At 42.0% G+C, this 144,179-nt stretch overlaps 6 protein-coding genes across 10 annotated transcripts; 2 read left to right on the top strand and 4 right to left on the bottom strand.

Moving 5' to 3' along the window:
• Nucleotides 1–45,468: 45,468 nt before the first annotated feature.
• LOC118215491 (cholesterol side-chain cleavage enzyme, mitochondrial-like) lies at nt 45,469–51,757 on the top strand. The gene is made up of 9 exons (XM_035396355.1): nt 45,469–45,798; nt 46,390–46,545; nt 46,893–47,092; nt 47,208–47,411; nt 47,630–47,790; nt 48,525–48,691; nt 49,520–49,598; nt 49,691–49,882; nt 50,818–51,757. The coding sequence occupies exons 1-9, from the start codon at nt 45,503–45,505 to the stop codon at nt 50,926–50,928; spliced, it is 1,566 nt and encodes a 521-aa protein (XP_035252246.1). The 5' UTR covers nt 45,469–45,502; the 3' UTR covers nt 50,929–51,757.
• A 767-nt stretch (nt 51,758–52,524) lies between these two features.
• On the bottom strand, nt 52,525–57,121 carry stoml1 (stomatin (EPB72)-like 1). Its single transcript, XM_035396356.1, has 7 exons — nt 56,578–57,121; nt 56,212–56,318; nt 55,975–56,124; nt 55,228–55,431; nt 54,828–55,038; nt 54,533–54,736; nt 52,525–53,735 (listed from the first exon to the last, which is right to left on the bottom strand). The coding sequence occupies exons 1-7, from the start codon at nt 56,744–56,746 to the stop codon at nt 53,542–53,544; spliced, it is 1,239 nt and encodes a 412-aa protein (XP_035252247.1). The 5' UTR covers nt 56,747–57,121; the 3' UTR covers nt 52,525–53,541.
• Nucleotides 57,122–58,318: 1,197 nt separating this feature from the next.
• On the bottom strand, nt 58,319–62,684 carry LOC118215658 (photoreceptor-specific nuclear receptor-like). The gene is made up of 8 exons (XM_035396581.1): nt 62,594–62,684; nt 61,511–61,661; nt 61,137–61,240; nt 60,682–60,954; nt 60,080–60,261; nt 59,467–59,707; nt 59,233–59,338; nt 58,319–58,451 (listed from the first exon to the last, which is right to left on the bottom strand). The coding sequence occupies exons 1-8, from the start codon at nt 62,682–62,684 to the stop codon at nt 58,319–58,321; spliced, it is 1,281 nt and encodes a 426-aa protein (XP_035252472.1).
• Nucleotides 62,685–77,032: 14,348 nt separating this feature from the next.
• LOC118215567 (beta-hexosaminidase subunit alpha-like) lies at nt 77,033–86,480 on the bottom strand. The gene is made up of 14 exons (XM_035396457.1): nt 86,043–86,480; nt 85,579–85,662; nt 85,233–85,298; nt 84,698–84,744; nt 84,213–84,323; nt 83,821–83,922; nt 83,504–83,636; nt 83,007–83,187; nt 82,209–82,295; nt 81,612–81,684; nt 80,873–81,053; nt 79,939–80,029; nt 79,601–79,708; nt 77,033–78,918 (listed from the first exon to the last, which is right to left on the bottom strand). Exons 1-14 carry the CDS (start codon nt 86,326–86,328, stop codon nt 78,855–78,857), a joined length of 1,614 nt encoding a protein of 537 aa, XP_035252348.1. The 5' UTR covers nt 86,329–86,480; the 3' UTR covers nt 77,033–78,854.
• Nucleotides 86,481–88,167: 1,687 nt separating this feature from the next.
• arih1 (ariadne ubiquitin-conjugating enzyme E2 binding protein homolog 1 (Drosophila)) lies at nt 88,168–113,158 on the top strand. The gene is made up of 14 exons (XM_035395423.1): nt 88,168–88,647; nt 95,457–95,524; nt 97,742–97,886; nt 100,903–100,995; nt 101,530–101,585; nt 103,234–103,300; nt 103,601–103,707; nt 104,175–104,217; nt 106,398–106,469; nt 106,558–106,688; nt 108,137–108,194; nt 108,933–109,193; nt 109,694–109,806; nt 110,184–113,158. The coding sequence occupies exons 1-14, from the start codon at nt 88,363–88,365 to the stop codon at nt 110,266–110,268; spliced, it is 1,584 nt and encodes a 527-aa protein (XP_035251314.1). The 5' UTR covers nt 88,168–88,362; the 3' UTR covers nt 110,269–113,158.
• A 6,304-nt stretch (nt 113,159–119,462) lies between these two features.
• On the bottom strand, nt 119,463–140,023 carry c16h15orf39 (chromosome 16 C15orf39 homolog). Of its 5 annotated transcripts, none has more exons than XM_035395727.1 (3): nt 139,821–140,023; nt 126,399–129,538; nt 119,463–122,256 (listed from the first exon to the last, which is right to left on the bottom strand). In XM_035395727.1, exons 2-3 carry the CDS (start codon nt 129,496–129,498, stop codon nt 121,121–121,123), a joined length of 4,236 nt encoding a protein of 1,411 aa, XP_035251618.1. In that variant the 5' UTR covers nt 129,499–129,538; nt 139,821–140,023; the 3' UTR covers nt 119,463–121,120. The 5 variants fall into 5 exon arrangements, with proteins under 5 accessions (XP_035251618.1, XP_035251623.1, XP_035251620.1 ...); XM_035395732.1 differs by lacking the exon at nt 139,821–140,023 and adding an exon at nt 131,475–131,713; XM_035395729.1 differs by lacking the exon at nt 139,821–140,023 and adding an exon at nt 131,212–131,465.
• Between the last annotated feature and the right edge of the window lie 4,156 nt (nt 140,024–144,179).

Raw genomic sequence — 144,179 nt, 5'->3', positions numbered from 1 at the left:
GCCAGTCTGATTTCTGTGATGATGTGTCAGGAACCCAAACATGTCACTTATTGCTATATGATGTAGTTAAATGCTGCTGCAGTGCTATTCATTCTTTGCAGTTATGCCTTATCGAGAACAGAATTCATACATTATATATTATATGGGAGTTCAAACTAAAGGTGTTAATCTAGAGGTGTTTTTTTTTACTTCAATCTCTAATAATATAATTAAAAAACTGGCTGACACAAGAACTTCTTTGATATTACATTTCCTGAAACTACAGGCAGAAATTTCATAAGTCAGTTTCCATCATAGTTTGATCCTTTTGCTGTTACTCTTCTCACCCGCTCGCTTCACTTGTGGCTGTGGTTTTTATGTACCATCCACAATGGTGGTGAAGACTATAAGGCATGCCACATCATGTGATTAGTCTATTACAAGTTTGAGCCAAAATGAAAACATTTATCTTATCATAGTATCTGTTTACCTCTGCTTCTTTTCAGAAGGCTGAGTGCTTGACAAAAATAAAACTGTTGGGTTACTATGCAGATAATTTCTCTTCCAACCTGCTGAAATGGTCAGCCTTAAATTGACCCAAGATGGGCTCAAACACAGTCTGCCCAAGATAACGTTTCAGTGAACATTCAGCTGTGAATCTGCATGTTGTCTGTGAGAGATCGAGTTCCCTCAGCTAAAGTGTTTTGGTGCACAGAATGTAGGTTCGATAGATTTTTTTCCAGCCAAAGAAAGGATGCCCAGCCAGCAGGACTAAGGATGGAAAAAAGCTCTTGGCAAAGAAGTTGAATAGAGCTCTTTGTATGATTGGGCAATGTGTGAGGATTGCATCTTGCAGCCTGCGTGCGCTATAGCACGGTACTACCCTGTTTGCTTTACACTGCCTGTTTCCAAGAGGCTTATCTCCTAATAAGATGAAAAATGAAACCTAGGCCAGAAAAATCCCTCACAGCAATAGACCCCAGCCTTGTGCCGAGGGACCGTCTTCCATGCTGGAGAATGTTAATAGCTACGCACTGGAGGGGACCTTGAGTGTAAGACGATGCTGTCTTTTCTGGCCAGAAATGAGTATTATTCTTCCTTTATTTGTGTAGATAATGTAGCCGCCTCCACCCACATGTGTGGGACAGTGCTGAGTGTTTCAAGGTTGTGCTTTGACACACAGCTGAATCGGCTTTCAGAAAAAATGCATTCTGACTGCTGTGAAAAGCCATTTCTGGGACAAAGGCATGCATCCTGTGATCACCTGTTGCCTAGGAACCAATGTGACTTGATGCATGTGATTCCGGTGCCAAGGTCTCCAGATCATGTGTCAGGCTGACGGTGTACTTTCACATAAAGTGGAATGTGTGCACTTTTATATAAATCAAACTAGTCAGCACTGATGTAGTGATCAAATTTATTTCACAAACAGAATATTTAAAGCTCTTAAAGCAACAAGAGATGAAGGTACTGTTTGCCATGATAAGGGAAGACACTCGCTTGTTCTTTTAATTATCAAGCCCAGACTTCAGACCTAATCTAATCTAGTTCTGTGATTTTGCAAACCACCTATTTTCTTTTTCTTTCCAAAGGAGAAAATAGGTGGCAATGAACATCTGCTGAAATCTACTGTCTGCAGAGTACAGGACTGTGTTCAGAAAATGTGTTCACATTGTCTCTTTCAATTAACTAGTATAATAATATAGTCTAATTAATAATTCCACTATAAAAATAAATCCCTTTTATTTGAAGCCGGTTTGTCGCAGTGGTAGTCTGTAGATATTCCCCACTTTACCTTTTATTGCCATTATGTTTGTAGTAGTCCTTTTGTACAGCATATTTGCCACTAGGGTAAATAAGGGTATTTAAGAAGATGATTAATACATATTCTGGAATGTCATATGCATTTAGGCAAAATTGCCAAAAAAAAATTCTCACATATATAAGAAATAAATACATCTGTTTTCAGGTAGTGTCTGTGATAGAGATTCATAAACCCAGGAGTAGATTCGAGTACTAACTATGCTATACTGTTAATTGCCCACAAGTAATTCATACAGGGGGCTATTAAGGGTAATCTCAGTCATGCAGCTTTTTTAGTTTCCATTTAAATGAGCTGAACCCTTCCAAGTGGACATGTGGGACCTCTTCCGGGATACTGCTTGCTTTTGGCAATAGAGGTGGAAGGATGTTGCGCTGATGTTTCCTATGAGCATCTCTGCCTTTTGATCTGTTGCCCAAATAATGAGGTCCCAATGAATAATAAATACTGTCTTTCATTTTGACCTTGGGGGGTGGGGGGTGGTGGTGGAAGAGGACCACTATAAGCAGGAGATTCTTACGTCTGTCACATTCAGCCATAGGGGAGAACCCCCCCCCCCTCCCCCCTCCTCCCGATGCAAATGGGAGCTTCTTCTTTGGACTAATTATCACCCTGAGCGCTGGTGCCTATGAGTTCATCAACCTCAATCAATGCCTGATTAGTGCACACGCAGGCAGGAGGGAGTGCCGCAGCCATTGAGAGGAAGGGACTGAGACCGGGAGAGGGGAACCGCCCACTTCAGAAGAGAGGCTCTACTTCAAATGGAATGTAGGCTTTATTTATTTATTTATTTTGTTATTTTGAAGGCGAGATCTTCATAAATTTTTCATCTGCAGCCAGCTTTGAGGCTGGAGAGTGGGGGCAGTCTTCTGACGATCTGGGCCGAAATGGCAAAGAGGAAAAGTGGGGGGGGGGGGGGGGGGGGCGTTTGAGAACGGGAAAAAAAGTGTGAAATGTGTGCTGTACTTACAGGCAGATGGTACAGCTGCCTGTTTCAGGCACAAAGATGGCCATTGTCTGTCTGCCCTAGCCACCCCCCCCAACCCCCCTGCAGCTGCTCAGGTAGAGCTGTGAGTTGGAAATGTGTTAAATTCACTGAGAAAAATATATAGGAACCTCCGCCTCCCAGAATAGCATCAGTTCAACCCTCAGAAGAAGCTTCTACTGATTAAAATGGTTCTACTGATTAAATGCAGTGGTCTGCCTTGTGGTCAGCATTATGAAGCTGAACTATTGATTTGAAAATGCTGCTTCCCTGCCTATCACTATTTGTTATTAGTTTTATCGGCAGACATTTACTGAGGCAATTCTGGGGTTAATATCTGGTGTAAGAGTGCAATCACCGTGCCCAATTCGGCTTTCAAGCGTGATTCAAAACCATTTCCATAATTAACCACAACTACACCGTACTACCAAGAGGAAACTTTATGTACTTATAAATTATGTACCTCCAGGAGCAAACTAGCAACCAAACAGTTATTACATATTTAGGAAGCCTTCCTTGCTAGCACCTTGATTTTTCCAGTTCAAACTGAATTTATTTGCTCCAAGGCTTTAACAGTGTAAGTCAATGCCGAGAAAAAAGTCTTGAGTCTGTAATGCTATAAAATAAATGAGTACTTACAGTAATTCTGCTACAGCGTGTCAGCTGGCTTTGGCATTGATCATATGATGCGTAATGTATCCAGAATTTGTGTTTACTGTGCTCAGAGTACAGAGTTAGCCCAGGGAGGACGTCTGTAGGTAATCTGATGTACAAGTCAGGCATAAACGCAGCATGGAGCAAGCAGCAGGAGGCAGAGCTGTGATAATGAAAGGCAGAGGGAAATCATCCTGGGCCCTAAAGCATGAAAGCAAGCTGTGTTATTATGAAGGGTACTGTCTGGTCGTAGTAGGCGAAATGTCTGTGTGTTGGCAACTTCCAGACCTGAGCCTTTCACTTGGGTTCACTCAAGCCGGTGACTGGCAGCCCAGTTGCTCCACCCATTGCGGTATTCTTGAAGCCTCATTTGTCCATTACTGCTTCAGTACTTGAGTTTGGGCAGTACTATATCAGTGCTACAGGGTCTGCTCAATTAATGGTGGAACATGAGCCATGGTCCCTATAATGCCAGTATTGTGTGGTTCCAGTCTCTGTATACAGTATAACCCAGAGAGAACCCTGCAGGATGCTGTACTCAATAAATATACAACTGAGAACAGAAAATATCACAAATGAAAAATCTAAAAATCTTCCAGACTTGTTCTGAATAAGGTCATGTTGTTCTCATTTTAAAGAATCATGACTGTTCTTATGTAGGTATTATTCTAATAGCCTATGTATTGAAACATTTGAATATATACTGCACATAGGCCTATATGTTAACTGGTAAGGAATGCCTTAATGGTAGACAGCACACATTGATGCATGCTGGGCCTTCACTGAAAGAGTAAGTCAGCCGAAGCCAGTCCAGGATACCTCATTGATTTGACATTTCCAACCAGTAAAATGGGTGACTTTTGCAATCATTTGAATTGAATAATGAATAATGTATTTACACCAGTACATACATGTGCGCACACACACTCACTCATACACTCACTCATACACAGACACGCACACACACAGACATTTCCTTCTCTCCGGCTTGAATATGTTAGCCAGTGTGTGGGCCAATAATTCAATCAATAACAGTGATTTATTCATGAACCATTTTGCCTTTTATTTCACACCAATCCTCTGAAGCACTTTGTGTACTAGTAAGTGAGTAGTTCATTTATATATTAATTCCGCCATGATTTCTTACATTTTTTCTGTAATTTTTGCATTTACTTTTATATTTGTAATTTTAGCAGAAGTCAAGAGACAAAAAGGATTTAAATTCATGTCATATTTGCACTCGCTGCTCCAGAACACAAGCTGGTGCTGGAGCTAAAGGGCTCAGATGTTTTCATTGCTAAGAGAACAATCAGTGGTTTTGAGTCCTTTGATACGTGAGGCTGATTATTACTGGTGCATGTAAATTACTACCCACAAGCAAATGTTTATTAGCGGGCTGGGGTTTATATATTTAAATACAGTGTATAGATATCATGGGTATTTTATAAAATGGAATATTATTTTAGTGAACAAGCATAGCTAAACCCCTAGTCCTTCTGTTATGCTATTGACTGTAATGCACTCATAAAGCAAACCCATATGAACCCTTGGGGTTTTAGAGGTGCAACTTCCTTTTAAGATGGGTCTGAAATATTTTGATCTTGCCTGTGCATTTCAGTTATATGAACAGATGATTGCATGCCTGTAATGTTTAAACATTAAAATTAAAAAAGGAATCATTTCCAAAGGCTCTCATAAAACATTTTTATTTTTAAAAGTCATTCAAGAATATTAATAAATATTTGAGACTTTACCCTACTCTAGAGCATAGTACTGTTATTCCGCTGTATTTTTTCCAGCCAGCTTGGCAGAGGTTATTTATAATAGATTCTCATATAGAATATATTATACATGTTGTATCCCTAACATTTCTTTGTCCAATGGTAACATAACATGCTGTATGAGAACAGATTCTAATGGTAATAATATCAGTACAGATGTTGCTTTTGGCACATTTTTTCAGTGATCATGATATTTGAGGAAAAGGGTCATTTTCAGAGGGAATTGAAAAACCACAAAACCCAAAGTCAATGGAGAAACAACTGCAAAATGATTCCCTAACCAGAGGAAAAGGTGTTGATTGTGCAAACTGGAAGGAACCTCCCTTAGGAGAAACTTATTTTATCAGTTTTTTATTCCCTCTTTGTTTTCCTCCCTAGTTTCGGCCTCTCACTGCAGGCCGACCCGCCATTTCTCTAGCCACTGTTCATTTATCTGTTGATTTGAACGGTGACCTAATTTGATCTCATTTAGGCTATTGCAGTGCTGTTTATAACTTTGAAAAAAACTGTGCATTTTAATCAGGAAAAGTGCAATTTAAATGAATAAACTCAACATTTTGAATACAACTCACAAGACATACAGTACACGTAGAAAACTGAAGCATGTTTTTCTGCAGCAGAAGAAGGTAGAGATGTTTTATGACCGAGTGGGTGGCCACGTGGGATACTGTGGCTGCCGAAGCCTCTCTTCAGTGCTAATGCTGCCTGACATCTCCATCCCTGTTAAAACAGCTGATATCATCCTGGATGGAGAACAGTGCAGAGGAATTAAAGAAGAGCAGAGAGGTTCTATTAGTCTGGCCTGCTTCACTGCCTCCAGTACCCTGCTGGTTAACCCTTACACTGCTCCTTTCCCTGGCCTTGCTTTCTTATGATTGGTCCAGGATGCTGTAAAAGGGTTTCCGATGGCCAAATATATAAATGTATAGCTGTACCAAGACTGACAGTCTGTAGTTATTCTTGTTTCATACTTTGTATGTTTGTCTCCTGAAGTCATTTTTTTTTGCTTCTGCTTACAGTTTAACTTATTGTTTTGACAAATCTGTGCTATGGCACGGTAATGAGTAGGTTCTGCGGGATATTCGATTCTAGTTCTCCCTGCTAAATTGATGCTAAACTCTCTTTGAACTCTTTTTATTCATGGCCTTTTGTTGTTGTATGGTAAACGCACAAAGGAAATGTATCCATGCATGTCAGGTTTAATGAATGGTTTTCAATTTTTTTTCAAAAATAAATCTTGCAAATTTAAATTTTACTTTACTTCAGGGACAAAGAGCAATGGAGTGTACAGAGTACAGCTGTCAAAAGTAATTTGTGTTTATCATTTTTAAATGGCTTGTTTTCACATGTCGGCTTTGGTATTGCTAGACAAATCTTGATTCAGTAAAGCTACAATAATACAACTGTTTCTGATTAAGGGGATTATTTTCTGATGTGAAATGTTGCTGCCCTCAAAACTACGAACTACAATCTTGGGATATTTGTGGAGCAGGAGGGATTTTGTCCAAATTTTCCTCCTCTATCACTTTAAAGCACATCTTCCCCTGGGGTGGTGTTCTGGAGGAGTCACACTACATTGGAGATCAAATACTGTGCTTAGTTCAAGAGTTCTTAAGAACAGAACAATATTGTACCTCTATTTTCGAGTTCCATTTCAAAATATTTTTTAAATTATCAAAAGTATTGAACAACAGAAAAATTTTGCACTGTAAATTCCTTCTGAAGTTTCAAAGTGTGTGTTGAACCAACCAGTTTTTATGCATTTCTGATACTAAAATTGTGTCCAGAACAGGCTTCAGAGTACAATGCAAAGTACAAAATTGTTTTCGAAGTTACTGGTGCTATTGCAGCTCAGTACAAGAGGTCAGGGTGAAGAGGATATTCAGCTGAGGAGTTGAGAAGATTTAGGGGAGAGCTGGGAAACATAATAAACTGGAATAGTTTGACGTACAGGATGCATGCATGGAGATTGTCAATTGCCAATTTATTATTTTTTTTTTTTTCATTTGACTAAAAATGACAAAAACGGAGACAGGAAGAGGACGCCAGATCTGCCCAGTTTACATGAATGCTTACATGTCAGAGATCACCAGCAGAAATACATGAACTGCACAGTAATTAGCGTGATCATCACATATTGGCTTCACTTCTTCAGGTCACTCCTCAAAACTATGGACATGCATTTTGAACCGCACCGTGATGAATCTAGTTCCATCAGGGCCACCTATTGTTCCTGACCGGCCCCCAGTGACGAGGCACCTTACTCACAGGGGTCAGCCCACGTAATCACAAACTCTGCAAACAAACCACAGCCGTGCCTCCCTGGAAATCCAGTGGCAGAAAAGGGCCTTACTCTTTAGATGCGCATTCACACGTCTCCTATCGCTGCAGCTAATTTGGCGAGACGCGATGCTCATTAAGTTACCCAGGTTGCCTTTGGGCGAAAGTGCCCTAATCCCATCTAGCGAGCTGATGCATGTGACGATGAAGATGGTGGGGGTGGGCTGATCCCTCTGTGGTATCTGCATTTGCTGGGGAGATTAGGAGTACCCCCCCCCCCCCCCCACCCCTTCACAAGACCCAGTGGGCAAGGGTCAGAGGAGGGGGGTGGGTGGCAACACACATTTTTGCCTCCACCCCCCACAATAAGAAGGCTCAGCCTTCTAAAAGAAGCAAGTGTTTTCTTAAACTGTTAAAATGTTTGTGGGTGGTATTCATGTGCTTAGGAACTAGGAAAGGTAATTCTTGAATGGTGAATGGTTAAGATTTATTCTGGATCAAACAGAATAATAATAATAATAATAATAATAATAATAACATTTTAGATTTTTTTATTTCTGCCATTCGAGTGGTGATTTTTCATAACAAATTGCTTCACAACAGCACAGCAGAGCATATTGTCTCCAGTAAAATGTTTTGAAGAGTGAGTTTCCTGTGTGCAGTACAGGAAGGGGAAGTGCTGGAGAAAGGGGATGAGTGGGTCACAGCTTCCCGCTGGGGGGTGGGGGGGTGGGGGGGGGCCTGAGAGGGCAGCACAAAGAAAGAGGACTTAACTGCATCTCCTGTATCTCTGAATCTTGGGGAGCAACAGGACATGCCATCCCCTCATTGTGCTGGAATAGCTTGGCCCTAATGATGGTAAGAATCTTTCAAAGAAGGAACAAATTACAAATTATTTACATTCAAATAGCATCAAATAAAAGACCCAGAATAATGTGATGATTGAAAATTCCTCCCTCATGCTGAATGGTAAGGCTAACAATTGGATTCAAACTCACTCATAAAGTATCCCAGCCAGAAAATAGAGATTAAATAAAAAAATAAAAATCTTGAAAATCCAATTGGCCTTTTTTGTGTTTGTGGCTCGAGGGCAATGATTTTAATTTAAAAACAAACGGTAAGAACACGGGCACGGTGTGACGGCTCAGAGGTTTTACTGAAGGAAAATGTCAGGCCACCCCTGAAAAGCAATTATCCGACACGCAAAGTGAAATGACCAGCGTCTGCTTTTGTCTGGGACAGGTGGCGGGTTTGCCGGGAGCTGGTTTGTGCTGTGAAGCACGTCTCCACACCCGTGTTGATTGTGCGCTCACTTGTGCGGTCACGTGTTGATTGTGTAGATCTTTCCCGGGAAGGCCAGATGAGGAAAGGCGGTGCGGGGGCGGAGGGGGGAGGAGGATGTTCAGAGCTGTGGACAATTTGTACCTTTTGTCTACCTGCATTGTTTCTATTACTATCAGGACACTTCTCATTTAATATTTTTGCATTTCCCGCTCAACCCTTAAACTCTGCTGCTTTTTCTTTTTTTTGGGGGGGGGGGAGGGTGATGGGTTTTACATTAATAGATGTGATAGCAAGTCACATGGGTAAAGGTAACCACAGCCGTGAAAGGACCTGTTTGTATGTGCAAAGTGTAACATTTAGGTGAGTGTTTCAGCAGTACACAGCAGTACATGGCTACCAGCCAAAAAAGGGAATGGTGTATGATCTTAAACCAAGGAGTAAAACTGAATGCATTTGCAAATTTTACCTTTGTGTGATTTAATTTCTAATCAGAATATAAATTCCAGTCAGTTGACGGGACTGCTTTTGAGCTATAGCTGCACTTGACTGCCCTGTTCTGAATACTAATGGTATGTGTATTTATTCTGTACTTTGGAGAAAAGGAAAGTGATGGGGAAATCTATCCTTGTGAAATTGCTTTTCCTTGATCTGCGAGTCAGCCTTCAAAAAAGCATTTCTGTTGATGATAATTGCAGAGTGTGGGCCTCATTATTTTAGCAGTGTGATTTCAGCCTGTTAAGTGACAGAATAATTACACATGGGGCTTGATGGCACTCCCAGAGAGCAGTGGGAATGATTGCCTGGATGTGGGCCGCATGCTGATGGAGCCCTTCTTCCTTTGTTTGGGCTGCTGCTCTATTAGTCTCCCAGTGGCTCCGCCCACCAGTGGTGGAATTATCTGATTGGAGCACAATGGTGCTGGATGTGGACACGTGAGGCAGAGGTGGGCAGTCTTACAGAAAGCGTCAAACTTGGGCGGGGCATGAGCAACAGATAAAAAAGGACATTACCGAACCCCAGCAGAATTGTTCTTCTCTGTCCTTGACTGAGTCGAAGGACAGTCAGAAATTATGAACAGTCTAAAGCCCAGACATAGGTCTGGCTTTCACTGCTCTGTCAACCAGCTAAATCCCCATCACCCTGCAAAGGCTGACAAATCTCATGTTATCTAGATGTTTACATGAATCAGAAATGCTGCATATTCGCTGGCCTTATTCCTCTTTTGGCAACACTTGGTGATGTGTGGTTTAAATGGGGTGAGTTGGCTCAGTGTTGTAGTTTGGGCATATTTTTGCTGTGGGGCTATATTGTATGTATTTGCCATTTAAATGTAAAATAATATACTGGCAATTGCATATTTTTACAGTTCCATTTGTGTTCTTTGCACTAAATGCTCTGTAAATTAATGAAGTAAATTACTTTTTAATGTGGGAGTGTATTATGTGCGTGTATTAAGACGGTAACATATACCCACTCCCATTGTACAGCTTTGTGCATTGTGCACTTATTGTGTACATATGTCCTTAATTAGCCACTGCGCTCATCTTTGTCTTGATGTCCCCATAAGTTTTTTGTACATAAATAACAATAACACTAAAAACAACAAGTTTATAAAATAAACAAAATATTTGTAAAAAAAATAAAATAAAATGAAACGATAATTATGAAATCCTTAACAAAGAGTTCTGTATTGTACCTCAGTTGAACAGGTCCCTCAGGTTCTCTCTCTGTGGTGCAGAGGGTAGTGCCGGAACGCTCATGATGACTGTTTACAGAGCTGTGGATGAAGCTGGGGTTCAGTTCAGAGCTCATGAGGAAGTAGAACTCCACTGACATCATGAGGACAGCTCATTCATCCATTTTCACTCCCTCTGAAATTCCTTCATGCAGTTACATTTATATGCAGGCATATACTATCTGACTCAACACATTTTCTGTTGCCTTTTTTGCAAGATTGTACTATAAGTCACATATTGTAAATGGCAAGGTCTAAATTTGAATTAGAGCTGTATTAAAACACATTGACATTCATTTATGCAAAAATTCCCTGTATTTACTTGCACTAATGTACAATCCATATTAGGGTTACCAGGCTGAATTATTCACTAGTTGGTAATTGATGAAGGGAAAGAATATGTGCATTAATTAAATGGGTGATTATCTGAAATGATTAGATTTGTTCTGCTGAATCTGAATTTGATACATCAGATCTGTACCTTAATTGTAATCAGCAGTTTCTTCTGTGATGTGCATATAATTATGCAATTATTTTAATCTTTACAACGTTTGAAGATTTAAATCGGCAGATTTTATCAGGAGCGAAGATTTAATATTTGGTAAATATGATTGGTATTTTCTTTTCTTCTTTGTGAATGAACTTATGTATGTTTGATTCATTCTTTTTCTGCGTAGCATCCTCCTGGTCAATAGTGAAGGTGACATTTAATAGCTTATACCTTCTGCTTTACTTGCCCTCAAAGTTACAGCTGGTATAGGAGAGTCATAATTCTGTGCAGAATCAAGAGTGGCTAGGGCCATCTGTCACTCATACAACAACTCAACAGCCATGCTTGATTGGTTGCGTGGAATCTGGACAATCAGTCTGTGTATTTAACCTCTGGCGATGGAAACCATGTTCAGTGGTGTGTGCAGGCAGTCAGCTATGCCCTCTGGGACAGCCCTGTCTAGCAGAGGGTCCAAGCTCTTCTCAGCCTGGACCTTAACCTTCCTGCGTGTGGGGTGTGCTGCCCTCCTGATCAGGAGTATGTGTGGTACACCTTTACCATCGCCTTGTTCTCAATTTAAGATTTGATTTAGGAACCCCTTCCTGCAGACCACCCACCAGCAGTGTTCAAACCCCTCTTTTAACAAAGAGCAGTGGTCTCCGAACCCCCGTCTGTGATTTCCTGAAATCTCCTTCTTCTAGAGTGGTGGAATTGGAGGGGGGGGGGGGGGGCTGCAGTAGCAGCAGCATTGGGGGCTTGATCAGGGCCTCACGAAGCCCGGGCTTCGTGGTATTGAGCTGCTGGGAGCTAAGGGCCTGCCTCAGGCAGAATCCATCAAAGGGAGATGTTTGCACTGAAGGATCAAGCCATGAATAAGCAATGCCGTCCATTTCCCAGTCAGTCGGAATGCAGCAGTCAGACTGCACTGCAAGTTCCTGGGGCAGAAATGGCAGGCAGCACAATACAGAACTGTTGCCTGGAAAAGGAGGGTAAAACGACTGCGTAATAAGGGAATGCATGCCTGCCATGTTCCTTCACAGTGGTTTGTGTCTTTATGATGGCTCTGAGCTGAGGTTTGCCTTATTTCATTGCCTCATTTTTTGTTTACCATGTTACACACGGTATCACAGCCTTGCAGGTGCAGATGTAGGCCTGAAGTCCCATTCAGTTTTAACACCAGCATTGAAAGTTGAAATGTGATGTGCCTTATGAGAGTCTTTCTTCGAAGGTTTTTGCTGTAGATTGGATGCGGACAAAGACACACAAGTGCTCATTTGCTGATTATGCTCTATTGCCAAAAGGGTAGAATATGATCAAATTCACCTGAGGTACAGTATGATGCATCTGTCCAAATATAGATTTAAATATAGATTTTTTAAAATCGATTCAGAGAAAACAGGCCAAACTGAAATGGCTCATTGCCCAGCCTCAACATTCAGTGAAATTGGTTTCCTTAATAATAACAGCGTACATTTGTGTTGTGTTTGTGAAAGGGGATGTTTCTTCTGCGGAATTGCCATTGTGACCCTCACAATCCGTGCAGCATTTCAAGAGAAATGGCATGCTCTGCCTGCTGAGGAACTGACCTCTACTGAGGGAATGCATTCTCTGCATTGGAATGAGTAGATGACTTGACTTACAAAATGATAGCCGACATTCACGCACCTACTCTTGCAACGGAATGGAAATGACTTTTTTCCTGTTTTCCGAAAACAGTTTTTTTTTTTTTACTGTTTGACAGGCTTTTTTTTAATATCCATTTGGATCCATTCTTGTATATATTTATTTTTTCAGGTGCTTATTTTCTTGACATCTGGTTTTGTGAGGGCTGAAATCTTCGGATTGTGTTTCGGTCTCCTTCAGAGCTGGCAAATCCCTGTTATTTGGTGTTTGTTGCGGATTCTCTGCTTTAGTCTTAAGTGGACGGGTGGTGGTATGCAGGGGATCCCTTTCCCAGCTGTCAATCACCTTAATGAGATCAATGGTATATTTTTATGTCATTATTTTACCCAAGGGTTGGAGCCACATCACCTCCTCCTATAGAAGCCCTGAAATGAAAAACCAGGCATGTCTCTTTTCAGGAGGACCTTGTGGTAAAATGGCAGCAAATATAAAAAAAGAGTGAAGTCACAGTGAAGACGACTGGTGAAGTCACAGTGTCGGATTTCGTTTGACTTCATGGTGCTGGGGGTTTTGCTGGGTGGACAGGGAAGAGAGATGGGAAGTCTGTTCACACATGGCTAGCTGCTCTGTGCTCTCCACTTCAAACTGAGCTGGCAAGCTGCCTCTGACATAAATTTTTGATCTACTGCTCAAGGCCAGTAATACCGCAGACAAGACCACGTTTTTCCAAACCTTCAGTTATTTACTTTTTGTCTGCATGCATTTTTCCAGCCACTCATTCAAAAAAATAAAAAATGAAGGATAAAAAAATAAATCAAATGTCATAAGAAATCTATCTCCTGGATGAGAGGACATGATACATTTGCTCAGCCCAAAAACTGCAGAGTCAAGGCTGTGACTTCCTGACAGGGCAGGAGAGAGATCTGAACCAGCGAACTGCGGACACATAATGAGTGGCAGTCTGATATGTGATAAGGCTCAGTGCCAAGAGGGCTCACGTTTCTGTGCCCTAGTGGAACGTGGCATACCATGCACCCAGTCATAGAAAGAGTATAATGGATGGGCCATGCCAGAGATCCTGTTCCAGGCGGGTATTTCCCAAGGGAGCGTTTCCTAGCCTCACGGTTGTTTATGCCCTTTATAAATATCGATCCGCCCCGCGTTAATGGGGGATGCTCACTGAGCGGTAACCGCAGGTTCTGCGACAACCCTGGTCCCGATCCAAGACTCCTGGCAGGCTGACGGGGCCTGTTGCAAACTCAATATCTCTTAAACTCCGCTTGAGAAATGTTTAGAGCAAGCATGATAGCAAAATAGTTCTGTGACATTGCTGTTGCTCTCAATTCATTTAATGTGCCAGCCAATAGGATCTCATTGTTTTACATCAAGTAAGCTTATAATAAGGATACTGAATCTGATATATACAGTCAGCTCCATAATGCTTGGGACAAAGACATATTTTTTTTCTTGATTTGGCTCTGCACTCCACAATTAGAAAATTTGTTATCAAGCTATTTAAAATGGTTAAAGTTCATATTCTCAGCTTTTATTTAAATGTATATTTATGCATGTTGGTCTCACCATGTAGAAATTACAATATGTTCAATTGTCAAGAATGCTCAATTGCTTCTTTAGTGCAGGTATAAGCTTTCAGTATCTAGTCTTGATTTTAGGCTTTTGATCTCCTTTGGAGTCTGTTACTGGTGTTTGTCAAGATAAGGACCTGAGTTGTGCTGGTGAAAGTCAAGGACAATAACAGACTCCAAAGGCAATCCAAAGGGTTGAATCAAGATTAGATACTGACAGCTCTCTTATACCTGCACTAATTAAGCAATTGAACTCACCTGAGTAATCAGAAACACTTGTGAAGCCATTTGTCCCAAACATTATTATTCCCTGAAATGGAGAGGGGGGTGGGGGCACGGGCGGGGGCGGGGTGTTATTTAAAAAAAATAAATGGCTGTAATTTCTATATCGTAAATACCCTTAAGTAAAAACTGAGAATGTGCAAATGTGCATTTACCCACGTGTGAATCATTTAATTACAAATCTAAAATTGTGGATTACAGAGCCAAATCAAGAAAAAATGACTTTGTCCCAAACATTATGGAGCTCATTGCATGTTACTTTAAGCACACCTTAATAGATTGATCTGGGAAATAGGTCATTTACAAACATAACAGAAATAATTTTTTTTGGAAAAAAACCCCATTTTTTTTCATTCAATCTGCTATGCCAGTGAGATGTGGTGAAGCTAACTAAATTATGACTCCTCACAATTTCCTATTAGCTGTGAATTATTTCATTGATCGCCCCCATGCCCAGAGGCACAGAATAGCAACCAATTTTAAATGCCTGTGTATGGTCCAGCATTGCTTTTATAACCAGGGTGTGGACGTTACAGAATAGTTTCAGGCAGGGATGGAGCCTGATGCTTCATGGACTCAAATAGGTGGCTTTGTCATGTGTTTATCCCCTATTCTTGCGTCAATGGAATTTTGAATGTTGAATGGTCAAACTGAAAGCATTAATGCCATTTTTAATGTAATTACTGCCATTAGCTATTCAGGAGAACATGCTGTACATTTGCATGCACATCACCTTCTTTTCACTCTGCAGTCCACTTGGTGAGCTGTGCAGTCATTACCCTACAGAACTGGACCACTGCTGGAAGATCACCATGCACGTAGTTGACCGAAGGGGTCACTGGCATGGAGAGATGGGGAGTACCCTGGCAACACAACCCACTTCCCCCTCTGTCAACAGAGCTATGGCCAATTATGTTTGCCCCATGACTCCCAGTCATAGCTGATGCTGGCAGGTCAGGATGCTAGAGAACTTATGGGCAGACTATTGCAGTAAGAACGTGTCATTGGATATGCCACCCTTGAGCTCCAAGAGGAGGATATTTTTTAGTTCAATGGAGTTAGCAGTTGGTAGGACTTTGCAGCCACTTCCAGTATGGGGTTTTCTGCAACAGTTACTGAGCCATGTGTGCTCAGAGGGCTCACCAGCAGCAGTCTCTCACATGCACTTGGCCTACTGTGCACAACTAATAAGTCAGCCCCTGGAGGGCAATGTTGGAAATGCAGGATGGCACTCTAGCATGCTAATGTAATGCATGCTAGGTCTACAATACCAATCAGGTGAAATAATGTCAAGCTTCTACAGGCCAACAGAAAAAGAATCTGGAGGCTAAAAATACAGGCATAAAGGGTTGAATCTCAAAGTGAAGGGAGGTGGGGGTGCTATGTGTCCGTAAAACCTATTGCCCATGTAATGGGCTCTGACAGGAGGAGAAAGTGGCTTCCAATGAATGCTTAATTGTGTCGCTAATTGTTTTCATATTGAATCATCCTTAGTGCAGTGTGGGTGTACCATGCCTTGTACTAAATGACATTTATATTATAATGATGGTGTACTGGTAGGTAAAGCTCTCTAGTCAGTTCAGCTAATAGCCTTTTATCACACAACATACTGTACAGTCTGACCATAATGGAAAAAAGGAAATTATTTCAGCATGTGCTGATGTTTTTGCATTTTGCAGTGTTCAGTGACCCTTGTCATATTGTCATCATGCATCTCGGGGTTTTATGATTTATGTTTCCTTCGATTTGGATTTAATGTGCCAGTGTTATTTTTGTATAGGATGTGATTCAGATGATGCTTGTATGTGGTCCAGTAGCTTGTCCCCTGAGAGCGTCTGTGCCTGTGTGTGTGTGTGTGTGTGTGTGTGTGTGTGTGTGTGTGTGTGTGCGCGCGCATGCGTGTATGTTTATGCGTGCATGTGTGTTTGCATGCAGACATATATGACAGTTTGTGTATTGTATTTTTTCACTATTTACATTAGTGTGAAGGAAGGCCTACTCCCACCTTGCTCTTTGAGATATACGGTAGTTCCTGTTTCTTATATTTTCTAATGCACTTGGCCCCTGTTACAAGAGTAGTGAGGAGCAGCACTGCTCAGTGTTTTATTTATTCTCCACATTAATACATTTCCATCGTGTGGAATCATGACTGTAATCTACAGGACTTGCGGTGTGCTGACACCTCCATGTTTTCAATAATGCCCTACGTTGCTGGGAATTGCATTAACACCCTCTCAGCATTTCTGGCAATCTGGAAAACAAGCCCGTTTTTGGCTGTTGATTATGTGTTTGGGAAATAGGGTGAGAACAGATAAGATTCGTGTCTTTACATGCTGCAGTCTGAGCAGCAACTCAGTTCAGGTTTTCAGGTCCAATGAATTACATGGGAGGGAAAATAAGAAAAACAGTGAAATAAATTGTACCGATTATCTCCTGCTGTAGCCATTATAAATATTCTGCAGGTTAACTGAAGGACAGCGAGGACCATTGCGGAGCTTAGGGTGGGTGTGCTCTTAGGATGACACGTTTGTGCTTGTGATTGATGATCTGTGGGATGTGTCTTGGTTCTGTGTGTGTGTGTGTGTGTGTGTGTAGGTGCGTGCGTGTGTGCTTGTGTGTGCGAGTGTATGCATGTGTGTGCCTGTGTGTGTATGTGTATGTGCATGCATGCGTGTGTGTGTGTGTGTAGGTGCGCGCGTGCGTGCCTGTGTGCGTGTGTGCTTGTGTGTGCGAGTGTATGCATGTGTGTGCATGTGTGTGTATGTGCATGCGTGCGTGCGTGTGTGTGTGTGTAGGTGCGCGCGTGTGTGCGAGTGTATGCATGTGTGTGCATGTGTGTGTATGTGCATGCGTGTGTGTGTGTGTGTATGTGTATGTATGTGCATGCGTGCGTGTGTGTGTGTGTGTGTGTGTGTAGGTGCGCGCGCGTGTGCTTGTGTGTGCGAGTGTATGCATGTGTGTGTATGTGTATGTGCATGCGTGTGTGTGTGTGTGTGTGTGTGTAGGTGCACGCGTGTGTGCTTGTATGTGCGAGTGTATGCATTTGTGTGTATGTGCCACAACAGATCTTTCAAATAATGAGCACATGCCCCTGCCCTTGCACTTTGAGCCTAGTTTGCCATCCTGCCGCTTGTCTCCTGTCTAAACTGTGTGTGAGCGGAGGCTGGGGAACGGTTACGTTCGGCCCCTGAGCTCACACCCCATAAAGTACATCATCTTCAGCCTGGGCTTCTGTCATACCGCAGGAAGGATGCCGCTCCAGTCTAAACGCTGCATACGTTTATCTCTCTGGTGAATAATACAATCGTGCTGTGGTTTAATGCAATGTAAAATAAAGGGCTTTTAAAAGACAAAAAATCTCTATCTGCCTATCTCTGTCTCCTGCTCTCTCTTTCTCTTTCAGCCTCTCTGTTTTTCTCTCTCCCTCTCTCTCCCCCCCTCGCTCCGCTGCCTCTCTGCGGCACCGTCTGCCGCATCCCGGTCGCCCGCTCACCTCGCGCGTCTTTCACAGAGCGCTCGGCAGCACGCAGCGCCTTCCCCGACCGTGCTGCCTTCACAGGGAACGTGTCACTGCTCTCCGCTCTCAGCGCTAACGCCTCGCCTCGCGGGACCTGCGCTGCCCCCGCTCGCATCGATCCATCGGCCTCCCTGCTCGCCTCCGTTTACCTATCCATCCATCCTTCTCCTGTCTCGCCTGCCATCTATCCTTCTTCCTCATCTCCCCTGATCATCCATCCCTCCTCCCTCCTCCCTTTCTCTCTGTTCATCCATCCCTCCTCCCTGTCTCTCTGGTCATTCAGTCCCCACAAGGCTTTGCATGCATCTTTGTATGTGCACTACAAAACAAAAAAGGTTCTGTTTCCTTAAATGGCTTTATGATAATGATAAATTTGAACCATTTGAATAGGGAAAGTCAGTCTGTTCATCAAGTATTCACTGGTCTTCACTTAGGCACTCTTTTTAACAGAGCTGTGTTTTTAAAGTTGATACTACTCCGTTAATTTACTAAAATAGCTTTTACATTTTACAGTTGGTCTATCTGCTGAATTGTGGTGGTGTCTGTGGAACTGGTTGCTCAAGATTGCCTACAAATGCACCTAAACCGTAAAATCTCTACATTACTGTATTTGAACCTCGATGCTGATAATCACACACTGAAATAGCCATCAGTAAACATATGTGTCTGTTACTTTTAAAATATTTTTTTTATTTTTATGCCAGCCTGCTTGATTGCTCTGTTCATTCCCAACTGAGTTTTTTCACCGCCTTCCCCTACAAAATAGGACATACAGTACTGATTGTGAAAAATGGCTGCAGTGGCATTCATTCTCTTGTGAACACACTTTCCGAGCCGTGATCATGTGGATTTGGACGAGGCAGGGTTTCTGACGCTGTGGCAGGAAGAAGTGGGCGTGGACACGGAGGTGTATCTGTGGAGAGTTCCCACCTCCTGCTTTCCCACACCCTTCCTCTTCCCTCCTCTGCCCTCCCCCTCTATGGTCTGTGGCCTGGCATGGGCACAAGGCTGTCCTGCCAGCCTGTGTGTGCCAGTTACTGTTAGAGAACCAGGTCTGAACACCCTGCTCCGCCTCCATCTGTGCCCGGGCCTGTGCATGTGGGCCAGCTTGCCTTCCCATAGATCCTGCATCCTTTCCCATGGTGCACATGAGCTCCACCTCTCTGCATCTCTGCATGCAATGTACATATGTATACACACACATACACAGCACATACACAACGCATGCATTGTGTTATAGTGCCTAGCATTGTGGGGATGTATTTTCAGTGTGGGGAAAAAGAGAATGCTGCAGAATTTTATATATCCACTGGATGTGTTCATTATAGAAATAATTGGGTAAAATGTGATTTTATACTATTAATGAATGTGGAGATATAATTAAGCACTCAGGAGTGTTCATGCTGATGATAAACCCTATTGATCAAAAAAAGTAATAACATTGACAGAAAAAAGATGACATTAATTGGAGCAGAATAAACAGTCGGGGGAAATCCTTTAAAATCTGCATTCATTTTCATGTTTAGAATGTCAGTAGGCTGTGTAATTTCCCTGTGTAATGGCAGAGGATTGGGAATCAATGAGTAGCCAAGGAGCCGGTGGCACGGCTGACCTTTGTGTGTGCAGAGACGTCCGTGCCGGGGACATCTCTGCAGCCCCAGGGGACAGGTGCTCATCTGCACAGCCTAAATTACACCCCTTCTATTTGCCAGGTAATCTGAGCCGCTTGAAGGACCAATGTCTGGGCGTGACCGCATTCTGGCATGAGAGATTTTGTGTTATATTCTTCTACACTTTGTGTTCATGAAGAAATCATGTGATCTATCGGCCGTATAGAAGGAAGGTTGCCAGAAAGAATTGCCAAGGCAAATACAAAATGCAGTGACATTTCTTTTTCTTGCATTAATTTTGTACTTTATTTCAGAAACCAGTAGTTTACAATATCCTCTTGCCAACAATTCAGAGCAGAGTGTACCCTGGGTTTCTTTGCAAAATGCTATTTTTTGTAGGAAGTAGCGGGGGAATGAGGAAAATGGGGTTTCCTGAAGGAAACGATTATTTTTTTTCCCTGCATAACTGCAGCATTAATCATTTTCAGTTCTGGTGTGATAACCACAGAGAAATTAATATCTTGGGACATTTGCATTTAATGTCCCTCAGTTGCTTTAAATCTGTCTAGTCCAGGTGACTAACATGGAAATATTGCCAATATCACAATTACATTTTTTTTAAATCATCAATTTCTACAATAAAACCTCCAGTGATCTCAACTGTATCAAAGAGATTATTTTTTTTATTATTATTATTATTTTTTTCTCAAATGAAACTGATAGCCATAGCCAAGGTGTCACCAGGTGGCACATGCAGGTAAAAATAATGATCTTCAGCAGCAAGCGCATGTGAAACTGAACATCTGCTTTCCACAGGATTATCCCCCCTGGTGCCGACCCTCAAAATCCTATTCATCCTTATTACCAACCTAACACCCGCCCCCCCTCCCAAAGCCATATCTGCCTTCTGAGAAGTCCTGTGCTCTCCTCGCCCATCAGCCCCCTCCACCACCCCGCTCATCTCCCCCCCACAGGAGCCTTCCCCCCCCCTCACCTGCTGGCGCTGAAATACTCGGCTCCTGGCTCCATAACCATCTGCCCTGCTGTGCCCCTCCACACCCCCTGCTGCCAGGCTCCAGACACAAGTACTGAGCATGCTCACACCCCAGCCTGCGGGAGGCAGTACTGAGCATGCTCACACCCCAGCCTGCAGGAGGCAGTACTGAGCATGCTCACACCCCAGCCTGCAGGAGGCAGTACTGAGCATGCTCACACCCCAGCCTGCAGGAGGCAGTACTGAGCATGCTCACACCCCAGCCTGCAGGAGGCAGTACTGAGCATGCTCACACCCCAGCCTACAGGAGGCAGTACTGAGCATGCTCACACCCCAGCCTGCAGGAGGCAGTACTGAGCATGCTCACACCCCAGCCTGCAGGAGGCAGTACTGAGCATGCTCACACCCCAGCCTGCAGGAGGCAGTACTGAGCATGCTCACACCCCAGCCTGCAGGAGGCAGTACTGAGCATGCTCACACCCCAGCCTGCAGGAGGCAGTACTGAGCATGCTCACACCCCAGCCTGCAGGAGGCAGTACTGAGCATGCTCACACCCCAGCCTGCAGGAGGCAGTACTGAGCATGCTCACACCCCAGCCTGCAGGAGGCAGTACTGAGCATGCTCACACCCCAGCCTGCAGGAGGCAGTACTGAGCATGCTCACACCCCAGCCTGCAGGAGGCAGTACTGAGCATGCGTGGTTCTGTGTTTAAGCGCTCCATGGCTATGATGATCTCAGATTACATCTGACTGATGGATCCCTTTAAAGCTTCGAACAGACCTATTAATTCCTATAATGCTGTGGTGTTGTTCTCATCAGATGACTGCACAACAATGATATCAGATCAATTTATTTGGGGGTGGGGGGGGAGGAGACAGCCTTTTGAAGAGCGCGTGGGCTGAGATTGATGACAGAAATTGTTAAGCTCTGCTGTCACTGCACATCCCGCTTCGTTCACCCATCCCTTTACCTCAGACCCTTCTTCAGGCACACGGGTCCATTCACACAGAGCAGTCGGCCGCACTGAAGATGCTGAAATATGTTGAATCCCTAAGCCAATAGCCTGGAGAGGGCACTAAACCTACTTTATTGCTCTTTAATAATTACTGTACAACATTATTATCTTAATGCAGCTTCCTTTATGGGCACCTCGGGGCAGTAAGTAGTTTACGATCCTAGGAGTGTAGCGGGCAAAGCATCCATCTCTATCTGTCACTCTGCTCTCCTTCGCCACCCACTCACAGATTCTCTCTGTGCTTCTATGAGGGTTGTGAGCAGAGTCATGTCCAGCTGTACGCAGATTAATGGAGACTGTAAAACCGGCATCACAGGAATACATTTCAGGAAAAATGAGTTTGACTTGGAGAGAACTGTGCACTAGAGACCTATCAGTTTGCAATACACAGATATACAGTACAGGCACATGTATACTTTAAATTCATGTAAATCCATTGGCTTTATGTTCCATTCAAGCGCAACGTATTTTTATTTGCGTGTGTGTGTTTGTGTGCATAATCACAGATACTGGATGCTATTTTGGCAAATTTACCATTGTCTGTACATAAACACATTCAAAGCATGAACCCTTGTTCCGTACAAGGTCTCTTCAAGAATGAGATACTCTTACTGTTATCGATGACTGCTCATAAAAAACACACAAATATAGCTTTGGCATGATTTTGTAAATGTATTATCCTGATTCCAAGGCTGATTATTTTGTTTAGAAAGCACCAAGATACGTCAGTATAACATCCATGGAATCATAAGCTGAATTATCTTTAACTGCAACAGAATAAAGTGGTCCCCCCTTTTTGTAGATTTTGTAATTCTTGAGTTATTTTGTCATTCCATATTTTTTATGTTTTATTTAATTTAAACACACTTTCCATTAAAATTCTTGACAAAATAATGCAAATTTTGCGGGTGTAGCAACACGCCTATACTCCAGCAGTACCCGTTATTTTTACTCTTGTGGCAAGCATAACAGCAAAGTGGACTGTCCTCTAAGCTTATGCTTTGTTCAGCACTTTGTGACAGTTTCATTATGAAACTGCAAATACATATACATTCTATAGTAATACATACAAATAGCAAATATGTTCTGATTGGTTGAATAATCGATTATCTACTTCAAATAAATGCCTTGCTTTGTGATTTCTGACCCGCTCTCTCGCTCTCTCTTTCTCTCTCTCTCTTTCTCCCTCTCCTCTTTTTTTCTGTCTTCTTGAGGAAGTATTTACTATTTTTCCCTAATTACCACCATCGTGTAAGTGGGTTCCTTCAAAAACTAAATAGGATCTCATTATCCCACCAACCCCATATCTTTTAGTGATCTGCATAAAAAATAATGGGGAGGAGTGAGAATGACATGCAAATCCACCCTGCTGCCCCACCCAAGGAGAGTAAGGTCTGCCTGGTGGCCAGGGGAGCCTGTGTTAATTGCCTGTGAGCCCTGGGGGGATTTGGATGGGTGGGGGTACCAACTGTTTTGATGAAGGGAGGGAGATGGTGTCAGGAGACAAACAGGCAGTCTGGCGTGGTGGTTTAGGTGGGTGCTCCAGCAGGTGATGTGGGGAGTCTGTGGTGCGAGTACTGAATGAGTGAAATGGTACGAGCCGATGGGATACGGGTTAATGGACAATGCTGTCTAATCCACCTGAGGAAAGGGCCCTTAGCACAGGCAGCCTTCAGTTTGATAACTTCACTACAGCCCTTCATGGGGTACAGGGGATGCACAGATCTAAGACACAGAGAGTGTTAGAAATGTCAGTAGCAGCACAGGGCAGAGAAAAATGTCCACTAAATGTTATTCCAAAAGCATTTCGTTATGGTTCTCCTGTTAGACACAAGTTGCTAATGAACTTTTTTTGGAGTCTGTTACATAGTGATTATGTGGAATGGTAGAATACTTATGGTGGAATCAAATCATTTATAAAGTAGAGATTAAGGATTTTCAATGACACTTTCTAAACATATGATCACATGGTACTAATAATACTGCTATTGTACAAAAAAAGGCTCCATCATGGTTTATGTGAGTTCAAGATTTTGGGAGATGACTTTACAAATATGCAGTCAAATAAGAACAGAGAGGGACAGCTTTTAATCCTGCCACCACAGTGGGTGTAGAAGGGTTATATTGGGGGGGTGGGGGGTGGAATGCATTATTCAAAAGATGAGGGAATATAAGTGGCACATTAATGTTTTTTTTTTTTTTTTTTTCTTTCCAGCTGGTCGCCAAAATAAATTAGCACTTCCAGCCATGCAGGAAAGTGCTGGGGAATTCATTTGGATGAGTGTTATTGTCGCAGCTGAGCAATAACGTTTTCCTGGAAAGCTTGGCGGGTGGGGCCAGCCGAGGCTGCTGTTTGAAATGGAGGTGGTGTAATTATTTCTCTGGCTCTTATGATGGTCATGATTGTCCCCCGAGGCTTTTTGGGGGGAGGGTGGTAGGGTGTCGGGGTGTGCGTGCGTGCGGGTGGGCAGGCGTGCGTGCTGGACTGACTGCCATATGTGAAGCGGCCCTACCAAACACAGGCACACACACATCTCTGTGCAGAGAGAGACATTGGATTGATTATTGGTCAAATTCTGCTTATTTTCACACATTTCTTTTGTACGATTGAAAAATGCTGTTCTGGCTATTATGAATTTGTCACATGAAGGGAAATCAGTGTAAAATAACTTTCCGATTTTATGCTCATAAAATAATTTATATTAAATGGATCTATAGTAGACCTAGACACAATATTGGAATTATTTTATTAATACAAAAAAGGGGACGTTTAAAAGATATATTTATAGATATGTATTTATATAGATACTGCAAATCACTGTTTAGGTAAGTAATAGATTTATAGATATCCATACAGGAGGCATGTATCTTTATAGATCTGCTATACTTAATTTTGATAAGACAATATTTTTCTGTAGGGAATAAAAAAATCTATTGCTGCCACTGTTGGTGACATACGCCTGTGTTTAAAGACGAAGCGTTTGTATTTAGTTGGATGTCAGATTTCAGTGCTGGGCGTAAGCGGTGAAAGAGTGGCTATGCGCGGGTCTCACGATTTGTCAGAATGCTTTTAATTAAAGCAAAACGGGCATGACTGATCTATCACACCATGCCTGATTTAGTCAGGGCACCCATGCAATTTCCCAGGGGGCCAGACGCCATACATCACGATGCAATCACGTACAGCTGTCTTCAGATGCACATCTGCTGTCGATCAAACGCCCCGTCGCCCACAATTACGGCCATTAAGAGCGGCTGTAGGAGGCCGACACTGCCATGGTGACAAGGATCTAAGTGTGCTTTCACATCAGATTCCAGTAATATTTCATTAGTGATTACAAATACTATGCAGTGATATAAGATAATTAAAATATGTTCTTAAAGAAACATATTCTTTTGTATACAGGTGCATTTTTTTCTTTTCATTTGTCAATCTAATGTACTTTATTAGTACTTTAATATACTAGTATTTTTTAAATAAAATATTTGTTCATTTTTTAATACAAGCAATCCCAGCATGGTGGGTAACCCCCCCACCCCCCCACCCCACCCCACACACACATACACACACACACACACACACACACTCAGCTAACAGGTGTTCCCTCTCACTTGTTCAGTAATCTGGTTTCATTACAGATTTCAGCAGAATTCAGATAGTGCACAAAGGCAGAAGCACAGACATCTGTTGGATTTCACAGGCTGAGCGGTGCAGCACAGGCGTGGTGGTTCAGAGCGGTCTTATTTATCCTGCTGACGTGTCTGCTCTGCCCGTCCTCTGGAGCCCTGCTCCTGATCGCTCCGAAAATGAAGCAGTCCGCGCACTGTCTGTGAAATGAAATAAATAGGGAGGAAAATCCTCTGCAGTTTGTCTTATCGCCATATGAAGGCGAAAGCTTGCCAGAGAGATAGCGAGGAGCATTTCAAAGTGCTGGGTGAGGAGGAAATACAGATGTTAGCTCGGAGATATTTTCCTCTGGCACTGATGCTGTCAGGCAGAGCCTGTTCTTCACTGTAGCCAGCCAAGGTCAAGGCCACCCTCAACTTTTTTCGTTATAATTTATTCTTTTTTTCTATTTTGGCTGTGAGACTAAGTTTGGATCCAGGCCTTGAAATAAAGTTTATTGAACTTTGGCAGTAAAATATGAATGTGAGCAGCTGAAACTGCCACTCCAGGAGAAACAAAATAGCTTTGGGTTTTTCTTTTTACTATAAATCAATAAAACATACAGTCTGTAAATCCCTGCAAGGCAACTCGTTTAAAAACCCTCAAACGTAATTAAAGTCTTTTGAAAACAGACAAATGCAATTAAAACTAGAATGACATTTTGATGTACAGAATGACAGAAAAACAGCTCACATGTACATGCATAAGACATGTACAAACACAACACATACAATGCACAAGAATTGCAACATAAAAGCAGGAAATGGATCAGATCGCAGTCATCAGTGGAATACCTTCAACTGTGAAACTAGCCTTAGCAGTTGCACCATACAGCCTAAACATGATTGTTTACATTCTCAAGAGGACATGGTCATAACTTCAACATCATAATCATGAAATGTGAAAATAACTGGAAATAAAAGTGCATTTATATTTGACTCCGTATGAAAATCACAGTAATGTATCCCCCCGGCAAAAATAAATAAAAATTGTCATTTGGTATTAGTAAAAATTTTAAAATATATTGTGTGTGAATTACCAAAACAAAATAAAGAAATTGCTTCAATATCTATGTTGACACTGGTTGAAATGCATACCATGTCAGAGGTATTATAGATTATTATGATATTATCAGTGCCATGAGTACTGTAATATATGCCTTTCAAAATGTCTTATTTTTGATGATCTTCAACTACATCTTTCTGTATGGACATGAAGACGACTAAGTGGCAAAAATGTGCTTTTGGAAATACCTTTGTATTTCTGCCTCAAAAAAATAATAAATTACTTTTTCTAATTTGATATATTACACGTACATATCACCATGGCTCATATGCACTAAATGATTCTTCGGCATTGGCTTGGTATCTCCTTTTTTAACTGGATAAAACAGGTGCACATACACTTTTGTGTTTTTGTTTATCTGAAAACTATACTAAACTACAGTAGTGTACATTGTGGAGGTCTCACAGACACCAGGAAATACAAAGAAATCACTATTCTTTTTGTTTCATGCTGATGAAACATAGCTAAATGTTAGATTAAATGGATTTACCTTAAATCAGAATTTAAACACAGTGTTCCCCATATTATGGACTGATAAAATGTTTTACTAATAAATTGCACGGCTTGCGTATGCCAACCATTTCATCGCATGTTCCTACACAGTCTTATGTTTAGTACATGCATTCATGAAATGGCACGGGTCTTTCGGAGTGACTCCTAGATGAACGCGAGTACACGCCTGCTTGGCCATGCAGTGTTCTTTAGCCTTTTGTGCACAATAGCTTAGCTGACTAATGAGGTGGCTGTAGCCCGGGCAGAACCGCGATGAATGTCTTTGTTAACCAGGACTCCACTCCGCTGTAGCATGGTCCCATGGGGGCTTCGGAGGACTGCTAATTGAATCAAGTACACATGGTGCCTCTGTTGCAGGCATTCTTCAAGCTCGTGAGTGGGAAGACGGGAGCACAGCCCGTACTTTGTGAACCTTTGTTCTCCTCAGCACCATGGACAGCGCCATGAAGTGAGGGGCAACTCATGTCTTGATGCCGTCGCGCTTCTTAAGCGCGCCTGCAAATTCAGGGTTCACAAGCCCACTGGGCACTTGTGTGTTGCATTTATGTGTCGCTAATTTACGAATATAAGTTTAAATACCTTTCACTTGGGATGTGTGATGATCTGAGCTTTTTACCCAGGTAGAAAGTGCGGATTGGTGAATCCTAAAGAACGCAATATGCGGCAATCGCTATGTTGAAGTTAAATGGACAAGACAATAAAGACACTGATTTGGAGAGCAGAAATGTTCTGTTTTTCAGAGTGGAAGAGGGTCCCCATGCGGGAGAAATATAAATATGCACTAAGCAAATTGGATCTATGTGACTGTGCATACCTTACTGAGTTTGGCTGACTGTCTCATTACTTCACTGACCACGCTGCTCCGGTTCGAGGCACGCGCCGCTGTTGAAGACGGTCCCCGGCCGCTACAGTGCCCCCGATTGTGCCCCCGATTTGCAGAGATGGATTGTTCTTTTGTTCCAAATAAAGCTCTGCTAATTTGATTTTTCGTCCAGATGTCGGGTTAATGCACGGGCAATCGGAGAACAAAAATCCTTATTACAGCGTACAAATCTGTGCGGCTTCTGTACTCCTTTTGAACCAGAGCTGACTCTTAATGCTAATGTATTGTTCTCTTGTTGTCATACTGTACTTTTTGTGTCTCTTAATTTCAAACTTTGGTATCATTTTGTTGGCTTCTTGGAAGAAACTTTTCAGTATATGCACATAGTTACGCGTATTTCAGTGCACATAGATATTCCGCGGCAACTATGATTTGTTTATTTACGAAAATCTTAATTTTTTAAGTAGAAAAAACATATCCAAACAATATACACTTTCTATATGTTCTAAATGTAATTTTGACCTCGTATTTTCCAGTAATGCGTTTATCTTACACAACATTATTTAAAAAAAAGTTAAATTATGCATTTTGACAATTTTCACATTGTCTTGTAGCTTTGGTGTTAACATTTTATTTGTGTATTTTTTTTGAATCCTCTTCCCTTTTATAAATACTCTTTTTTATTTTGTGAAATGAATTAATCAAAAATATCTAGAACATATCTATTACAATTTGTAAAGGTAAACTACCATTGTGGTGGTAGTTAGGCTACATAATTTGCTTTAATGTTAAAAAAATCTGTTTTAGCAGTGTTCTTATGTCTTTGGTGATGTGTATGAATAAAGAAAGAGTTCTGTTTAATGGGGTCATTGGGGACATGGTGTCCTTCAAATTTGGATGCAGTAACATGACAATTCTGGGGAAAGGTGCCATTTTGAGAACACCCACCCTGAAGAGATTGAGCTCTGTGTGTAGCACATAATCATTGTCTCTTCCTCAGCTGGTGTAAATGGAAATCCTTCTCTTTTGTTATTTAACAGAATTTATTATAATTAAAAACTTTCAAATATTTGTATTGTATCATTAGTATATAAAAATAAATAGAAAAACAAAGCAGGACAGTGTAAGCAATATGGCTTTTAGTGGTTGAAAATGGCTTAAATTTTGGGTGATAGCATTTATGTAATATAAACTAACAACAGGTGCTCAACAAATTCTGCCTGCAAATTAATCCAAAGTAAGCATGGTGAAATACCATTCATCCACAATAGTCCATACTAAAGCCAATCTCCTGATTAGAATCAGGCGCTCATCAAGTCTTACATTTTGTCAGAGGGGAAAAAGTCAGCTCTGGGAAGTGTTGAGATCACTCCTGGCAAAGCTGAAAGCTGCTCAGTCATTATCATGTGCCTGTTAATAGTTAAAACATACTTATGTCAGATGTCTGTAAAAGCACGACACATCATTTTGGGGATTAGCTGGATAAGTCTTTGCATTTGTAATGAGATTACTGTGTAGTCTCTGAGATGTTTTCCAGCTAAAGGTGACCATTTGTTTATATGTGGGGAAGAGAGGCTCTATATTGACCAGCATGTTCTGTGTGTTCTGAATGGGCCCTGTATGGGGAGTCATAACTCATGAGTCCAGAAAGCACCATCGGTTCAGCGCAGGCAGCTTTATATTAACAGCTTGTGAAGAGCTCATTCCTGTGCGTGGTAATGTAAACCGATCTTCTCGGCGGTGTAATTGCGAGCGATATCCGCTGCGTTGCAGCCCGTTCCAGTGGGAGTGCTGTGGCGATTCCGATGATAAGACCGCAGAGCTATTGTCCCTCCCAGATTACCTTCTAACGGCTGTGGTCTCGGTGCTGTTACCCTGCCTTGACCCCTGGCCCTGTGGCGATGATTGTTCAGCCCCCTGCCCCTGACACCCTCTCCCCCCCACCCCTGAGCAGAGGCATCTCAACTAGCTGCTACAGGCTTTAGTCGGAGATTTACATCCCCACTAAATTCTGCCTGGTGTCTGGCCCAGCCAATGTCAGAGCAGACGCACAGCTAACATCAATCATTCAAATGTGTGATGGATAGATAGGTTGGTGGAACGGTGTTAAACAACAGTCAGAATCACATCAAAATTAGCTTTTTTGGTCCTACGTGTCATTGGGATGTGTTCCTTGGTATTTTTTCCATGCAGTGACTTGCAGGTTTGCCAATGCAGTCATACATCTTCCTAGGAGTCACTGCGTCCTTGATGTGAACTGTGTGTTGAAGTAGCACATATACTTATGCACCTTCCTTAAAAATCCTTTAAGTTGGAGCTGGTTGATATAAGCTGTGAGCACAGATTTTTAAATCAACCCAGCACTATTGATTTTCTGGGTCTGATAACCTATAGATAATTTCCCTATGGTGTCTGACAAAGAGAAACAGGGCCCCATTAATGCCGATGGGTATTGTCGCCGTCTTTTTGCCTGCTGCCAGTATATATGTCTAATTTCGATATGCAAGAGTGTCCCCTCCCATACACCACGCACGCTCTTATCCTGTGTGTGAATGGTCTTTCACGGTGGATTGATTCACAGCAGAATCAAATTGCTCTGTGGATTGAACGGGTCCCTTTTCTTTTGGAATGTCTTGAGTTTTTTCTTTCTGCCAGACATGAAACTACCATGAGATTAAGCAAGAGCACCATCTTTCTGACAAGGCTTAGCTCAGCCAAGCACAAGTCCTGGTTCTGTCTCTGCAATTAGGTAGTCTTTCAGGATTTTGGAACAGTGAACCTGAAACCAGTTTGCCATTTTTCCCATCCCCCCCAAAATATCTGGAGTACCAAAATCCTTATTAGCTGTTATTGGTTTTTAAAACAACTGCGTATTTCCTTTAAAATTGGCCGTAGTATATGTTTTTCATTTATTCAAGCAATACATGTTGGCAGGAGGCATAGCTATGGAATAATGCATGCAGTATTATAGCTCTGGAATGCACTGCAATTTCCATGACCCCTGCAGGTGGACCCTGTGTTTGGGGATATTGGACAGGGGGAGGGAGGGGAGGAGGGAGACGAGTGCAGAATAGCAATGGAGGAGCAGGCATTTTCCACACAGTGCAACAGTGGACACAGCCCTGTGAGCATTTCCACTGCAGACACTGTCTGCCCACGTGTCCCTGGCTATGGAGTCCGTCTGGCTCTGTCTGAGAGTGCCTCAGCCGGGAGTGGGTACACAGTGACATCAAGTGGCCATTCACACGCATGAGAGACAGGAGCTCCACTGCTCTCCTGACAGCTTCATTTGACAAAGGAATGGTCGGCAATAATACCATTTCACTATTGCCATCATTTTGACAATTTTCGTCAACTATAATTCCCTCAGTTGATTCCAACATCCAGAGGGCAAAAACCTGAGCTCCCGAGAATGATCACATGAGGTTTTAAATTGAAATTACTCAATTACTCATTGCAATTATAATGGTTAATGATTCTGAATCCACGGAACGTAAACACCCCCCCCCCCCCCCCCCCCACACACACACACACACACACACACACACACACATCCTCTTGCATCCTCCCAGTTGTCTGTTGTGATTTTTCTGGCTGAAAGGGCTCGCAGTGCTATTGAAAGGCGTTCCTTTTATGTTGTTTGTTCAAAGCCAGCAGATTTGCACTGAGAGACGGAAGAGAGGCAGCCAGATTCTGAAGCTGCAGCATGCCTCAGATGTCTGCCTCGCCTGACCTTCAACAAAGCTGTCAGATACCCGACTCTCTCTCTCTCTCCCTCTCTCTCTCTCGTTGGGGAGGTAGCGCTGCAGTTTACATAATAAATTCTGTCTTGGTCTGACAGGCAAACTCTGCTCAGGGCGTTCTTCGCTTTCTACTTTCTTGAATTCTCAAACCTCAGATTTTTAAATGTTCTGCCTTCTCTTAGCCTGTTGGGGCTCCTGCTCTTATTCTCTGTGCTTCCTTTAAAAAGCACTGCTTTTTGGGAATGTTGTGAGATTGCAGGTTCATATCTCTGGCTGGACACTACCATTCTACCAGATCCTGCATTAGAAAATACCCCCATGCCATAAATGAATAAAACCAGATGCAGGTTGTTAAGGATAGCAGGTCGTTAATATAATATCACCAGCTGGCAGTTGTGTTTCTCTACACCTTGTAAGACAGTGGGGACGACTGTAACTTTTGATGGGTCATGTTGGAAAAAGCCTCAGGCAGACTCCAAGTTGTTCAGTCTCGAGGAGAGGGGGAAACGCAAACACAATCGAAGAGCAGAGAGCAGCAGTGAACAATCAGAGGTACTGAAAAGAAATTACCCGTACAAAATGAATGACAGAGGCTGCATCCACAGAAATAATGCAACTTACTTGTCTTCTACCTGAAGATGTGAGTCCAGGCTTGTTTGTGCTGTTGATTTAAACGTAGTGAGTATGCACCTACTTACTTAAGTAAATATGAAATAGCTTTTTCTACTTTCTACATAGTTGTAACATTTGTAGTTGTAACATATTTTTTGTGAACACTGCCCTTGTCCTAAGACTGTTCTGCAGAGGTAGCAGTCATTGATTAAATAATTAAATCCTCAGCCTTGTTTCCTGCATGCAGAAGTGCTGTCGTGCGCTCATGCCTCCTGCTTGCCCCAGATAAGGAAGCGAAAGACACTACTTAAAGCAGGGAAGATTGGGAGCAGGGAGTCCTCCTGTGGGCAGGTTGCACTGCGCCATGCTGTTTTTGAAGTGCCGGAGCGGGAGCTGTATCTGTCTGCCGCAGCTGCTGGGGGAAGCACTGGAGAGATTTAGGGCACTGTCTGTCCCGTTGTACTCCCAGGCCCCCCTGCCCCCCCCGCCCAACACCCCCACCCACCCTTATTTTGTGTCCCAGTGTCTCCTTACTCTCACCTCTGGAAGCAGATTAATTGTTTTTCAATAAAGCCATCAGAGGGTTTAATTCAATTGGCAAACCTGGCTTCTGTAAGCAGAAAGCCTCTGATGGAGTCAAGGCCTTTCCCACCCAGGCATAGCAGATATCCCCCCCACCCCCCAGACAGTTTCAGAGAGAAATACCTTCGGTTATAAATCATGACAGGGGCACCATTGCCAGATAAGGAACGAAGGACATGATTACTTCTTTTAAAAATTCCACCTGATCACATTTCCGTCATTCCATGTGAAATGAGATTACACACCATCAAACAGAATGTCAGCATAACTTTAGGTAACCTATCTGCCCAATGCTATTACATTACAGCCATTGTGCTGTTTTTGGAATAACTAATTTTCCACCCTATAAGCAGATACTACAGTGATGTAAATGCAGTTAGTCCATATGCTCTGCAAAGCAGCAGAATGTTTTCGGTATGGACTGAATTGCATAAAATAAATAATTTGGAAGGAGCCAAAGAGCTGTAGTAGCCAGCGTCTCAGTCTTTTCTAATTTTTTGTTTTGCCTGTCTCCTTTGCAAATGTCCTTATACAGAGTAAATCACAGTTTTACATGCAAGGGCCTGCCAACAAGTTTTACAAGTTCAGTTCCTTTAAAACTACACCATAAAATGCTGCCCACATTTTTTCTTCTCAAATCATGATGGTTTCATGATTAGATTTAATATCATTATAGCAATAACTGTCCATTTACAAATGTAATATGTGGCACGTGTACTTATTAAATAGTGCATGATCATATTAATACTAATTCCAAATTACAAGTGCAAATTACACTTTAATTTCAGTTAATATCTGAGACGTGTTTCTGATGCAACAGCAGTTGTGCATGTCAAAAAATGTTATTAAGCATGTTTATTTCAGCAATTAAATTTCACCAGCATAATCACTTGGGAAAAGATGACCATGAAACAAAGGACACGATAAAAAAAAAAGAAGATGCTCAGCTTCACGCTGAATTGCACAACCCAGCCGAGGCAATTTATCCAGGAATAATGCGGTCCATTGACCCCCTCACTTCAGAGCTGATTGCCACATCGACTGCGCTTGTGCTGCACTCCCTGCTGGGGCTACGAGCACGGAGAACATGGAGGACAAAAAAGACTTCGGCATTTCCATGAGACAAATTACCGTCGGCCTTCGGGGAAGAAAATGCCCTGTGAATAATGACAGTGCGGAGGGGCGTCACTCAGCACAATCCAGGCAGCCCGTGACTCCCTGTACGGGGCTCTGAGCTGAAGAACTGGTGGGGAGGGAGTGCATTAATCCCTTTTCCGGGCTGCTGCTGATTTAAAACCTGATTGGCCCCGGCACCCCTGTTGAACATCCTGTGGATGCTCCACAAGCACCCCACCACCCTCTCCCATTTTTCCGCCAATCAATTCTCAAACCTTTCAGGGGCTGCGCCCCTCAAACACAGCAGAACTCCAATCCTCTGCACACCCTGTACCTCCAATAATAGCCAGGTTTCCCTCCCCTCCTGAGCCATATCAGTGTTGAAGCCTCAGTTCAATGGCAATAAATAAGCACTGAATCATTTGTAGAAATAAGGCTGAAACAGAGGCTGTCTGTGTGTTTGTCAGTAGGTCACGTTATTATCCTGTACCAGCTCTGCAATTTCAGTCTTTGTGTCTGCCCAAAAGCGAGCTGCCATATTGAATTTTACAGTCCATTGTGAGAGTGTGGTTGGACAGCAGATACAGGGCTGATACTGTCTGTCAGCGTGGGGTGGGTTGTGGACTCCCTGACCCCGGGTGGCTGGTGTAAGCTGAGATTAGTGCTGCGTGTTCACCTACATCTCTGCTGCCTGTGTGTCCTAATGCCCACAACCACGGAGCCCCAACTGTGTTTCAATGCAGTTTTATCTCAATGCTTACACAGCACTGGGCCTTTCGTCGTCTCAGTGCTATAATCCCATTTGCGGCTGCAAAAGCATCTGGTGATAAACACACCTTGCCTCCTTTGCTTTAAGAGCACATGAAGCTGCTGAGGGTTTTTTTTGTTTTATTCCCTGGTATCTTACCTGTACTTTCATTAGAAACGCTGCTTGTGTCTGGAGGAGAGATGGAGGTGCGTGCAGCTCTCATTCTCAGCCCAGGTGGCTGGAGGTGTGCGTTGGAACGGGAAAAATGGCAGAAATATCTGGAAAAGCACAAGAATGAAATCTTATGAAATCTGCCTGTCCCGTTGGGGGCTGATAGCCAGCCAGTTGCACGTCCTTCAACTTGGGCTGCATGCCGTCCTTGACAAAGGCATATACCAGCACACATACACACACACACACACACACACACACACACACGTGCGCACACACACGTGCGCACACTCACACACACGGTCAGGCACGTGACACACACACACACACGGTCAGGCACGTGACACACACAAACAGACACACACACACACACACGCACACACACACACACACACTCACACACACGGTCAGGCACGTGACACACACACAAACACACACACGCACACACACACTCACGCACACACACACACACACACGCGCACACACACACGCGCGCACACACACACACACACACACACACACACACGGTCAGGCACGTGACACCGGCATGTTTTCCATCTGCTGACTGTGCGCAGTGGAGATTATACGAGGACCAGGCTGCTCTCCCAGAGGGAGCACAGGAATTTAATTATTGGTGGGCTGCATGGTAAATCTAAACCAAATAGAGAGGTGAAAATTGATTTAGCACCATTTTAATGCCATTTCAACATATTGAATATGTATGAAGGTCAGTCGCAGGTTAACAGTGGTACATATTAACATAGTTTAAAAGGGTGATTCAAGTTTATTAAATGAAATGAATGAATTGTAAGCAGTATGTTTTCCAGCTCAGACCAGGAGGTAAATAAAAAGCTCTTCTTGGCTGACGTATGAGACAGTTCGGTCTCATTTTATTTGGTTTTGGACACCGTTAATTTTTAAGCTAACACACTATTTGATTTCAAAGCAAATCAAAGGATAGAAGTGAGCTCTGGTAATCAGGCTTGCATCTTAACTGAACAATAATGTGAATGTTGAAGGCTGTTCAGTAACTCCTTCATTATTTACTTGTTGGTGAAAGCAAAGACATTTGATCTGTGAGAGCATTAAATATTAAAATACCTTCAAACAATACTGGACCCGCAAATATTCCCACGTTCACTGCAGCAGAATATGAAATGAGTCTTTTTCATTGCTTCATCAAGGAAGCTTATGCAATTTGTAGGAATCCTTATATTGCCCATAAATATTAATATGATGTATTACTGGAAGGAAAATGACAGTACTGCTTTATTTTCAAAAAAAGTGTCACCTACAATACATGTAAAGGATAAAAGTGTCTGCCAATGCAATGTAATGTAAAGACGTTGAGAGCAAAATCATTCAGATATACAGTATGTACAAATGAAGCCGAGACAGCAGAGCCCTCAGCAGGCCCAGAGGCTGAATTAAGATGTCATCCAGAAACGTGTAGCTGTATCCTAATGAAGGCTTCTAGAGAAATGGCACAGAGACACGCTTACCACAGTCTGCTCCTGTCACTTGCTACTCTTCTGACTGTCAAAGGATAGAAGATGTGCAAAAGCACCCCCCCCCTTTACCCCCTACCTGCACCTCCATTTGCACAACTGGCTGCTGTTTCTGCCCTCTGGGTGAGGTAGAGATGTGGAGGGGCTGTTTCTGCCCTGTGGGTGAGGTAGAGATGTGGAGGGGCTGTTTCTGCCCTGTGGGTGAGCTGGAGGTGAGGAAGGGCTATTTATGCCCTTAGTATAGCCAAACACTGCTCTCTAAAAGGGAAAAAGTCACATTCATTTTAACAGATGCAAAATCTAAGCATTTCGATCAAATTATTATGATTTCAGCATCACAAAATTCATAACATACAGCACATGTTTTCAATGCAAAACTGAAGTAGCTGCAAGGTAGCTGCGAGGGAACAGTGAATTATTCATTTTAATTCATTAATCTAAAAGGCAGGCAGTTAACTGGAGAAATATTTATCTTATGAATGTGGTGTAAGATGTGTAAGTGTGTACTCTCTCCAGAGAAGTACTTTTCAATTACAACATACTGTAGATACAGGGACTTCTCATTTGCTCATGCTCCATTAATTAATTTTGAACACAATTTCTGTGTGGTACAACTTTGATCTGAAATTAGCCTGTGATGTTACTATGGAAATAAGTACCACCAAACATGCTCTGGCTAAAAATATGTTATAAAAATATATTTTTTTAAAAATAATTCCTGAAGGAAATTGTAAACAAACGTACAACAGGCAGATGAATGAGACATTTCTTTTGTGTATTGAGATGGTGGGGGCGTGTCACTATTCATACAGGAGCCCAATCATGATTGGGTGCACTGCTGGTCTCATTCAGCTATTCACTGCCATGGTCCATTATGAATGAGGATCCTGGGAGGTGCTGGCGAAATTATTGTGAGTAGCAAGAATTTCAGATAGAGGAAGGAAGGAGTCTCCCAGACCTGCCTGTGCTCCTTCCTGTGTACCATCTGGCGGTGCTCAGAGCTTCAGATGATTGGAAAGTGAAGGAAGGTGTACAGGAAACACTGCTGAGTTTCAGAGTGAGCATGAAAGCTGCTGTTAAAGTGTTGCACCAGCAGGCAGATTAAGGAACAGCGGCATCCCCTCCTTCCCGTGTTGACTAGTGTCGAACTTTCACACTTTGGCTTAGTGGGTACTTGCGGTTGTCCAAGAGCTACCAACAACATCACATAGGGCAGATGAAAATATAAAACAAAAAGACTACAAAAAAAGCTAGTAAAAAGAAAAGGCTAGACTCCTGGAATGTCAGACCTTAATTACAGTCCTACCACAGTCTGTCTGTACTGAGCTTTTCTGCGTCTCTGCCATAAATCGCACGTCTCCTGTCGCTTTGCTCCCGAGGCCTCTTTCTGGATGGCTGGTGTGGATAAAGTTGGTGTCGTACTCTGGCTAGGATACTTGGCTTGTATCCCAAAGGTTGGCAGTTCAAATCCCAGGTGATGTGGTGTTATGCTCTCAAACAAAGTACTCCAACTGAATCAGTACGGTACATTATATAATAATATTAGTTAAATATGTGTTCTTATACGCTCTCTCTGTCTGTCTCTCTCTCTCTTTCCCTCTTTTTCTGGGGAGGGGGGTTTCTCTGGGCGAGGGGATTGCATTATGCTTTGAAAGTAGTCTTGCATTGCGAGCCTGGCTGTTTCAAATGTCACTCCAGCTGCCTGGAGACAGAGCGGTTGGTTGGCACTGGCTGATTATGCAGTGTTTCTAATGTGTAAAGGTCAATGAGAAAGCCTGCGGCGAGCAACGCTCTTATTATTCCCTACTGAAAACCGTGAGTGCACGTGTGTGGGGTGGCTGTGGGGGCCAGGTAGTATTTGGTGGCTGGCAGCAAGGTATTTATTCGCAAGGAAAAGGACAAACTTTAACTCCATTTCTCTTTGAAGATACAATGATGGAAATAAATGTATATTTAATGAAGCTATTTGGGTACAAGAGAACCAACTTTCCCGTGTGAGAATAAAACCTGTGGAATCCTTGAAATGCTGCTGAATCTGACACTCTGTCCTACTGTGGCTTTGTCCTTCAGAGACAGTTGCACACTGGTGTTCACTTTTAGCCATATGGTTCATAGAGCTGATAGAGCTTTCCTTGGGCCTATCACCAGAAGCCTCCCCCCGACCCCCTTCTTGTCATCTACTGTCACTGTGCTCACCCTTCTTATGCCTTTTCGATTTCAATTAAATGGTCAGTTTTGTCCATGGCCCCAGGGGAACCACAAACACCCTAGCCTCGATTGGAATCTTGTAATCATTGCTTCTGTCCTCCTCCTTCCAACCAGGTCCCCGCCCCAGACACAGGCACTCTAGTGCCTTTTTAACACAGTGAGAGAAGGACTTAAATTGCGTGCCTTAGCAACATATTCTACTAAATATTCTACTAAAGTGCTCAACTGCTCAATCTGCGACAGTATTATTCAGAAGGACAAAAGAATAAACTGCATATCTAAATCTTCTGTTCAAATAACATGTTAGAGTACATGCCACAGATAAGATACAATACAATAATGATGCACTACTAACAAGGGTCATAGCTGTATCCAAGTTATTTATCACTATTAGAAAGCCATTAAATGAATGTGTTCTGACAATGGGGAATTTCTTTTGCTGAAAATGGAGTTCATGGAATATGTATCTTACCATTTCAGAAGGTGAAAAATAAAATAAATACTACTAAAATAAAAAATAACTGAACTGTTTGATAGTCTATGATTTGATGTTAGCTACACAATGAGTTAATAAATAAACTGTAAGAGAGATGGGTAAATATATTTGTAATTTAGATATTTTATCATTTTCTAAAAAATTAACATTTTATTTGAAAGACATATTAATACAAAACATATATAGTCATTTTAATTAAAATACACATATGGAATAAAATACATGCATAACAAGCATATTCTATTAGTGTATTAAAAATGTAGTTTGCATTCCTGATATTTTAATAGTAAACCCTGACAGGTCTGACCTAGGTCTGACATTTCAAAGGCTGTGCCATACTATTATTTTATCTCAGTTCAGGGTTAAGAAATTGTTTTAGGATTCTTAGTATAGTGGGATGGTTAGTAACACATGTTTACAAGACCACTGCTTGTGAAAGTTGCAAAAATCTAGTGGGAATTCCAAAATTGGGAAAAATGAAAAACATTTTCAAAAACATTTTTCGAGCAGGTATTTGAAGTGCCATTGATAAGACAAAGGACATCTCAAATCCAAGGTTACCCTGCCATTTTCAAATATCTTCTTCCCATTCCTGTTTCCTCTGCCACACTGAAAGCTGCTTTCTGGTGTGAGGTAGATGGAATTTCCCAATAGGGCACATTGTGCCTCATCTAAAATCCCACATGCTAAGAGGCCCAGACACGCCTGCACTTTAGCAGCCTCATAGAGCCCCAGTGCTGTGGACCGACTGCATGCTACTGTCAGCGACAGTTAACTGATTAAACCCAAATGGAGATTCTTCATCATGCCGTTCAGTAGAAATCCCTATATTCTTCTCTGGTCTCCTGTCTGGGTTATGTCTTCCTGAAAATGGAAACAAATGGAGGTGGGTAAAAATGGATATTCACAATGCTACTACTAATCTTTGTGACAAATCATTTTGACAAATGTAGCCTAAAGTGAGCTGGCTTTTGATTCTGCAGTTGCGCATTGCACAATGAAATGCATCTCCTGGAGATGATATTTCCTCGGCAAATTGCCTTGGAAATGGAGGTCTGTGAGACTACGGTGACACCTTGTGGTGGGAATGTCTAACTAACCATGGCAGTCCAGACAGGTTCCTGATATTCAGAAATGTATAAAAGTTGGATTTGTACTCCTTTTCCATCCATTTCTGTCACCTTTCAGTTTACCTTGGCAACTTTTTAGTAACATCTTCCTCTCCTGTATTTTAACTGTGAGCTCAGTGGCTCTCGCAATAGCCATGAGTGGCTAGTGGTATAGCCATGAGCATAGGTGTATGAAGAGATGGTTAGTTCAGTGATAAAGTGAAAACTTCCTGTCCCAGCCGGCCTTGTTCCAAGGATTACAGTTGCACTCAATGCCCTGAGCAGGACGTACGATGCTCAGGGTTTGGGATACAGGGTCCTTTTGGGCAGTGTGGAAAGAAATGGCTCTTTGATGCACCATTCAGTGGCCCTGGCAGGAGCATCCAGGGGCTACTGAGCACAAAGAGAAGAGTGCCAGGATACTAAGGGCTCCTAAGCTGGCAGTGAAAGGCCTAAACAGCATATATTGTGTGTACATGTGCCCTGGCTCTGAGCATTGTGCAGTACTATACAGCTCTGCCGGTAACAGCACTATCCATATGGTTTGATGGGCAAAAGGACAATAAATGCATTTCCAAATATTCTTTTCATTCACCATGCTGAATACCATAACGAAATGTGAGGAGATCAAATTACATTTCTGAGGAGAATCAGATTAGGTTATCAAAACATGGTTGCAAAGTGCTTTACAAATAAAAAACAGAAAGGAATAAAATAAATGAATAAAGCAATGAATACATGACACGGGTTACAATGTGCTTTACTAATTCAAAGAACATAGGAAGGGATAAAATAAATAAATGAATAAAATAAGGAACACCGGACTGGAGAGCTGGAGTGTGGAAATACAGTAATCAAAAACACAATACAAGTCAAATTTGCTGGCATGATGTCTTTGGGCAGGTCATTCCACAATCTAGGGACCCTAATAGAGAAAGCACAGTCACCCTTTATTTTCAAGCTGAACAGTGTAACGGCCACAAGAGCCTCTCAGGCTGTTCCTTGGCTGATAGGGAATTAAAAGATCTGAGATATAAGATGGAGCCATCCCTAAGTAAGCTTTAAAAGTGATTAATACAATATTTAAATCAATCCTGTGGTTTACTGGCAGCCAGTGAAGCGAGGCTAAAATGGGTGTAATGTGCTGTGCTTTTCTTTGTACTGGTCGGGAGTCTGGCTGTAGCATTCTGCACTAATTGTACTCTTGATATGTTCTAGAGGCTAAGACAGGAGTGGAATGAGTTTCAGGAGTCAAGATGCGAGAAAATAAAAGCATGTGTAGCAATTTCTAAGTGTTTAAAAGATAAAAATGCTTTAACCTGCTCTGTAGTGTGCCCCCCTTTTTAACACTAGCCTGAAAATGACATATCAAAAAATTAAAAGTAACTATTCTTGAACCCTTTTGATTACATGCATAATTTTTGTCTCTTCTGAAAGGTAACCATTGGGTGTGTGTTTCCCAAGAGTCAGAATTACTCTAAATATTACTGAAGCAAAGTAACAGAAGCTCAAACAGTGGAAGTGGAAGTTTTTTTTTCTCACCTAAAGTTTTTTTTTGTTTTGTTGCTAAAATCAGTCTGCATGCTAATTTATAATTCAGATTTGTGTTATATTAAAACGACAAATGACATAGAAACTTTGTTTCAGAAATACAGTGCAGAAGACCTCCTCCTGTGTTTGAGAAGCAATCCTTTCAGCACCCAGGTGCTTTCAGTTCCTGGAAGGGCTACAGACCCGCAGACAGCGCCAGACCCACTTACTGGCAGGATGGCAGTTGGAACCATTCCCAAACAAAGCACCCGCTAGCTTTTGACTAAATTAGTGGACCATACTTATCATTCTAAATGCCTTATTTGTAATATGACCATGGGACAGTTGTTGAGGCTATGCAGGAATTGTAGCTCAGGCAGGGAATTCCAATAAAAAGCTGTTTAGTTGAAAGAGCGTTTCCCATCCAAGGGTTACCCAATGACGCGCATCGATACAGCCTTTCAAAGAACCGCAATCATGGATATACAGTCTCTATTGGTTAGGAAGCCTAAACTCCCTCCCAACAAGTTTGTTTTTCTTTTTTGGTAATCCACGAGATAACAAGATAAGAATGTCATCCTTAAGTACTGGAACATTCTTAAAAGTGATCTCTCCTTGAAAGAGATTATGTGTGATTATATAGTGTGTGATGCCTATGGTTATCTTGTGGTTTGGCGACATGGCTAATTAAGATTCACTTGTGCACAGGCCACTAGTGGCTATTTAGGCATGTGCGTTGCCATTGCCTTCTGTTTGATTCTGATGAAGACACTGTTGAAACAGTGGTTGCAATAAGAGCTGAAAATACGTGGCTTCCCGGCTTGTTCCATTATCTCAGATCTTATAGCTCTTCAGAATGCTTAATCAGTGAAATCAGTGAAACTCACATTAATATAAAGCTCGCCTCACACTGCTTGTGATGGTTTGGCACAGAATTACAAGAAAAGTGCATAAAATCTGCCATGACACTACCAGCAGTCAAACTTACCATAAAGTCATATTTATTTTTATTGTGTCACAGGAAAGTTTTGAGTTCTAAGCTGTTCTGTTGATAATCCTCGCTGGTTGTGAACTCTGCTTTTTGTGAAACTCTCTGATAAGGAGACTCATTTGGGAAAATATAAGCAGATAAGACTGTAAAAGTATGTCTTATCTCCTGAAGGGCAGAGTGTGACCTTCACACACTGCTTTGCTGAGAGACCCTATTTCTTCATTTATGCTCATCAAAGTGAAATGGCAAATTTATTTCCTTCTCTGTCAGGAATTTTCCTCTTGTAAAGTTTCAGCTGTCAATAAAATTGTGGATATGCACAGTTAATTTTAAAGTGTTTTCATGTTTTCCTGAAAAAGTAATATTTTATAGATAGCTATCCATATCATATAGTCATTAAGGTGTCAACTGTTGCTTAATCCCTTATGTACTGCCCCTTTTTTAACACACGCCTGAAAATGAATTTCCCAAAATAAAACAGTTACTATTCTTGAACCCTGGCAAAATCCTGGTCTCTTCTGAAAGATATGTCTGCATTGTTTTTCTAAGCCCACCAGGCACAGCCTCAAGCATTTGTGTCCACTCAAAAACATCTTTTAGTTGAGAGAACTTCCAATTCCACAGTGTCTGAGCTCCTGTTACTTTGTTTTTTTGTAAAATTTTGACTAATTTAGACTCTTGGAAGTACACTTTTGACACCGATTGCCCAGTTCCTTGATAAAAGGGGTTTGTTATCATCAGTCAGGACATTTTTAAAATATTTTTTCAGCCTGATTAAGGAAAGTGTGTTTCTGATTGGGGAGGAATAGATTTCAGTAGAAAATTCCTGCTGCTAGAGCTGTTTATTCAAACTCTTACATACTGTACGCCCCCTGAAAAAAGAGCTTTACTTGAGAGTGATGCCATATTTGAGGTTCCTCTGGTCTCTGTAGTAGGTCCATGCATCCTGAGTAATTCTCTTGGGGTAATGTGCTTCTGCCTGGAATAGGATGCTTGCATCCTCTGGGGTAATGATGTTCACAGTTTCCTTCACCCCAATTTTCTCTCTGGATATGGAGAGCAACACTGGTTAGTCAGTCAAGAATTGGTTAGACAATATGGACTTCTCAGTGTCCTCTATAACATTATCATTCAGAGAATTTACTGTTTCTGCCTATTGTATTGGCTCATTGATTGCATGCCTGCACAGAAACGTTTCCAGTTTTGTAATATATACTTCATTTTAATTGGCCACAGGCAACAGTTTCATGCATAACCAGGTGTTTCATGTTGCAATTAAAAATAATAATCATTATGTGACTTATGATTATTTTATTATTTTTTATTTTTTTTATTTAGGTATGCTTCTGGGATGCCAAAAGGGAAATAAAGGTTCTTTTCAAGGGAATGAATGGTCGATGTCCACCCAAGGTGACCGTGTGCAAATCCAACAACATTTAATTTCATCCAAATTTTATCCACTACTGCAAGTCACATTTAATTGCATTTTTTAATTGGTCTTAAATAGGTAAGGGAAATGTTTCCATTATAAATACAAAGTATTCCACCTATCCACAATTATCACAAATACATGTTGTAAAAAGAAGAAAAATATACTTTTACAAATATTCCCTTCGCACAAAGGACACTTACTGGTAAATGGGTCCAAAGGTTTTGAAGTTGTTGAGCATGATACGATGAGCATTCCGGAATCCATCTTGTTTCCAGAATCTGTAGAGGTTGGCTACACTGTTCCTCCACAGTCCAGGTATCTCATCGAATGAGCGGGTGCCCAGGCTGCTGTCTGGTTTAGTGCCCTGTCTCACCATGGGCATACTGGCACATATGGAGGTATATTTGTAGCGATACCTCCATACATATCTGAACAAGAAAAAAAATCACAGTTTAGATTTAAAACACCATTATCCATCGGATATTGAAAGTGAAACCTAAAATGGACCAGATCCCACCACCACCATGATTGCCCAGCGCCATTTGCATTGGCAAAGTTACTATCAAATAAAAATATAAGCCAAATTGTGCAGAAACCTGTATTGGCATAAAAGTAAAATCATTAGACCAGAGTCATATCTTGACAAAATCCTATCTAGATGAACATGATTAGCTATCCATCAGATTGAAATTGAAATTTTCTGCCTAAAATATACCGGATTTATTGTGTAACCTGCATTATCATTATGGTAAGTTGACCTAAACTATCTGGGCGGCAGGCATGGTTGATGTTTTAGTGTTTCAGCGTTTCAGATTTTGGTGGATAATCTTCCAGCACCAGTGGTATCTGCCTGGCCCATTACTGGCACTCCAGATTTCCCCCTTTCTCTCTGCTCCATATGGCTTAATTTTTTGTCTAACCATGGCCATGCAATCAATTGCACCTGTAGTTTGGCAGAAATAATCAGGTCTTTGGGTGAGACTGATTTGGGAAAGCCTTGAGTGCCAGGGAGGGGGGTGTGGTGGGTATGACAGCTGAAGGACAGGCTGAGGCCAGACTGCCCTTGAGAGAGTTCTGCTGATTGGGAGGCGGTGTGTGCACTTTCTCCGGATACGAGTCATTGTGTGTCTCAAAAGGAATAATGTGGTTTTTTATTTTTAATTATTTTTATTTGGCATTGTTCAAACATACCTGTCTGTATGATCTGGGATAATTGGCATAGATCTTTAATATGAGACGGAATACCCTGGAATAATGGAAATATGGAAATACCCTGTTTATTAAGCATAATTTCCTGATTTTTTCATGTTTTATTTGTATTTGACCCACACATTCATAAGCCTTTAAAGTTACAACAGCCCCAGCTATTCAGATCTTCAATGATTTGAAATGTATCGGCCTATTTTCGGGTGATCACCACCACAGCATTGTAATTAAAATCAACACAAATCAGTCTGAGTGAGTCTGAGCCCTGAGGCCCAGACAGGGAGGTGTGGTGGGTATAAAGACTGAAGGACAGACAGGCTGGACTGTCACTGGGAGAGGTTCACTATGATTGGGAGGTGGCGTGTTTGCTCTCGTGCTGTAGCCCCGTGCTGCTCTTCTTGGGCCCTGTATGGTGATGGTGGAGTGATGGTTCCAGCCAGGGGCTGCCAAAGTGCCAGTGTGCCCATGGTGAGACAGGGCACTAAACCAGACAGCAGCCTGGGTATCCGCTCATTCGATGAGATACCTGGACTGTGGAAGAACAGTGTAGCCAACCTCTACAGATTCTGGAAACAAGACGGATTCCGGAATGTTCATCGTATCATGCTCAACAACTTCAAAACCTTTGGACCCATTTACCGGTAAGGGCACTTGTTGAGTAACAAAAATATTCAGAAAAAGTACCAGTCTTGTTCATTTGGATTTTTGTGTTGCTTGCAAATGCCTTTATGTAGTCTGATAGTCTGAAATAATATTTGCCTTGTTTCAGAAGTAAAATACAACATTGAATTTTAAATTAAACTGGAAACTACCAGTTAGACAGTTGATACTTAAGGTACATTAAATGATAAAACTGCTAAATTGAAGCAGGCACATGCCAGTTAACCAACGTTCTTTTTAAATCAGAGCAATTAACTCTAGAGCAATGATATTTTGTGACTTTTGTTTCACAAGGTCTAGTCTTTAAATTAAATAAAGATCCATCTTCTTTGAGATTGTAGAGCAGTTGTGTGGTGTGAGAACTGTGCTCATAATGACAGTTGGATGAACAAGGTTGGCACCGTTAGACATGGTGCTAAACATTTATTGTGTCTGTACAATATACAGCAGTTTTAGTCAGATTTGAGTAAATCATGTAAGTTGGTGTGGATAAGTGTGCATGCAAAGCTTTGCTCAATTCCTGAGTGACAGAGCACTGATGTGCTAATGGTGCTCTCTTACATACTGTACAGAGAGAAAATTGGGTTCTATGAAAGTGTGAACATCATCAAGCCAGAAGATGCAGCCATTCTTTTCCAGGCAGAAGGACATTACCCCAAGAGACTGATGATCGAGGCATGGATCGCCTACAGAGACTACAGGAACCACAACTATGGAGTCATTCTGAAGTACGTAGGGGAACTGAGGATTAAGTGAAATATGTTTAATTTTCCAAACCCAGTGGTTTTAACCATTAACACTCATTTGATGTTTGCACTCTGAATACCAAACACAAGTGCATCCAACATGTAAAATATATTTATTTGATTTAATTTGGTAATAATTTATGGTTTGGTGCTGAATAGATTTGCTTTAGGTACAATGTAATGTAATGTAAAGACTGGACTGTGTTGCTCTCAGTTTTTTTTCAAGCACTTTGAACCTATTTCTTACTATGTGATGCTTTATGAATATGGACCACATTCTGTTTATACATACTGTGACCGTGTGGACTAACATCTGTCTTCCTCCCCAGGGATGGGGAAGACTGGAAGTCCACTCGATTGGTCCTAAACAAGCAAGTAATCGCTCCACAGGTTCAGGAGAACTTTGTTCCTCTGTTGGACGAGGTGGGACAGGACTTTATGGCACGAATCCAAGGAAAGATTGAGAAGAGTGGAAACAACAAATGGACAGTTGATCTCTCCAATGAGCTGTTCAAATACGCACTGGAATGTAAGACCTTCATCCAGCTCTGTGAGAGCGATCAATATCATTCTTTACACACTGACTAGGGTGTGGATAGTTTATTTTCATTGTTTTGTTGAAAGACCTGCTTTGTGTCTTTCAGCTGTGAGCTCTGTGCTATATGGGGAACGATTGGGACTGCTGCATGACCACATAGAGCCAGAGGCTCAGCATTTCATTGACTGCATCTCCCTGATGTTCAAGACCACCTCTCCTATGTTGTACATACCCCCTTGGCTGCTGCGCCGCTTGGGGGCCAGGGTATGGAAGGACCACGTGAAGGCCTGGGATGGCATCTTCAACCAAGGTAGGAACCAAACACAGTGTGGGGGGAGGAAAAATTCAACACAAAAAAGAATTCTCTGAAATAATACTTAATGTTGAATGTTGTATTTTTCTTCATAGATTTTCTAACATGGAATATGTTAAGTGTCTTTTTTATTTAAAATGAATTATACTGTTGTGGGGTATTTATATTTAAAAGAGGAAACCATTGACCCTTATGCTGGGCTTGTGGCTTTGCAGCGGATCGCTGTATCCAGAATATGTTCAGACGGTTAAAACAGGAGTCAGGTGGTGAGGGGAGATACCCCGGGGTGCTGACCATCCTAATGCTCCAGGGCACGCTGTCTATTGCGGACATCAAGGCCAGCGTTACTGAACTGATGGCTGGGGGCGTGGATACGGTAACCAGCACACACACCTCTAAGTGGCTGTCACGGCTCTGGCTCCAGACTGCTAATTCCCTGCCTTGTTTTCACCCTGTGTTTCATGTCTTGTGTCTACTCTGGCTAGTTGTAATTGTAATATTGGTTTCTCACATTCCGAACGTCTGCTCATTTCCTGCGATTGTCTGCATCTGTTTCCCCGTGTATTTAAATTCCTGACTTTCTTCAGTTCAGTGCTTACTCTTCGTGTTTTTGTATGTTCTCCTTGCTGCTAGTCCCCATTGTCTAGTATTTGTTTCCCCTGCTCCTTGTGTTTCCTTATTTATTGTTTTTGTTCTACTGGTTTATATCATCAGTAAAGACTTATTCTTTTACTTACCTCTGCCCTCCTGTGTGATATGTGCACCTGGGTCCAAATCCTTTCTGTAAGTCCTGACTGTGGCAGTCAGTGTGTCTGTTGTAGAAATTCCAATTCTAAATCTCCCAGAATTTGTAAACAGCTAGAACCTATATTCTGCCCTGAGATGTTTTATGAACATGGCCCCAGGACTGGATTTACTGCTTTAAATTGGGGAAGCAACATTTTGGATAACAAATCTGCAACTTTTAAAGATTTTTCTATGGTGTACTTCAAACTTCAAACAGTTGGAATTCTTAGCTTGTATTATGTGAATATAAAATAACGTTTACTGCCTCTGTTATTACCTGCAGTCGTGCCTGTTTGGGTGGTGAGGGGTATAGTTGTGTTGCAGACCTCCATCACCCTGCTGTGGACTCTGTATGAGCTGGCCAGACAGCCTGAGCTACAGGAGGAGCTTCGGGCAGAGATCGCTGCAGCACGGGCAGCCTCGCAGGGAGACGTAATGGAGGTGCTGAAGATGGTGCCCCTGGTCAAAGCCACCCTGAAGGAAACACTGAGGTATGAGAAACTGCAAAGAAGGCTCAAATGCGGTCACTGTTCAGACAGATCCTAGGTGCAGAGGAAAGAGACATGCTATTTTCATGTGCAAAAACACTGATTATGTGTGCCATTTTATGCAACTTGCGAACAAACAAATGCAATAGAAGGATAATGTAACTAGGCATCTCATCAGTCGTTAGTTGACCAGTGATGAATGTAATCAGTATGCTTGGTGATTTTTTAATTTTGGAATTTAAAAACACAAATAGGTCACATTTACTTAAAGGAAAAAGGTAAAAGGTAAAAGATTTGTTTTAAAAAGCTAAAAAAGCTGGAGACTCCATTAGCAGGAGGGTTACCAGGATTTTCTTCAGGGGGTGTAACAGACTCAAAAAGGAGGGGCCATACTGTCCCCAACAATTATATTAGCCAATGATAATGTGTTATTTTAGGTGGAAAAATACCACCCCATTGGACTCCCCCTGTCCAGTAGCCTTCTTGGCAATTACATTAGGTCAGGGGATAATGTTTAAAGTGTATTAAGTAGGGAAGTCAGTGAAAACTTCTGAATGCCAAAATGACAAAAGGACCATGACAGACCTTGGATCTTTTCAAATTTGTTTCAAGTCAGACAACCTGGATTATTCTAAAGATGTAGCCAATTATTAAAATACAGTAAATTTAAATAAATTGAAATGTGAATATGCTCTAAAGAATTTGCTTATCGAATATCCCTGAATGGTTGACTCCTTAGTCCCTGGTTTGTATTGCTTCATCTAAGTCCAAATAAAACGTGCTACAATGCTGTCATGTGAAAATTCCCAGCTGACAACTTCCTCCCTGCAGGTTGCATCCTATTGCTGTGAATTTGCAAAGGTACATAACTGAGGATGTAGTGATTCAGAACTACCACATTCCATCTGGGGTAAGATCAGCTTATTTCCTATCAATGTTCTGTCAGGTCACAGCGATTATGTTCAGCCTCTGTCACTTACTTGTCTTTTTTTTGCTGGACAGACCCTGGTCCAGCTGGGCCTTTATGCCATGGGCCGCGACCCCCAGGTCTTCCAGCGGCCGGAGCAGTACATGCCCTCACGCTGGCTGCAGAGGAACACCCGCTACTTCAGGAGCCTGGGGTTTGGTTTCGGGCCCAGACAGTGCCTCGGCCGCAGGATAGCGGAAACGGAGATGCAGCTCTTCCTCATACACGTGAGTTCGGGACCACCCGTCCATAATCACATCAGCATTCAAGGGTTGTTGGCAAAGAGAGAATATTGTCCCAGACCCTATCCTGTGTTTCAAAAGGACTTTGTAATGTGATTGTGAAGCCATTCGTGAGACCACCATGGGTTTCTCTCCTCCAATACCCAGAACTGTTTGTGTTCCTATCTTTGCAAAAACGTACCCAGGAAGAACATTTCTCTTAACCACTTAATCCAAAATAATCTGCATTAATTGCCATCGTTTGGTCATTGCAAACTGCATGCACAGCGGCAAATTATGGCCTGGAGGTTCCACGTTTTTGATGAAAAACAAATCTGGATTAAACAATGCAATTTTTTCTTCAAATACTATTTCTATTTACTTTAAATCCAACATTTGAATTTCAGTTTAGTTTTTCACACTAGCTTAGTTTTAGTTTTTATCTTAGGCCTAATTAACAACTTGATTTTTTCATAATTTTGTTCATTTTAATTTCAATTTTCAATAATAACCTTGATGATAACATTACCTCGCAAAATAAAATGAATAAAAGCCTTCCCAGTTGGAGTGAGTTTAGACAAAAATACGGGTGTAGCACCACAATATTGATCACAGCAACATCGGCACTTTAATATATCGATTATATCCCATGTTGTGGGTCCATGTGATAGGCATCTTTCGTTATCATTGTTCGTGAAAGATTATCTGGTCAGATTTGGTAACAGGACTGGTCAGATGATTACATAGAAAAAATCTTTTCTATGTAATCATTCTATGTGATCTGCTAGCAGCTGCCAGGTGCCTTTGCTGCATGTTTGTCTGTGCTTGACAACATGTTTGGTTAATGGCTATGGTGGGACTCCCTTGCTCTGGGAAGTGGCTGCTGAAAAATGAAGCAATGTTTTACACTGTCCCTCTGTTCTTCTGTCTCATCAACGCAGATGCTGGAGAAATTCAGGGTAGAAAATCAGGGGCAGATGGACACAAGGAGCACCTTCGAGCTCATTATTCTCCCAGAGAAACCCATTGTGTTGACCATAAGACCTCTGTGACCTCAGTCAAATGGGAGGTAATGGAGTGTTGCCAAGGAGAGCATATAGAGATGTGAATCTCCATGTTGTCTACCATACATACCTGACATTTGCATAGCGACTAAATTAAAGGGACTAAAACCTAAATGACCTGACCCCCCCCCCTCCCCCCAAACAATTTTTTTTCTTTTACATTACACATTTCAAGTATGTTTGGTGAAATGAATCACAGTTCCCAAGATCAGTTGGTCATTTTTTAATCATATAATTTCTTTATAAAAAATATTTCTAAAAAATGTTTTATTTATTTTTATAAGACAATTCTCCTTAACATTTTAGCCATTGTTTTTGTCCATTTCAGTCGGACTTCAAGCATCTGCAGAGGAAATTCAAGACATTTGAAAAAGAGAAAATTGAATTGCCCTCTTAGCAGTTTACTCATATTTTCCAGAATAGGTTTTTTAGAAGGCAATAAAAAATTGATTGTTAATTTTGAATACAGATACAAAAAGATGACAAGAGGGCATATTTGAGTGTTTCAGTTAATCTGTAAAAGGCATTCAGAACAATTTATAATAATCATTATTTTTTTTAATGTTCTTTTGTCAAATTTTGACAAAATTATATGCCTTTAATACTTTAAAGAAGAAAACTTTGTTGCTGCTACATTGTCACCCCTCACCCCTTATATCACTAATCTTTTATAGCATCACTTCATGTTTTATGTGAAGTTATGTGTCACTTACAAACGCTGAGTTGTACCTACCGTTGCAAAATATTGATCTGATGTGATGACACAAATAAATGTTTATTTTTATTAATTAAAATAAATGTCAATTTTACCTTCAAATGAAGTATACCAAATCTCCTGAAAACAATGCCTTAAAGAAGCTACATTTTTTGAAGAAGCTCTCCCAATGGAATATCTCTATATTCTCTTCGTCTATCTCAGTTGTGCTCCAGAGGAGAAGCTATTTTCCATGTTGACTGCAATTGTCATGTCACCTTTGTAAATAACTACCAGGTAACACAGCTTTCGAAGGTCTCCCCCCGTCCTTCGAGAGATAAGAAAACTGTTTCTGCCTTATCAGTTTTGGACCTCATCAGTGAGTTTCCTCCAAGAGTGATATTGCAGTGTTGTCAGTACCTTTTGCATCAGGCTTGTCATGTAAATTTTTTTCTTCATCATATGAATCTTTTGAGTTGTAAGCTGATCTGGTTTACTGTGACTTTCTTACTAACATTGCATTTCAACATTTCAAATAGCTGAATAGCAAAAAATTGATAAAAATTATTATTTGGATGATTGAAAAATTAATGATGCTTGGGGATGCTTGAACTCTTCTGCCTGTGTAGTAACAAGTCCTATAAAAATCTATTGTACTGTTCATGAACCTATTTGGGATTGTCTAGCCATGATACACTGCAGTTATTAAAACATCTTATTGCCAGGAGTAATTAGATTCCTCAGTGTCCTTGTCAAATGGGCAATTCAGCCATGCCTTGATACATTTAAGCTATAAATCCCTCTGTCACCACCTCAGCTAATGTATGATGGTCATTCTAACAAAATTAAGTCTATAGAATAGCAAAGGAAAAGAGACTATGACAACTGTGTCTAAATGTACTGTTACCGCAACAGAATTTTATTTTGCTTTAGTACATTTATCATTCAATGAAGAACATTTTGGTTTTTTTAAATGTTTTGTGTCATTTAACTGTTCCAAGCTAATTCCAACTCCCACTGTGCCATCTTTCAGCTATAACGACACAGATTACATCTGCAGGTTCAGCCAAGTACATCAGCCCGTTATTTTCTGTTTGAACAGCTGTGAGGGAGTGGAAGTTTGTCTCTGAAGAGACAGGGTTGTCTGAAATTGGCCTCAGCCTTGTGCTGGCCTGACATGAGTAAACACATTCTTCACTGGATCAAGGACCAAAATGATTACCAAACGTATTGCTCCACAGTAAACTTACTGTAAAAACAGTGCAAAAGCAATGACTTCCTTTGAAGGCACAGAGTGTGGAGTGTACACTAAATCACCAAAGCTAAGTCTAAACAGAGTACTTTTTGCAAAAATGGGGTGCCAAACATAAAAATCTCCCAGGTCTTTCCTGTAAAAGAGATCATAGAAAAGTGTCTGCCTTTACAGTAATTAAGATGTCCTGCTAAGGCTTTATTTGCCTGCAGTTCAAATGATGGGTTTTCAATTTAAAAAGTGTGCTTCAAAGGTAAATTAAATGCAAAGAATATACTTCATGGTGAAGTATGGATATTGTCTGTCCTCACTGCAAATACAAGATACGTATGAATAATAACACAATAATTGCACAAAAGCACAAATAATAATCAATATGACATGACAGCTCCCGAGGATTATCTAAAGATATCACATTTTACATTGTGAATTATGTTATTTTTCAAAAATCAGTTGTTTACTTGCTGATTTGACAGTCCTTACACAATGTTATCTTCTGACATAACTTATCTTCTGTTGTCCTTCTGGTGTTCCCTGTTACAAGATCACGCAGGCAGCTCATAGGTCAGGGCTAGTGGTGGACGCTGCAGACGCTCTGGTCCACATCAGTTCTTTCTGGTCTGTACCAGTTTGTTCCAGTTCATGAGAGGAGGCGTCACTGCCTGATGAGCTTTATGAGTTCCTCCAGCTTCATGGCCGTCCTCAGGTCACCCTGCACCTTCAGCCTGCCGCTGGTGTAAGCTGCAAAAGGACGCAGGGTGCCTTCAAACAGGGCCAGCAGATCCTCCTCACTCATCTGCAGGGTGACGTCGGGCTGCACCGCTACACCTGCTCCCACCTCACCTCTCCCTGTGACACACAGACAGCGCTAAATATTAGATCCCGGAAAAGCCATACTCCCGTTCATGGAATGCACAAACATTCACGATACGCAAAACAAAGTAGTTAAGATTAAACGTAAATTGGTCAATTTCAGTGTGATTAGCTGGAGTTTAATCCTCAGGCTTAAACCCCTAGGCCACAGAACTACATTACACCAAGAGCAGCTATCCAATTCTGTGAAAAAAGAATTAGCTGTTCCAGTTGTAATTCAGTTCTGAAGTCTAGGGGGTCAAACCTGAGGTTTAAACTCCACCTAAGAACACTGCAACTGACCCAATACTTTTGTTATGTAGTATTTCATGTTACAACTATGTATATTAAAAATATTTAATATTTTGCCCATATAAGTAACCAAAGTTCATTGTAGTACTGTAAAATAATGTCACAATTTTTCCTCCTACCTATTTACATTTGTACAGGTTTAAAAACATAAAAACAGATTTGAAATGTTTAAAAACAGGGATTGAGAATTTTAGCAGCTGCAGGCCTTTTTTCACCCTCACGTGGTGAGATCTTGTTACTGCAAGAGATGCACCATGTATCAATGCGTAGCATCACTTTTCAGGGGGATAACCTACAACAGGGGTTCCCAAACTTCATGAGGCCACAGCCCACTCAATGTATGAATTTCCTCCAGTTCTGCATCAGTAAGTCTGGTCTCTGAAAGTGTGCCTGGCCCTGTCGGCTTGCATATGTTCAGTTTAAGAGCCAAACCAATTGGCTGTGCATGCAGACCGTGGCCCTCTCTAGTGCCCAAGGCTCACCTTTGCTCAGGTCGACAAAGTAGCTGTTGATGCTGCCGTCACTGAGGCCGATCTGAAACTGGAAGCAGGCGCCCACCTGCTGTACCAGCTGCTCAGAGAGCCGCAGCTCCACGGCGGCCAGCAGCTGTGCCGTGCTGACCCTCTTAGTCACCATGGGAACAGAGGGACCCTGCTCATCCACGAAGCTCACCGTGTCCCCCGAGCCTGAGGAAAGACAAGCCCCCGTGTTTCTGCTGCGTACCGACAACAGAAGCCACACGCAGAGACCCTGAATTGTATGACGTGTGCGAGTCACCTTCAGGCGGCTGGGAAAGCCCGCTGTTTCCCAGGAAATGAGCAGCCAGCTGCTGTATGGGTCCGATAATGCCCTCCAGCCCAGGCACAGAGGGGGGCAGGATGACCGGGCCGGAGAGGGAGTCATCTGGGCCTTTCAGCACCGACTCCACCGTCAGCTCCACGCGGTCCACCTCCAGCCCCCACGGTCGAGTCATCTCGTTGATGTCTATCTGCAGCACAGAGGTTGTGTTCCACGTGACCGCCTGTTCTTTAACCGCTCCACGGGTAAACGGTGTTAGCAGACAGCTCCAGAGAACAGGAGCCAAATGCACTGCTGACACTGCTCTGTCCAGAGTAGGAGTAAGTGAACACTTAGAGACGGCACTAGAGCACAGTGGGAGGGGTATTAAAAAGCTCACCCCGAGATGCTCGCCCAGTTTGACCCTCTCTGTCTGGATCTCTCTCACAGTTTTCTTGCCCAGGTTGTAGGTCATGGCATTCTGTGCCGTGAGCCGCGTGGAGGCGTTCAGGTCCTGCACTGCCACCACTGACATCACTGGGCTCCAGATGCGGAACTGAATATCAGCCCCCACCGACACCAGGCCACCATCCTTAGTGGTCACCTGCAGCAAGGTCCGGGGTAATGAACATCCACGTGCAGCAAGCAGTACTCAGTGTGTGTATCTTACCCTGCCCTACTCCTATGTTTGTTTTCACTCATAAGCATTAATTGTTTTACTTTAATCTTATACTATAGACCTAGTTGCCTTTTTTTGAACCAAATTTAATATTTTTTTATGCAAGCAAGTTTGGAGAGACGTTTCCACCCAATGATGTTTCGTTGACATATTTTATAATCACATTTTCAGAAAGAAATACAGAAATAAATGTAATGCTATCATGATAAACTTTAACGGTACAAATCTGTATCTCTTGCTCTTTCTTGTGTTGCTCTCTGGTGGAAACGAGTGAAACAACAAATGTTTCCCAAGCAACCAATTTTACAACATAATGCGATTCCAAATTTTTGAGAGGTGTGCAATCAATGTAGCATTTTTGTGCTCTGGTCAGATTCTAATTTTTATGCAATGTCATACTGGTAGGCTTGTTAAAATATGGCACCCTATTATAAAGTGGCACAGGGTAAGTGCTTTACACTATGGTACCTTGCAGGGTGGGATGTTGAAAGCCCTCGTCCGCAGGTCCACTCTCTGCCACTGATCAATGAGGGGTAGAATCAGGACCACGCCCGGCCCTTTAGGAGGACGAACTCGACCCAGACGGAACACAACTATCCTCTGGTAATTGGGCACCATCTGGACAAAAGTAGTCATCTTACTCCTCAGTTTCTCCACTGAGCTAACCCACGGTTCTATTAATGAAATGAAGGCAAACTTACTTACCTTCAATACAAACCAGCCAGAAGCGGGAAAGGTAATAAAAGTGCAGACAAATACAAGGAAAGTGACGATCAAGTTGCAAATCCAGGACAGCCATCCCTGAGATCTGTCTAGGGGTTCAAAAATTAGGACGCAGTGTTGACATTATTTGGAATTACCTAGCTCGTAAAGGAAACTTTTAAAAGCATGCACAGATAAAATACAATGTCTGCATAATCTTGGTAACTTGCATTTTATTTACCGAAAGTTACCATCCTTAGCAATGAGGCGAGAAATCTATTTGTAGCGATCCAGCACCGGACTCGAGCAACCTACAACGCAAAAGCATTATACAAAATAGAGTTTCGTAGAAATCTAATTAGGGCATACCTTTGAAATCGTTGTCAATGACGTTAGGAACGTAGTCGAAAGAATGTCCCTGGTGACTGAATTGTTTCTGCGAAAAACTCGCAGGCGAGACGTACAGACCGGGACTAGTCTGAACCAAATCTCTCTGCGGTAGAGATTCGTACCGATACCCCGAGGCGGTTTGAAACATCGTTGCTGTTCGTCAGGTTTCTTCCGTTATAACATTAGTTCCGATATTACTTCGCTACGCCTTTAGCTATCTTATGCAGATTGACACAGCCGTACCATAACAATAAATCGGAATTATATGGTGTGTTGCCTAGCTAGCAACCATAGCACACCGAGGCTATTTGAAATCTGCCTTGCGCATTAAATATAACGTTATGTGTATAGGTGACCGCTCTGTACACATTTCCATTTATCCTATATGATTTTTGTCTTTAAAAAAATATAAAATCTTAAAGACTTGCGATCATAAAACCTCTATCTACCGTTAGTCTTCTAGCTGGCTGACATTCGTAAATTCACTTCCCTGTTTACAATCTAGATTGTCACAAAGGAAATTGTTTGAGAAAATAGTAGCGCTCTAAAATAAGTTCGCCCTCTGCTGGAGATAGAAATCACGTTAACACGATCTCACAGACCCCATACCCACCCAACACATACCTCTGGGATGTGGCTGTCAGCATGCACACCTCCTTATAAATTAATCCAACTGGACTTTCTGGTGTTATTGAGGTAATGAAATTCGTACTGAAGTTGTTATGCAGTGTACAATTACTCATATGTGTTGAGGTAATAACCAAAACGTTTTTTCAAGAGAAAACAAGTTAGAAAAAATTAATGAGAATAATATTTATTGATATTTACAGAAAATGAATTAGAAACACTTTTGTTGGTTTACAAAGTAAATCAACCTGAATTTGATGCAATCACTTTTTTCACTTTTCATCACTTTTGTGGACTTCAAAATGAGAATATGCATGTTTCCTTATCACAGGCTTCAAATAATTTAATGGATGAATTGATTATTTCATCATTTGTATGTTGCACATTTGTGTATTTAAACATATCTGTCTTGTTTTTACACAGTGGTTGCACATTACCGTTACAACCATAATGAGATAAAATTGCTCTTTGCCTGGCTTCCATTTTGTGGTCAAGCAGGCTGGTGCATGTGCATGAGTCTGTGTGCATGTTTGTGTACGTATGTGTTTTTCAAATAGCATACACCATTTCACCCCCTGAAATTCATCATGGCATTGCAAAAAAAAAAAGATGAATATGTTATAAAAATAATACTGAATAGAACAAAACAATAAAGCACAACTAAATCTGGAATGTGGAGAATAAAACAGAAGTAGCAAATCAATGAACACCAAAAAAAAACAGCTTTTTTTGTGGAATGAGACCTGGGTCCAGGCACAGATCTAGTTTAAGAGCAGTAAAGCATTTAATTTGTCTGTTTTACAAAGGAGTCAAGGCCTAGTACTGTACAAGCACTAGGTTTTGGCTCATTCTGCTTCAGAACTTCACACGACTTGTGCATATTGATGGTGTTTATTTTTCCCCCTCATATGCACAGCCCACAGAGGTCTCCTTTCCCTCAGGCTGCTTTGTCACAACACAGCTTGAGCACCAAATATTGCTCTCTCTCTGTCTCTCTCACTCTCTCACCGTCTCTCTCACTCTCTCACTGTCTCTCTATGTCATTCAGGCTGCAAGAGTGTGCAGGGGCCTGTGCAGTCCAGTCTAGGCTGGGCTAGTTCTTGAACATGTCGCACAGCAGCTTCTCCATGGGGGTGTTTCCAATGGTCCTATGGAAGAAGAGGAGCTCGATCCGCTCCGATCCCACGAAGCGCAGGGAGGGCAGCAGAAGGAGGAGCTTCCCATACCTGACCCAGGGCGACATAACTTTAGGGAGGGATGTTTCTACCATGCACGGAACGATGGCTTAACAGAGCAGGACTGGCTCATTAAAGGAGTAGTTCACCCAAATATGAAATTAAGGTAGTATATACAGTGTATACTGTATACAGTTTTGAGCACCATAAACATATGGGTCTGTTGAGATCTGTTATCAGGATGAGCTGCAGGAGATATCTATAAATACTTGTCAAATCTCAGTGAAGCTATGTGGGTGGATAGATAGTACTCTGGGTATGTAGAAACATACATTAATTTCTTTTTTGGTGAACTACCCCTTTAAGATTCTTGTATTGTCTAGAGAGGCTAATCTGAGGAATCAGAAAAACTTATTTAGTAGCCCATCTCTACTCAGGCATGAAAACACATTTTTCTATTTTAGTTTTGAAGGTGGAGGGAGGTTTGCTGTTCATACACTGTTTTCAGCAAAGTCAGAACTGGGGTTACTGATAAATATAGTTAATGTTATTTCTTTTACATAAATCACACTGTAAATAGTCCATACTTAATATAGATTTGTTTACTGAAAGCACACTGTAAATACTTTTACTGAAAAGTAGTAGTCTTTAGTCATTTTGGAAAGCATTCTTCCACCTGGAATCCGTAATCAGCTCTGTGCAGTTATTGTCTACCTGCAGTTTTTAATTCACATGTCTTTCATTATGTTTTATTTATTTAATTTGTGGTATGCTATTAATCGGTTTCTGTGATAGCTGGTGATTGTGGTGAAAGGGGGAAGTACTTGTTTACCTGGCAGGCTGGCTGGAATAATGGGTGCGGATGTGCTGACCCAGCATCACCTGAGACTGGTCCTGCAAGTTCTCCACCTGCTCTGGGTCCTTCAGCCCTCGGGTCTCTGCTCCAGTAGGGGGGAGTCAAGAGGGAAGAAGCTTCATCATAAAAACATGCACAAACACCAGACTCTGGAGAACAATGAAAATTCACATCTGACATGATGCATGTGGCTGTGATTGGATGACCCACCTGGTTTGAAGAGGACAATAGCCTTGAGGCAGGCAAACTCAGTAGGGTCCACCGCGAGGGCCTTGAAGCGGCTGAAGATCTCCTGCAGGACCCGCAGGTCGATGCTGGTGAAGCTGGTCTTTCCCTGCAGAGTCGGGGAGAGGTCGGGCAGGGAAAGCAGGGGGCAGCTGTCCAGGGGCAGAGACCACTGGATGGCGCAGAGAAGAAAGAGCTCGCTCCAGGCCTCCTCCAGCAGGATCACCTGGAGGACCACAGGGAAAGATCTCATCTCCACATGCACTGTACACCCACTCCAATGCTGTCTTCAAGCTCTTGTCGGGGGAGAGGTGGTAAGTAGCTGCCATAGCCTTGCCGTTCCAAAGATATGTCACTACTAATTATAAAAATATCTGAGTAGACATATACTGATGTACGATTTGTTAAAGATTCCCATCAGGGAATCAATACAGTAAGTGCAGGAATTTCCAAACATGAATAATTGACTGTGTGCACAAGTTTTTATACTGTATGCAACAGAGGTTGTTAATTTCTACTTCTTATCAAATCTTCACACACACTGGAGAATCTCTGGGAATCTTTTCAATCAGCTGAGACATCCAATCCAGTTCCTCACCTGGTCCCTGAAGGGGAGGTTGGAGAAGACAGGCAGATTCTTGGCCCACTTGACAGACATGAAGAGCAGGCGAGCGGAGGTCTCGTACACATTCTCCAGGCTGCTGGAGGGGTACAGGGACACTTGGTAATCTGCTGTCGTCCTCTCCGGTTCATTGCTCGTCACGTCAATGTTCTCATCCACTGTGGGGAAAGGGGGAATGAGCAGGAGAGAAATCTTGGTTGAATACCCAGATTAGGCCATGACCAGAGTGAGGAGGACAAGTTCATTTATGCTTAAAGGACACACTGTAAATTATCACTCATCAGAGTATGTTATTACAGGAGTTTACAAACACTTCTGGATCCTGAGCCATTCATGAGTGAATAATATGAGACATTATTCAAAATATGAAATATAAAAAATATGAAAAAATAAATCAAATCAAATCAGCAAATCAGCTGCATGAGCACTGTAGCCTTCCTGTAATGCATTTAACTGCTGCGACTTTTTCATGTCTTGGAAGGTGTGTACTGTATATGTGGTCTAATAACCACTACATGACGCCATAACCACCCCCCCCACACACACACGCACACACACAAGCAGCCTCCGAGTCTCACCGTCCTCAGGCTCCAGCTTGGCGCAGGTCTCTGCCGTCATCAGGCTGGCCATGAAGCGGTGGTTGTTCTGTGGGCTAGCGCAGCGCTGCAGGGGGGCGGTGGAGCTGATGGAGGAGGTGATGTGGGGCCGGGTGATGACAGAGCAGGTGGAGGATGAGGATGAGGAGGAGGTGGGCTCCCGCGTGGTGGCCAGGTGCTCCTTCTCCGCGTCGATGTCCATGGAGTCCAGGCGCACCTGGGCCGTACTGCGGGGCTGCCGCTCGTTCTGCACCGCTGCGGGGGAGAGGGAGAGAGAGAGAGAGAGAAAGAGAGTATGAGATTACAGTGATATTTACTACTATTATTACAGTTCATTCTTTTGTTATTACTGTATTTGCCATTATTGTTATGAGCAAATATTGATATTTATTCTTGAATTGTGATTTAATTTCCACTGAGGAGTGACAGCCACTTACCATCCTTGTTCATACCAGCCTGTAGGCACTTCTTTAACCGGCAGGCTTGGCACTGGTTACGATGGGCCTTGTCCACAGGGCACATGCCTGTACCAGCCTGGCACCTGTGCAGGGTGAGGGAAACAGGGTGGGTGGTTAATTCGGGAAAGTTTGCATTCAGGGAATCTGAAAAGAAATAACAAAAATTAATACTGTGTTGTTGTCAGCCATCTGAATAATAAGCCTCTGATAAATGAATCAGTGTAAACGTAAGTGTGGAATTCTGAAAGTGAGTTTGGTGCACAGCACCTCTGAGCCGTGCTGCGCTGGGGGAGGCAGCTGTGCATGGGGGGGGGGGGGGGGGGGGGGCGGCCCTGAACCCCAGCTCTCCACACCTGTAGATGAGCCGCCTCCTCACGCTGCGCTTGAAGAAGCCGCTGCAGCCGTTGCAGGCGTAGATGCCGTAGTGCTTGCCGCTGCTGGTGTCCCCGCACACTTTGCACAGCAGCGCGGGGCTCAGGGCTTTCCCCGGCGCTGGGCTCTTAGCTGTAAGAGACGCAGACAGAGTGACCAGACCGTGAGCTGCAGGCTCCAGACCGTGAGCTGCAGGCTCGCTCGGCTGCCGCGTCTCCTGAACTGAGCACGCCCTGCACATTGCGCCTCCAGATGTCTTTAATAGGGATAATTTCACATGCTATTGGAGAAAAATACAATACCCAAAGTCAAGGTGTTTATGGCAGCAACTCCAAAACTAAATGCATTATAGTTGTGTCAAACATAAAGGCTAATTTCTTTTTTTATTTTATTTTAAAAAGCATGGTGATTTCTGTGCTTTACTAATGAGCATCTGAAGCAGAGAAATCTTATGAATGGCTCGATGTACTGTAGTGCAGGAATGCGATAATATTTGTTGTATTTCTGTATATTGAACTTAACTTTATGATGAGTCTATTTATTAAATATATTGTCATTTGTATGTTCCTCTCATTAATAAATCTGAACATCATTATTGTTTATTATCATTTATTAATTTGTTACATACTACTATCCAGAATGACATCCGTGGTCATCACAGCATAGTACATAACATACATATTGTTTATTCTTTTAATTTGTCTCTACAGTATGCCTGAGCAATTATATATGATCGAAATCACATTTATGATGTGAAGGTATGTGCCTCAATACCTATAATAATTTGGTTAAAAATGGGCTTTCCTTTTGAATCAATAGCCATTAAATGAAAGGTACAGGTAAACTGTAGATAAAACATAAAGTAGCTATTTGAATTTTTGTTTTGTATAAATTTGTGACTTCCATATTAAGCATCCAATTTCATGAATAGCAAAATGAATGTTGCGTAGGTATCCATGTATGTCTCTTCTGAGAGAAAGGGCAGGTTCTGTAGGCTTGTGTGGTGCAGGGTCCCTCCTGGAACAGTAGTTGCAGGGACATGGCGGTGCTCGTTTGTGGCTTACCCCCTCGGCTGTCGTCAGTGCCGCTGCTTCCCAGGGAATCGTCCGGAGAAGAGGAGGGCATTCTGGAGATCTTGGAGAGGTGATCTTCCATCGGAGGGGCAGGCCTGCAGAGTGGAGCGAGGGTGATCCTGCAGGTGATCAGGGTTAGAGAGCAAATGCTTCCCTTTTGCAGCTCTGGGGGTTTTCCTCCTTTATAAAGTTGGAGTTACGGAGTTGGATCCTAACTGTGTGCCTGTGGAGGGTTCCCCTTTAGATGGGTGGTTTATGACTCCTGAGGGTCAGACTGTGGAGCAGGCTGAAGAGTGGAACTTTGGAAATGAGATGTCCCCTTCCCGCGATCAGAGTTTTTGTGGAACGCTGCTCTGTCGGTCTCCTAACGCAGACAGGCCAGATGGCGGTTCAGTGGTGGCCAGGACGTTCAGTTGCCTCCTCTGTTCCCAAAAGTCGTGTAAGTTGCTTGAGTCTGTCTGCTTGCACCGTTCGTCCGTTCCTGTTGGCCAGGGCCAGGGGTGTTGAGAGCGAGAGAGTTGTTCTGCCTCTGTGAGGGTATAGCCTGGCAAAGGGTGACGAGGTCTGCACCTTCCGCTTGGCCGTGTTGAGCTGTGTCTGAGAGTTTCGGCGTATCTCCGGGGCTTCTAAAGAGAAGCGGGGGGATTAGCTCCAAGCGCTGTGTAAGCACATGCCTATTTGTCATCCTCTTAATCTTTACTGTCCATCTAGAGGTGGATCAATCAGTCACACTGCAAAGAATTAAAAAGGTGGCCAATCTTCAACAAGTGCATAAAAAAAGAGGGTGGGGTGTGGTGCGGCAGGGAGGGGGGGGGGGTGAAAAAGAAGGGAGGACAACACAGCAGGCGGGCTATGAGACAGGAGTGCTGTAACATTAGACCCTTCTTTCTTTCTCTCCCTTTCTTCTCTCTTTCTCTCTCTCATCTGCCTCTGATGGCACTGATCGGTCAGCAGCCACGTGCCGCGTCTGCCGTGTTTGAAAGGGCAAGGGCACAGGCTGTGCATTGTCAGGTTTTCTGCCTCTCATTGGGTACTGCTCTTTTTTCTTTTTTTTTCCGTGTGCCCCAGAATTCCAGTTTAATTTCCCTTTCCCTTGTAAATTTGATCTGTGTGATTGCTATCCATTCATAATGATGTCCTATGTTTGCCAAGGGGGCCAGCTGCCTATTAACTGCCATTATCCTTCCTCTCTGACTGGACTGAGATCACTCTGTTCTCTGGTCAGAGGGGGCGGGAAGGCGTGAATGGGAGGATAATAGAATTTTAAATGGATGTTGTTGTTTGTTGTCCATTTCTCATTAGTTGGCAGGGGGGCTTTGGGTTCAGGGCGAACTTGGGTTTTTTGCAATATTGAACGACCAGCATGTCCTTACAGGATGGTACAATGAATGAGGACAAGGCTTCAGCAGTGACCATTTGATTGCCTATACCACAAACATACACACACATACTAAATTAGGGATTAATTATGCAGTATAGTCCGTAAGTATTTGGACTGTATCACAATTCTTATTGTTTTTGCTCAATACTCCAGCTCGTTGGATTTGAAATAAAGCAATGAATGAGGTTCAAGTGCAGAGTGTCAGCTTTATTTTAAGGAATTACAGTCCTTTTTATACACAGTTCCCACATTTTGGTAATTGGACAGTTAACTGCTCAGCTGTTTCTTGGCCAACTGTTAGTCATTACATCATTAGTGGATGCACAAGAAAACTAACAAAAGGTCTGGAGTTGATTCTAGGTGTGGAATTTGCATTTGGAGTCTGTTGCTGTTGTTTCTAAACATCAAAGCAGGCCACCAATGGGCAGAGAAATTACGAATCCATCAAAGTCATAGCCAAAACACTGGGATGTTTCAATTGTGAACAAAACCCCTTTTAACTGCCAAACAGGTCAAGAGCATTCTCCAGGATGTAGACATAGATGTGTCAAAGATTAAGAGAGAACACTATACCAGCATATCCTCAGAGGGTTCACTGCAAGAAGCAAACCACTGGCAAGCCTCAAAAAGAAAACAGTCAGTTTTGAGCTTACTGTTTAAAAAAGTACATAAAACTGTAGAGTTCTGCAACAAAGTCTTCTGGACAGATGCGATGAGTATTAACCTGTACCAAAGTGTTCAAAAGAAAAAAGTGGGGAGGAAGAAGGGAACGGCGCATGATCCAAAACACCCCCTCATCTGTGAAACATGGTGGAAGTAGTGTTATGTCTTGGGCATGAATGGCTGCCACTGGAAGTGGGGGGGACTATGTATAAAAGGACTGTAATTCCTCCATGGATTACTAGACATGGATGTAAATACCCTTAAATTAAAGCTGTCAGTCTGCCAAAACAAAACAAATTGTGCCACTGTCCAAATACTTAGGGAATGCGCTGCATATGTACACTGTTTATCTGTTATTGGACCTGTGCCCCCCCAGCAACGGATTTCTTACAGTTTCATCATTTGTTAATCCCTCACATTGTTACACCAGACTCCGTGAGCGATCTCAATCTAGACAGACTGCTCCGTACAAAATGGCCACGTTTGCATGTGCAAACTGCGGCGTTCTCCCTGACTCGGCCAACTATTGTATGACAATCCTGTTTTTTTGTTTTTTATTATTATTATTTTTGTGTTACTCTCAGCAGTTTAGGACACAATATCTCTGCAGAAGCTGCACAAAAAGTTACAGAATCCAGTGAAATCGTCACATTCTGATTTTCACCATACAAGAAGCTTTGCATCAATATGTGCTTTGGTCTGCTTTTTACATTGTTTTGTATATTAATTGCTTGTGATTTACTTGATGGACTCAATGAGATTGGTCTTCTACTAATTAGCTGTTAACCAATTAATGTTGTCACCTGATACCAATTTCACAAAGAGTACATTGGACCTAGATTGTGTGTTGTGTTCAATGGTTCATCAGTTGCAGTGTGTGGGCAGCACCCCCCCCCATTTTTCATTATCTGGCTCAATGCACCAGCTGTAAGAGTTTTGGAATATTTTTTTGAGGAGTGCAATACTTTTACTGTCACTTAATGGTATTAGAAATAAATTAGGTCTACCACGGGCATCCAACCACCGGCCTTTCCATCTGTACAGCACAGGAAGAAATTCAGTTTATTCACAAAGTTAAGGAACCAGTACCTAGTTCAGGGATGGGAGACCTGTGGCCAAATTTTGAAGCGAAAACCCAAAATTTTATGCACCAGCTGAATCATTTGTCCTGTTTTCCTGACACCTATCCAGTGATTGTGGCCCATTGAGGGGAAATGAAGGGTTGTCCACCGTAGCTGTAAGGAGTGGTTTCATTTTCTGTCATTGACTTCTAAGCTTGTTGAGCTACATTTCACTGAAATTCTTCCTTGGCAAAAATGCCTCATAGAATTAAAATTATTTTTTGAAAATGGATACAATTGTGTATACATTCAATAATATTCTACTGCCTATGTTGCTTCAGGAAATTATGACAAACATACAAAATTAGCATATGTGCCGGCTTCTACCAGGCCAAAAAAAAAAAAAAACGTTTTGCCCTAAGGAGGGAAAATCTCCAGGTTTATGTCTTATCTATGTGCTTGGCTGACCTCAGACACTGGAGGGTTCATTCATCTTTTATCTTGAACATATTATGTTGCTGTCAGCAGGCCTATGCAGAAAACGAGAAGATGCATGCTGTTTAAAAAAACAAAAAACATTGCAAACCGGCTTAGCAGATTAGACTGCTACAAAAACTTATTCTGCTTAGTTAAAGCCTTCAGGTCGCGGAGGGCAGGGGGTAGAAAAGCAATTAGCCGTAAGATTGAAAGAGCAGTGCGGGCTCAGTCCTTGCGTCCATTCTTCTGGCATATGGCGGCTGCTCTCTGCATCCTTGCCTGCCTAATTAGTGACCCCTGTGTGATTTACTGGTAATTAGTGTGCTGAAGTCAGTGGTTTTGCTTTTTTCTTTGATTTGTGGATTTGTCTTAAGGGTTTTGCACAGTACTGGGCCACAGAGAAAAGCCAGACCGCAACACACGCCCACCCCTGTCTGCGGCGTGCCCCTCTGGTGTTGCTAGACCTTCAGGGTGAACCTGCAGTTGCCAGCACAACCTACGTTATATCCAAGTCCAACGAGTCAACACAGGTAGTATGTAGGATATAAGTAGCTGCTCCATCACTCATTGGAATTACACTTAAAATTATCCTTTGAATAACATTCTAAAGTGAGACTTGTCCCAGTGCCTGGACTGTTTCTGCTTTGTCTTTGGGTGTGTTGTAGCAGGCATCTCATTTGGTCTTGTATAGTTTAGAGTTCTTCCCTAGGTGGGGGTGCTCAATCTTAGAATCATACACACACACACACACACACACACACAACATAGTGAGCTCCAAAGACACATTTCCTTTTTGATGCAAATGCAGATTCTTATCTTTTTATTAAAGCGTATTTTTATGCATTTTGGTTTCACCATGTATAAATTACACATTTTTATACATACTCATAGACTGTCTGCTTTGCTGCGGACAGAAGAATCACTCATTGGCTAGTGTGAGACTGTGCAATGTGTCTGGGAACAGTACCTTCTCTGTGGGACTTAATATGGTGTGTAAAAAGATTAGGAGTCCCGGGCCACCAGAATGATCTGCTTTTGCTCTGATATCTTTACATTCATTAACCCTGCAGTCAGGGGAGCTGGCATCCTGAAGTGGGCAGGAGCCTGAGAGTGCAGGCCTCGTCACTTTCAGTCTGAGCTGGCTCCCACACCACAGTCACTGCTCTGACTGCTCATAGAGGCCAGAATGCGCACAATGGGGAACTTCAATTACAGCACGACACACCTCTTACTTCCTTTTCATGATGGGTCCCAGGACCAGTATGTACCCTTTGCCTGACTGCATACCCTTTGCCCATGCCGCTTTATGCCCCTATACATCAAATCAACTCAACTGAATGAGGGGTTTTGGGGACTAATTAACATTCTTTACAACACAAGGCAAGTCAGGGCACATTGTACCAATAATTGTGATTCATCAGGCTTTTTATCCTTTTTATCATGGTTTTCACAGATATGTTTAGTTTATTTTCAGTATAAATGAAAAGCTCCAAGTTCCCAGATACAACTGCTAATAAAAAGCAACTCTAAGCTGTTGCACATCAAGTCCACGGTTCACCCTTTATTAGCTCTGCCTTGATAGATATCTATCACAACAAGTGATCATAGTACATGGCAAAGGGCATTTTGGGACATTCCTCTGCCCAGAATGTTTAGATTGGAACAGATTTCTGTGGGTTCAGGCCCGTTTTAGTGTTCACCGTCCATTTCTGAGTTCATTGAGTTTCTTGCAAACTGAGCAGCTGTGTCATTCTGCCTGCTTCGTCTGGTGCTTAGCACAGACAGCAGGCACGGCGTTGTTTTTGTGTTTTTCCAACTGATTGAGAGTAATACGAGTTCCCCTGAAGCTTAACTTTCTCATCGGTATCCAATAATCGTAATCTAATAACTCCTGTAATTACAAACGTGTTTGTCTCTGTGAACGGTGTGGCATCACTGGCCATTCAGATGCACTTGAACGTGATGCTGTGGTAAACAGCTGGTCCAGTTTTATACCGTTATTTACCAGCAAGCTGTTGTTGTGCCATGGGTTGGTCCAAGGCGGCACGCATTTTATGCTCTATGTGTGGAATTAGGAGGATGACCCTAAGAAGATCTGCAATGTCTGTAATTAGTTTATACAATCCTTGGAGCCGCTTTTGATAATTACGGCGTTCTAATGGAAAAGAGAAACAATATGCATTTCATTAGCGCAGAAGAAATGCAGCTAATGAAGCAGGGCTGAGGACAGATGCGTGCTGGGCGTCATGCTGGCAGGCATGTTGGGCGATAGCTTTATCAAAGCGCCGTTTGTGAAATCTGTTATCCAGCACGTGTCTGCCCCGTTTACCCGCCTTTTCTGTCCCACTTCAGACTCTGGGTGATCGCCAGTGGGGGTACCAACCCCCCCCCCCCCCCCCCCACCCCCAGCCATAAAGGAGAGAGTGGCACAAAACCACCTGCTTTATCTCTCAGTACTTATCTTTTGCTCTTTTAGTTTCAGATTTCTATGACTGCCCCATTGCCCTTGATTCTGAGAGGGTCCCCCCCCCGTCCTCCACTGCTGTGGTTTAGCAGCTGAATACAGGGCAAATTCAAAAGCGGCAGCCGCTCATTCTGCGTCATACACGTGTCATGTTCACGAAATGGATAGTGGGAGAAATGGTCTTAATTTTTCACTGATATGTCTCACGGAACATGGGGTTGTTTCTACGAGGACTTGGGATTCCAGTAATAATGAGCGCAGGGGGGGGGGGTTCTGGGCAATCTGCGGTCACGCTGTGGAAAATTCTCTGTTCTGTGCTGATCCAACCTGGGTTATGTAACAACACACGTGCAGCACAGGTTGCAGAGTCATAGCGTTGTGGCATTAGACATTCGTGGTCATGTCAAAGGCTCTGGAGCCGTTGCTCTCTGAAGAGAAGTGCTGACCCGTTCCTTTCCCCCGTGCTGATACGGCACCTCTGTGCGCCGGGACACGTTTTCCTGCCGCCGCCGCCGCCGCCACCGCGGTGAGACCGGTCACGTGTCTGAGATTATAATTTGACGCCCTGTGATCTGAGCCTCTGCCCATTGGTAGCAGAGGTTTGCATTAGATCGGTTTATATAACCGGCACCTGGCGCCCAGCATGGGGGAGAGGGGGGTTACGGCTGAGAGTTTCTTATGCTTGTTTAGTAGAAGACTTGCTTAGATGAGCAGGCCAGAGATTATGGCAAGACTAAGAGATTAGGAGGGAGCAACCTAATATTAGAATTCAAGGAACGATTAGATATGCGTTATGTAATGATCATATTAATGATGGTAATAATGACTGTCTACTTTGTTTCTTGTGCTTTGTGTGCTTTTGCTTTGTGTGTATAGTCCTTTGTCTCGATGTTTGTAAAGATTTCCAGGCATTGTTTTACCTTCATCATTGCCACTGCCATTAATTGGTGTTGAGGGCTGAAGTTTGCAGGTTTGATTTACTCCAGTTGTACACAGTGGGACAAGGTTATTAAACCACATTACTTGAGTATAGCCACCTCTGTCAATGGGTACTATGTAATATAAGCCATGAAATTCACTTTAGATGAGAGTGTCTGCCAAGCAAATATATGATAAAATTAATGTAATAGGGTAAATTGATTATGTAATTGAGCAGTATATGTCATATCTCTGGAATATTGTAGCTATATTCATTAAAACATTGAGACCATTAAAAAGGCTTTGAGAAGGGACTACAGGATATCTCATCACCATGACTGGCACCATGGCCCAAGTCGCTTGATTGTAATCTAGCAAAATATTCTGATATAAATATCCTCCACAGTCTAAATATACTGCTACAAAATATAGACCTACAGAATGTCCAATGGTTTTTGCATGATGCACCCAATCAAAGGCTTTTTGCAGAAACAGATTTTCTTGAAGGTTTTTAGTGTAAATGGACGAACAATAAATGCAAGCTGATTTCATGTGGGCCTCGACATCACCCCCTTATTAACTGTGAGCATGTAAAGGATGTTAGTTCAGCTCAGGAGGCGGGAGGGGATGCAGGATGAGTGTCAGGCTGATTTGTGGGTTGCTGATGCTGTAGCTCACACAGCTGCTGTTGCTGCTGCTGCTGCTGCTGCTGCACTCCCCACCTCAGCCTGTTACACAACCAGGTGGTGAAGCCCCCAGCCCCAGGACAGCCTCCTGCGGGATTTCAGCTGTTTGGATTCCCCTCTTACCAGCGCATCAGGGGCAGATCTCAGATATACCCTTTCAAACCCATGTCTGTTTTCTTCTTCATATGATTGCTTGTGGTGTTTTTATGGTCATGAAGTTTTGTATACTTTTGTTGTTCTTTGTTCATTGTTTTTGGAGGTACCTTTGAAGCATCATGTTTTAAAAGCGATGTACAAGTAGCATTCATTTTTCTTCTTGTTCATACTGTACTCGCTGTCCAAAGAGGGTGGAGCCGAGAGCAGGGACGGGGAAGAGGGTGGGGGTGGGGGGTGGAAGACGAGGGGAGTAGGGCTAGACACGAGGTCAGCCCCAGCCCCCAGCACCCAGCACCACCACCATGTCCTCCACTGACACGGTCCTGACCTAGATCTCTGACAGTAAACAGCTGCTGCCAAAGCAACCTCATGCTGCCATCAGCAGAATACGGAGACTGGGCGGGGCCCGGGGGAGATAAGTGTCAGATTGCTCCTCTCCTGAGCCCTTTGATGGAGCTCAGTCTCCCTCAGATTGTTTAGAAGATCCAGCAGCACTTACAGAGCCAACTGTTGCCATTAGCCATGTAATTAAGACTCCCTGACGCATCCGAGGGAGGGGGGGAGCAAAAAGTATGAAATAAGTTGTGAGACCGCTGATCGTACCTGCCTGTCTACACGTGAGCTCGCCCTTAGCTGAGTCCATATCCGCTGTGCGTGCACGCTGCATGGACAGAGTTTACCTGAACCTGTTCACTCTAATGCCAGGGTTTCCCATGCATTTTGCATGCCAGCCTTTATCAATCTTGGACTGTGCACTTTAACTGAGAGCAGGAAACTCTGCACATGTTGGGCTGAATGGAACTAGTGTGTTTACATTTACCAGTCTCTTATTCTTTGTCGTCATGAACATTAGTATAATCCCAAAGGATTTTATTTTTATGAAATTTAACATCTGATCGAGGGAATCTGTTTTGTGAGAGTATCCCTGGCATCTCTTCATGCCCTGGGATGACATACGGTAGCGTCCATCTTCCAGGACCTCAGAGGGGGAAGGGTGTCCTTGAAGGGACATTGAAATAAAGTTCATAACGCGATGCATCAGCTTAAGCAGCTTTACGTATAATCCCTTTGAATGTCAAGTGTTGTCAAAGAGTGGGATTAACTTTTTAAGAGTGTGGTGCTGCCACATGTTTTACCTGCGTGAGTGACGGGGTGGAAGAGCCGCGGTCGCTGGTTGATACGCACGCTCTTGCTTCTGTCTGTTCCGCATTTGATTTGAGAGAGAAATCTCAGCACTAAGATGTTCTTCATTGCAAACTGTTACATTGCAGAGCTGGAGTGTGATAGCATGGGAGGTTAAGGTTAGCACTGACTGTACTCACTTTTTTCAAAACTGAAACTAAGCATTTATTTACATATTAATTGTTCCTTTCACTTTGGCACCAATAAATGGATACACAGACTTCTTTAACCTCATTTTACTGTCCTACATATAGGTTGTGTGCTGCACTGGAAGGGTTTTTGGTTGTAACAGTGGAGAGATCAGTGTGTGAAATTGATAGGGGGCTCTTGGACACAGAGTCTACCTCCAGCCCAGACAAAAACCTGACAGCCTGACCTAGCAAATCTAGCCGGGCTTTGTGTGAGTGTGCTGTACCCTGGTTACCAGCCTACTCAAGTGGCCCACCGCTATCATGGTTGTATGCAGCAGGCCACGGTAAATTGGATAAAGGGGATTATTTACTCCTGTAGGACCTCCTGAATCGAGCTACACTGTGGCTTTGTGTTTCTTCGTAAATTAAAACAAACAAAAAAAAGCGGCATGCTTGGCCTTGTGATGAGGTCAGTCCCAAAGGAACTCAAAGGAGCTTTGAGATTCAATTCTCTGTAGGTTGTTTTTCTTCCTCTGGGCTGAACTAGCTTCATTGCAGTCTTTTCTCCATGGCATTGCTGTGGGATGAATGTGTATATTTTTTGCCTAGTCTTGTCTACAGAAGCTCTTGAAGACTGGCTTACTGACTCATATTTCAGGTTTCTCCAGCATGGACCTGTTGATCAAAATATGCAGCAATTTTCTAGCTAATGAATGATTCCCAGTATTATACATACATTTACACAGTCACACTGGCCGGCAGACTGGAGCTGTAGTGATTTGCAGTGCGATGCAGTTGGGTCTTGTGTGACATATATTATTGTATTATGTCTCGGACTGAGTGATAACTTAATGCGGCTGAGTGGCTTAATGATTGACGGACGTCAGGCGGAGGTGTTACTGTAGCCCTGCACGTGGCGGCAGTCTGAGAACTCGTATCATGCCTCCTCCTAACTGGTCACATACGGCGTCAACTGCTCTGGAATCTGATTAGACGAGCGGTGACAAGGGGGCTGACTCAAACAAACTGATTATACCCTTGTAATGCAGATGGTTGCCATGAGGATTTCATCCCTAAACATTATTTATGTGCATCACTCTTGCAGGGGATTAGATAAATGACTGCTGTAAATGCGTACTCCAGGGAAGCAGCAGATTACTTTTAGGCTATCATGTGATTTATCTAACGGCCTGGGGATGCAGAGATTTTCCTACACCGGGATGAGAGGCAAAACATGTTTTAATTATCTCAGCCAATTCTCAATCTCTGCAGACAGTTTACTGGTTGGTATACCCATCCAACTAATCCATGGAAGGCCATACTAATTTGTTTTTCTTTGTTTAAATGTTATGCTTTCTATTTAAAGTGGAAATATGAGTTAAATTTTAATGTTGAGGGGGGCCATGCCATTTTTAGACGATTCATTTTTAAACATTGAACATAACCTGCTTTGGGAAAGACAAAGCCAAATGTATCCCAAAAATACAAATTCCGAGATATATAGGGTCAATGACGGGTTCTAACCTATAACTTAGCCACTCAGTAGCCTATTTTTTTTACCTACTTAGCCTACTGTTTTAGTATTCTAAAAACCTAAAATATGCCTATATAAAGAAGCCAGCCTTGAGCTAGTCTTCAAATTCAAATGGGTCAGCCATCTAACCAAACGATTCAACCTCTTTATCAAAGTGGGTAAGCCTTCCATAAAATTAGGCAGTTCTTACTAATGGGCCAGCCTTATGAGCCTTCTCAGATTGGTCGGGGGACCCCCTCCCTTCCAGGAGCCCACTGTACAGCCACCCCGACTCCAGGCTCACCTAATGCTCCGGCTGTGTACCGGCTCCTGTCGATCTGCCATACGGCCCCTCAGAAAGGGGAGGGGGAGGTGGGCTGGAACGAGGAAGAGAGGGAGGAGGTGGGCTGGAGGGAGGAAGAGAGGGAGGAGGTTGTGGAGGGCACACTGTGGTCTGCTGGGATTAACTGTACGTGCCATCTGCTGCCAGGAGCATAATCATTGAAATTAGAAAATCAATTGCCTAAGTAAATATCACAGGCATGTAAGCTCATTTCACCAAGTAAATTAAACATTAGAGAGACTTAGCTTAAAGACCAACGTACTGCTGAACAAGGAAAGGGGAAGCTTACTGTCCTGTTGCAATGTTTTCCTGAGGATATGCTCAAACCGTAGTCTGTAGGTAAAATATGCTTTAGTGATAATTAGGAATTAAATGGACTAAGAGGCATATGTTTATATATTTGTGTGCATACATCCTATTTTGTGTGTGTGTGTGTGTGTATATATATATATATATATATATATACTCTCAATTAATTGTGAAGTTTTTTAGAACATTAAGAACATGCATGTGGAAACCTCACAAACCAGTAATCCACTCAGATGTGCAGATATTTGGATTGTAATTTCAGGTCAGCATATATGTCAGTTGATCCTGGTGGAAAGATTTACAGAGAGTTAATGTTCTTTTAGCTGTGGCATATTGCTGGTCCACTGCCCTCCACAGAAAATGATTCAAAAGTGAGTTTCTTGAGTTATAAGTTGATTTGTAGTGAAATACATGATTGTATTGTGATTTACAGAATGCATAATTTAGAAATTTTGTATAGATTTGGAGACGGTGGGTATACCACTTACTTTTTGCTTCATAGATCTGCATATCCACCCTTAGATTTTACGCACTTGTGGTCAAGGAGTTTTTGATCCATGTATAGTTTACCCTGCTCACTATATGCAATCTCTCAGTATTTCACTACAAACTAAAACAGAATAAGTTCTTTTTTTTGCCAAAATTATTGCATTTGTGGCACTTTATTTCTTCCTAAATAATGACTATAAACTACTCTATTATTGTAAATGGTACAAGTGTCTTGTTTCATTTAAGACATTCTCTGTGATGCTCACACCTGGCGTTATAAAGCTTTAAATAGGGTACCCCCTAAATGGGCAAGGATTGGTCAGATTTGACATGTGCACAAAGAGGTTAGGGAACAAATTAAGTAGGTAAGGAGTTCTAGTCAAGTTAGTATAGGTCAACCACACAGGGACAAAATTTCAAAATCAATGTGCCAGGAGTTCATTGTCTTGGTTCTTGCTGACGCAACGCCTTCACAGTGGCCATATTACACATGTTGAACTGTGCAATCATCAGAAAATGTTTGGTCCTCACACTGAAATTTTCTTCATATGGGGATGATATGAGTATTTTGGTTTAATGCCTTATTGTACAAGTTACATTCAGGAATTCCAGTTCCAGGCTTGGCATCATGGGTGGAAGGCCAACATTCTCCTAAATGGAGCGTAGTGGTGCTCCATCACATCTCCCTGGGCACGCGGTGCTGCGTCCCCTGGCATGGACAGACAGGGAGGTGGGCGGGCTGGTGTACTGCAGGGTGCAATATGAGCTGCCCGCTGCAGATCACTGTGGCCCCTGTTCATTATCCTATCTCTCATTGTACCTGTCTAATTCCCTCCTCATGATGGATGATGTCTCCCTCTGATTACCCTGGGACAAAACCTCCCAGCGATCAGCTTTCCTGTCTGTGGCTAGGGTAGAGAGGCGAGGAGAAGAGGGGGAGGGGGGTGGCAGCCATTACAACCAGGCCATGGAGCTCTATGTAAAGTCCATTCACATGAAAATGTTTTCAGTTAGACTAAAGTTAAGTGGACTCTTCACAGGGTATTCACTGGGCAGAGGTCAGAGCAAAGGGGGGATTAATGTCGCCTTTCCTCAGAGGCTGTGGGCTGCTATGTCTGATGCCTGTACTTCAGCCAGTCCGGGTCAGGGCACATCCGGTCTCCTCATTCCCCCTGCCGTACATTTGGGGCGGGGGGGGGGGGGGGTGAAAGTGTTACATTTTTAAATTTCAGGGGGAGAAGGGGGGGGGGGGAGCTCTCTGTGGGCCGGAGGCAGACATGAATGATTTAAAGCTGAGCCCCAGTGCATGGGATCAGATCGCTGCCTGGCCTTGTGCAAATCACACAGGTAACCTGTGCTCTTTTCAGGAGGGACACTCGGCCTCATCTCGCTCTACCCCCTGTGGAGACAGATGCCTCATTATCTGTGCCGCTGGAACAAAGCACCCAGGCACCCGATGCCCCCCCACGCCTACCACCCACCCCAACGCCCTCCTGTGCAGGTTGGCTTCTGGTTACCGAGGTGACGACATAAGGCAGACTAGGACCGCTGTCAGCCAGGCTCATCTCTGACCTCCCACGGTAGGTCGCTCAGCCAGTCACATTAAAATTTAAGGGGGCCCAAAGGTCCCCATCAGGAGTGTTAACAGCAGCATTGTCCCTCCCAACCAGGCCTCTCAATGGACAGTGTAACTGGGCACCCTTTGGGCACCTTTTTTTTTCTTCACGTTTATAAATGCTTTTACTTTCAGCTGTCAGGTTTCTCAATTGGATCCGGGCAGCACTATTAAAATTTCTTCAGTCCCAGTGATGGAATATCCCCAAAGGTTAAATAAAATGTGCTTTCACTCCATCAAAAAGGCACAGTTTATTACATAGTATAAAATGCCAATGGCCGTTCTAAATGCATTATTATAAGTTTTTTTTATTGCTATGAATATAATCATAACCATTCTTCCCACATTTTTGGATGCATTATATCTCTATAAAGCATATCAAGTGAGGCACACAATTAACACAATCCTGCATAAAAATAAAAGGGGCTCAGAGACGAACGATAAGAGGAACAATCTTTTAACCGAGTAAACACAAACTCATCGAGTGCTCAAAAAATCTGAACATATACGAACAACAGAAAATAAGGACTATGGTGAAATGCCACATCGGGGTAGCACTTTGCACCAACTGTAAAATCAATAATCCGTCAGTGTTGGGAATACAAAGGTTGATCCTTCGTATTTTTAGATTTAGGACAGCAAAGAAAGGCATATCCTTGTTGAGGCAAAATTCAGCATCATGTCACAAGTTACCCTCTGGCAGCGTAACAACACAGCAGGAAGCCTTGTGATAGCGGTGCGTATCAAGTACCTGTTCAGTGTGGTCCGGTGACAGATCCACTTGCCCATCTCTAGAGCTCAGGTGAAAACCCCATCAGGTTTAATTGGATCTTCAGCTGCCATCTTGCCCATGTGATGGGATTGGAGACAGAGTGGCTGATTACATTAAAGGTGTACATCCTTCAATCCGGCCCTCCTGCTAGGTCAGCCCAGTTTATCATCCAGGTCATGGGCTCTGCCTCACACATACTGATAGGATACAGCTTAATTGTTCTCTGTCTTTTACAGATCACTTTATTCAGTGAGGTTACACAGGCAAAACTTTCATTAAAATCCAGTTTTATTGCAGTGAATTACAATTTACAGTCAATTAAGAAGGTCACAGTGATAGCATGAAAACGGTCTTCTCAAACGCAGTTCAAATATTGTAGGTGTATCTCCTTTTATTCTGGTTGCTTGTCCTTCAATAAAATCAATGACCGAGAAGAAAAATTTGACACTCAAAACCGATCTTAACAGCGTTACATCTAACATATATAAAGGACACATCTTTATATATACATGAGACTAAGTATCACCCAATAGATCTCCTAATTCTAGATAACACATTTAGCACTGCTGTACTAAAATTACCTAGTTTTTAATTGTCTGAAAAACTAATTTGCCGAATATTCTCCCTATTATGCTGGATGCCAAGTAGGTGTGTTACTACGTCACACATTTTCATATAAATATGTGTGAACATTCCCAAAGCTCTTGAAAAAGGCACATGCTGAAACATCAACCAACGAGATGTTTATGTTTTAAAAAATAGAAAAACTGTCAAATCTAATTTTCTGTTGATTTATTTTGGAGTTGGTCCAATTTTTCTTCTCAGAGTTTAGAACATACAAATGATTGACTAACACAGTTAATAGTGCATATAATGATCCCTGTCGTAAGGTTTTACACCTGCATAAGAATTTCAATTTCTTCATTTCCCACAGAAGCGCTCAGGGTTCTGTGATTTAAAATGCCCTTACTACGTACTATAGCTACCATTTTTCATGATACATAATGCCTTTAGTCACTTAAAACCTTTCATTGTACTTTTGTAAACTGCCTCAGCTTGAATCCCATCAGTATATGAGGCATATGCAGGAGCAGCTACAGGAAGGGGAGGTGGGACTACAGACCTACCTCATGATGGCACGTGTTTCAGCACGAACTCGCAAACACAGATCAGACTATTGAGGGTGTCCACCACAAGACAGTGCACACAAAGCCAATCAACAGCAGGGCTTTGTGTGTTTTTTTGTACATGTTTTTGTTTTCTTAATAAGCTTTGTAGAGTTTGTATGTAATTACCACATAATCCCTCATAAGTTGTAATGGGTTTTGCTTGCCTGGCAAATGCTTGCATTAGTCCAAATTTCCACACGATATTTGCAGCTAATAACTGCAAATAAAGATCACGCCCCGGACATCTGTTCTAAACTGCTTGTACAGTCCCTCGGATCTGTGACTCACATCGTTACAGTTATAGCCGCTAAAGTAGATTCTGCGAGACGCTGTTGAAAGTAATCAGAAAACAAAAAGTACTTTTTGGGCCAACAAAGAAACACCTGCTCCAAACTCTGCCATGATGATGCCTGATTCATCTATGCATTGTGAATGAAGATCATGTGGTTTTTAGTTTGACGTCGTTCCAATTAATTTGGTGGATCAAACAAAGACTTTTGGTTAGCAGTAGTGGCAGGCAAGCAACGAGGCAGGCATTGCATCACATTTTCAGTGTGACCCCCCTCACCCCAATAAGAAATTCCATAAAAGGTCAACAATGGTTGAGAAGGAAATTACATGTTTCATTCAAGGATCTAAAATGGCCTTGCAAAGAAAATATAGCCCCACACCTCACCACAGTTTAATTGCTGCATCAGCTTAGATGAAACTGCCATTATAGCAATGGGCTCCTTCCTTGCTTGTCAATTTGAGGTAAATCCTGCCCCTTACACCCAATTACACTTGTATGCAAACTATTACACATGAAGAAAGAAAAAAAATTATAATAAAAAGGCAAGGTCAGCATGCCTACACAGACAGGATAAGGAGTATTGATTCTGCGAGGTTGTCCCTGTGTCCTTAAGGCTCCTCCCAGGTCAAAGTCACAGGCCCTTGTACTCGTGCTTGCAGTAGCCAACGTACACAGGCTCCGCCCGTATCCCACGTCTGAGGGAGGAGTATGGGGGGGGGGGAGACACAGAGATATGGGTGAGACAGAGAAAGAAAGAGGACATGGAGTGGGAGAGGAAGAGAAAGACAGGTGTTTTAATGTATGCACTTTGGACTACAGACATATGAATTATAAATAATTTTATGGCATATAAGTTAAGAGGAGGGTGAGAAGAGAAATCAGAACATCACTATTATTAGGCACAGGTATGTTACAGGTGTTTTATAAATTATTAGGAAGTCACACTGTATTGCTGAATTTAACTAGCTTTGCAAAAGACACTTGAATCAAACTGGTATTCCAACAAAATCTCTGTGATTCTCAGTCATTTTTACTTTGAACTGGAAAACACAATGAATGCCTTACTCACAAGTGTGTATCATTGCTGGTCCACTTGTCAGCCAGACTTGCATACATGTAGTGAAAACCCCATGCTTAGCTCAGGTAATTGTGCACAGTCCTCAAGAAGGAGCAGTGTTTGTTCGTCCATAATGAGCGATGCCTACTGTATGCTGATTGGGAAGTTAAATCACCCGCTGATTTTGGCCGGTTCACATTTGTGCATACATTATCTCAGCTTGCAGCACAGGTCACACTTTGCTTTGCCTAGCGCATTGGCCTGGCCCAGCATGTGACTGGTTAGAGAGGTAGTCAGACGGAGGCCTTGCAGTACTGTACCTCACGAGCCGACAGCGGAAATCAGTGAGGCGATCGTAAGCCTTGGACAAGCTGGAGGTCTGCTCCTCGTCACTCCAGAGCCTCTCTGCAGCTGCACTAGCCCTGGGCCTACATGCAAACACACAAAACTGTACACATCCACAAACACACAGACACAGACACACAGCTCCAGAGTGGGCGCTAGTAGGTCTTAATTGGGGGTTGATTCATCAACTGCAATAATAATTGATGGTTAACCAATCAGAACCAAGACTGCAGAATAAAATACATTTATAAGTGATGTCAAATATTTCTAGTTCTCTTGAGTGTCTGCTGGGGTTACGACCCAACTTCCTTACCACAGTCGGGCCATGAGGTTGGTCGCATCCACGTACTCCCCCCACATACAGACTTCTCCTCCAATCATCAGTTTCTTCTGTTCTTCAGTCCCTTGGATAGTGAAATCACACACACACTTATACTTCAGGTAAGCACCCTGACTTTACATAACAATGCATCCCACCAATATCACAACATCCCATCAATATCACAGCAGCTAAACACAGTTCCGTTCTGTAGTTCTGTCCATAATTTGTAGTGTAAGGCACTACAAATTATGATGGTTAAATTTTGAATGTTTTTTTTTTAAATGCAATAAATGTATGAAGCATGACAAGCACAGATGTTTCTTCAGCATGCTAAAAGCGCAAAACATTCTCAATTTCAAGTGCTGTCTGCTTTGTTCTATCACTATATATTTTGTAGGATTCAGCACCCAGTTATTACTAAATAGTTTTTAAGAGTTCAGCACATTTCATTCTCTTTTGAAAAATGACACCCTGATTCCACTAGAGGGCAGTGACAGTACAAAAAGGTCTCTGACATGCATGTACAACATCACTAAACACATAAAAAGTGAACAGGTTGTACCACGGACAGAAGAATGTTCCGTTGCAAGAAATGGGCATATGCAATGAAACATCAGGTGAATTAACACTGAAGCTCAATGTTAATAAATGCTCAGCCAAAATAAAAGTAACCTATCAGTGTATTTGCAGGATAGGGATTGTATATTGGAGATATGTCCAGCTTTATCCTCTATGTTTCAATGCTTACAGAAAAACTGAGTATATTCCATTTTTCTTCCCACTTCGCAGCCCAATAGTCACTGGTGGTTACTTAAGTAGTGGCAAATTGGAGACCCGGTGGAAATTATCCCCAGAACAACAATCATTATCCCCACACTGGTATTCACTCTCAATGGCACCTTCAATACAGGTTAGGGTCACACACCAGTGAAGTTCAGAGGCTTCACAGAGTAGGCGGCACGCCAGTCTTGCCCATAGCTAATGTGGTTGAGATACCAGGGGGCAGTCAGCAGCACCCTGTACCCCGCTTTGGTCATTCGGCTCATCTCGCTGTAGTACTTGGGTGGGGTTCCCCTCCACACAAGCAGCACTGTGTTGTTTGGGATCTAAACAGAGGTGACAAAATTCAAGTGATGAGCACTCCAGTCCTTCACCTGTTTCAGTCACAGGTCTTTCACTGCACAGTCACAACATGCACTCATCAGCCAATACTCTATAATTTCTATTTTGTTCAATCACAATCAGTTGGCCAATAAGTCAAAGAATCTCAAGAGGGAAGAACTGCCTTTTGTCACTGTCCAATGTAACTACAGGTGATGCTGTTTGTCTGTGGCAAGAAGAGGATTTTGCCATAATGTAATGGTCAGCTTGCAGATTGACTTTAGACTAGCTGATGAATTGCCACCCAAATCTATCTGTACTGTAGCCGACTCAAGTGGCTTTGTACGAACTCTAACCTGTCCAATGAGGCGTGTCAGTGACCAGTTTGAAAAAGGCAAGTTATAGGCAGCCCAGTGGAGACAAAGCACAAATCTCCACTACCACCTGGTGGTGCAGAATAGACATCACACATGAAAAGCTAGCAATGTGCTAAATAACCTCTACAGAAACATGCATTTACAATATCATTACTGGAAATTACACATACCAACCACAATACTCACTTTTTCACGGTTGTCAAACACATCTTGCCAGAGAACTGATGTCTTGTTGAGTGCCGTTGTGATGTTGACTATGCTGAAAATTGCACAGAATTATTATGCAGAAAACCTCCGAAAGTACTATTTCCCCGACTTCCTGAGTTGGATAACTATCACCCCCCCCCCCCCCCCCCGCCTTAAACAGCATTAGGAAAGGCATTCCATCAGTGTATCCCTGCAGTCACGTTTTATTTTGCCACCATGTTCTCTAGAGCAAAGGTGTCACTTGTGTGGGCCTGAAAATTGGCTCAGCTCCCAGCTTGGACTGCACAAATACTGCACGTGTGAGGCAGTGTGTGGGCATGTACGTTTACACGTGCGTGTGGCTAAGAACAGTACCGACAGGCCCTTAAGGCATGAAATGCTACTGACTCATTGATGTTTTCTTGGATTCCTTCACTTCACATGCTCAAGGTGTGTGTGTGTGCATGTGTGTGTTAGAGAGAGAGAGAAAGACTGTCTGTGTGTGAGTATCTGCATGTGTGGCTGCATGCATGTGTGGATAAACATGTACAGTATATCCCACAATCTACTGTAACCCACTTGTAACCCTCTACTTACTTTTCAATGTAAAATGCCTCCAGTTTAGAGAAGTCACCCCCAAATCCCATCTGCTGCATGAACGCCCGAATTTGAGGGTTGGATTTCCTACAGAGAATGGTCACAGAGTCATTTACCAGCACATTTAAAATTCATGCATTTTATAAATTATGTCAGATGTTTTACGGACATTTTATTTTACCTCCATTGTCAGACTACACTAATTCTGAGGGTGTACTAATAATTCACATCAATTCACAAACAGGACAAAGAGAAACCCAGGGAACCTTTCTTTCTGGACAGACAAACGAGAAAAGAACCAATAAACCCTGCCATGGCCATTGCTTCGTGAATGTTGTAAATGTCAGATTTTTTCCATAAGTAAACATTGCATTCATCACAAGTTTCAGTTGATTATACATCAGAATAGTGTACTTGTACTTTTCGTCACAAGAAAACATCAGAGGACAGTACCTTTTTATATTTTATATTTTACACTATTTTCTTTTTGCATTTTACTTTTTTTTTTTAAGATTGGCCTTTAGGTGAATTGTTTTTTTAATGTTATTATCATTTTACTTCATTGTGTATTTAAGTATTCTCTTATCCATGTTTCGTTGGTCTAATTTTACCTCCATGTGTTATTTTGGTGTTCTGAAAAGCATATAAATAAGGTTATATTATTATTATTATTATTATTATTATTATTATTAGTTTATGACCTTTGAGTCATGTGACTGATGTACTGTGCCAGCAGCTGCTCATGTGACTGTGATGCACTGTGCCAGCAGCTGTTCATGTGACTGTGATGTACTGTACCAGCAGGTGAAGCTGACTTCGTCCCCTCCCAGGTGGATGTAGGAATCAGGAAATACTACGCTGACTTCCTTCAGCAGGCGGGTCATGAACTCATAGGTGGAGTTCAGAATGGGGTTGACAGGACCAAACGTCCCAGAAGGAACGTCACCTTTGTAGCAGGGTGTCAGCAGGTCAGGCTGTCCTGAGGTGGGGAGGGGCAGACATGACAGAGAACTAATGCACCCTGAACTACTATAAAAATGTGGCTCTACTTTATTCCTCACCTTCAATACAGTAAGAATCCACAGCAAAGGGCACCCTTTTTTACACTGTAAAAATTAAACCAACACTTGGACCAATGGAGACTAATGTCCCTATGCAGTGCAATAACGAGCCATTACTCCAGATTGCAGCATCTGTAGCTCTCCCTGTGTTGGATCAATGCACACTCCAGCTGTGCTGCAGAGGCAGAGAGGTGAGGCAGTATCCACACAGAGCCTGCTCAGAGCGTGACGTACCGTTGCCCCAGGACAGAGTGTGGCCCGGCGAGTCAAACTCAGGCAGAACCCTGATGCCGCGCAGCCTGGCATACTCGATCACCTTCTGGACATCAGTCTGGGTGTACACATGAGTGAAGCGGTGGTAGGCACCCTGAACAGACAAACACTTGGATGAACATACTTATAACCTCAAAACCCTGATCCCACATGCCACTGTGGAATCTTGAATCTCAAGTAAAACCTGATTGACATGCATCGGAGCTATCTTTGCCTGTCTTGGCAGATGATGAATTGAGTGAGCTTAAGTTTGCTCTTAGGTCTCCCATTTTCCTTGCCTTGTCACTGAGGTCAGGAAAGCTGTAGCTCTGGTAGGGGAAGGAAGGATCGTCCACGATGTGCCAGTGAAACACATTGAACTTGTTGTAGGCCATGGCATCCTGTAGAGGAAAAGTGAGGCATAGTATTAAACAGGCTTTGCTTTTACATTGTACTGCAACTGTAGACTGGTGTCCTTCATTTTTCTGTAATTATCAAATTATTAAATGAGTTGTTATTAAATACACCAGTTATCATAATCATTAAGTTAACAACGCATTTAATTTTAAAACATTTTCAGCCATTTGTGCCTGCAGGAGAAACACATTGGCTTTTTGATCTGTATGCATATCTGCAGACAGGGGCCCTGCGATGGCCTGTGTGGGGGATGAGTACAGGTGTGGTGCATTACCAGGGTTTCCATGATGGCAGGCACAGGTAAAAAGTGCCGTGAAGTGTCCAGAAGAATTCCTCTGAACAGGAACCGGGGGAAGTCCACGATTTCAGTTTTGTTGATGTAATACTGCAATGAAAACAAAGTATGATCATGTGGTAACATCTGCTGGCTACCTGCCACAATACACTGTCATGCAGGTAACATTCCAGGGCTTTTGTGAACATTACTGTAACCCACTTCTGATCCCTGAATGCTTATTTTTTCTTTGTCATTTACTTGGAGAAATTAGTTTCAAATCCATCAGGTATATCTAATTGTTTCTCTTTTGTTAACAAAGATCTTTCATGCTTCGATTCTCTATGAATATAAAGCTTTGGTGGAAAGGGAACATCTGATGATATACACAAATCATTTAATAATGAATAAAATCCAAATTGTATTTAATTCTGTTTTAATTTAATTAGATGCCAGCTTAACTTCAAATATTTTCCAGTACTTACAATTTCATCATCGTCTTGCTGCACCAGCTGACTGAATGTCTCCAGCCCTGAATCATGTTTCAAGTAAGAATTTTAGGTCATATGATATGACTTAATTATTCAAAAAAACAACATAGCTCAACATTTGGGAATTGTGGCAACGGTGACAAACAGTAGTACCTGCCCACTGCTGTCAGTCAAAAATGTGATGATTTCATTGTGGTATCAACAGCAAGTCAAGTGTCAAGCCATCACAAATGTATAAATATATAGCATCGGAGAGCTTCACTGTACCTGACAAACACCCGCATGATGCCCTTTTGATGGCTTAATACATTATCACATTCAACAGCAAATAGTAATGAGCCAATGTTGTATCTTTCCACCATAAACTTTGTGTTTACCCTGTTCCTGTAATCATGTTGGATGTGAACACACCTTACTTTGCTATAGATGGCAACTGTGTCATTACATTACATTACATTCATTTGGCAGACGCTTTTATCCAAAGCGACGTACAAAAAGTACGTGTCAAATGATTAGTTGTGTTTTCTACCTCTCAGAGCTCCCCACACAGTCTCTGCCTTCAGAATTCCCTGGCCATCAGACACAAGCAGGTAGTCTGTGAAACAAAAAGTACATGTCGCCCTGGTGATCAGTTCTGCTTACAGTGGTATGATGCAGCTGAATTCCAAGAGTGATAAAATGAACGGTTGTCAGACAGTATTTTCTGTCACTTGAAATTATCACACCTGCTAAACCAACATTTCGATTGTGTAAAGGATCTTCCGGTTTGGGAATACAGGCCTTGGTCAACCTTGGAAGCCAATTTACTCACAGATAGAGAATTAAGTGAAAAACATACAAACAAACAAAAGTTTTTTAATGTGTTTCAGACTTACAGTTCTCTTTGGAATTCTCATCAGGATAGCCATTACACTCTCCAGATTGCACATTCACCACCAATGCAAAGGAATCCCAAGGGGCTGAATAAATAGGAAAAAATTCTGATGACGCACTTTTCTGAACATTATAGCCTATATTACAGTTTGTCGAAAATCATAAACCGAATTGTAACTAGCCCGTAGTGAGTACACTAGATTTGGCATGTGGACTATGACTTTGCAAAAAAAAAAAAAAAAACATAAGCGCACGCAATAGCAGAACTTCAGGGAAGCGGCATTTTATTTGTTTATTATTAACTGGAACAAACCGCAGTCTATACAGGCATCACATGCAGAATAATATGGTAACAACTATTTGAACATGTTTCGTATAGATGTAGTAGGCTGTCACAGCGGTATCTAGGCTATGTAATCCAAGCTACACCTCTACGACAAAAACATCTTTGCTGAATATAGCTTACCTTTGCCATCGCTGTATCCAGGGAAGATGAGTGCGAAGTATCTCCTGAAAGCCTCATCCAGGACAGAACATCCCGGCTGCGCTGCAGAATCATTTGCATACTGAAAAATGAATCGGTGTACATGTAATGGGTATATTTCAGAAGTCTGGCTCATCTTCTGTGGCATCGGCCACACTCCTTGCGCCCCTGGCATCCCATGCAGCGCTATCAAGACGAACGAAAAATATACAGATATACCAGTGCAGAATTTTAAACATGTTTTCTTATTCTGGCAGAGAGCAGACATTTTACAGCAGACAGTTGATTTCAGAAAATCTTTCAAAAGGCACTATCGGCTGGCGATGACCGCAGACAAGAGACGAGACGCTATTTAATAAATCCAGTCGGTTCAGCTAAGAGATGAAACTGGTTTTCTAAAATCAGGAAGAACCAGTTTTGGTCATGTGACTCAGGTGTAACATTGTGACACGTGACTAGCGCGGAACAGACTACCGGTTTGTCCTGTTTAAGCATAGTTTAAGTGCCAAAGTCTGGCAAGTTTTCCCGAAAAAGACTATCTTTATTGATAGAGTTAGCATGGCTGACAGAATGTTGCACTCTCCACTCACTCGTTACTTCTTGCCGCGACAACGTAAAAGATGGATAGGCTTATTGTTCAACATGGTTGGTCAGTCATTTTGACAAATGAAACTGAAGTCAAGAATGGACATCATGATAACTTATGAGCAGTCACTTAGTTGCTAATTAAAACTAAACTCAGGACTGTTTTCATATGAAACCAAACCAGAAGAGATTGTCTTCATGAGGCTTCCTGATCAGCATGTGTTTTGTGGTTTGACCAGCTGAAGACCACAATCAACAGGGTACTGTTTGACAAATTGTGAACTGAAAGTTGTGTCGACACCAAAGACAAATTTTTCCCACTTTATTACAGAAAGACCATATGTTAGTGACTGAATATCCATCAGATAGGCACTTTTATCATTTTCATTTCAACTTTATTCAAGACTCATCTTAAAAAGAAGTCCATAGCAGGTAAAATAGACAATATATTTTATGATGATGTGACACGTAAGGAACACTAGAGATATACTCAGCACATTTTCTGAAACAACAGGAGAGAGGTTGTAAGGCAAAATGACATTTCAACAATCCACAACATTTTATTGCTACATTGTTTCTCGTGATGGCCATGAATGGTTTGTGAACAATTTATTTTTTTGTTTTTAGTTGGTCTTCATGCAAGACGAGTCTTAATGCTACTCACTCTGACTTGTTTTCATAATTCCTGTTCAATAAGAAAGTGATGCCAAAATGAATGACTACTTTGGCACAAAAACACAGCCCAGACCAACTGACTTGGCCACTTATTTTTAAGTGATTTGGCCTGCCTCACATGAACACATTGTACCTTATCAGACCTGTGTTTTGTAGTTGTTCCAATGACCTTTGTTTGCATTTGGATAAAAGCATCTACCAAAATAAGGTAATGTAATGTAACACCCCAGTGCAATGTGAGGTGCACTATAACAAAATGTCATCTTTCGGATGTGGCCTTAAACCAAGGTCTTGACTGACTTTGATTACTAAAGATTCCATGGAACTTATCAAAACAAGAATAGGGGTTTGCCTGTTCTGGCTCTGGCCAATTAGCCTCCAGTTTACTTAACTGAATTCTCTCCCCCAAAAGTCTCTATTGTGTATTCTAGTACAAACTAGCTGTTGTGAATCACCCTTTTAGATGCCACATATTGATGGTGTTTCAGGTGAACATCATTTCAATGTGAAACAGTTGGAGATTGTGAATGATGCAGTACAAAAATGACAGAATTACGCTTCAAAATATGAATTGGCATTCATATTCATTCATTTATTTTTTATTATTTAACCCATATGTGTTTCTGTAACGTTATAGCTGTAGTACCCACGTCAATTTCCCCCAGAAAAGATTATATTCTTGGTTACTATACTGGTAGTAGCTATCTTTTCGCCATCTAAATGCCACACTCAATATGTCTGATATCAAGTGACTATATACTTGTTTTTCTTTTGCGCATGTGCCAACTTTAAAATTTCTACCGACTTTATTGAAACCGTTTCTTCGGGCAAACCATTTTTTGCCTGTACGCATGACGTCAGCCGTCGTCAATTCATGACGCCGCGTCCCTTTGTTGGCTCTGAAGCGACGGCGCTTGTGTTGTTATTTTTTCTGCGGCTGAAAATCAGAAGTCTCATATTATTTTTTGTGTTGTTCTACACCAGCTAGCTTCACATTTCTTGCTTGTACGTTTTCCTGTCACATTCTTTATCTAACACAGTAATGGACTCGGACGAGGGTTATAATTATGAATTCGACGACGAGGAAGAGGAATGCAGCGAAGACAGCGCTGAAGGGGAACCCGAAGACGACACCCTGGAGCTCGGGGAGGTGGAGCTGGTTGATCCTGTAGTGGCCGGTGGTGAGCGAGACGAGTGTGGGGAGACCGGAGGAAGTGGGTTAGGGCCTGGTCAGGATGAAGAAGACTATCGCTTCGAAGTATTGACTGCCGAACAGATCCTCCAACACATGGTGGAGTGTATCAGGGAGGTCAACGAGGTCATCCAGGTGAGGTGTTTTGAGGCAAGCCGGCTACAGGAAAGACCGAGGATGTTGGAAAGTCGGTAGGCCACTGTGTCTAAAGCGAACACTGATACCTAGATGTTGGCCTCTGGTGGAGGATTAGCAAACTACGTAACTGCCTGGCTAGATGGATTGCTTATAAAACCTGATACGTGTTAACTAATGTTTGATGGCTACCTAGTTTGTCCAATCTAACGGTCATTTACGTTACAAGTAACAGTTAAATACAGGGTCCCCTGTTACCAAGTTCAACGCATTCTAAATCGGTCGTCATATGTTACTAGTTAGCTAGCTAGGTAGCTGCCATAGACATGCAACCCACGGTATCTATTTTTTATGTAAGATTTTGCCATTGCTGTTGCCGGCAACGTTCATAGCTAGCTAGACTATCAAGCGACAATTTATTTATCATATCCCAATAACTATTTGAACCAGTTAGCAGCTAATATCCAGTTGCTTCATTTGGGCTTAGATGCCGATTGGTCTTTAGTTGGCTAACTTTAGTCCCCGTTTCGAAGTAACGTTATTTACTTAACCAGCTAACAGGCTAATCCTAAACTTGAAAGGCTATCGTTAAATAGCTTGCGAGCCAACGTTAGCTAATTATGTGTCGGTGGAAACGACATTTTTCGTTATAAAACCGCTAATTCGTTTAGTACTGTTGCTGACTTGCTTACACTGAAATAATTTGTCGCGAATTGCAGACTAGCTACATCTGCATATCTATTCTAGTAATGTTATTTCTAGCTAGCTAGGCCTTACGACAATATGGCGGAACTGATGCTTCTTCATGTTGACAATGCACTTTACTGAAATAGTATTTTATTTAAAAGCGTGTATTGTATGTAGCTATGCATTAGGAAATTCGAAGTGCATCAGAACCTGAATTTAAATCGATCCCTGTCAACGGAACAGCCCGTCAGTTTTACATGGAAAACAAAGTGGTCTGACAAGCTACAACTAGCTACATAAACCACCCAATGTTAGCACAATACCCAACTGAGCATCAAGAGAAGTCAGACAACTGACGATTTCCAGCTGGGTTGGTGGTCTTTCGTGCCATGAACAAACATATTACTCATGTATTTGCATTGTCTGTGGAAAGTTACACACCTAGGTAGTTAGCTAGCAATATTTTCTTAAGTTTTATCAACATGTTACGACTCCCTTTCAGCCAACTGTGTTGCAGGCTAACGTCAGACAGTTTAACTTTAGAGAATTCGGGATTTATCGAGGAGTTATGGGAATTCTTGGCACCCACAATGGGCCGTCCATGCGTTTCCATATACTGACGTTCTGAAAAGTAAATAACGTTATGCATACATGTCAGCTAACTTCACTAGTTGCTATGACGAAATACTCTGGGGTTTCAACAAGTCAGACGCTTTACCTTAGGTTAGGTTTGAAAAAACGCATTGCTTGGTAACTTATAACACTACAGCCAGCTGTATTTATTGTAAACTCAGTAAATAAATTTCCTTCCAGTGCCATTTAGTTTTTTTTATTTCATATGGCACTTCATTGACTTAGAACCAACTATATGACTTCTGCATAAGCTACGCTTAAGTTATCTGCGGCTGTGTATTGTATTGGGTCTGTATTGGTCTTGGACCTTTATTGGTTGTTGATGAGGTTTGGGTCACTAGATTCTCAGCATACCATTTAACACTACGTTAAGCAGTATCAGGGATGCAATCCATTATAAGGTAAAAGAAGGATACACTGTTAATTTGTAGTTCTTATGTTGTATTTTCAGTAAACCTACAAAGAAACATTTGGAGACATTGGTAGGACCAGAAAAACACTTATGTGTCTGATAGGGGAGTTACAGTAGCCTGTCAAGATCTGTTTTCAAGATCACATTGTGAATTAAGGACAAAAAACTTACAAATTTAGCCACACCCATTGGGTGTCATTGATTTTTCTGCTGTGTACTGCTTTGTGTTTCTTATGTCAAACCTCTCATATGTGGCTTCATTCCTGTTCCAGTTTGATGCACCTTTTTAAATCTTAGCATATGAGTTTAGTCATTACCTTTTCAAGTACAGTAAAAGATGCCTGCTCATTTTAAGACGATGTGTGAGTGGCCTTCACATTAAAAAAAATAAAAAAAAAACCCTAGTGGAACCCCACTCCCATACCCTCTTGTACACATCAGTTCCAAATGATATATTTTTCCAAATACATTTCCTACCAATACTGTATTAGTAATTGCCCATCCAAACCTGACTCAGTGACAAGGTCTTTATTGGCAATAACTGTATATGTTCTGTAAGCAGTGTTGCGCAAACACCTTCACCTCCTGACTGTGGTATTAAGAGCTCAAGCTCAGTAAACACCCCCATGTTCATGTGTGGGCAATGGCCTGGGTCCAGTAGAGATTAGCTGTCTTGCTGGACCAGAATGGATTCTACCTCTTCATGCTGATTAAGTACGTTTACTCTCTTAAAATGTCTGCTTGAATTCTGAATGTGTTTTGAAATTTGTTAGAATTGGCTTACTTGCATATCCTTGCTTCTCTTTGGTTTTAAGCTTCTGAGAGCAAACTTGTAGTTTTAGCCTTTTAAAAATTTTATTGGACATTTCTAACATCTGTCAGGGATGGCAATATAGCACAATTTAACTGCCACAAATCCATGTATCACTACAGTGATCGCTATATCTCTGCATTTATAGATTTTCAAAAAGTATTTCTGTCAAACCAGCAACACAACTGGTAATTGAAAACAATGAAGTTCTAGAACACTGACTTATAATTTAGAACAAAGCATTACAAAAACCTACTCTTCAAAGGGTTTTAAACAGCTATGACACTGAAAAAAACTAGTTGTAAAGTAATAGTAAACAGCAGCTAGTAATCTCACTCAAGTACTTGATCAACCATTTTTCAAGTGAACAATTGTGTTTGCATTCAGTAATATGTCTAGACAGTAGTGTAGTGTGTGCATGTGAACTTGGCAATACATTTCTTGCATAAAATGTAAACTTTTTTTTTACTTCACTGCAGTGGTGATAAACTGAGAAGTAGGCCTAAGTGCTTGTTTTTTGTTAGCTTTGTTGATCACTGTAGGAGGCTAGTATGATGTAGCCACACAAGCCAATAGCCCTCACCCATAAAATATAAAAAGTCAATTGGCTATATCACATTAAGGTGTTTGTCCACAATACATAATTTAAAGTTAAACTGATATTTTAATAACAATATTTTGATTTCCGGAAATACATTTTTTGGTTGTCCTGCCTACTTATGTTTGTCAGAGCTATCGCTGCAGGAGGTTGCCGTTTGCCATTTCACTTATAGTTATTCTCACGTGTTGTTAGATGTTCCCAAGTTTTGTAGCTTTCCTAAACGTCTTCCTTCGCTCGTCAGTCAGACACACAGGAGTACCAATTTTGACTCTGTACCAACAATACTGAAATAAAGCGAGTACGGTACCGTTTTCTGAATTTTGGCATTTGACTTGGTACCGAAGTCTAGGTTCCTGTGACATCCGTAGTGGGGGGCTCACTGAACTACAAAGTCTTGTTTTTTTTTTTTGTCCTTGGCCGGCACTCGTTTCGCCAAGTTACTTTGACTGCCCACAACAACTGTTCTACTCAGTGATGTTTCACAAAATTATATCTCATTTGGTTTTCAAAATTCTTATTTGTATGTGTGTCATTATATATAGCCTATTACATTGTCGCCCCATATCGGATACATATTGTATCATAAGGTTCCTGACAGTACGTAGATCTGCAAGATATTCCTGGCATCAGAAGACATTTGAAGAGTGGTTTTCTACCTATGTAGAAATATATGTATATTAATATCTGTGAAAGATGCTACGTGCCAGTAGGTGAAGCATGGCGGTAAACGCATGTGACGGAAGGGAACGCCCCTTTCTGAAATGATTTAATGAGTAATTGGGTTTATCAGTATCGGAGCTGAACATGATCACATGGAACATGACTCAATTGAAGGAGTTCCTCAGGATGTGAATGCACTCTGCCCACAGTCTTCTGCCTGAAAGGCTGTAGGAGTTTTGACTCAGATGGGAGGAAGCTTTTGTTCTTATGAGGGAGGATAAACTGAATTATATCTATAAATATTTATCAAAGTTGAATGAGTTGTGTTGATGAAAATAAAGAGAAGAAGTGTGCAGTATTTTGACGAAATGTATTCAAACGATTGTGTGTAATTGGAACGAGTTGGCTGTAACTGACACATGCTAAATGCATCGTGCCGTGGCCCAGTTTTCAGCCCTGTGCCAGTAGTTGTGCTTGCTGAGAGATGGCGGAGTGGAACAGCTGTGGAATTCCCCGCTGCTATCTGTTTGCGTACGGCGCTTTGTGCTGCCACTTTATATTGGTCTTCCTAATGGCCCGTGTCATCGCAGTATTCCGTCCTTGTCCATTTCTGGTATAGCAGTGAAAAGCAAACCTCCTTTTTTGCAGCCCATTTTTAGGCCTTCACAATTATTGACTCCTCCTGTCTTTTGCTTTTTCTTTAAGTTAGACTTGTGGCCTTTATTCTGCCAGTGGATGCAGAGAAGATTTTCCTGCTTATGAGGAAACGATTGGGTCCTCTGTTTTGCTTGGTAACATGCTGTTCATCCCGTAGTCTAAAAATAGGCCGACGTTTATACGCTGCTCTCGTATTTTCTGTGCCTCGACATCAGCACAAAGGGACGCAAGCCCTCACTCATGGACCCCAAGGTTCAGTTCTGTGTCCCTGAACAGTTTGGCGTTCAGCTTCACACTTGAAAATAAAGGGAATTAAACCCTCTAGCAAACAGCAGGCTAAAGTCACGCTGAATCTTCCACTGTATGCTTAAGAGTGCCGGCCTCAATATAAGCACGCAGCTCGTAAAGGTACACGCTTGTTTTCCTTAAAGAACATGTCTGTAAATAAGTGGCTTGTTATATAACAGCCCATTTATGAATGTGCAGTCTAATCTGGATTACACTTGTTTTGCTGTAAGCGACCCAAATGACAGGGGATGTCCTAAATGTCAGTGTGTTTATGGATACGCTTAGTTATTGATGAATGATTTCTTCAGTCCCCGGTTTGTCATTTGAGGACTGTGAAGGTACACAGCCATTAGCTTTTCACAGCATTACCATGGGGGACCCAAACCAAGCTTTGTTGCTCATCTAGAGCTCTATGTATTGGTTATTTAGGTTTTATTAGAATTGTGTGGTTTCTGCTTCCATCAAGCAAAATTCTCATAGCCCTCTGAACCGTGAGTGGGCTCAGTTTGTGCATTTTTAAAGAGGGAGCATGAGTAAAAGGAAAGGAGGAGGGGCAAAAATGTAATTATGGGCAGTTCCCTTTAACACTTTTTGGCCTCATAGCTGTAGTCTATTTACTCACGTGTCCTATTTTAGGACTTCTCGAAAACCATATCGTGTTAAATGGTGAATATTGTGTTGCCTGGATAAATAAGCAAAAAGGGAAAAAAATGCATGATCATCCAAATCAATCCAGTGGAAATGTTGATATTTGTTTGGTGAATAAACTTTTTTCTGGGAATAGTAGTCATTGTGCACAGACTTCATTCTCATTTTTTACTGGATAAATATGGCCCGAAGTGTGCCGCTCCCATTTCCTCCTCATACTAGTGGCTCTAGAAACAAAGAGGGTATAGGGTTGGTGTTTTTGTCATTTCCTGAAATAAGTGCACTGTTCTGCAGATGTGCAGATGCAGACCTTGCGGGCATTGTCGCTTTTAGAACAATCTTATTTCAATATGGCTTCCCTTACCTTGAAAACAGTCGCTGATGCTCTGATCACTGACCTTCTCAGCTCCTGGGTGAAGGGACGTTTGAGCCCAAAATGCAGGCCAGTGTTAATGCTGTGCACCAGCTAGGTCTTCCAGGTGCAGTGAGATTTGGTGTGTTACCTAAACACGTGTATTACAAGGTCATCGTTTTCATGACCTCATGCCAGGAGTCAGTTCTGGTGATTGTTTGTGAAGAAACTCATCTACAGCATCGACAGCAAGCCCAAGAGGCGTGGGTAAAGGCTCTTAGCTTGCATTAGGCCCATGGAGGCATCTCCACGTCACTCTCCCAGAGCTGGGCTTAGTGACTAAAGGCTGCGTATAAACGGACCTGTTGAGACACAGGTGTTCACAAGGAGGGTCCAGTACATTTAATTGAGAATTGATATCATTTATCAAGCATGAAGAATCTGAAAAAGAAACACTTGCTTTATGTGCACAAAATAGCATATGTATAATAATGCAGTCATATTATTAAATAGCATGTTTTCATTGGCAGTTTTTCAAGAATCTTTCCTCTAAAGTGCCTAATGTGTCTTTCCTCTGCTTAACCAGGATGACAGGCCTTTAATGCAGTGCTATAATTTATCCCTATGAAACAGTGTTGCCACTGAAACAGCGTTGGATTAATCAAGGGATCTTGCTCTGGGCCTGTCTCTGCAGTAGTCTTTAATGTATGTCTGTGCGATCTATGCCAGGGAGGCTAAGGCATTAAGGGAATCAATGGCAGTTTATAGTAATATTTGTTTTGATTATTTGGAAAAGTTTTTTCTAACGTGGGGAAGGGAAGACCTGTTTAATGCTGCAGTTCCTTTTCTGTTGCATTGCTTTTCTCTTATCTCAGAGACACATCTCAGAAATGATGTGTGCAGTATGTGCTTTTTGGTTTGTTTGCCCCAACATAAATTTGAGAATTCCTTAGACAAGCTTTGTTAACAAAATATTATTTTTACATTACAATCACTTAGGGGAAGCTCTTAGCCAGATTAGTATTGGAAATCATGATTGAATTCTGTCCCTTTTTTCCAGAACCCAGCAACTATAACAAGAATACTTCTCAGCCACTTCAACTGGGACAAAGAGAAGCTGATGGAAAGGCAAGTTGCGTTTTTTTCTTCTTCTTTGCTTTCCTTTGCTCTGTTCAAGATCTTCACATATTTTTTTTGTTTGCAATTATTAGATTCTCAGAGTGATAGCAACAATAAGCTAGGCTATATTATTATAAGAATGTTTGTGCTCATATAATGTTTGTGGAGCAATCATGCCCCCCAATTGTATTTACCAGCAGTTATGCTGCAACCTCTGCTATCCACTCTGGGAAATGCAGGCAGCCTGCGCTCTGCTACGAAGCATGGGATGTTAGCTGGCACTTTATATCACGCTGCAGTTCACTAGCTGGGCTCGCGCAGACATGTGTCGGAGGAAGACACTTCATGTGCAGCTTAGCAGGTGGGCTTCCAGGCACCCGACTGACCGTTGGGGCTGTCTGGTGCACGATGAAACCCAATCATTCTGGCCAATCAAAACCCTTCATTCCCTGGGCAACACTGCAGCCAGCTGTGCGTCACACTGCAGGCCTGCCGGCCAGTCGGCACTGGCCATAGACTAGAATAGTGCCTTAACAGGATGAGCCACCCAGCAGTCCAGCCAGGTCTTTGCCAGTTCTAAAGAATTTATTTGACAAGTTCTCACTTACGTGAATGGTGTTCTTTCACAAGAAGTTATGGTCCTTCCTGCACTGATATAGTCACCAAAATGCAGTGTTTTAATCATGTTCATAGAATTTCTGTTTTCTGCATAATTGTCAGCCATATTTGGAAGATTACTTTCTTGTGTGTATTTTAATTTATTTAATTTTTCTTTTTTTTCTTTTCTTTTTTTACAAAATCTGAACGTTCAAAATTTCATATCTGTCTTGATGAAATTAAGGTAATTACTTTTTATTTTTTACAAAGGCAATATCCAGCTGACAAATTCAACTGTGGCAGTAGGTCAGGCTGATATTGACTGTACTTCTTTTCCATATTTTTCTAGTTTGTTGTTTATCCACTTTCTTTTCTCCACTTTCCTGAATAATGTTACCGAGCAGTTGTTTTAAATCTCCACAACAGATAGTTTCCATAAAAATATCTTAAAGTGAACATCTGGCATAAGAGTTGTGTTTATTTCAACTAAACAGCTCTCAGTTACTAAAGAACAATAATGCCTGTGTGCAAACAGAGGTTCTAAAGAAGGTGGAGGGTTCATCCCTCCCGTTTGACCTGCTGCATTTGTCATCGTGTTCAGGCTGTCCACGCTGGAGAATGAAAATCCAGTGCGTTTTCACTTGTGCATTTTAGTCAAACAGCATAATTCCCCCAGCTCTCACTGAGCCATGCTGTGTTACCTGTGATTAGCACAAACCATGTTAGCTGCAGATAGTAAATGTGTGCCCTCTGCATAGGGTAGATTAGTGACCATCTGGATGTACCTCCCTCCTTATTCTGTTGGATAAAACTTTTGAAGAGTGCCATCTATTTAATTACTAACATACCAGTAAGTGTCACAGAGAATGTTAAATAGAGAATGTTAAGTGTATTAAATTGCTGGTTCCATTTTTAATTGCCAAGAGCAATTTCAAAGCAGAAAATGTGTCTTGAGAAATCGTTTCTGTAGGTCTGTTGGCAGTTGCGCAATTAAGAAATAGGGGCCCTGCAATTAATGGTATGCCATCACATGGAGTCATTCCATTGTATTTGGGGTAAATAAATTGCGCACTTATTAATTTGCATGAGGTGACTCTGCTTCCGTAGATTTTAAAACAAATTGATTCGGAAATCAGGATGTCTTCTCTACACCAAAAATGATGAACACAATGGCATTGTTGTCTGTGTTTCTGTCACCTGTGTATCATACTTCTGTGAACACTAGGCTGTATACAAAGATCTCATAAAAATACTTCAGGTCTTTCATGGGGCATTCTGAAGGGCTCAAGTCTTTCTTAATATGTTGAAGAAAACTGGCCCATCCTTGCTGTGTTTTTGTAGGCTAACCTTTCAGGGAGGGTTCCATGTTTATTTGGATTTGTTTCTAAATCAGCTTTGTGAAGTGAAATGTCCAAAACCCTGCTGTAAAATAGGCCTGTGGGATCAGCATGAATCAGCTCAAGCTAAAGCAGGGAGCTTCCACTATAGAACCAGATTTGAGATATGTAGAATTGGTGCATATGTATTACACACACATATATACAAACATGAATCATACACACACGGACAGGCACTCAGGGGCCGTGGTTAAAGTCAATCTTAGCTCAACTTTTCTTGTTTTCTCCACAGGTACTTTGACGGTAACCTGGACAAGTTGTTTTCCGAGTGTCACGTCATAAACCCCAGTAAGAAATCTCGGACACGCCTGATGAACACCAGGTCCTCAGCACAGGACCTGCCCTGTCAGATCTGCTATCTGAACTACCCCAATTCAGTGAGTGTGTTCAAACGGCCCTTCACTCTTACCTCACACCCTGCACGTTCCTCACACTCATGTACAGCTACTGTGCATCAGTGGAATACAAAAGCCATTTTCTACCCATTTCCTGCATCCCACTATGTCTTCTTAATCTTTACTTGTACGGAAAACATCGAAACTCAAACATTAATAAAACTCAATGGCTGTCAGTAAAAGTGAAGTGTAGCCTAGGTGATAAGCTGTGATCTGACACTGGAACAGTCAGAAGTGTGCTGCATGCCTCAGGGCAAACGGCACTAATGCAGAGAATAGGCGGGTCTGGATAGAGTGTAACTGACTGTATTGCATTACATTATTGTCACATCACTGTAAGTGGAGCTCAGCTACCTCTGGTGCTCAAGGCCATTAGCACGGATTGCTAATGAACTGCTATCCTGACTAATCGCTTGACAGGATTACTAAACTTGTACACAGAGCAGCACACATCAGTGGCGCTCTAATTTCCAGCTTTCAAGACCTTACTAGCTCCTGTGCTGCCTTCTTGTGGACTTTATATGACATATCACAGTCTTGTATAATCAGCAGTCTATAGTCTGAAATATTGTAGTTTTCATGGTGTATTTTGACTGAGTAACAGTCATACCAAGGTCTGTACTGTTACTCAGTCGGCCATCATCAGTGTGTTTCCTGTTCTTGTTGTTAGCGTTCAGTTTTGTTGCACAGATTTCTTTCCCCCATGGCTGGAGATGTTTGGTTTTGCCCCTGAAAATCAGTCATCCGTTAATAACATCGTGTCTGTGGATGGGAGAGCGGGAGAGTGTGGCACTTCATGTGCTGCCAGGTCCCTGGTCCCGGCAGCTGCTTGGCTTCATGCTGTCTGAATGTGACCTCTTTATTTAGCGCGTGGCCTTCCTCTCGTACGGCCTGCAGTTGCGAGTGGGATGACGCTTGTGTTTTCCCTTTGTATAAAGATCCTCAAGACGGATTACTCAACAGGATCCTCGGAAATGTATTTCTAAATGGTTTGGAGAACAGCCACGGTCTTGTAGCCTTTAGGCGGACTTGTTCCATAGACAGGACTTTGTCCCGCGCGTTTGATCTGCCAGGGGGGTCTGAGCAGAAAAATAAGGTGTTTGTTTTGGCTGGGGGTGGGGGGGCGGGCAGATTATCCCCTTTTATATTTTCAGTATCTGTTATCATGCCTTGTTCTTCTCATATAGCCATATGAGGTTGCGTGTTTTACATGGTTTTAAATACGTGGCATGACTGCTCAGCACCGCGGTTTCTTTGTCAGACCTCGTACCCCTTGCAGACCTGCTAAATTGAAGCTCTGCCTTCAAGACTGCGTAACCACATTCTGTCTTGCTTTTCGAGTGTGTGGTATGTCACAAGATCAAGATGTACTTTTTCTTTTTTCAAATTGATAAACAAGTGCTGGAAGGTCTGCCACAAGACATGTTTATTCTGATTGGCATCCTGCTATACAGTCGCAGTACTGATTGGTCAAAATGTAAGTGCCATGTTAATTATTCAGTAAATATGGTCTCAAAATGACTAACCCCAACTATTCTCATGGGCAATATAACAGCTTGATTGTTTCAGGATATGCAATCTAATTTAAAATCTCATGAATAAAATAGGTTTACCAGTATTCGATTAGCTTCTTTACATATTGTTTAACCATTTAAAAAAGTGTTTTGTTTTTGATTGCACAAGGTCTTTGGAGGCATTTTGACATCTATAGAGATGACATTTTTCTTTAAATTCGGTGTTCAGTCTTGCTTATTTTAAATAAAACACCAAAGCTGAATTGCAGTGTCCAGTTAGGGGTTTTGGGAGGGAGATTTCACCATCTTCCTGCTGTCATGCCTTAACTTTCCTCATCAGCGCAGACCTGCAACTCATAGAGCTCACAGTGAAAGGCTTGAAGAGCTTCCATGTGAAGCAGAGGTAGCCTGATTCATGCAGCGATTTGCTCATGCCATTACTCTCTTCTCACTGGCTGTTTGATTATATGTGTACATTTTAATTATCTCTGTTTGAAAGCATACAGAGTGAGCACTGAGTGCTGTGTGTGGAATATTTGTGTATTGCGGAAAGAGGAAAAACTGAACCAATGGCAGCCTGATTCTAGGAACTGATGAAAAACACAATAACCCATTAGTGTCTACATCTGCTAAATGATTAATAGTACCATTGTATTGTGTGTATCTGTTAAAAGGGTAGTTCACCATGAATGAATGAATTTTCTCACCGGGAGAAATGTCTCTTGACCTGACAGCTTGACCATGACCTTGACTCTGACCTTAACCTTGACCTGACAGCTTTCCGCAGTGTCTTTCTTGCAGATTTTATTATTCTATCAAAACCTCAATTCAAAAGTATTGGATTGCACTTTCACTCTCTCTTTAAATGGACTCTATCCAGAACAGTGGGTAAATTAACCCAATATTTGTGGCACATTCTCTGGTGAACTGTTATGAGGTTTTTGTTTTTAGCATCCTCATTACTGAACTAAGGGTTAACTGGTTGTTTCACAGAATTGATTAAATGCTGCTGCTTTTGTAATGGCTGTTATCAAGGCATTTGGTTTTTGTGGGCTTCAGCAGGATAATGTTTCAATTAACTCCAAAAAGCAGTTTGTTCAGTGATGTTGTTTTCAGAGCAGATGTTGTACATATGAACAGCTTTTTATGTCTTACTGCTAGTTATTTCCTAAGGTTGCATAGGAAATGGTCCCAACTGAAAATAATAGTAAACATTATTTTTTAAGAATAAAATCTCTGGAGGCATAGTGTTACTGTAAAAGCTTTAGAGGTACTTGAAGCGCATTTTCTTGCTAAAGACCGTAAACACCACATGCCCCAGCACCAGAAATTAAGTCAGCAGGCTGTGAGAAACTTGTGTTAATTCTTTTAATATAAAGAAAAACTTTCTGGGCCAATTGAAAACATGCACTGAAACTGCAATTAGATTGTAAAAACTCAGAAAGTGAACTATCACTTTAATGAATATGCTCTTTTGTCTGCAGTACTTCACTGGTCTGGAGTGTGGTCACAAGTTCTGCATGCAGTGTTGGGGCGATTACTTAACAACCAAAATCATCGAGGAAGGAATGGGACAGGTACGCATACACAGCCTTCCATTTTCATTCCATTTTCATGTCCGAAGCCTCCCAGCGCTGGTAGTACCAGTTGAATATGCTATTCATTTTAACAGATTTATTTATGGGGGTTATGTAATCTTGGCGTGCTACATGGGGATTTCCTGCATCACTGAGTCACACAGCAGTGTTTTTCTGGAGAAGGTGTATTCAGCCTGACCGCTGAACTGGGAGGCGCTCTTTCTCCGTCAGCTGGCCGACGCATTCTGCTGAAGTTTAAAAGGGTCAAGAAAGTGCCCTGTCCTAAACAGTTTAACTTTCAAAAACAAGTGACACTTAATTAGTTCTTCCTGTAACATGAATCCCAAAGACGAATCCAAGAGTGACAGAGTGTTCCAGAAGCTTATATTAGGCTCTAGGTAGGGTCTTGGGAGCTTTGTTAAAATACGCTGTGGATATAGTATTGGACAAACACATTAAAGTTCACTGGCAACTTTGTTGAAATTGGAAGTCTTTGGTATCTGCTCCTCTGAATTTAAGCCTTTTTTGTTCCAGACAATTTCCTGTCCAGCTCACAGCTGTGATATTTTGGTGGATGACAACACAGTCATGTAAGTATACACGTGTTGAAGCTGATCCAGCCCTTTAGTGTTCATTTCAGGCATTAGATAGTTAATGTGATTTTCCAATTCTGATGCCATGAAACTGGCATTCAACAAAGTGCAGTTCCTCAAGAACCTTTAATTTGCACTGAAACAAACGCAGGAGGAACCATTTTATCAACTGCCTGTTTCGGCAGACAGAGCCATCACTGGTCACAGAATTTGACTGCGTACGTGTAAGAATAGTCAGCACGTACAGTGATCCCATACCAGCCCCCCTTTCATTGGTCAGTAGCACCACCAAGCATGTACTGGCCTTAAGGTGAGCAGCATTCAACCCCTAAGAGAAGGGAATCAGTCCATGACTGTGATTGCTATGCATCGATTCACAGTGCAAGGCAAAACGAGTCAGATTTGACTGCATTTGACTGCATGAGAAAGCCCTGGCTGAAGATTAGTTTTAACCTTTAGCTACTCGCAATGTATCCTAAATGAGAGCTGGTGAGAAGGGGCTGGAGTGGGGGGAGTTTGCACACCGGTTACATTCTGCTTCACTGTCAGTTCTCCCTGACCATGCTCTCTGGCCTCCTTCAGTATCCGCTCCCATTCGCAAGTAAACGGCACTGATCTTAATCTCTGGATGTCTGCCTCCCCCCAGCCCTAATGCTGGCAGTAAATGGCCTTAACCTACATCCTGTTCCTGGTCTGCGGTTAATGATGCAGGTCCAGCACCAGCCGACTCTTCTCCTCACTCACGGAAGACCTTCACAGACGTTAGCGAGGCCAAGAAAAGCAGTGCCGCGTTTCTAGCGTCCGCATTGGCTGTGCAGGCATAGCTGCCCCAGATGAGCTTTTAATGTTCCACACTTCTGGCAGATGGCTTGACAGATAAAACCGGCTGATAAGTAGCATTTCAGAATCAGTCCTGTTTTTAAAGAAAGAATGAAACTGTGAAACTACTAGCTGATAAATGGACCTGGAAACAGATGCCTGTTCTCTTTTAAATGGACTTGCGTTTTTGTGAAAGCGTCACACCTTTTGCATGAGTGCATTTTATGTGTTGCTGCTATCGTGCTGCAAACAAGGGGTTTTTGGCTTTCTTGTAAAATATCACAAGTTCTATTCTGATCACAACAGCAATTTAAAAGGTACAGACAGTGATTCAATGTGGCACAGAAAACATCTACATATGGTCATTTGTATGTTTATGTTGGAAAGCGAGAGCAGCTTGTTCATCTACATCTACCAGTAGATCATTACAGTATATTACCTGTGTCTTATGTATGATGATTACAAACAAGCTTCAACAACAGAACTACAGAATAGTATTTATCTGATAAATTACAATATGAACCTGCTCTTGAATATAAATCCTCGAATGTGACGAGATCAAGATAGGAAAGATTGCGATACGATTTGAAAGATTAAGACAATGACAAAGAATGCTTTGGTGGTCTATTTGGTGGCCTTAACAGGGTTGGGTTAATTTTAAATTTTTTTTGGGTGAATCTAACTGCAGTGGAATATGATTCTGTTTACACTTTAATTTATTTAAATGCACCCCAATTGCCATTTACACACGTTCTAATTCCACGGTAAAAAAAAATAGAATAATAATAATATTTAATAATATTATAATATTTTATTTCCTTCTCAGGCGACTGATAACAGATTCAAAAGTGAAGTTGAAGTACCAACATTTAATTACCAATAGTTTTGTAGAGGTAAGGTTTTGTTTCTCTTTCATTTGTTTCTTGTTCTACAGTGAAAGTCAGGAAATGGCAGCAGGTTTACTGTTTGTGTGTGGAGTCTTTTATTTCACCTTAAATCTGTATGCCGGTGAAGAGAACAGGTGGTCTTTTGTCATTTGAAAGAAAAAAACTTGCTTTGAATTACTCAGACAATGGATGTGTAATACCGACTGTATCTGTGACTCACTAATGTGGTAGCGTTGGCGCTGTAAGTCTTTGAGTGTTGATTTAAAGTTCCTGTTACCAGTTACTGACCTTCCCTCCTTTCTTTAGTGCAATCGACTGTTAAAATGGTGTCCTGCTCCAGACTGCCACCACGTCGTCAAAGTCCAATACCCCGACGCCAAGCCTGTAAGGTGTAAGTGCGGACGCCAGTTCTGGTAAGAGACTTTGTAAAATGTTTGTTTTACTTTTTGGTTCAGATGCCACAGTAAGCCCATTCATGAGGTTGCCACTGTGCCTCTGATTCCTAGACTCTGTGCTGGAGGAAGGGTAATCGGGTTAGCCAGCATCATTGCTTCCCTGCCAGGATCTCTCATGCCTAACATTTCAGATACTTTCCTGTTTTGGCCAAGCCACAACAGACATGTTTGTAGTGACCCTTTTCAGTCTGGAGCTGTGGCCTAATCCCTCTACCTGGAGCACCCTTGTAATTCAGCTTTAAACGGATTAACACAAAGTCTCACATCCTTCTGCACGCTTAGATAATGGCTCAGGCAGTTCACTTCCACTTTCCTGAACACAGCCAATGGAGCCAATGTCAAAAACCGATTTGCACAGAAGATTCTGCTTTGAGCATTATTGTTGATTCGACATATTTCAATGACACTTCTTTCCTCAATTGCAGCTTCAACTGTGGAGAGAATTGGCACGATCCTGTCAAGTGCAAGGTATGCAGGAGTGTGCTGTGGCCGATGTTCTTAGACGGCAGGGTGGGAATGCAAATATTTGCCTAGTGGGTAAAATACATGAGCATTCCAGGAAATAAATATTTAAAACATAAACTAATGACTTTACATCTGCAAGAGTTGTCACTCATTTGAGTAAGTTGAGCTGAATTGCAATGTTCCTATAACCGTCATCTCTGATGTAGTGCAGTATTAAATTTTAAGCAGATGTCTAGTAGTATCACTGCAGGAAAACCTACCAGCTCTCACAAGAGGCACACGAATAGGATGGTTCAAGCCAGACTTGATATGGAATTGAACGTGTTTATAGCAATTTTGAAACGTCTGACCTGCAGACTATCCATTAAAAATTGAACAGATTTGGCCTTCCTGAAACAAACAAATTTTTGCTATCCTCTCCTAGGAGTTAGGGTTAGGGTTTAAAACTGAAACTATTTGGTTGTAAAAATGTTGAATTATAGTCAGCATTTTACAAGCAAATAGTTTCAGCTGCTGTGTAACAGGCAGGTCCGTTAATGCGTTCAGTGTGGTAACCCCCTTCTGTAGTATTGCTTTAAAGTAAGAAGAGCCATACACAGAGTGCTATTGCAGTAGACATGTTAGAATGAATGTCCATCTACAGTCAGCGTTAGCCCACCTGGCAGCTCGAGACAGATCGAAACAGGAAACTGAGATGAATCGCACTGTAGTGTGTTCACTTATTTACTCTCATTCGCTCGAGTTAACCTGGCTGACGCTGCCGGTGCTTAAAGTGTTCCTCTGACTGTTATTGTATCAAGTTTCATGGATTAATTGGCCTTTCCAAGAAATCCCAAGGGTGCTAGTGGGTGTGTAAGGCTGGAGCTCGTTTCCATGTGAGCGGATATGCGTGTGAGAAGATGTGTGAGAAGAGCTCTTGCACCGTGGATGGCAGTGGGGTGTAGCTCCCTCCTTCAGCAGCTGTTCAGAGGGCCGACGGCTAATTTGTGCAAAGATAATGCTTCCCTGAATTATTACAGGTGTGGGTTGCTTTGTCACTTGTGAGCTGGTGAATTTAAATTAAACAAAAAAATTGTGTTCCATCTCAATTTTGAAGCAATGCATTCTTTAAAAAATTAAATAAAATCAGAATTCTGATCTTTATAATGCCAAATCGCATGGTTTTATTATGTAAATGGATGTACTGCACATTTCATAGAGTTGTTGAAAAAGGAGTCCTCTTTTAGGGGCATTAACAAAGGTCCCTTTTCTGTACAGATGTCTTAAATTATTAATTGGTTAATCAGTGATGTCCTCTGCTGTTGGCTTTCAGTGGGCTGAGAAGAGAAGCATTTACCATTTAAATGTGAATTTTCTTATTAAAGTTGTACTTCTGATATCAAGGAAAAATGTGAATTATTTAAACCAAATGGCACATTTTATGAGAATGGAAAGCTTGCATCCTCAGTACTTGGAATAGGACTATAATGGCTGCAGCCAAAGGTTATGGAAATGCTGTGTCTTTATAATGAGTATTTGCTGTTCATTAAAACTGAAATGTGTATTGTGCAGGGAAAGTTGATAAAGTGTGCATTGGCGGCAGTTGATGTGGTTTCCTCAGTTGAGCGTTTGTCCTTGGGCATAAGCCAAGCGGAGCGCTGTTCATGAATAAGCTTTGTTTCTCCCTGAACAAAGACCTGGTGTCCTAGACTACCACCTTCCTGCTCACCTGGCAAGGAGGCCCCTGAGAGGCCTGCTGTCTCTTAGGGGTTGTCATGGCGGCAACAAAGGGCACATGTAATGAGTGTGTTTTCACTCTGATTACAGGCCTCAGGCACAAATCATGTCGGATGCAGATATGCTGGCTCTAATTTCTATAGAACATATTCCATTTGAACTCTGGATAGTTAAAGGTTGTTTTCTTTTCTTCTTGATTCTGTTCCATGGCAAGTAAAGTTTGAAACACCTCTTTCTGTTCTGTAGATGATGTGTATTGTCCTACACTGGTATGACATTGCCTGAGCGAGCATAATGGGAGGTTATTAGCCTGTACTGTGTATAGGTAACTCGCTGTATAGCAGGTTTTCAGGTCTGTGTGGAGCCAGTGTCTGATGATGTCATGGCTGCAGCCTGTGGGGAGTGAAGGTTTCGGGTTGGCCTCACACTTGTGTGTTTGTTTTCTGTTCCCCCGCGCCGTTTGGTAGTGGTTGAGGAAGTGGATTAAGAAGTGCGACGACGACAGCGAAACGTCCAACTGGATCGCGGCGAACACGAAGGTAGGCGAGCGCGCGGCCTCCAGCGTTCCGCCCTTTCCGCTCGGCGGCCCGAGCACAAGTGGGTCTAACCCTGCCTTGCGTTCGCCAGGAATGTCCTAAATGTCACGTGACCATCGAGAAGGACGGAGGCTGCAATCACATGGTGTGCCGTAACCAGAACTGTAAAGCGGAGTTCTGCTGGGTGTGCTTGGGCCCCTGGGAGCCCCACGGGTCTGCCTGGTGAGTGCAAACAAACTGCCCTTTCCTGCTGCCCGCTCACTGCTCAAAGGCGATTGGCCCCTCAAAGACTGATGATTACCACCGAGCGTATGCTGACCATCACTGTTCCTCGGGGTAGGTTTTGGACCCAGTCGATGCTTACACTTATGGAGTCCCGGTAGTCATCTTGCCAGCCTGCACGCCACCGAGTGAGGCTGACTCTTATTCCGCTTGTAGAGCCGGTTTTAGTGCAGGGTCTCATGACTGCATCGCGCTGCTGAAGTCTGGTATCTCAGTGCAGTCGCTGTGCGTCCCTCAGTTTTAGCTGTGAGCAGCAGGACGCGTGCTGTGCCTGTGGTTCTTACTGCTGCTCATTTAAAAAATAAAGTTTAATTGCATTTCACTTCCCACTGCCAGATGCATTGTATTCAGATGGCAATGCCAGCCTCGTACTCCTCTGTCAGCATTTTCCTGCTGCCTTGGCCAGGAACATGTGCAGCGGCCTCTGAATGGTTTGCCCTCGTTGGCCTCTGTAATGAAATTCTGCTAGGCCCTGTAGGACATGGGGGTGTTCTGGAAATGCTGTGTTTGATGTTGTAGGCCCATATTTCAGTTATAATTATGCATTTATATTCTCACGTCTTCTCTGGTTTTGTCATTTCAAATAGCCAGTTTGCTGTTGGTAACTACTCCCCTGATGTTCGTAATATGAAGGGTTTCTATTGAAAGAAGGAAAGTGGCATTATTTGTGATGTTTGCTACTCCGCTATCTAAAAAACCCACATTTCAAAAGTTTATATCTGTCGGCGCCATTTATGAAAGGCCGTATTTGAAGTGCCACTCACACTCTGCCTTTTGAGTGCGGTCTGTGCTTCCTGTAATCCTACAGTCTGCTTCACCGAGGGGCATCGTGTAGCGGCTGAGGGACATCTCCAGATTAGCTGCTCATTGCAGGAGTCGCAGGCAGGGGTCGTTGGCTTGAGAGCGGCTGTCTTTATTAAGGGGCTGCTGTTCCCAGGGAAGCTCAGGGTGTGGTGTTAACTGCAGGGGATGCTCAGGCTGCTGTGCATGCAACAGACCGTTTCACCCCCACCGTTGCATGTCTGCTGTGTGCCCCCCCCCGGCGTGTCCCTTTTCCACGCGGTGCTGTGAGAGAACAGAGCTCTGCATGCCGCTGTCCCCCTTGCTCCCCCCCCCCCCGGTGAATGCAGGCCAGCCGGGAGCAGGTGGAGCAGTGCTCCTGACTGCAAAGGGACGCGTGGTTCAGGTTTGAAGATCATTTCTGCCTGTTTGAGGACTAATTGAGAATGGAGGAGTTACTTTTCAGCTTGGAACTGAAGTCTTGAGTCTCTTCTGCTATTTATTTTTTTTTCTTTTCTTTAGTGTGCTTAATTTAACACGTTTGCATCTTGCCAGGGAACTTCATGCTTGTCTTGTTTGTTCCTTTTTTTTTCTTTTTTTTTTTACAGGTACAACTGCAATCGCTACAATGAAGACGACGCCAAGGCGGCGCGGGACGCGCAGGAGGTAACCACTGATCCGGAGGAGCCCTCGCTCTGTCCGTCGCCGCCGCTGCGCTTGGCCGTGCGGTGGGCTCAAGCTGGGAGCGTTCCTGCTGTGGAGACGAACCTCGGCTAGTTCGCACAAACTAAGTGACATAAAATGACGCGTTTGCGGAGAAAAATAAGCTCTGCGTTAACTTAGGCCACCGGTCTGCACGTCTCTGCTGGCCGATCTAGCCTGGAAGTTCACACTGACACGAGCAGGCAGATGGCCTGCAATTGGTCTAAAATGTCACATGGGTGGGCGGCTGCCCTGGCTGCGCCCCGCCTCGCTGAGCGAGTGAACATGCAGTCTTCTCTTCCTTATTGTCTTTCCTACTGCGCTAAACGAGCTACACCCACGTTGAAGTCACAGCGCTGTCTGTCTGTCGGAGTCCCGCTCCTCTACCGCAGCCGTTCTCATTTGTATTCTGCGTTTGCTGTGGTAAACATGGCCGCCTCTCTGTTTCCCGCGGTTATCACTGCTGCAGAATGTCGATTGCGCCACCCAGTGGCGTGGAGTTCGAACCTAGCGCGCACACACATTTGTATGCGCCGCTGTGTTCGGCCGAGTCGGCCTTCTAATCCAGTATACTCCCAGCTTATGGGTGGCAGGGCAGGAGGTGGGAGTCTGTGCGGTAGCGATCGCCCTGCGGACAGGAAGCTGAAATGAAAGGGCGGTGACTAACAGGCAGTGGTGTGTGTGTGTGTGCATGCCCCACAGCGGTCCCGGGCAGCCCTGCAGAGGTACCTCTTCTACTGCAACCGCTACATGAACCACATGCAGAGCCTGCGCTTCGAGCACAAGCTCTACGCCCAGGTCAAGCAGAAGATGGAGGAGATGCAGCAGCACAACATGTCCTGGATCGAGGTGCAGTTCCTCAAGAAGGCCGTGGACGTGCTCTGCCAGTGCCGCTCCACCCTCATGTTCACCTACGTCTTCGCTTTCTACCTCAAGAAGAATAATCAGTCCATTATCTTTGAGGTGAGCGCTTTGTTGTGCTGCCTCCAGGGCCTGGCATGCACCAGCTGCACGGTTTCAGATGGCTTTTCCAGACACTGTGGTCCCCAGCCCAGTGACTCCCTGTGTCCTTCTGTGTAGCTCCCTGAACCCCATCCTTATACGCACGCACACACTGTGATGTAAGATTCTTCCTGCTTCCATTTTAAAACCTCCGGTGTGCATAATTAATGCATAAATATCTATATATCAAGCACGCTAGGGCATAGAGACTGCCATGGTGGCACACAGTGCTGAGTATTCCCTGTTATCTCCTGGTGTCCGTTTATGCTTTTGTGAAAGAATGATTGAGGTAAAGTTCTCAGGCTATTTGCACAGCGTTCTGCAGTTTATTACTAAGAAAATTGCCCTTTACCAGTATATTTCCCCAAACATGCTTACAAGGAGTGTAACTCCTTACTGGGTTAGTGCAAACTGGCTGGTTGCGTGCAATAATGGAACATATCTTGGGTTTGCTCATGTAGAACAATCAGGCAGACCTGGAAAACGCCACTGAGGTGTTGTCTGGATATCTGGAGCGGGATATTTCCCAGGATTCCCTGCAGGACATCAAACAGAAAGTTCAAGACAAGTACAGGTCAGTGAGATGGCGTTGAAAGTGGGCTGTGTCTAATTTTCATATGTAATCGTGTTTGTGTGTGAGAGAGAGGGTAAAGTATGTGCCTGCCATACAAAAGTGACCTCCAAGGCAGGTTTCACTGTGTGTACACACACACACCCAGATGTATGCATGCATGTGTCCACACACAGTCCACTTTATTAGGTACACCTATGTAGGACACCCTTTTACCTCCAGAACAGCCTTCTTAATTGCATGGCTTTAACAAGTTCCTTCCTTTGGGATTTTGGTCCATACTGTTCTGTCAGAAAGGGGGGATTTTGTCTGAATGCTGCCGGTGGCTGAAAGGGCTGTGGTGGCAGGCCCCTAACCCCCGCCCTGTGTCCTGCTTGCAGATACTGTGAGAGCCGGCGGAGAGTGCTGCTGCAGCACGTTCATGAAGGCTACGAGAAGGACCTGTGGGAATACATAGAGGATTGAGGACTAATCCCCCGTGCACCACGAACTCTGAGGAAAAGGCTCTGTCAAACTGGAGCGTTGATGCAATTAACCTGGGGCAGCTCTGACTGCTGCTGCCCCTGCTGTTCAACACCAGAAATTGCATTTTTCCCCCCCCTCCAGTTTTGTTTAATGGAAACTAAATTATACAGGAATAAGGTAGAATATTGAAAATATTAATTGTACAACAGTATTGTTAGCAGCAGAGTGGAGTGTGAAAGACACTGAAAAAAAACATAACCCCCTACAGGCTTGTATTGTATCTTCCTTTGAATATTTTTTTTTTTTTGCGGATGTTTTATTCTGTTTCCATTCTGGCTTTTATTTCCTTTAGTGTGGGGAAATGGACTTTGCTATGAACGCAGCTTTAAATGTCCCCGCCCGTGACTGCTGTACGTGGTGAGGTCCCCGTTTGGGTTGTTGAATGTTGATTGGCTGATTGTAAGGGGCAAAACCTTTTTGGTATATAAAAAAAACCTGAGCAAAAAAAAACAAAAAAACGAAAGGAAATCGGTATTTTTCAATTTGTAAATAATGCATATGCATGGAAGTTAAAGAGCAAGCGTGGCACGTGTTTGCATAATTTTTAAATTTAAAAAAAATATTTATTCTTTACAGATATTCAAAAAAATATGTATATTTGCTGTGTAGTTGAAGTATTTCTCCCAGCTTTTTATGTAGAGGGTGTGAGGATGGATGTTTGGCCCAGGACAATTGAATGATCCCTCCCCCCTTCTCCGTATTGTCCTCACTGCAGTACTTTAAGATGCTCAGAGCTCCAGACATGCCAAACCACATCTGGCAAGCGATGGCATTTCTTTTGTTGGTAATTACAAACCCTAATTTAATACGCGAGTCAGTTGAGTTTGCAGACATGGATCCAGAGTTCAGTCACATGGTCGTAGGGCTCTTTTTTAAAGTCTCATTAAAATGTGCTGCAACCGTGGAGGAAACGCAGGATGAGTCGGCGTAAAAAAGGAACTGGATCGTTGGAATGAACCCTCCTCCTGCCTCCTCCAGTCCAGTGTCCCTCTCCCACTTCTTGTCTCTTATTTCAAACCCCCTAGTTCATTTTAAAATGTTATTTGATTTCAAAATGACATAAAGTTGTTTAATTAGAGCAAAACTGAGTGACATTCACTCACACCTTTTTTCTAAGTCCCCCGTCCCCTGCTAGACCTGGATGCGGTGGTCATTGTGTGGTCTTGAATGCACCTTGTAGCAATTTGTGTGCACGTGTGTGTGTGTGTGTGAGAGAGGGAGAGAGAGAGACAGAGTTTGAGGTGTAAGAACGTGGCATGTACTGAAAGCACTAAACAGGCGAAGGTTCAAGTCATTAAGAGTGAAGTTGCGGGCTTTCCGGACGGTAGTGATGGCAAGGCCACATTTTTATACCATGCCCCACCATATTTTATTTCCAGAGAGGTTTAGCGTGGCTTAAAGCAAGCCGCACTGCTGGGCTCAGTTGGATGCCAGAGGGTTTTTGAGTCAGACAATTACAAACTTTCTTAAAATTGTATTTTATTTGTTTTGGTAGCGCACCTTGTATTGAGACATTGTTCGACATGCTCTGACGCTTTTGCATTTAAATGCATACAAAAAGCTGTTTGCACAAGAATGTTCAGAGCAACTACGACATGCCGTTTCTTTAAAAGAGTACTTATTCACCAGTTTTGTTTTTTGTACGGGACTGGGAAAGGGCTCAGTGAAGCCCTCTGTCCCAAAATGGTGCCCTGCGTGGAAGTGGCCTCAGTGGGCCTGTCTCCTGAAAGTTGGCAAACAATACTGAAGGCAGTGCTGCTCGAGGGGGGTGGGGGTAGATGCTGGAAATGGCTGCTGCTGCTGGCAACAAGGTAAAAAATAAAAATAAAAAGAGACTCACCAAAGTGTGAACCATCTTCTAGAGACTCTACTTTTTTCTGTTTCTGATGTTCTGGTAGGATGTGAGAGTTCAGATCCATTTGCTTTTTAATGTGTTAACCAGTCTTACAAACAAAGCAGACGTTTGTTTAAAAAGAATATTAAAAAAGGCCTCGACTGTACTATTTAAAATAAATGTCATGAAAAGAGAAATCTTGTTACTGGGAGTATTGTGTGACTCATTAGGAGTATATTAAGTCTAAAATAAGTGCATACCATTTTTTCCATTATTAAATGAAACCTGCATATATTAATATTCTTAAAACAAATGTCAAACATTGTGTACCTCTATTTAAAATGTATTTGCAAGCGAAATACTATTTGAAAACAGTAGGGGAACACTGTTATTGTTTTCATGTTCTCAAATGTTTTGGAGTAAATGAATTGGTTCAGTGAAATTGCCATCCACTACTTGTTGACCAAACTACAAAAGTATGGGGGGAGGTGGGGAAAAAAGGATAAACCTTCTTACCTGTATTGATCATACCCACAAAGTTTGGACTTATGGATGCAGTTAACTGCACAGCATTCATTGGTGACTTTGGTGTTATGCTTTGGATGCAGGTAATGTGGAGTATTCCCAGTGAATTATCCTTTCTTTATGATGGGTGGTCAGTGGATTTCTCCAGATGTGTGGTTATCCTCACACTCTGCACACCGCGATGTTAGCTGGAGCCACTGCTGTACTGCATTTAGGGGTCCCTTCTGTCTTCAGATTTTTTGCTAATTACGTAAGAACATTTCAATTTAACATTCACGCTAACAAATGCAGCTACGTACATTTGTTTGAAATGACATCCAAACAATTTGAATACTTTTTCTACATGTTTTTTTTTCCTTTGAGCTATTACAATTTGTTTTATTATTTACATAGTGTAAAAAAAACTGTGGAAGAATTGAGTTGTCTGTTTTAGAGAAAACTAATATTAAAGTGCAAAATGTTGCAAATGTCCCCGTTGCCATTTGTTTTTGTCCAGCTTATCTCTGTGAGGACACTTGTTCACACTCAGTATCCATTTGCTACCCCATAAAGTCATAACCACATGTCGAATCTTCTGCACTCGCCACAGTTTATTAGGATCTCTGCCATCGTATGGCCGACAGAGTGAAATAGCACAGCCCACACAAAATGCTCAATGTTAAAATCAGAAATGTCAGTGACTTTATCAACTACTCATTGAAATAATTGCTGTCTTTCCCACTTCATACGAATTGCTGTTAAGTCTTCATTCCACTAGAGGGGGTCTGGTACTTACAAAGGATACTCTTGATTTTTATGTACAGTTGAAGCCAAAAGTTTACATACACCTAGGCTAAAGATATTCAAACATAGTTTTTCACAACTCACATTTCATGCTACCATATGTTTATTTTGGCAAGTCAATTAGGGCATCTATACTGAACAAAAATATAAATGCAACAGCAATTTCAAAGATTGAGTTCAAAGGTAATAAACGTAAATCAGTCAACTGAAATAGATTCATCAAGCACTTATCTGTTGATTTCATGTGATTGGGAATACAGATATACATTTGTTAGTCGCAGATTCCCTAAAAAAGAGGATACCATGGAATGAACAGAATACCGATCAGTATCTTGTGTGACCACCATTTGCCTCATGCAGCACAACAGATCTCCTTTGCATTGAATTGATCAAATTGTTGATTGTAGCCTGTGGAATATTGTCCTACTCCTCTTCAATAGCTGTAGAAAGTTGTTGGATATTGGTGGGAACTGGAACATGCTGTTGTATGTGCTGGTCCAGAGCATCCCAAACATGCTCAGTCGGTGACATGTCTGGTGAGTATGCAGGCCATGGAAGAACTGGGACAGCATGGAAGAAGTGGCCATCGAAGGTGAGCTCTTGCCCACTCATGTCGATTGTGACGCCAAACTGCAGACAAATCAAGACCCCGGTGAGGACGTCGAGCACGCAGATGAGCTTCCCTGAGACGATTTCTGACAGTTTGTGCTGAAATTATATGGTTGTGTAAACCAACTGTTTCATCAGCTGTCCGTGTCGCTGTCCTCAGACAATCCCGTAGGTGAAGAAGTCGGATGTGGCAGTCCTGGGGTCTCATTTACAAAAATGTTCTTAGATTTATACTTGAACTTAGTCTTAAGATCAATTCCGACGGTGTGCTTACTTCGATTCATTAAAGATACTGAGCATAAAAAACCTTGCTTACGCAGGTTCTAAGAAGCCCATTTGTAACTTACGCACCTGTGATCTATAGATCTCAAATGAACTTAAAATTGACAGTACCTGAACGTGCCTTACAATCAGCGATTTCCCCTTATATGATGCTAGCACAAATGAGGGTTTAGTCAGGAATAACCATGGACCAATAGAGAAAAGCAAAAAAGTCATTCCGGTCTCTGAAATCCCTTCTTTTCAATGTCTTCCAATAATGCAAGAACATGGTTCCTTTTTCTAATTTGACACACTATATACAGAACATCGCATCCTGTTTTTAATTCAAAACACCTTGCATCCAGCAATTACTTTCTCACACTTTTAATTGATAATTCCCATCAAATTGTTCATAAAGCTAATCCAAAGTTCACCACAGGCTTGGACGCATATTATGCGTCCCAAACTGCAATGCCCCTACATAACCAACAGGAAAATCACTTGCGTCAAATCTAGACTTTGCGTAGAGATAAGATCATTTCCACGTCAAAGTAAGGTTTTATAAATAACCACTTATACGTGGTTTTCTGTGAAAGTCATACTTGGCATACTGGCATGGTTACACGTGGTCTGTGGTTGTGAGGCCTGTTGGACGAACTTCCAAAATCTTTGAAACGACGCTGGAGGCGGCTTATGGTGGCGAAATGAACACCCATTACTCTGGCAACAGCTCTACAGCACATTCCTGCAGTCAGCATGCCACTTGCATGATCTCTTAACTCTTGAGGCATCTGTGACATGGTGTTGTCAACTGTTGTGTTTAAATGTGCTTTATAAACATACTTGACTTGACTTGAATAAAACTCAACATTTTATGGTGGCCTTTTATTGACCCCATCATAAGGAACACCTGTGTCGTGATCATGGCTTCTAATCAGCATCTTGACATGCCACACCTGTGCAGGAGATGGATTATCTTGACAAAGGAGAAATAACAGTTGATAAAATTTGTGGTCAAAATTTGAGAGTAATAAGATCTTTGTGCACATAGAACAAATCTTTGAGGTATTATTTAAACATTAAAAATGGCTGCAAAAGTGTTGCATTTATATTTTTGTTCAGTGTATTTGGTTTATTCAATATCATTAAGAAACCCATGTACTAACAATTCTCCATGCTGCTGAACACAGCCATGAACTCGCCGTAACCCTCAGTCGTACCGTCTAACCCTAACCCTACTTTGAGCCCTTAACCCTAATTGAAACCATAGACACTTTTGAAAACTTCCGAAAACCCATTTAAAATCGATGGAAAACAAGCTAAATATCATGAATGAAATAATACAAATGAAAAATAATATGGTTGATGCCATTTAAAAACATTTTTTTAAGAAAAGTCTTCTCTGAAGAAATATGCATTTATTTCACATTTTCAATGGCCATAGGTACACATGGTACCATAGAAAAATATTTGGCTAGTTCAAAATCATTAAGAAACCCATGTACTTACCATTCTTCAAGCTGCTGAACACAGCTATGAACTCGCCTTAACCCTTAAGACTTACTTCTTTCCTAACCCTAACCCTAACCCTAGTTTGAGCCCTTAACTGAAGCCATAGGTACCTTTTTAAAACGCCAAAAAACCTATTTAAAATAGATGAAAAACAAGGTAAATATCGTGAATACAGTAATACAAATGCAAAATAATATGTTTGAGGTCATTTAAAAACAAAACTATGGCATAAACATTTCATGTCCATTTGCATAAGGGTATTTTTATTATTTTACATATTTAAACGTTTTTAACACAAGACTATGGTCTTATATATTTTGTAATTTTCCACTGAAATCACACAAACATGATTTCTTGTCCATCTGTATCAAGAAATTTTTGAAATACCATTTTTGATAAATTGATACACACTATTTGCAGAACATTGCATCCTGTTTTTAATTCAAAACACCTTGCATCCAGCAATGACTTTCTCACACCTTTAATTGATAATTCCCATCAAATTGTTCATAAAGCTAATCCCAAGTTCACCACAGGCATATTATGCGCCCCAAACTGCAATACCCCTACATAACCAACTGGAAAATCACTTGCGTCAAATCTAGACTTTGCGTCGAGATAAGATCATTTCCACGTCAAAGTAAGATTTTATAAATAACCACTTATACGTGGTTTTCTGCGAAAGTCATACTTAAGATCAAAATTGATTGTAAGTCCGTTCCATTAATGAGGTCCCTGGCCTGGCATGGTTACACATAGTCTGTGGTTGTGAGGCCTGTTGGACGAACTTCCAAAATCTTTGAAACAATGCTGGAGGCGGCTTATGGTGGAGAAATGAACACCCATTACTCTGGCAACAGCTCTACAGCACATTCCTGCAGTCAGCATGCCACTTGCATGATCTCTTAACTCTTGAGGCATCTGTGACATGGGTGTTGTCAACTGTTGTTTTTAAATGTGCTTTATAAACAAACTTGACTTGAATAAAACTCAACATTTTGGGGTGGCCTTTTATTGACCCCATCATAAGGAACACCTGTGTCGTGATCATGGCTTCTAATCAGCATCTTGACATGCCACACCTGTGCAGGAGATGGATTATCTTGACAAAGGAGAAATAACAGTTGATAAAACTTGTGGTCAAAATTTGAGAGTAATAAGATCTTTGTGCACATAGAACAAATCTTTGAGGTATTATTTAAACATTAAAAATGGCTGCAAAAGTGTTGCATTTATATTTTTGTTCAGTGTATTTGGTTTATTCAATATCATTAAGAAACCCATGTACTAACAATTCTCCATGCTGCTGAACACAGCCATGAACTCGCCGTAACCCTCAGTCGTACCGTCTAACCCTAACCCTACTTTGAGCCCTTAACCCTAATTGAAACCATAGACACTTTTGAAAACTTCCGAAAACCCATTTAAAATCGATGGAAAACAAGCTAAATATCATGAATGAAATAATACAAATGAAAAATAATATGGTTGATGCCATTTAAAAATATTTTTTTAAGAAAAGTCTTCTCTGAAAAAATATGCATTTATTTTACATTTTCAATGGCCATAGGTACACATGGTACCATAGAAAAATATTTGGCTAGTTCAAAATCATTAAGAAACCCATGTACTTACCATTCTTCAAGCTGCTGAACACAGCTATGAACTCGCCTTAACCCTTAAGACTTACTTCTTTCCTAACCCTAACCCTAACCCTAGTTTGAGCCCTTAACTGAAGCCTTAGGTACCTGAGGTCATTTAAAAACAAAACTATGGCATAAACATTTCATGTTCATTTGCATAAGGGTATTTTTATTATTTTACATATTTCAACGTTTTTAACACAAGACTATGGTCTTATATATTTTGTAATTTTCCACTGAAATCACACAAACATGATTTCTTGTCCATCTGTATCAAGACATTTTTAAATACCATTTTTGATAAAATGGTATTGGCTTATGTATTTTGCAATCATCCACTGAAATTATTTATCAGACATTCCTTCCAACACATTTTAATTAATTTATTTACCCATGGTTGTTACATAAAAATGATTTGCTGTCCATCTCCATCATTACATTTTTTTTGAAAATGTTTTGCTTTTTTGAGAAAAGACTATAGTCTTATGTATTGTGCCATCCTCCACTGAAACACATTTTTCATTATAGTTCACTTCAAACCTATTTTTATTCATTTATTTCAGCATGGTTGTGATATAAACCCAATATTTTGTCCATCTGTATCAAAAAATGGTATTTTAAATTTTTTGATATTTTTCCTCTTTTTTGACAAAAAAAAACCTATAGTTTTATGTATTTTGCTGTCTTCCACTGAACACATAATTTATTCATTTTTGCATGGCTGTTGCATATACATGATTTCCCTTTCATCTGTATCAAAAATGTCATTTTTAAATTTTTGAAAGTTTTCCATTTTTTGAACATTAGATGATAGCCTTATACATTTTACAATTTTCCAGTGAAAGGAATTATTTATCATACATTTCTTCAACTGAATTTTTGTTAATCTATTTCAGCGTGTTGGTTACATAGAAAAGATTTGCTATTCATCTCAGGCAAAAAAAAAATTACATAAAATTTATTTTCTTTTTTTTCTTTTTAATATTTTTTCCACTTTTTAGACATAAGGCTATAATTTTACAATTTTCCTCTGAAACACATTGTTCTTCATACATTTCTTGAAACCTATTTTTATTAGTTTATTTCAGCATGGTTGTGATATAAACACAATGTTGTGTCTATCTGTATCAAAAATACATTTCCACATTTAAAAAAAAATTTTTTTTTACAAAAAACTATGTAAAAAACAAAAAACTACTTATATATTTTGCTGTCTTCCACCAAAACACAGAACTCCCCCCTCCTCCCCCCCCCCCCCCCCCCCCCCCTTCCCCCCGGGGAAAACAGCTATATAGCCCAATTTCCAAAAAATATAAGAGAATGCAAAGATCATAAATGTGGGATTAGTCATTTCAGAAGGTTAAGAAATGTTCTGCCTTGAACAACCAAGGTGAAATAAATTAATTAAAATTTGGTTATTGTCCTGTGTTCAAAATGTGCATTGTCAGTACAGATGGTTCAGAAATCATTTTTATTTTGCAGCTGTGGATCAAAAATAAATTTCATGTGTTTGTAGACATAATTAAAACCTCTCACAGCAAAAATAGATATTAATGGAAGCAACAAAATGGGCATTTTCCTACTGTATATTGTGCCTCTTATGGTAATTCCATGACATATAGTTTTGGCTTCAGTTTTTAGCTGCAGAGAGAAAGGACCCTTTTCCCTGAACACAAAAGCATACCAGGGTCTTTCCCCACAGGACCCTTCCACCCCCAAGTGTCTTACATCTCCATAATATATATCATTTTCAACAGGAATGCACGGAATATTTGCAATTTATTCATACATTCATCATATTTATCCAATCTATATGCCTCCTGGGGTAGAGGGTCAGGTATGGGACTACAAACCAAAAAGTTATTTTCACAAAGTTCTCTAAGCTACTCCAAATTAAACACATTTACTCGCTTGCCTCGCATGTTATTATAACCACTAAATATGAACAAATCCACAAATAAACAATATTGCATTTGAACACATTTATTGTACTGAAACATCTTGTTTAGTCAAAATACAACCAATATAAAAATGACACCAAAAAAATTCAGAACCTAAACATTTCAAATTATACACAATAAAAATAAATTACTATGCATTTTGAGATGAAAAGGCACATACAATGGTTTTTTAAAAAATCAACAAATGTGTGTCTCTAGTATGGGGATGTTTTTATCAGCAGTAAAGGGGAATTGTAGAATGAAATCACTCACAAACTTTGACAATAAAACAAGTCTCATTCAGAGTGTTTCCGTTAAAAATTTTTTTCAAACAGCAGATCCACCCTGTCCCGTCTATGTCCCTGTCCCCCCACCCCCCACAAACAAGGAGAGGCAGAGCTCCCTGAGATGACCAAAGCCTTTGACAGAACTGCAACATGGGCTGTTAGTTTTGAGGTCAGACAGGTATATGCACACCCCGTTCAAAGGCATTTCCTCCAATCCGCCCCCTAAAGTCTATTTCCCTGCCTTAGATCTTATGTTTTCATTTTACAAACGAGGTGGAATTAATTTACAATGTGCGTTTAAACTCTACCATGTCAGTCTGGGCATGTTGATGCAATACAAAAACTGTCAGAGTTGCCATTTTCTGGTGTGCTTTCAGCCCAGCTTTCCATGACAAAAAAAAAAAAAGATGAAAGAAAGCAAGTCACACACCATATAATATTCATATCAATATCAGCAATGTCAACCTGGCCCCCAACAACTCCTTGCCAAGAAAATTAACAGATTGCGGAGTATCCGATCTCCCAGAACTTAATCATCTACACCGTATGGCACTGCCACATTGCAGGTGAATGATATGGAACCATTTTGTAAAACAAAAGCTTGGGAATGTTCCAATGTGGCTGAAATATGCAGATTCCAGTGAAAACGCGAAGACTTCTGCAATATAACCCAATTCCAGGTCAGGTCAAAGACTGTCTGTGATGAACCTGAACACATCATCATGCAAAAACTGCTATCTTTCACAGGATATGTGCAATGACGGGTTTGTGGTAAGTCACAGTCAAGACAGTCAAGGGGTTGTTACTGGTCACTGTTCCTGAAGGCACATATCTGCAACTTTCATGGCACAAGAGCAAATACTGTAGCTACCAGGAATGTCCCATGCAGGACTTTTTAAGCTGCTTTCCAAGGGCATCAAAAGTATTCAAAGTAGATTTCACTTGTGTTTTTGGGCCTCATTTCTGTCAGGCTAGTGACATCATTCCTCCAAAAGCCAAATGTTTACTGCTCCGCTTACAGAGAAGGTTACATTGGCAGCAAAATTACTGAGCGCTGGGAGCAAACAGCAATGGCCAAGTGCAGTTAATGTGATGGTTCACATTCTGGGGGTTTTCCCCATTATTTCAGATTCATTGTATGTTTTTTATTCATCCTGGGAGTTTATGTGCAGTCACAGTGAATGATATTGTATAAATTTAGAAGGCCAGGGTGGTATAACTGAACGGTGAGACTTTCATTCACATTTTTACCATAATACATTTGAAAAAGAATGCCTCCACTCACGGGTCTCAAACCAGTACTTCAGAGCACAAAAACACACAAGAGAGCAACAATACACACATAAAAGGATCCCCAAAAGATCAAACACTGCGTGCACACACATACGCACAGTGTCCTCAGTCCTCCACTTTGAGCCATCCCTTCTTGTAATCCATTAGCAGTTCCAGATAGTACTGCCACTCAGGCTCACTGTCATACTTGACCTCGAACACGGTTTTTAGAGGGTTTATGTGTGGTTCGTGGACCCGCACCACCACACCCCGGTACCACACCTCTGACTTGTCATTCTCCTCGTACAGGTGGCGGATCCTCTTGCCCACCAGGTCGGGGTAGCGGTTCTGCATGGCCCGTCGGGCAGTCTGTACGGCGGAACGCAGAACCCACCTCCGCCGGCGCTGGCCGCTGTGGCTGGCTGACGGGTGCGGGAAGTACTTCAGCTGCATGGGGGAATTGCGCACGGGGAGCACCTTGGAGGAGCTGCGTGTGGGCCTCGGAGCCTTGGGGAAGCCCCCTACTCTCAGCCTCCTCCTGGCCTGTATCCTCCGGGCCCCTGTCTGCTCCTTCTGCTCCTCCCCTTCTGCCCCTTCCCTTCCCTGGTGCCCCAGCTGGATGGGCTGTGTGCGATTTAGAAAGGGCTGATATTTAGGGTCTCTCCTGAATGGACCTTTGTTAAACAGGACTTTTCTGAGCTTGAGGATCATCCCAGAGTGGCTCTTTGGAATTGCCTGAGACTTGGTGGTTTCGGAGGGCTGACTCAAGTATGGTGGCAAAGAGGCTCTCTCTGTCTCTGTGTCGCTGTTTCCTGAGGACAGGTCATCAGAGGTCACAGGCCCCCAGGTGCTCTCAGGCTCCTCATTACATCCCTGAGTCACCATGGGGGAGTGCTCCTCCACTTTGATCTTCAGGGGCTCTAGGTTCTCGCTGCAGGGGCTTTGCGACCCCTCCCGTGCCTCTTCCCCACTGAAAGAGTTCACGATGCTCCAGCTTTCTGACTGTACTGCGTACCCGAAATTCTCCCCCAGTAACGGTTTCTCCTTCCCCAAAAACCTTCTTTTTGAGGCAGCCCTCTGCCTGCCTTTCCTTTTGCATTTCCTGAGGCGGGACCCTGTGTTCAGGTCCTTCAGCGGTTTGGGAGGATCTGGAGAGCTTGGCCTGTCGGAGGGGCTCTGGGCAGACATGGCAGTCCTGGAAGCTTCCATCTCCTCTGAACATTCTGTTCTTTCGGTTTTCAGTGGGGTGCTGAACACTAAACCTGAAAGAAAAATCAAAGCAGCTTTTAAAAAAAAAAAAATTGCTCCTTTACCACAACACCAAAACAACCACTGGCTGCTTTCTCTGATGTCACTGGTTCGTGTGTGCTACTCAACAATGCACTATGCCAGAGGTCCTGGAGAGCCACAGGGCCTGCTGGTATTTGTTTTTACTCTGCACTTAACTGATCAATTATAGCAGCTGATTACACAGTTAACTCACCTCACCTGGTTTCTTCAGTCTAAGTGGTTGCTGTATTTAAGGTGAAAACAAAAACCAGCAGACCCTCTGGCTCCCCAGGACCAGGATTGGCCACCCCTGCACTATGCTGTCAACTCTGCATCTGTACCACATGTAACACAGTTTATGTATATTCTGTGCAGCCTTTATGTCAACCGGTTCAGTGGCCCAGATTGGTTCTGCTCCCAAGGACAGTTTATGCAATGTATAGGGGCCTGTAGCACAAAGCAGGATTACGAAGTTAGCTGGATAACTGCATGGAGTAAAACCCAGAACCCTCCCAAATCTTGAAAATGGACCGAAGTAAAAAGAGCTGTTCCGGGCTGTGTACACGCAGTTCAATACAGAACCTGGAATGTTATGTATTGCTCTCGTTTTTACATCTGCAAGCATATGGGTTTAACAAAATATGTAAAAATGAATAGGGCACTTTAATACTGCTGTAGTAACTGTTAGCTAACAATTCCAACTTTGCACACACTAGCTAAGCATATTTTTACTTAATTTACCACTGATGCCCACAGTCCTGCCAGAAGGTGAAAGAAAATGCACCAATCACAACCCTGAATTGCATACTTTTTTAAAAATACGCCACTAAAATGAGTCAGGTGAATACCGGATAAAGATAATCGGTACTGAACTACTGTAAACCTTCAGCTTGTGTAAAGACATGTTTGTGACATCACAAAAAACAACCCATGGCACTTCCACAGCTTTAAAGACAGTGCAAATGCATTATTGTACAGTGCAGTACAAAAATGGCTGAGGAAAGAAACATTCATATATTTTTCCCCAAGCTAAAAGCAAAATAAGATCACATGATGGAAAGTGGTTGAACTTGCGCAGGAAAGAGAAATCAGCAATGGGTTAGATATGACAGAGTCCATTTACCAAGCAGCACATCGGCATTCTGACGCTCAGATTCAGTCTTATATATGGCCTTTCAAAATACTCAAGTCCAGTGTTACTTTTCATTCACCGTTAGAATTACTGCTTACATTACTATCACTTACACCCTTCTCATTGACTTCAGCGGTTGCATGCTGAAGGGGAAACCGCTGGCTTTTTTTGTTTGTTATTTATAGCTGGACAAAGTGTTGCACCAGAAAGACTGCGTCTGAGCTCGAGAACCACACAAGACCCCCAAGCCCACTTTTGTTATCAGTTTAACCTGATCATGCCTGCAAAAGTCTACTCATCTTACTGAGGCTACAGAAGCCCCACTGTAAGCATTAACAAGTGTACCAACTCAAACCACTGAGGGGGTAATGTGCTTCAAGTGTCCACAAAGCCAGAACACTACAATACGTTTGGCATGATGGTGCAGGGAGTGGCAGGGAGTAATATTTCAGTATAAAGTCAACTACAGAGTAACTCATCAATAACTAAATTTAAGCAAAGCAACTGCCCAGATCTGTTGGCCCCTCAGCAGCAAAGAAACACAAGGAAACAGGACAAAAAAGTTCAACAGTTGGAAGGTACAGGGCCAGGTCATCCCACACCACATGAACATCACAACAGAAAACATCAAACTGATTAGGCCAAGTCAGTGCTCCTGAATCAGATGAACACTGATATTAAATCAGCAGTACGTACAAGTAGGTTAAGCAAGTTGATTACTTGGTGGTGATTGAATTCCACCAGCTGTACAAGAATGCAATTCAGTAGCCATTCCGAACTGCAATGGCTGACCATCAGGTTATTCACATAAATTGTGCAGATACAAGAATGAACAGTGAAAGATGTCTAACACAGAATGGCCGATTACAGAAGACTGCCATTCAGAATTGAACTTCATGAGAATAACAGAATGGGCATCTAGCTCGTGTTTAAAAAGCAACATGCTTCACATCAAAAATAAATCTTAGTATTTTCAAGTTTATAAACTTATTTTTTAAATTTTTTTCAACATAAATAAAAAATATGCATTATTATTTTTTGGCTCAATGAACATCTCAAATGCAAGGAAAAGCACAGGGTCTTTAAATCACTTGCATCCTCCAAATATGCCTGCATCTGTAGCACACTCCAACATTTCTCCCTATTAGTCACAGTTTCCTTCTAGGGTACTTCTGCATCAAAAAAAGGAAAAGTTCTCCTTGATAACCACTAAAAGTTAAGCACAATACACATATTTGGAATTATTTGATTTTTTAAATTTTATTTTTAAACGCACACAAAAAAAAAAATCATTGAGCTATTAAATCATTAGCAGTAAACATCCTTGGCAGTACAGGGACATTATAACCTTGGTGTTTAAACAACATCCGTAGGAAGAATTCCCTGACACTAAACCAACCATGGGGCTGAGAAACGCGTATATTTTGCCTGTCCTCCCATTTAGCTTTTTCCTCTGAGTGAGTCTGGCACCCTTTAGTCAGAAATAAAGACTCTGTTGAGGGCCTGAACCAGAAACAGCAGGTAGTGGAAACATCAGAGCAAGAGGCAGGTACCTGAGCTGTCTTTTGGGCACCAGCAGGTGAGGTGGAATCTGGAAGAAATAAATGGGATTTGAAATAAAATAACTGACTAAAAAGTGACTTTGGAAAAAGGAAAAAAACATTCAACTGAAGAGGATGGATGCATAGATTTTAATTTTGGCATTTCACTGATTCTCGGTGCAGTTCAATACCCAAGGTAAACTTAAAGCAAATACCAGCAACACCTTAATACTCAGGAAGAGAAAATCCAACAGACTGCGAGTTTTAGATTTTAATTATAGCAGCACTCAAAATTACTTGTCCACTTTCTAAATGAACAAAATATTTTAATTATTTAAGTGGTTTCCTTCACCTGGTGTATGTATGACACAGTCCAGTAGATTCCTCATTTTATTTTTAGTATTTGAGGTCATAATGGCAACCAGCTTTGCAAACATCAGCCAGAAGTGCAGACATATTTGATGTTTCAGTGAAACCAGGCATCTACCATCAGGACTTCCGTTTGGCAATTCAAAAACCGCAAAACAAGCCTCCAAATGAAACGGTCATCTACTGCGAATCAAAAGGATTCCCCTATAAATATAAAACAAAGATTTACAATAATTCCATGTGCCTTGCTATTAGTTTAGGTGTATTCTCCCGGGTTTACGGAAACCTTGGGCATGGCCGTCAACATTAAAACAGCTCTACAAAAAGGATGCCAAACCTGCAGCTCTGGCAGGGCTGGAAGTGCCCACGTGGCTTTGGAAATATTAGCCAACATCACTACTCAGATACGAGGCCTGTTCTTTTTTTCTTTTCGTCCCCCACTCCCCCACAAGTGGTTACACAACTTACAAACTCAGACTCAAAACTTCAAACTCACTTAAAAAAAAACAACTCCACCCAACCCATGTGGATTATGAAATATCAGCTTCACCTGACCCATGTAAATGAGGAAATTAATCAGTACTAGCACTAACTACCAATCTTGTGATTGGGGAAAGGGAACTTTGCGACAGCCCTTCCACTTGGGCCCTATATCCTCCTTGCCTCCATGTACAGAATATCACGATGCAGTGCAGTGAGTGAGCCTGTCCTTTACCTCATATGAAGAGGAAATATTCACTTCTGCTTTAGGCTATTTAAAATAAAAGGAGAACCCAAAGAAAGGTCAGCTTTACAGAGGATGTGGTCTGGTTAGCTACACTAAATATTTTCAGCCTCAAGACTTTTCTAATTGTGCATTAAAACTTCTTTGCAGACTGTCTTATTGTACATTGCTTATATGTTTAAAAACGTGTCTCATCCATCCTTCAGCATGTTGTATCCTCATTCTCAATGGCATAGATAGTTTCAGTGATATGATCTGAACAATAATACTCAAGACAGCCCATATCTGTGCTGCTTGAAGCAAATGCAACACTGCTTCTGTGGAGGCAACAGACGCACGTTATCTTGAGGTGTGATTATGCTTGCTCACCTAGGCGCTTGCTGACGCAGGCATGGTAGTAGAGGTTGAGCACATCGGGGTAAATGTCTGGCAGGTGTTTGAGGGACAGGAGCCTCCTGAGCTTGGAGGAGCATGTACGCCTCTGGAGTTGCGTGAGGTGGCGCTCCTCAGACAGCGTGGTGGGGCGCAGCTCCACATGGTGCTCCTGGAGCACCCGATCGATGAGTGCCCCGAGGACCTGCGGGAATAAGTACTCCTTCACCACCAGCATGGGGATGAAGAGCGCCCCCGCCCGGATGACATGCGGGAAGGGGCACTGCCGGTTTGCGGCGTAGTCCTCCAGCTGGCCCGCAACCTGGGAGAGTGCGGCAGCTGTGTCCCTGCACCTGAGCCACGGCTCCTTTGCCCCCGCACCCAGCAGGCCAGTAACCGGCACAGCCTTTGTGGGAGAGGAGGCGGCCTCTAAATTGGCCAGCCAGGCCTGCAGCTCCTGTTCTGGGGCCCGGGAGACAGAGGCGGAGATGAGCCGGAAGAGAGACTGGTGGATCTCCATGAAGCGGTGGCGGGCCTGTCTGTTGGCATCTCCGGGTGGCTTCGGCTCGGGGGTGGGCTGGGGACATTCAGGCAAGTGAGACAGTGCAGGGGGGCTAAGAACATCTGGTACGACGACCTTAAAAGCAGACCGGTTCAGACACTGGGGAGGTATCTGTTGGAACACTTTTGTTTCTTGGGGCACGGGACTTGGTGTCACAGGTTTCGAAGAAGGCGCCACCAGGACAGAGTGCTCACCATTACGATTGAGAGAGAGGGTTCTCATGACTACATGCCTGTTGGCAGTGTCCGCCCCACATCCTGTGGAGCTCAGCTGATCCATGGACGTTTGGACCTCAGAAGCAAACATGTTGAATTCTCCCCTTTTCACTCGTAGGTCAAGCACGCTGTCAGACGAGCTTGTTACTTTCTCTGCCTCCTCTTCCTTGAACTTGGTCTCTTTGAAGCCTTGGTGCTCCCCTTCACATCTGATTTCATCAGACTTTAATGAAAAATCTGTCTCGCCAAGGGTGACTTTCTCAGTTTTTATCTGGTGAGGTTCCAGCAAGTGGACAGGGTTAGCCTCAGGAGAAGGATGTGAACAGACCCTCAGTGAAGCTTTGTGTCTCAGTTCATCCAGCCCTAGTGGAGAGTCTCTCTCGTTAAATGCCTTCGTATTCTGAACGCCATTTTGCGGTGGTAGCATTCCAGATGCTTGAAGGTAGGCCTTGTAAGGAGCTAAGCTAAAAACTTTGTTGATGACGGGCATGGGAGGTGACGGTGGACTGTGCAGCCTCTCTCCCTGTCTTTGGTCGGATCTCTTCTCTTCTTGTGGTCTGCAGGGAGCCTGCGCTTCATACACATACTCACTTTTGTCCATTTGCCCCATGTCAAGCACCTCAGCAGCAACTGGTTCGTTAGGGGCGCTTGCATTTTCCTTGTGCTTTTTGCTGGTTGGTACCTGTGCACACTGGGATGAGGTGCGTTCCACACTGCTGCAGTGGAGAGCAGGCCCAGCGCCTGCCACTGCTCCTCCCTCGTGGTGGTCCACACTGCACTGAGGAGCTGCTGCTTTGAGGCCTGACTGCTCATCTTCCAAACTGTGATGCCCAAGTATTTTGCGCTTTCCCACAGACATGTGATCCGAGCCCCTGTAGTCGGAGAGCGACTGCTGTACGGGGTTGAAGGCTCCAGGACTGAGCGGCCTCTTGCACAGCTCCCTCGGAGAACTGGTCACCCACGCTCCTTGCGAAGAGTAATCTACAGGCCGGTCCGCGTGTCTGACCAGCAGGGGGGCACCAGGCCCTTCAGCAAAAGCTCTCTTCTGGCCCGTCATGCCTGCATGCGCCCTGTACATCTGAAAATGTGAAAGGTCACGGTTTCTGGGAAACAAAGGGTTCATGGTGGTCGCAGGACAGGAGGCTGAAAAGTCACTCAGAGAAGGCTGAGGCCCCAGGCAGGGACCCAAAGGGTTGGGAGAAACCTGCTTACTCACAGTGGGTGGAGGGTCTGCCGCCAGATTCCTGCTGGAGCTTTTGTATGGCGAAGGGTTTTCAAGCTCCATGTTCCCCTGAGAATAGTAAAACACAGGACGCTGTGGCAGCTGCGTGTACCTGGGAGCGGGAGGAGGGCGATCTGGGTATATTTTAGGTGTAATCCCAGGGTGTGTGAGGGCCATCTGCTGCACCTCCTCGTAAGTGCAGGAGGGTGGTGGGGGCAGGCTGTGGTACACCTTGGAGGGAAACTGTAAACGGTGAAATAAGTCAGAGGAGGGGCTTAAAGGTGAGCGGGCGGTGCTGGTATAAGGGAAATTCCCATAATTTGCTTCCATGAAAGAAGGAAACCTCATAGGCCTGGCTGGTCTCATGGCATGGTACCCTTCTGGTGTGGTCTCTCTCAGGGGGAATCGGACGGAGCTCTGCTCCAGCTGCAACAACGCTTCACGCTCTTTTCTTTGTAGGAGAGACAGGGGCCCATAGTGTAACATCCACTCCTCATTGTAGGCATTTGGGTGCACTCTGGGCGCACCACGTTCCATGCTGTAGCAGGGTCCCGACGTGCAGCCATGCTCAGTGCAGCAGGGGTTGTGTCCATATATGGGCTTAGGGATGGCTAGACCCACGGGGCTCCCTCTTGATGGGGAAACAGTGGCCCCTCCTACACCAAGCTTTCTCACAGCCGTCGGAGCATGGATCCCAGGAGCACTGGGACCCTGGTTTTCTGGAACTCTGTCGTAATATGATGACTGCTGATTGGCCGCCAGGTCACGTGTGGCCGAGTGAGGACTGCCCTCCACACAGTGGGCCATGTTCTCTGGCCTGTGAGTGATCTGACCGCTCAACGGCCGGCCAGCACCAGTGGGGTGAACGATGGGGCTCCTTTGCAGACAGGCACCAGGGGGACTCCAGTGTGGGGAAAGGTCGGTCCTGTCTGGCCCACTGAGACAGTAGGAGAAGTATGTGCCGCTGTAGTTTACAGGTTCCTCATGGGAGTAGCCAGGCATGTCACCCGATTTGGCGCCCAACGTCGTCTCCAGCCTGGGCAACTTGGCGTGAGCCACTGGGTCCATGAAGCGTGGTGTTGGCTTGCTGCTCATCATCACCTCCTGAGTTTGTGGCAGTCAAAAGACACCACAGAATCTGAAACAATTTTAAAAAAGGTGCATGTTAAAAAATCTGCAGTATATACATTAAAAACCAGTTGTTCCAACCCGACCACAAATCATCAGTACAAAAGAACAGATGACATCAACTGGCCTGATTGTTTCATGGGTTTATGGGCACAAAGCAGCAGAGACCATTCTCCATTAATCCACAACATTGTAGCTTGCAGCTCTTAGATATCTCTGGGTTGCATTAACTGCCATTGCCAATGCAAAGACAACTTTCTGCAGAAAGCAGGGAAATTCTCATCAAATTCATATCGCCCTGAAATACATGCATTACATTACATTACAGGCATTTAGCAGACGCTCTTATCCAGAGCGACTTACACAACTTTTACATAGCACTTTACATTGTATCCATTTATACAGCTGGATATACACTGAAGCAATGCAGGTTAAGTACCTTGCTCAAGGGTAAAACGGCAGTGTCCTTACCCGGGAATCGAACCTGCGACCTTTCGGTTACAAGCGCAGTTCCTTACCCACTGTGCCACACTCACATGCTGCTACATGCAGTAAATTTGAAACTTAAATATCAATATTATACAGAATATCAGAAACTTAATAATTAATGCTGACCACACAACTTGCTGTTCACATGAACACTGGAACATTGAAGTCAAGAAAGAACAAGTCAGTTTGGTATGCAATATTCACCATCTGTGGATTAGGTTACACTTCCTCTGCTGGCAGGACTGCTGCACCCTCTGTCCTCTCATATAGCCTACTATCCACTAAGAACTTCAACTATACACCAGTTTCATATACCTACTACCCACAAACCTAATAAATGACTACAGAAAAGAACTTAGAGACATTCTCTAAGGCAGAGGAAACTCCAAGGGAGGTTCTGAGACACACAAGTTCACAAAGAAACATTTAATAGAAGAAAAAAAAAACACTAAAAGCTGAATTTCCTGTGAGAAAGTTCCTTCCCCTTTGACAAAGATCATGAGGTCTGAGTTGACAGTGATAGTTTCACAAGCCCCAATCACAGCTCACCCCTGAACTGATGTGCCTTTAATGTTCCTCCACATCAGGCAGATCCCTCAATCCAATCCCACTGGTGAGACCAGGATGGGGGGGACTAGCAGCTACGAGGTATTGTGGTAGGCTCTACTTAGTTTACAGTCATATCCAAAATAAGTTGGGTAAAATGTGGAACCAACTGCAGTCCTCCTGCAGTTTACTTGTCCATCTCTGCAGGACAAGTGTGTTACAGTAGATCAGTAGTAGACTAGTTGTAGTGAGTGGTGTCAATTTTTGCCACTTCACAGTCCAGCCATCTCAGCAAACTGTAGAAAAAGGCATCCGCCATTGAGCAAGATGTAAAGGGCTGAGAGGGAGGGCACACTGCATGTAGGCATTGTACTCAAGACATTCTTTCTTCACTGCAGTTTTTCCATAACACCTTTTGCAGAAGGATTCATGCAGACACATGAATTACAACTGTTACCCTTTCACTTAAGTCCACATTAACTGCAGTGCATTGGCGTGAAACTGGACTCTGGATAGAGTCTGTTTTCCCTCACCTTCAAATTTAGTCTTGCCATCCAAGATCAAATTCCCCTACCACCTACAACAAACCAGACAGTGAATACAGGTAATTCTTAAACAAACAGTACCTCAAAAAATGAACATACATACCGTAAACATGAGTCAACATCCAGTTCATCACATTTCATGTCTCTTGCAAAAGATTTGTACACCAAGTATCAATTCCTCAGCCAAGGATACCACCCCAGTTGCACCTTTGCCTGCTACTTAAATCCTTTCTGCATTGTCCGTGCATCACGAAGAGCACCCAGACACCACATTTATATGTCTGCACAGAGCGCTTCAGGTGCCCCTGACATTTAGCATTTGGCAAATGTTGAAAATGACGCAAAAGGTGGGCTGAGCAGCCATACCCTGAGATCTGACAGCAGACAGACCAGGCGGTTGCTTCCTCTTCAGGACTTTCGGTTTGTAGGCGACATGAAGCCAAATTTAGGCCACAGCAGCACTATCTGGAGGGTTCACATCCTCATCAGTTTGGCTGCACACTCTCTCTCTCCAGCCCACGTACATTGCTGAATATCCTGTTGACAATTTCTCAGCGAGGGTGAAAAAATACCCACTAAAGAGAGATGTGATATGGTTTCCTGTGGGCTGGAAGATAAGGTGGAGCTTGTGGTTGGTGGCACGTGACAATCTGAGAGAAACTACAGAATCATACAAGAGCACAAACCCAACATGCGACCGCTCAGGTGTTTGCGGCAGTTAGCCAAACATATTCTAGCATCTTCGGCACACACACACTGCAAGTCTCATTTCTCACACCTCTTGTGTGGTACTACCCAAACACTGGAGTCCCTCTGTTGACCATCTGAGGTAAGGAAGTGAGAAGTGGGCTAAGCTGCACACTGACATTAGGTGGTTTCACGTTTTTGGCCGAAATCTACACAGCCAATATAATGCTTTAGGCATATTCTGTTCCATATAGCTGGGCAGGGGTGACTCCGCTTTGCTAATATTACAATCCCCTCACAGCCAGCTCTGAATGTTGAGCACAGTATCTCAATAGTGAGTAAACACAAATGGCAGGTACATTATTAACCACTGAACACATATATAAACACTGATGATATATGAGTATACACTCAGCAATGCCTTTTATCATAAGCAATTTTTTTCTTAAGAACCATAACAGTGACACATCAGTATTTGGGGAATGCAAATGAAAAAACAAAGAGTGTAACCCCAAAAATGCAGTTGTCAACCAGCTGCTAAGTGAAGTCTATGCATTGATGTCTAACAATAGCTCAGATGTACTTTTGTGTCTTCAAAGTTTCTATAGGGGGTGTAGCATTTCCACTTTCCTTATAGTGTGGTGTATAGGCTACTTCCTGCACAGAGAAAATTTACAAAGCAACCTTAATATATTATAGGATATCACAATTGCATCGTGAACTGAACATACAGCCACAATCAATAAATATTTAAACAAAAAATGAGTATGTACCTATAATTTTAACATCTTTTGCCAATCAACATTCTTCACAATTACTGCCATAATCAGAGTTCTGGTTTTGAAAACAAAATGGAAGCTCCTTAGGAAACATTAACTTTTGCATATAGGGCCTACATACACCTTCCTGAAGACGCTGAATAAGGCATCTAATCATTAACTACAAATCAATGTCTGTCTGTCAGACAAGGAAATAGGTCAACACATACTGCAGTTTGGACTACTGCAAAATGCCCATTCAAGCCAAAATGACACCACAGTGTTACTGGTTACTGCTGTTTTACATCTGAAATTAGAGGCACCTAATTTCCACCTCCTGGAATTTGGACTGAGGGTTTTTTTTGGCATGGGCATTCCCCTCCCCCACCACTTTTTTCCACCAATGGGTGGGGGAATAATTTAAAAAGTAATTTACCGAAAAAGAAGCAAACAAAAACTTATAAACTTAAATATTCCCGGACATGCAAATTCAAGCATTCCACATTTATTGGGAGCTTAGTAAACAAATGCACCACTAGCCCAATACCGAGTGTATGTTGCTGAACATTCATTTTGTTGCAAATTCGTGTCTCTTTTTCTTTAAAAACAGTATGTGCAGTAAAGGTGTTCAGCCAACAGGTGGGGCCCTACAGCAACAAAATTATAAATTTGCTTTTAACAAAAATACTGTAATACTATGGCTCCTATGTTGTCTTTGGGGCACATTCTACCATCTGGAATTTTCTCCTTTCTGGCACTGATTTCCTTGAGGGTTTAGACCACGCTACCTAATCAATCTGGCTACTAGATATTTTTCTGAGAAAGGAAATGCCTTTCAAAGAGCAATCTTTGAGTCTACTTAAATAAATCTCTAAATTAATTCAACTACACAAAAGAGTAATTACTTGGTGCAGTACTTCACGGGTAATGTGCGTCCTTGTTGTAACTTCCAAAAATGTAACACAGTATCGTGCTTTTTGCTGCATGACCAGTAAGTTGTGTAGAACACTGTGAGCATGTGTGGCGAGCGGGGGGGGGGGGGGGGGGGCCGCAGGCTATACAAACAGATTCACTAGCCTAAAAGCCAAGTCTTCTATACTCGGTTCAGGGGGTGGACCAGAGGCAACAGCCTGAGCAGGCTGAGCAGGCTGAACTGCCAGGTGGGCAGCGGCTTCCACCTTCCACCTGCAGAAGCTGTTGGGAAGCTGCTGTAGCAGCTAAATCATAAAAGAACAGACTGTCACATTTAATTTGCCTTTTAAAAAAACATTTACATCCATATCAGGTGATACGAATATGAATTACAGTTCTTTTATACACCAATTTCATTCAACCTTCAGTTCAGTCTTGCCTTCAGCAAGTGAAATGCATGTTCGATTACATTCAGGTCAGGTGATTGAACTGGCCAGTCAAGAGCATTATACTTTTTGGCCGTCCAATAGCTTTTTAGACATTTATTTGGATCTGAGCAGATAACTGTACATTTCAGAATTAATTTTGCTCCTCACACCAATGAAGACAACTCGGCCAGTGCCAGTAGCAGCCATACATGCCCAAGCAAACACTACACTATCATGTTTCACAGATGATGGGGGGGTGCTGTGGATCATGAACATTTCCTTTATTTCTCCACACGTTCATCTTTCCTTCACTTTGGTACAGATTAGTATTCATCTAAAAATTTTCTTCAGAAATCTAGTTTTTTAATGCATTTTTAGCAAACTCTAACCTGGCCGTTCTGTTCTTGAAGGTTAGCACTATATAGCTATAGCCTCTATAATGGAGAGTTGTTGATCTGCTGGACAGTTGAAAAGGTTTTTTCTTCACAATTGAATGTATGCATTTGGCATCTACTACAATGGTCTACTGTGGTGTAACAATTCCGTTTCTACTGTTGAGCTCGACAGTGCATTTTTACTTCCAAACAATGTATGAAATGTTTTGCATCTATTTATTCAGTGATTTTTCAGCCTCATGATGGTCTCATTTACTAGAAGTGACACTCATTTGGCCCACATAATGACACAACAGCAACACACTCCAAATTACACAACAAGAACCAACTCTAGACCTATTGTTAGCTTTCTTGTGCAGGAACTAATGATGTAAAGATACACCGCTCACCAAGAAACAGCAGAGCAGACAATTTTCCCATCAGTTTTGCTTCCCTAAAATGGGAGGAAGAGACTGTATAAAAATGGCTGCAATTCCTACATGGATCATCCAATATGGATGTAAATACCATCAAATTAATGCTGACAGTCTGCACTTTAACATCATATTCAGCATTCCATTTCAAATCCAATATGCTGGAATACAGCGCCAAAACATCACAAATCTTGTCATTGCCCCAATACTTTTCCATTTAATTGTATGAGTCAGATGAGAGCAACTCAATTCTCCTGTCGGGTATGGCAACTTTTACAGAAAACTGCTGTATATCTTCTCCATTTGTTCAACTTCCTCTTACCTATTCAACTTTGTTTTTAACCAACATTTGTCACACAAGCCATGCATTAAATCTGTTTTTTTAATTTGTGAGCTTGCAGTTTAAATTTATTTCCCCTTGGCTTTCTCCATGGAAGTATTTTAGATCATCAGATGGTATGGAGAATAAATAAATAGTTTCCTATAACTAGCTAATCTGTTGTACACAAAAGATCTATCTGCGTTAAAGGTTCTTTAGAGGATGGCAGTCCAAGTTTGAAAAATCATGATCTAGTGTTTGGTTAATTTCCCCTTCTAATATTATTCTGACAGTAGTTAAAATAAGTGAGAGTTAAAGATCGACTATATATTTGCTATTGTTCTGCTACGATAAACCAAATATTACATTACATTACAGGCATTTGGCAGACGCTCTTATCCAGAGCGACGTACAACAAAGTGTATAACCATAGATTCAAAATAATATTTCAACAAATACATTTTTAGTATCAAATTAGTAAAAAATAGTATCAAAGCTCATTTGAAAGAAAAAAGGTAATAAAAGATGAACACAACCTTAGGTTCTTGGAAAATCATATATTGTTTGTATTGGAGACATGAATGTGAAGAAATCTCACAACTGATCTCAGGGTCAATGGAGTTTTGCATCTGGTCTGGAAGTGTGTGGGTTTCCATGGGTGCTAGAATGAACTGGGGTCCTTCTTGGGTTGTGGTTATATCTTCCAGCCTGCAGATGTAAGGTCTGTCACCAGCTCTCCATGACCCTCTAAAAGGGTAATAATACTGACAAATGACTTGGGGTTATGTGATTATATGATATGTTTTGTTATCAGTACAGTTTGACACATGGTGCTAAATTACTATTTTCGCGGCCATAAATAAATTTAATGGGAGATTAATGCACAAGGAAAGCTATGTCTAACCACTCACATTGTGAGCCACTGGTTTGCATTGGCAATGATGAGGCCACTGGTTTGCATTGGCAATGATGATAGTACTGTGCATGTGGACAGACAATAACTTAATAAGCTTGGAAATATGTGCCACGTTGCTATCAACTGTATTACTTGGCTTTTGCAAAAGGTTCATAAACATTTGTCTCCTGTGAAGCCGGGTAGATTGTTATGTGTTGTGGTGGAATGAAAATGGAAGATTACTGCGTCTGACAAATTGTCCATTTTGTCAATTTGTTGTACTGTAAAATCCTAAATTGCTTCAAATTCTAATGGCATTGTTCTTTATTTTGTATGGGGACATGACATTCTTGGGATAGTCGCACATTGTTGACTGGTTATATTGTTAAAGGCAGAATATGCAGGATGTTTTACTTGAAAATATTATAAAATAACCAAGGCATATCTATGACGCACTGGGAATCTATGTCTTAGTTTCACCAAATTCCTGCACCTTTTACCTGTATTTGTTATTCTAAAATGTGTTCAGGACATTTCTGGGTGTGGTGCTTTTTTCTGTGGGGAGGCATGGCCGTGGCTACAGAGCCTGTGGTTTGGGATCAGATTCCAAAAGTGTTTGTTGCTCGTTAGCTGTTGCAATGACGGATCCTAAGAAGCCTAGATACAGCAAAGCAAAAAGACAAGCTGACAAAGCTCACTCAATAATCAGAGTCAACCTTGGAATTGCTTTTCCTTGGTGGCGTCAGCTGAAGTTCGCCAAGGGGATGAAAAGAGATACAGAGCTGGAGTGTTTGTTGTTGGACCTATAAGTAATGTTGCTTTTAGACTGTATCTAATTCTGTTCTCCCATCAAGATGTATTCCCCCTGCTATGGGCACTGCTGTTACTGTTCAGTTGCAACTTAGCTAGTTTGGTATTTCACCAGTATCTATTTCAATCGGGAACTGAACTGATACAGTACGCATGCAATACTACTACATGTAGCCAACTTCACTAACAAAGCTAACAAAGTTGCAAACAAAGACTCTGATCCTCATCAGGGTTCACTGATCATAAAACACAGCAAACCTGCCTAGACATTGGCAGTTCACCAGCATTTATTTCAATCATTAATTTCTAACTCTATAAGAGTCTCATGAATACAACAATGTAATATTCCATTACATTTTACTTCGCAGCAGCATTATCCAAAGTGACTCACAATAACTGCATACTGAAGGACATTGGAACAACTAGAGAACGCGGGTCAGATAAGGTAGCTACAATTTGCATAAAGTACCAGTTATCCATAGCCACAAACATATGTTATATTCCAGAAAATAAAATGGAAATATTTCAATAGGAAATGGATAACTATGAAAAAGCCTATAGCCTGCTAATGTTACTTATTCCACACACCATTCCGTGTTTGCATCCTAGTTGTAACTAAATGTCCAGAATAGCTATACTGAATGAGGAAAAACACTAAATAGCTGCACTACAAAGTAGCTACCATATAGTGTTCTCACACACAAAGGGGTGCACTCAGTATAAAGATTGTTATAACACTGCCAAATTACCATCTAAATTGAATCATTCATGTTGCTAAAAATGCTATTTTTAATATTCAATGACCACTTCACCTCTTCGCTTGACATTTTGTTTGTAGCACTTAAGGGTGCCTCCTCAACAGGGGTGTGGGTGGGGTTGAAGACAGAGGAGGAAAATTCTACACTACAAAGAGTGTAGAAGGGCCACAAAACAAACATACATAGTATGCCTTTAGCACTTCTCTCTAACAACACTGCTATTAAACCACGCCTCCCATATATGGTGGCTAGCTAGCTATAAAATTAAGCCGCTTTATTTTCGAATCCATAATTACAGTAATGACCAGCCATTATGCTGATGTTCTGAAATATTATCAGTTTCATGGACCATTCTTTATTATGCACTAGAGTTATTATGGTACATTTCACCTCCAGTTCACGGACATAAGAGTTAAACCTACCATCTTGCTTGTGACTGCTGCAGTATATTACAATGTGAATGTTAGCTGTTACCTAGGACATAGATGTTCTCCCAGTAACTGTAGTGGGTAATCTACAGTAGTTGAGATGTTGGCTTAGTTGCAACAGTTTTATTAGAGTAATTTCAAGGCATGGTCCACATCAAACAGGTCAATTGATATAGGTACCTGAAGTGAACAACAAAGCAAGATTCTCTTACACTCAAGAGGCAGATCAAGTCTACATATTTTCTTTTAAGAATTAAGGTCACTATCAAATACTGATTGTCGAACCCATCCTAAGAAAATACATTGTTATTTTTATTATGCAAATAAACTTGTTTAGTTTGCATTCTTCAATGCACAACACTGTATTGTTAGTATTTTGACCAGTTGTCATTTTCTGCAAATCAATGTTCTGAATTAGAGCCTAGTATTTTTTATTTGGAATTAAAATCCTATGTGGTCAATAGCTCATGAAAGAATACCAAGTTTAATTTTACACACACACACACACACACACACACACACACACACACACACACACACACACACACACACACACACACACACACACACACACACACACACACACACACACACACACACACACACACACACACACACACACACACACACACACACACACACACACACACACACACACACACACACACACACACACACACACCATAATCTGTGAAACTGAAAATTTGATGTGGTCACAATTTTTTCAAGAGCTGATGTGAAGCATAACTGTATTTACCAAATCACATTAAGCCTTTTTTTTTTTTTTTTTTTTTTTAAACACGCACATCATTTTTACTTCAATGTTGAACTAAAAGCTATCGCCAAGATTGTCTCCTTAAAAACCAGCTGTTGTATAAGATGAATTCATTTATAAAAAATGCCAGTACAAACTTTTTTTAAAAAGGAGATTTTTGTCTTAAATTGTCATGTTTTCCATAAATTGGCGCGAGCTCAATATGAACACCAAGTACATACTGAAGTAGTAGACCACATGATCCCCTTTGCATTTATGCTCTCTAAAGTTCCAGATTCAAATTAAAACATCTAAACTTACAAGCATTGGTATTCATAATAAACCGGCTTGTAGTCAGTCGATAATGCAAATTCAGCGAAATGACCAACTTAACCTGACCACACTGACAGTAGCCTAGTAGCGTCTGGAATGTTTTAGAGCTGGCATTTCGGTTTGCGACATATCTAACATTAACCCTTTAAAGTGTGAGATCACATGTGATTAGAATGTCCTAACATTCTGATGCTGCTGCAACATTTACTATTGGTAATCGAAAGTAGCGTACTTGATTTCTAGAACACAGACTTTTGTTTATGACTGCATAGCCGCCGTGCATATTTAGGAAGCCAAACAAGATATCTGGTTATGCTAAAATGCGCCAGTTCGTGGCACGAGTTGTTAGGTGAACGCCGCAAAAAGCAACATTAGGTTAAAAGGGGCAGATTAACTTTCTAACGATATAGTCTATAGCTCGCCAGCGGACACATCACCGCAAACATTTCGTCTTCCACATAATAACTAGCTGACATTTATCGTCAACAAGAAAACTAAACATGTTGTTACTCATCCGGTGTTTGGTACGCTGTAATTGTGTTCCTGAACAAGAAACGTTCATTTCTGTGATTCATCACACGTGGTCATGAAAAAAGGTGACTAGCCAATGCCACCACTAAATTAAGTATAGGCTACTATCTATTTTATTAACGTTAGTGAGCTAGCGACTGACCTACACACCACGAAAACTCAAATTTAGTAATATTATTCACTTACGGTCTCGTTGCCCAGACTGTTGGTACAGAAACAAATTGCAAAGTACTTTTTATTTACAGCAGCAATGCAAACTGACGTTTTTCTACAAAAAAAGCAACAACTTACCTTAATAGTACTGTCGCAAATTCCAAATCGTATAGTTTTGAGGCATCCATCACATGCATCGCCTGGAATATCGTGCGCTGATGCTACAAGTTTGATAACCAATGATGAGTGAGTGTGCTCTTTGCTGTCGATACCTCATCGAGAAGGCTACAGTAGGCTACTTTACACATCAGCGTTCAACGCGGTGTGGTCAAAGGAATCCCTATGTGTCTCTCCGAGGGTTTGCCCGGAAGGACTGAATGCAAGATCAGCCAATAGAAAACTAAATAAACGGGACGGCCTCTTTCATCAATCAAGAGGCGGAGACTAATAAACGATGCATGCAATTTCTCTTAAATCCATTTCGAATTTAGCCCAGCACATCTGTGTCTTCACTTCGCTTACATGGGTTTTGGTTTTAAGTCAATTTATCCAAAGGCGGGATAACTTTTCCGGACTGCATAGCCCATTAACAAATCACGGCAAATTAACTTTTCATTGGAATAGTAGAAAGGCAGTAGGTTAAATCAGCAATAGGCTACCTGTGGTTTTGTTTAACCCTCCTATTATGTTTGGGGTCAAATTGACCCCATTCAATGTTTACTGTCTCTAAAAATATGGTTACTATATTTTTTTCAGCTAGATATTTCATGACTTTTCCTAACTTTATGGGGAAAACATGGCAAACATGAAATTAACTGAAAAAAGTATTTTCAATGTCCTGTACACATGTTGCCACGAGATCTCTTATCATTCTCGCAACATGGGGGCGGGGGCAAACTTATAATAAGGGCTGCACACACAGCCCTCTAAACCATTTCTCTTTGCATTTGTGCCTCAACTAAAGATTTTGACAATGACCACCAGATAGAGGTGTATATTTTCTGCTACTGAGGTTCTGTCACAGATCTTGGAGGGTGAAAGTGATTTAGATGAGGATATGTCTGAGACTGAGGATAATGTTGAGGAGGACCCTGACTATGTGGCATCCTCCTCTGATGATGAGAATGAAGCCTTTGAGATACCACATGCTGACCCTTCTTTTGTTTCTCAACCACCAAGAAACCCTCCTGTCATCTCTCAACAACCAAGAAACCCCCCTGTCATCTCTCAACCACCAAGAAACCTTCCTATCACCTCTCAACCACCAATAAACCCTCCTGTCATCTCTCAACCCCGAAGAAACACCCCTGTCATCTCTCAACCACCAAGAACTGACATGTTCACTTCCAAAAATGGAGAACTACTATGATTCGGATCCCCAGTTGAAAGACAGGGTAGACTTAGTGCTGCTAATGTCATCAAAATGGTTCCAGGCCCCACCAGATATGCTAGCAGTCATGTACAAGACATAAAGTCTGCATTTGAACTCTTCATAACGCCATCAATGCAAAAGGATATTCTTGAGATGACAAACTTAGAGGGGAGGCATGTGTATGGTGCCAACTGGAAAGAGCTGGATGTGACCCACTAGCAATCCTATATTGGGTTGCGTATTTTGGCAGGAGTGTACAAGTCAAAAGGTGAAGAAGCAGCAAGCCTTTGGAATGCTGACACTGGTAGGGCAATTTTTCCAGCCACAATGTCTCTGGAGACATTTCATGTTTTCTCCCACATTATACGCATTGATGACAGGGAAACAAGGCAAGGTCGACAGGAGCGTGACAAACTTGCACCTATCTCGTCTGAATGAAGAATTGATACCCACGGGTACCTAGTTGAGCTGTTATGTTCATTTTTTATCAAAACTCAATTCTGGTGATTAACTTACTTTTTATTGGTGTTTCTTCATTATTGAATAACTGTCACATGTTACTTATTGATGTTCTGACGTGTTTTCTGAACCTAAACATTTGAAATGTTTGACATTTTAAATATTTTTTCCCTCTGGTCAAATTGACCCCGAACATGAAATGTTACTACGCTTGATAATAAAAGGTGTGTTTCTTTCCAAATGTTATTTTTCTTTTTTCTTTTTTAATGAGCACATAATACCAACATAAAGCCCTGCAAACACCAAAACATATTTTGTTTTCCTTTGTTTTAGGTCAATGAATGAGATTGTACAGTCATTTGAATATTTTGCAATAGTCATATAAAATCAATACTTGATGTATAAGGGGAGGATGGGGGAGTCATGTTTTATTTATTGGGGTATTAAGATGGTCAGTAGAAAGGCCTAAAGTAGCTGAGAGAGAAACTTTGGTAACACTTTCAGTTACAATTATTTTCTGCAGGTTTATAATGCTGGGGTCAAACTGACCCCAAACATAAAAGTTGTTAGTTTATTTGAACATAATAGGAGGGTTAAGACAAAAGAGTCCACAGAGTCCACAGAGCTTTATCGCAGACAGCATAGTCAAGTATAACGTATATTATATTTGAAATCTGTGGTATAGTTTTTGAGACATCAAGCTTTACTTTTAAAGTTCCATATCAATGCATTGTTTTGTGTTGCATCCCTGTTAGTTTTAAAAATGTTTTTAAAAAGGTAATTTTATGAGATTAAGCTGACGCATAGAAGAAGAAAAAACAACAAAAAAGATATTTTCATGTTTAAACACATTTTAAAAAAAATATTTCAGATAGAACTCCATGATTATGAGGTCTCAAGCTCTTATTAAGTTGAAACAATTTGTTTTTGTCACCAAATTCTGCTGGTACTTGTTATAAAAATGTCTCACGTTAAATTACATTAAATAGATGGTTACTCTATGACTTGGAGATCTTTTCTGTTTCATAGACTATTCTAATTTCATTTAAATCATTTGGACCTTAATGGTGAGTAACAACAGAAAATCAAACTAAAACAGTTTACTGGGAGCATAACACAGTGTCCAAAGGGCCTCACAGTTCACTGGGAGGTAGTGATCTCATTTATCCCATTTGTCTCTGCTCTCTTATCTGGCTTAACACATTCCTTAGGCTCCATATTAAAGCATGGGAGGTTTAGCCACGGTAATTTCAGATAACCACGTTCACTTGGCTTAAAGCCTGTCCCGGCAGTAATCAAAGCTGCAACTGTGAACAAGGACATCATTAAACTTTCACCATGCCTTTTATATGGACCCGATGACCTCTTGTAGAAATATCAACAAAGTTGACGAGTGATATCTACATTACATCTGAACCTTTTAACCCCTGATGTATTATCGTGACATTTGGTTTGTGAATGGCTAAGGAAATCCTAGAGAATTTATTGACTGAAATAAAAAATTGAAAAGCACTTCTGCCAGCCCTGCCATTCTCCACTGATGCTCAGTCTTACTTAGTCTGCATGTGGAAGGGTTTCTGTGCAATTTGTAAATGAAGATCAGATTGGCCAGGGCATGATTAAATAAAAGAGGATCCACAGTGGTTGAAAATAAGAGCCAAAATAATCATTTCTGGCTCGTAATATTGGCTGAAAAAAATATAAATTTGTTCTGATAATATTTAATAATAACTTCACAATAATAACTAGACATTGCTAAACAACATCATATGTACATCACATAATATACATATAATTTTAGCTTTTCAAGGATGAGCTAAAATTATATTATAGCTTTGAGGTATACAGGAACTTTGAGGTATACAGGAACTGGGCTTGCAACAAAGGTTACAACTTCAGAGGAAACTTTGAGCTTCAGTAAATATCCAACTACATAAATAGACTGATTGAACTAAAGCAATGTTCTTTATTCAAGTGTAAATGGCAATGCATTAATTTGCCTCCAGTTGATTCATAATGTGGTAGCTAAAGTACTAAATGTTCTAGCCCCTAAGTATATTTCTGAGCTACTAGCACCTTATCAGCCAAGACAGGTCCTCAGATATTCAGATAACAGTTTTATTTATGTCCTCACTACATGATTACCCAAACAAAGAGTGATCTACAGTAGCTTTTTCTATATAGGATCCCAGACCAGACTGTATGAAAACAATAACAGGGCCTCACAGTCAGTCTTTACTGTTGCATCATCACATTTAAAAATGAATATTTTCAGTTATCTATATTTTTTCAGTTAAATTTATTATATGACCTTTTTTCATTTTTTATTTTTGTTGTTTTAGTTGCATTTCTAACATGCCTATACCTGCCATGTTTTATCTTTTTTTTTACTTTTATTGTGTTGTCAATTGCGGAAAGTACTTCGAATATCTGTATGGTAACCACTGTATGAATAAAGTTTATTATTATGTAAAAAGTCACTCTGGTTAAGAGCTCTGGATAGCAATTCCTAAATATAAATGTGATGCTACAGTACATTGTGCCTGTGTTAGTTCTTGTAAAGTTGTATTTTTTAAAGAAAATATCCTAGGTTCAATAAAAGCTGTAAGAGTGTAAACATTTAAGCTTTTCGGTGCATCAGAGATAAAACATTCTCTTGGTCTCTG

This window comes from Anguilla anguilla, chromosome 16, assembly GCF_013347855.1.
Source record: "Anguilla anguilla isolate fAngAng1 chromosome 16, fAngAng1.pri, whole genome shotgun sequence".
Taxonomy (NCBI): domain Eukaryota; kingdom Metazoa; phylum Chordata; class Actinopteri; order Anguilliformes; family Anguillidae; genus Anguilla; species Anguilla anguilla.
The sequence above is the reverse complement of the archived record's forward strand: the minus strand, read 5'-3'. Positions and strand labels throughout refer to the sequence as shown.

What these genes read in the sequence shown, in the direction of transcription:
- LOC118215658 (XM_035396581.1), bottom strand. Translation starts at nt 62,684, where the DNA reads ATGGAAGATCACCTCTCCAAGATCTCCAGAATGCCCTCCTCTTCTCCG. An exon ending in AGGAGGCGGCTCATCTACAG is followed by an intron (nt 61,241 to 61,510) that starts GTGTGGAGAGCT and finishes CACCCTGCACAG; the next exon opens with GTGCCAGGCTGGTACAGGCA. An exon ending in GGCTGGTATGAACAAGGATG is followed by an intron (nt 60,955 to 61,136) that starts GTAAGTGGCTGT and finishes TCTCCCCCGCAG; the next exon opens with CGGTGCAGAACGAGCGGCAG.
- LOC118215491 (XM_035396355.1), top strand. Translation starts at nt 45,503, where the DNA reads ATGATTGGGAGGTGGCGTGTTTGCTCTCGTGCTGTAGCCCCGTGCTGC. An exon ending in GGATGGCATCTTCAACCAAG is followed by an intron (nt 47,412 to 47,629) that starts GTAGGAACCAAA and finishes GTGGCTTTGCAG; the next exon opens with CGGATCGCTGTATCCAGAAT. An exon ending in ACCCTGAAGGAAACACTGAG is followed by an intron (nt 48,692 to 49,519) that starts GTATGAGAAACT and finishes TCCTCCCTGCAG; the next exon opens with GTTGCATCCTATTGCTGTGA.
- LOC118215567 (XM_035396457.1), bottom strand. Translation starts at nt 86,328, where the DNA reads ATGTCTGCTCTCTGCCAGAATAAGAAAACATGTTTAAAATTCTGCACT. An exon ending in TGAGAATTCCAAAGAGAACT is followed by an intron (nt 85,299 to 85,578) that starts GTAAGTCTGAAA and finishes TTTGTTTCACAG; the next exon opens with ACTACCTGCTTGTGTCTGAT. An exon ending in CACTCTGTCCTGGGGCAACG is followed by an intron (nt 83,188 to 83,503) that starts GTACGTCACGCT and finishes TCCCCACCTCAG; the next exon opens with GACAGCCTGACCTGCTGACA.
- c16h15orf39 (XM_035395727.1), bottom strand. Translation starts at nt 129,498, where the DNA reads ATGATGAGCAGCAAGCCAACACCACGCTTCATGGACCCAGTGGCTCAC. An exon ending in CTGCGTCAGCAAGCGCCTAG is followed by an intron (nt 122,257 to 126,398) that starts GTGAGCAAGCAT and finishes TTTTTCTTTCAG; the next exon opens with GTTTAGTGTTCAGCACCCCA.
- stoml1 (XM_035396356.1), bottom strand. Translation starts at nt 56,746, where the DNA reads ATGTTTCAAACCGCCTCGGGGTATCGGTACGAATCTCTACCGCAGAGA. An exon ending in CTGGCTGGTTTGTATTGAAG is followed by an intron (nt 56,125 to 56,211) that starts GTAAGTAAGTTT and finishes ACTTTTGTCCAG; the next exon opens with ATGGTGCCCAATTACCAGAG. An exon ending in CTTTGTCGACCTGAGCAAAG is followed by an intron (nt 53,736 to 54,532) that starts GTGAGCCTTGGG and finishes TGTGTGTCACAG; the next exon opens with GGAGAGGTGAGGTGGGAGCA.
- arih1 (XM_035395423.1), top strand. Translation starts at nt 88,363, where the DNA reads ATGGACTCGGACGAGGGTTATAATTATGAATTCGACGACGAGGAAGAG. An exon ending in AAGTGCGGACGCCAGTTCTG is followed by an intron (nt 103,708 to 104,174) that starts GTAAGAGACTTT and finishes CCTCAATTGCAG; the next exon opens with CTTCAACTGTGGAGAGAATT. An exon ending in GGATCGCGGCGAACACGAAG is followed by an intron (nt 106,470 to 106,557) that starts GTAGGCGAGCGC and finishes TGCGTTCGCCAG; the next exon opens with GAATGTCCTAAATGTCACGT.